Source organism: Sus scrofa, chromosome 6 (assembly GCF_000003025.6).
Source record: "Sus scrofa isolate TJ Tabasco breed Duroc chromosome 6, Sscrofa11.1, whole genome shotgun sequence".
NCBI classification, from domain to species: Eukaryota; Metazoa; Chordata; class Mammalia; order Artiodactyla; family Suidae; genus Sus; species Sus scrofa.
Window position 1 is genome coordinate 3,870,397 of NC_010448.4, and position 105,926 is coordinate 3,976,322.

Consider the following 105,926-nt stretch of genomic DNA (forward strand, 5'->3'; position numbering starts at 1 on the left):
CCGGGCTGAGAAAGTGCAGGGGAAGCGGCCTGTGGCTCCAGCTGGCAGCGTTTCGGAGCAGGAAATGGCACTTCTTCCCACCCCACCCACGTGGGTGATTCACAGTCACGTGTCCTGATCCGCAGCCCCGGGGCTCCCGAAACCAGAAAACGAGGCCCAGGCTCACAGGGGCTTCTCCAGGGCTGGTCTAGTCAGTCCTACATTCACTCGTTGGCTCATTCATTTATCCAAGTGCTCCTGGTGGGGGCACCTATTGCTCAGCTATTTTGATAACTATTCACTTACTACTGTGACATTAACGGACACATTTGCAGGGCTTTTTTCTGTTATCTTTTTTTTTTTTGGTCTTTTTAGGGCTGCGCTTGTGGCATATGAAGTTCCCAGGCTAGGGGTCCAGCCTACACCAGAGCCACAACAATGCGGGATCTGAGACGTGCCTGTGAACCACATCACAGCTCACGGCAGTGCCGGATCCTTAACCCACTGAGCGGGGCCAGGGATTGAACCTGCATCCTCCTGGATACTAGTCGGGTTCGTTAACCACTGAGCCATGACGGGAACTCCTGTTATCATATTATTCATCAAATCTTGTTAAATAGCCTGGGTGTCGTTTTAAACACTTCACACACACTATCTCGCTGACCCCTCATGACCACTCTAGGAGTTAGGTGCTATTATTGTGCCCCTTGTACAGACAAGGAAATGGAAGCACAGAGAGGTTAAGGAACTTGCCCAAGGTCACACAGCTAGAAGGAACCACATGAGACTCTGACCCAGGGGCTCCTCATTCTCGGCTATACTCCCTTGTCTGATGATACGGGGGATGAAAAAGAGGTTTTTGAGATGGTGAGAGAGGCCAGATCTCACGGTGGTCATGCAGTCTGGGGACGAAGACCAGCTCAGGCACCTGTGGGCTGCGTCACAAGTCTCCGAGGCAGGTAGGTCTCCTGCTTGGGCTCAAAGAGGCACCTCAAAGACCAACGACACTCAGCACGCACAGGGGAGCTGGATCCAGCCCAGGCTTGGGGCTCTGGCTGGGCATCTGGTGCTGTGCAAGCAGAGGCGGTGTCTCGGTGTGGTGGTCAAGTTCACGGAGGGGCAGCTGGGTTCTGTGGGAAGGTTTGGCCGGAATGTGGGTGTGCCTCTCTGCATTGCCTCGGCCAACCGAGGTAAGTCGGGCCTGTTTCCTCGCCTGACAAGCAGGCATAGTTCTCATATCGCAGGAGCCCTTCTATCTCAGGGTTGTCATGAAGACACACGGGCGTCTTAGCAGCTCATAAGTGGCAAAGGGACACTGCCGCGTGTTTGTTACCCTCCCGAGCCGAGGGAGGGCTTGGGAAAGGATGGGGCTGGGGGCAGTATGGTTTGAATTAAGCTGTTTATATGCACCTCGTCCAGTGACAAATGGCTGTCATGACGGAGGAGCGTGGTTTCAATTTTCCGTCAGGGATCAGACGTCTCGTGGCTCTGCCAGCCTCGTCCGGAAGTGGGCAGGCCGTCCCAGCAGCCCTGGGACCCAGGGAAGGGAGCCCTGGATCCTCACGCCCGCTCCAGGCCAGCCTCGGGGAGGGGAGACAGTGCCTGCCGACCCGGCCTGGGGCCTCTCTGGCTGTCCTTGCCGCTTGAGGCCACCCCCACCCCCGGCAAGACAAGACCCTCCTATCTGGGGGCAGAATCGCATTAGCACATGTTCACGCCCATCAGCAGCCGCTGGCCAGAGCTGGTGTTTCCAGGCCAGCCCAGCAGGGAGGGGTGGGGGCCAGGGCGGGGGTGGGGGGCAGGGGAAGGGCCGACCTGTGGACAGAGGCCCATCTGGGCAGAGCTTAGGGAACAGACCCTGGGTGGGACCCGTGGCCCCGAGGGCCTGGGCAAGAGGCTCGGCTGAGTTGGGCCTCTGTTTCCTCATTTGTGAGTGGGGGTGTCGTGGGGTGGTGGCCAGGAGTGAGAGGAGGCGTGGGGCGCTGTGAATTTTCAGCCACACGCCCCTATGAGGGAGCTTGACCTTTGGGTCTCAAGTCCTGCCCCTCCCTCCACGTCTAACGAACTTGGAAGAGTCAAAACGTTCATTCAGGGAAAAGCAGACTGGTTTTCCTTGTCCTTTCAAGTTTGAATCAGTTCATTGAGAAGGCTCTCTGGTCCCCCTCTCCTCAAGGTGGCATTTAATAGCCATCAAAAACAGAAAGCAGAGCCCAGCCCTCCTGGGATCAGAACCCATCCCCGGGCCCCCTGTCCCTGGTGTCCAAGCCCCTGTCCTCCTCACAGCCTCGTGGCCACCAGATCTGCCCTCAGTTCTCGCCCGCCCCCCTGCTCCCAGACCCCCTCTGAGCTCCCCTCCCTGCAGCCTCTGTGGGGTCCCTCCCAGCCCCTGGGGCTCACCTCTTCCTCCACCCGGAACTCCCCAGCTTCTGACACCCACCCAGCTCCACCCTCATACCCCCCACTTTCCAAATGTCACCTTCTCAGCCGTCTGACCTCGCCCTCCTGACCACTCCATGTACAGAACCAACAGCCTGGCCTGGAAAGCCTGTCCCCTTCCTGGTTCTTTTCTCATCACAGGGCTTCTCACCCCCTGAAATACGATGTATGCAACACGTGCTTTTGTGTATTGCCTGCCTCCCCCAACACCAATATAGACATGAAGGCAAGCTCCACGTGGGAGCGGACGTATTTGTACCTATTGCTTTTTCATCTGTGTTATCTCTAAGGTCCAGACAGTGCCTAGAACATAGTAGGTGTTCAATAAATGTCAAATGGATGGGTGGATGGGTGGACGGATGACAGGTGAGAGGATGGATGGATGGGTAGATGGGTGGATGGATCAGTGGCCGGGTGGGTGGGTGGGTGGGTGGAGGGGTGGGTGGTGGATGATGCATGATGGGTGGGTGGGTGAGTGGCCGTCTTCAGTCTGCAGGCTGGGGAATTCTGCAGGTTCTGGAAGGAAGTGGGAAATGAGTTCCTTCTAGTCCCCAGTTTCCCAGACCTGACCTGGGGTCCCCTCCCTTGGTCCCCACCTGACTCCAGCACAATGAGAGGCAGACACAAGTGGCCCTCCCCAGCACCCTGCACTTATTTAAGTAGAAAAGGGACTTGTTACTAGAACACTATGGAGCCCACAGAATCTCAGGGAGGGTTGGAGGAACAGGTGGGAGGGTTCTGCTCCAGAAATGACACCTGAGATCACACCACAGAATGGACAGGTGGGACCTACCTGCTGGGTGGCTGAGCCCCAGTCAGCAAGGTTTGCTCTAAGCAGCCCGCTGGGGTGGGGGCTCAGACTGTTCTGTCAATCCCACACCTATGGTGGCCAGATAAACATAGGGGCCTCAGGAACTGCAGTTAAACAATAAGATTTTAGGACAAGTATGTTCCACACGATATTTTATTGTTATTGTTATTATTTTGTCTAAATCTGGCACCCCTACCTGCTGTCTCTGAAACCCCACTGCTCCCCGGAGAACAGTGTCTGGACACCAGCTTCCTGACACCAGGGGCTCCCAATTCGAAGTCACAGAAACACATCCCACGCATGTACCCTAGCTGCAAGGGAGTCTGGGAAAGCATGTGTCTCCAACCTTCTAAAGCAGGAGGGGGTTCAGCCTCCTAGGGTAGGGGAGCCCCTTGCACCAGCGCCAGCTCCTCGTTTTAGACTTCTGGTCCGCCACTATCTGGGGTGTCTGGGCAGGGGGAAGAACCAGACTCTCCCCAAATCTGTTGTGTGGTCCGTGAGATGTGGCCTTTGAGACATGTGTAACTTTTTCCTCAACTTTTTCTCCACCAGATTCTCATAGGTCTGTTTAGATCCTATTGCCACTAAAAGGAACGAGGCTGATTCCAGGACTGGAGCAAGTTAAGAACAAGATGAGCCAGGAACATGTTGTTAGGCCAGCACGCAGGGCCAAAAGGGACGGGACGATGTCAGCACACCGAGCCAGCTGGAAGGGGCTTGCTGTTCAAATCTGGGATGGTTTGAGCATCAAAATGAAAAAAGCGCTGTCATCCACTGCATAAAATAATCAATGAGCCCAAAACAGTATACGTGTGCATGTGTATTTGTACAGAACATGTGTGATACGTACGCAACGCATATTTACAAAATAACAATGTGTGCAAATAACTACACGAATCGGGGAGACGCGAAACCTTTTCCGTAGGGGAGAGTGGCAGTTGATAAACGCGGAGGGCAGAGCATAATCAGAAAAGTTACCATCTGACAACCATCCCCAAGTACCTGTTTCAGGGAAGAAGCATCTCCAGAGGCTAAAACGGGTGATGGAGGTTTTTGGGGGAAAAGGCTATTTATGTCGTTTCACACTGCCTCTTCACAGGATAATTATTTATCACCGAAAAGGACAGGACGGTCACAGCGGAGAAATCTGGCAGACGCCAGCCGTCCCTGAGTGATTGAGATGGACATCAAAGCAACACAGACACACGCTGCCTGGCACAGGCGCCGAGAAGCACACAGCGTTCCTTCTGCAGGATTCCTTCCAAGAATGTGTCACCCGGACCTCCTAAGGAAGAAACAGGACAACCCCCACCCGGGGGATGCTCCGCAAAATACGGGGTCACTCATCTTTAAAAAAGCGTCCACCTCAGAAAAGGCGACGATGGCGGGGGGGGGGGCATGGACAGACACAAGGACGCTCATGGGACACGCAAACCGAATGTGATCAACGATCTGAGATTTTTTTTTTTGCCGTAACGGACATTCTCGGCTCTGTCGGCAAGATTGGAATAAGGTCTGTAGATGGGACCACGAAACGCCTCCCCGTTCATGTCCCGAGTCAGACCATCAGCCCAGGGCTGTGCAAGAAACGCCTCCTTCCTGGGAAGAGAACGTCCTTGTTCTCAGGAAATACACCCTATGGTCCTGAGATGAAGAGGCTCTCGCGTCTGCAACTGCCTCCTAATTTAGAGAAGAAGAGAGACAACAGGATGGAGCCAAGGCAGGAAGTACCGGGTCTGGGGAAGCTGAAAGAGGAGAGAGGGAATTCTTTGGAGCGTTCTTGCGATGCTTCTGCGAGTCTCAAATGAGATCAAGATGAAAAGTGAAAGAACCAAAAGTCTGCATAGAAAGTCAAGAGTCAAAATTCACCTCCGTGGTCCTGCCATGCCCGGCCCCCTCCCCTGAGGGAGAAGCCAGGGCAGCGGGTCTGCTGCCGCCTAAAAGCCCAGAGAGGGTTTTCCAGGGAAAAATCCCAGGATGGCACGACATGTTTGGTAAAAGAACGGTATACCTCCAACACGAATGTAGTGTTTAGCATGTGCCGGGCTTCCAAATGCTAAAAAACCCCAACTGTATTAACTCATTTGAGCCTCATGACAGTCGTACAAGTAGCTGCTGTTATTATCCCACTGTGTACATGACGAAACCGAGGCACAGAAGTGCTGAGTAACTGGTCCAGGGCTTTGTCGTTGCAAGTGGTTGAGCCGGGATTTGAACCCAAGCCCGCTGGCTCCAGGTTCCTCTCCTGGCCCTGAGAAGTGACATATGAGGAAGATTTCCAGGGTTCAAACCACGAGGGCACAGACGAGGGACCAAAGTCACCAATCCCCAGAGCACTGTCCCCAGAGTCCCCAAAAAGCGAAGGGCGGCAGAGTCGAGCTCTGCGTCCAGGGAGGTGAGATGGCACGTGACAGTCAGCTACCAAGGCTTGGCCTGAGGGGCTCGTGCCAACCTGTAAAGGCATGTTGACAAATACCCCCTCCCCCCAGCCCAAATTCATCCTCCTGGAACCTCAGCGTGTGACCTTATGTTGAAAGGCTCTTTGCATTGTCATTAGCTAAGCACTGTGAGGTGAAAGGACCCTGGGCTGAGGAGGGCCCAGGCTCTAATGACTGGTGTTCTCAGAAGAGCAGAGGACCAGAGAAGCCCAAGCAGAAGGCCACGTGCAGCTGGGGCAGAGGTGGCAGGGATGTGGTCACCAGCCAAGGAATGCCAGGAGCCCCCAGAAGCTGGAAGAGGCGGGAAGGACCCTCCACTGGAATCTTCAGAGGGATTCCTTGGCTTCAGACTTCCAGCCTCCAGAACTGAGAGGGAATAAGTTCCTGCTGTTTAAGCTACTGGATTTGTGCTCATCTGTTCTGAGAAAGCCCACCTGTGGAAGCTCACAGCTGAGCTGCAACGTACCTACCCAGGGTCCTTCCCCATTTTTCCTCATAGGACCCCTTTAGGATCTGTGATGTGCTCAGGGAAAAATATGCATCGCTGCTAACGTCCTTGGGGCTAGGAATGGCTACGCGAACCACCGACCAACTAGGTGTCAGGGGGATTTACGGGCTGGGACTTCAGGGAGAGCTACGCTTCCATTGTTTTTCTGGCTACTCAGGGTTCTGCTTCCAGTGACAGCAGAGAAGCTACAATCAGACCCACCGTTATCTGCATGGCGACCCTAAACTCCAGGAAAAATATAAAGCACAACTCCCCAGTGGTGACTGAGAGCAGCAAGGGCAGCAGAAACTGCATGGGAGTCAACCTTTGGAGGGAGGGGACTGCACCGTATGAGTCTCTGGTGTTTTTCAGTGTTTTGCCTGAACACACCCCCGTTAGCATCACCTAGGGGTGGCTACAAGTCTAATCGGAGCCTGAAATCTTGAAGAGCCAGAGGATGCCACAGCTAGAAGGTGAGAAAGAACACTCCAGAAAAGAGAGAGCTGCAGAAGGGAAATGCCAAATTCCGGCTGACCTTGAACTGTGTCTGCACAGAGCAGCCTCCAAGCAGCCCAGCACAGGCCATCACAACCAGAGCAATTTTGGCTGCGGGCCAGCCACTGCAGGGAGTGGAGCTTGAGTTCAGACAAGTTAATTTCCTGCTCAAACAAAAGGTCACCATCTAGAACCTCCAGGATGCCTTATCGCAGTGTCCAAGCTATAATCGAAAATTGCTAGACATACAAAGAAATAAACAGAAATGTGTCCATACACAAAAGTCGAGGTTGGCAAAGAACGGCCCTTGGGCTGGACGTCTGCTTTTGAAAACGAAGTTTCGGGGAACACAGTCACGGCCAACCACCTACAGATGGCGGCATCCACACCACAATCACAAGGTCACGTCGTTGTGACAGAGATGCTATGTACCCACAACCCGAAAATATTTCCTGACTGGGTCCTTTAAGAGGAAGGCTGCCAACGCCTGTTCAAGGGAAAAGACAGTCAGTGGTGACTGGTCCAGACATAGGGGTCAGCTGATCTCTGGCTACACTGAGGTCACAAAGAAAAATATGTTCCAAATAAATGAAAAAAAATGAGAAATTTCACAGAGAATTAGAAAAATTAGGAAAAGAATCCACTAGGCATTCTAGAAGTAAAAATTCACATCTGGAATCAAGAGGGCAGAATCACCTGCCATGTGGCTTTGCCCTTCCCAACGTCTCTTCCTTCTCAGAATGTCCACGGCGGGTTGGAGGGGGCAGGCATCTCTCTTTCTTCTTCTTCTTCTTCTTTTTAAGGCTGCGCCTGTGGCATATGGAGGTTCCCAGGCTAGGGTTGAATTGGAGCTGCAGCCACCAGTCTACACCACAGCTCACGGCCACGCCAGATCCTCAACCCACTGAGCGAGGCCAGGGATCAAACCTGCCACCTCATGGTTCCGAGTCGGATTCGTTTCTGCTGCGCCACGACAGGAACCTCGAGGACTCACGCTGTGGGCTGAGGATGGCAGAGCAGGAAGTGGGAGGGAAGCCGGTGCCAGCGCCGTCCCAGGCACAGCGCCCGGGGCCCACTGCCTCCCGCGGCTGCGTCTCTAGTCTCTACTCCGTGCAGCCAGATATATTCCTCGCTGGCATTTTGACCCAGAAAATCTACTGGCATTTGGTTTTATTTGATGAATATGTTGAATTAGCAAGTCACGGACAGAACTGTGTGCTAACTGGACTGGGCAGCACACGGGCGCCTGTTGGCCCTGGCACGTAGAGGGCACGTGGCCTGGGTGGGTCCTTCCCCATCTTCCTGGGTGCGGCCGCGGGGCACTGGGATGGAGGAAACGTCTGTGGGGCCTCGGGCACGACGGATGGAAGGTGGTGAATTCAGGTGAGCTGCCGGCCGAGAGGCCAGCCCCTTCCTGTCCAGCGGGCACACAGGAGGCCTTCTGCCCGCTCGGAGCCAGGCCAGGCACTGTCAGAGGAATCAGGTCAGTGGTCTGTCTCCCTCCCTGGATCTTGGATGGAGGCCGCTACCCGTTCAGGTGGCCGAGATGAAAGGCTGAAGGGAATGTCACGAGGTTTGCAAAAGCTGGGCCTCCGGCACCAAATTTATTTATTTATTTTCAGGGTCTAAAAGGTTGTTTTTATTTTTTTCTAAGCGCCAGAGGGAGTCTAGGACAGCTTTTGGTTTGGAGTGATTCAATTGGAAGGAAAATGGACAAAACAAACAAACAAAAATCAACCCGACAACACCTAACGGTTTCAGGACCACCTACAGAGCGGGAGGGATTTTGCTTTTCCTTCTGAGCATGAAGTGGCCCTGGCTGGAGGAGCCAAGGTTCCATAGCTCGTGTCACCCCCTCGCTGGGCCCCCAGGGCCTTGGGGGCAGGAGCGGGGAGGGCAAGGCAGGTCTCTGCTGGGAGCCAGAACCAGGGGAGAGGCTTGAAAGTCCGTCTGGTCCGAGGATCTTCCAGATTCGCTTGTCTCCTAACCGGGATGAGGCGCTCACGCCCTTCTCCCAAGGGCATGTCCTCCTCGCAAAAGTCCCGCCAGTGTGAGTCTGAACATATTTGGTCAAAATCTGTCTTCTCCGCACTGCAGAGCCACGGAGCCATCACACGCGGCAGGTGCGTGTGCACAGCCAGGGCCGAGCACGGCTCAAGTTTGACCTCATTTCATCTGCACAGCCACCCCGTGGAGTGGACACCATTATTGCTGCCCTCTGATGGAGGAGGCCACGGATGCTCAGAGAGGTTCAGCAACGTGTCCCGTGCCACACAGCTAGTAAAGAGCTGATCTGGGATTCCATTTAGCCATAGCTGAGTCCAGCCTCTTTCTTTCTTTTACTTATTTATTTTTTTTGGCTGCTTCCAAGGCATGCAGAAGTTCCCAGGCCAGGGATTGAACCCAAGCCATAGCAGTGACAATGCCAGATTCCTAACCTGCTGAGCCGCCAAGGAACTCTGAGTCCTGGCTCTTAACCCTTACACCACACCGCCTCTCCGCGGTCTCTGATCTGCCTTTTTGCTTTAAACCTTTCTGTTCTATCACGATGGCTTGTGACAAGCCTAGGCACGGGCAGGTGACCCACTGCTGATGAAAGGGACTTAAAAACAAGCCCATGGGGTGATAGGGAGAAAGATTTCCTTCTCTGATAAGAGGGAGAACCCTGGAAGTCCCGCCCCTTCCTCCTGTCTCAGGCTCGGTGTGGGGACAGTCTGGGGTGTGGTAGCTGTCTGACCACAGAGGACAGGCGTGTCTGCGGGGAAGGGGACCAGGTGTCCTGACATCCCTGAGCCTTCGCCCTCCTGACTTCTGGCCAGAGACGGCCAAGGATTTTCAGAGGGATGACCGCCCCGAGGGCTGTAACTCCCATATCTTCTGAGTCACTGGGTCTGGGCTGGGCCTGAGAACCTGCCTTTCTGACAAGTCCTGAGCCATTAGATGGGCTTCGTTTATCTGCTGCCCCACAGCTTTGCCAAACCCGCGAGTGGCCCTTATTCCAGCACCTTTCAGCCGACAGCTCACCTGTCACCTGCACACTGCAGTGAAGTGGTTGTGACCAAGTCCCATTTCAGAGAGGAGCTGCCTGAGGCCCCAAGAGGCACACTGACTTGTCCAAGCTCCCTTGGTTGCTACGAGGTGGAGGCTAACCAGGGACTCCCAGGTCTCTGCTGCAGCTCAGATGGATTCTGCAAGCAGCAAGCACCACTCCCTCCCTGTCACTGCCGTCCCCCCCAGCAGGCAGTACAGCTTTTGTGTGTTGGAGGTTTGGGGACGAGGAGTTGGGGCCCGGGATGGTGGTATCCTGGGATCTTGGAAGAACGTCCCGGGGCAGGAAAAAGAGGTGCCACAGAATGCTGCAGACTCTGCAGGAGGAAGGCTGGAAGGGAGGCTCCCAGCACACAGGGCTGCAGTCCACAGGGTCGGGGGCTGGGGGCATTTCCATGCACTTGACAAGGCATTTGTCAGAAACCAGTGTTCCCTGCCATCAGGCATTATTATATTACATAAGCAATATATATGTATCTATTTTTTTGTCTTTTTAGGGCTACACCCGCTGCATATGGAGGTTCCCAGGCTAGGGGTCGATTCAGAGCTACAGCTGCTGGCCTACACCACAGCCCCAGCCACATGGAATCCGAGCCGCGTCTGCGACCTACACCACAGCGCACGGTGACGCCAGATCCTTCACCCACGGAGCGAGGCCAGGGATCGAACCTGAGTCCTCAGGGATCCTAATCAGATTTGTTTCCTCAGAGCACGATGGGAACTCCACTTATGTAGTGTGTTAAAATCAACATTGAAAAAGCCTTGAATATTCTTATTGAAAAGGCAATGACAAGCACCTGTCATCAATAGGAGGCCTGTGAAAGCCGAGGCAGAGCACACGGATGGAGGGACGGAAAGGGGCAGCCAGGCGCCCCGACATCGCTTGTGGGTGACGCCCGGAGCACTTGGGGACGCAGAGGGGCTGAGGCCTGGGAAGAAGGTGACCACTAAGGACTGAACTGGGCTCCCCCCTCCCCAAACTCACATGCGGAAGCCCTAAGGCCCGACGGAACTGCCTTTGGAGACGGAGCCCGTTACGGAGATAATTGAGGTGTCAGGCCCCAATCCTCCAGGGTCGGGTCCGAGTCCTCAAGGACCTGTGTCCTTGAGGAAGAGGCCAGGGTTCCTCAGAGAAGAGAACCTGGGGAGAAGGCAGCCGGCTGCAGGCCAAGGGCGAGGCCTCAGGAGAAACCAAGCCTGGGGCCCTTGACCGTGGAGCTCTGGCCTCCGGAGCCGGGAGGAATTAAACCTCTGTGCTCCAAGCCCCCAGTCTGCGGGACCTCGTCCCGGCGGCCCGAGCCGAGGGGGACAGCGAGGGATGAGGGCTGTCACACTCACCGCTCAGGCTGAGGTGGGGGCCCGTGTCGCCGGGAGCCCGTGAAGACGGCAGGTCTCAGACCTCGGCCCCGCGGGACCGGAACCGGCGGCTCGACAAGCCCCGCCCCCAGGTGAGCCGCCTGCTCGAGGGTCCGGGCAGGTGGAAACACCCTGACAGTCGGCTTCCCCATCCCTGGGGGGCTGGTGTCAAGGAAATGACGCAACAGCGAAGAGCCTGGGGGCGGGGCTGCCCAAGTGTGATTCCTCGCACATGGTTCGGCTGTGTCCACAAAAGATGGGAAACGTGTTAGAAATCAAACCGGTTTTATTGAGACAACAGCAACGTGGTCCCTGTGGATGCGAAGCACACACACACTTTACAACAAACTCTTGTACGTAGGAAGTAGTAAAATACATCATTTTTCATAGAAAAAAGCACACACGTAAGCTGCGGGCTGAGTGAGCCTACAGACGGGATGAAAAAACTCAGAACACGATGGGGCGAAATGAGAAGGAAACCAACACTTGGGGGGGGCAAGACCACGTGGGCCTGACGTGTCGTGTACATTAGAGGCGGTCCCTGACTTCAAGGGCTTATCATGTGCATCCCCGAAAGAAAAACGGTTCCAGTTTCACAATGTTTGTGAGGGTGAAAAAGGCAACGCGACCTGGTTCTGAGCGAGGGCCTGCGGCCCAGGACATGGGCCCGGGGAGTCTCCTTCAAAAGGACGGGGCCGACTGTCTTGGACGTTTCAGCTTCTCCCCCGAGACGGCCACTTGCAAAGCAAACCTACTGAAGTTCCCCCGGTCGGCCACTAATTCTAAAAACCCCACCTTGCAGTCTGGACGGGGCTGGTGACAGGCGACAGTCCATGGGCATAATACCAGCCTCCAGAAGCTTCCAAGGACTTAGATCCTTGGCGGGAGCTAGACACAACATCTGACGTTCTGACCAAATTCTTCCACACGGACGCTTGGAGTCGAACAGTCGGTGCCTGTGAATTACAACAAGCCCGCAACACACAGAGCAAAAACACAGGCCTGCGAGGTGCTGCCTGGTTGAGCTCAGAGTTTCCTTCTTTTACAAACTCCCTCAAAGGGGAAAGTGATTTTCCTTCGGTTTCTGCCCCAATGAGGGCTGAACTCAGACACCGCGGAGACTGAGCTCCCAGGCAGCGTGCCTCGTCCAGACCGTCTTAGTTTTTCGTCTTAACTTTCTGCTGGGGCTGTTTTGCCTTTGAAATGTTTTGATGGAGGGGGCCATCCAATTTGAAACCGGCCTTCACAAAAGTGATCCACTGGCCAGCCGGCTGGTGGAGGGAGGATTTTTTCGCCTTCTGCAAAGAAATGCAATTTACAAAAGGGTATTCTGTTTCACTGCGGGTTGTGGGTCTAGGCTCAGGAAGGCGCTTTCTACGGGGGTGGGAGCCAGGGAGCGCGGCGCGCCTCCGAGCCTCGGGAACGTCTGGCAAAAGACCTGTTCCACAAAAACAGGAAGAGAGAAGCCTTCTCGAGTGTTACCATCTTGTTGTTGTTACGCCGCAGGCTGGTTTCACAACCACAGGCTGCTCCTCTTCCCAGAGCTGCTAACCTCGGCGAGGAATGTCCTCAGGAATGAATCCATTCCTCCCGTTGCTCAGAAAATAGGTCACCCCATGGACGGGGAATCGGCAGGCTCAATTGCCATTTTTTTAAAGGCAGCCACACAACTGCCCTTCTTTGGCTGTTCTTAGACATCTCAGTGGAACGGACCACAGAGACGAGGAGTTGGGGGGAAAAAAAAGGGGGGGGGGGCTTCCAACAGAATTGCTTGCCAAGCAGAGAGCCTGGGAGGAGACGCATCAACTGGTGTCGGGTGTGAGCCACGTGGGGAGGGGCGAGGAAGGGTCCTGGTTCATCGGTCCCCAGTGAGACCGAAGGTCACGGCAGCACGCAGACGGCCACGTGGACAAAGGGAAGCCCCAGACAAGGTACATCTGTGGCCTTACGGCTGAACTCGAAATAAACCAGCACTGCTGTGAATAGAACCAGCCCGCCCGCAGCAGGAGGGCGGCAGGACGGGGGCCAGGGCAGAGCCCCTGGTCCCGGCCCATTTGTCTGACCAGCAAACATTAAACCCATTTTTCTCCACTGGTAGGGACGGACTGTGTGTTTTTTTTTAAATAGCTACCTTCGATTCTGTTCCCGGACCCCCCGAGCGCTCTCCATACCGCCCCGATGCCTCGTGGCCCGAGCTCCGAATCCTTTACTCTCTCCATCCACAAAGGCCACGAGGGGCAGAGGGCCTCCTGGGGAGACCCCAGGGCTCAGCAGGACGGTCACCGGCTGTCGGCCCAGGACCCCGAGGAGGCTGCTTGTTTCTCCACCGCGAGGAGCTGAGACCCCAGCACCGGATGCCGCTCGGAAGGCGTTTCCTGACCCTCCACACCCCAGCCCACCCCCCGTACAAAATAAAAATAAAAAGCGAAACCCCAAAGCCCTCCGAAGATGCCCCTTCTCCGCAGCGCCCCAAGTTCACTGCCTGACGGCAAAGATCCGGAAGGCCTTTCCGTCGCGAGGGGTCCTCAGGCTGAAAAGGAAGGGAGAGGGGGTACGTTACCGAGCGATCATCTGCAGGGAGGGGCCCGGCCGGGCGGGGGCGGGGAGTGCTGGGTGTCCCCAAGTCCCCGGGGTGGGGAGAACCACAGCCCAGAGACACTTCCCGAAGCTGCTGGGAGGGGAGCCCGCTCCAGCCAGGAGCCGCTGGCAACTCCCTTTCCCTCTGCAGACGGGCCTGGGTCTGGATGGAGGTCGGCGCTGCTGAGCTGCCTCTGTTAACGTGGAGTCTGCTGGGCCCCGTCTGTCTGCACTGAACCCAGGCTCCGGGACTTCTGCCTGGTTTTTGCTGCCACCTCTGAACCCAGCGAGTGGCCATCTGCTTGAGCAATTAATAGGGCGGCTTGAAACCTACACGGCACGGCCTGCCGTCGGGAACACGGGTGCGCCGATCCGGCTCAGCGTGTGTGAAGCGTGTTCTATACGCCTTGACCCGCCTTCCTTCGGAGGAGCCGTTAGGATCCCAGTGAGAAGTGAAGCGACTTCAGGCTCCCCCTGCCCTGTAAAAACCACCTTCTCAAGACAGAAGTTAAATCCTTTGGGTAACTGAAAACAGCCTTCTTGAGACAGAAGCTGCCGTGAAATGCACACTTGCAAAGCGTACAGTTCAGAGTTCCCGCTGTGGTGCAATGGGTTAGAAATCTGACTGCAGCAGCTCGGGGCACTACAGAGGTGCAGGTTTGCTCCCCAGCCCGGGGCACTGGGTAAAGGACCCAGCATTGCCACAGCTTCGGTGTAGGTTGCAGCCTCGGCCCAGATTCAGTTCCTGGCTGGGGAACTTCCATATGCCGAGGTGCAGCCATAAATGAATAAGGTATATGATTCAGTTTAGGAGGATGTGCCATCACCTGCACCATTCAGTTTTAGATCATTAGTCACCCCCAAAAGATCTTTTTTTTTTTTTTTGCTTTTTAGAGCCACACCCACAGCACATGGAGGTTCCCGAGCTAGGGGTCCAATCAGAGCTATAGCCGCTGGCCTACACCACAGCCACAGCAATGCTAGATCTGAGCCGCATCTGCAACCCACACCACAGCTCCTGACAACGCCAGATCCTTAACCCACTGAGCGTGACCAGGGATCGAACCTGCAACCTCATGGGTCCTAGTCAGATTCGTTTCTGCTGCGCCATGACGGGAAGGCCTATGCCCGTTTACAATCAGTGCCCCTGCCCCCAGGCCCGGAAAATTTCTGCTTCTAGGGATTTGCCTCTTTTGGACATTTCACCTACATGGAGCCCCACGACGTGTGGCTTCCTGTGACTGGCTCCTGTCATCAGCATGATGTTTTTGATGTCTGTCCACATAGCGTGACGTGTTATTACTAAGCAGTACTCCGTGAGAGAGACAGCCTACGCATCCCTTGTTCCTTCCTCAGATGACGGACAGAGTCCTGCCACTTTCGCCAGTTATAAACAATGCTGCTAGGAACATGTGGGTGCATGCTTTTGCGTGACAGTGTTTTCCATTCTTTTGCAGTATATACCTAAGAGTGGAATTACTGGCTTTGATGTTGCACGTACATTCAACGTTAAACAAACAACCAACCAACCACAAGAAAACCCTGCCAAACAGTCTTCCGAAGCAGCTGCACTGTTTTACGCTCCTGCCAGTGGTGCACGGGGGCCCCTGGGCTCTCCACAACCTTGTCAACATCTGTTTCTGTCTTACAGCTGCTGCAGTGGCCTCCTGTATAAAAAGCGGCTTCCTCATGCTTTTTATCCAACTGCATAGTACTCCACGGTACCAATCTATTTAGTTAACTGAGTCCTTACGGATGGTTATTTACGCTTCTCATCTTCTGCTTTTGGAAACGATGCTACAGCCAACGTGGTCCCCGGGGCTGTGTGCATCAGTGGGAGGGTACCTGGGAATAAGTCCCTGGGCGTGGAATTACGCGTCAAAGGACACGTGCATCTGTGACGTGGACCGCATGCCAGCCTGCTCTCTGGAAAGGTCGTCGATTCCAATTGACGACCCCCTCGACCGTGCACGAGGCCGCCTGCTCACCCCCGTCCTTGCCAGCACAGCCCCTTATGAAGCTTTCTGTTCTCAGCCAATCCAGACCAGGCGATGGCATGAAGACAGAGTTTCCGTTTGCATGTCACCCATCATGAATGACCTTGAGCACGAGAGGAACAGCCCAGAGTGATTTAGAACCACCCCTGCCTTTAGAGTCCCCCGCTGCCAGAGGGGCCCAGTTTGGAAACTGCCAGACGAGTCAGAGGGCCCTCACCCCCGTGGGCCCCCGCCCCCCGACGGCTTGGCCAGTTCCCTCAGGGAGCGGGAACTGAATTCCTAGTTGTTCCTCCCCCATCCCCACCCACCGCATGGCAGCTCCAGGCTTTTGGCTACCCTGGGATTGAACTTTTGAAACGTCTATCAGATGGGAGCCCCTGGCAAGACGGGCTGTGAAGGAAAAGCCAAGAGCCCAGACACAGCAGAATGTTCAGCCGAGGCAGCTTCGTGCCAGCTGCTCCCCACGGACCCGCGGAGGGAGAAGGCGGCCGCGTGGGGGCTGGGGTTACCACGGCTGCCCTGCTGGTTTCTCAGATGCTCCGATCCCAGGGCCCCTCAGGCCTCTGGGCTCCCAGGTTTCTCTGGATGCTCTGCCCAAATGAGTGGTCTGGGAGAACTACCCTGAGCCACGAGGCACTCAGCTATCCCAGCCGGGGGGCAAGCCTCGCTGCGGAAAACCACCAGGGCTGGCGTCTCTGACTTACTGCTGGAAACTCTATGGACGGGGCCATGGGTACCCCCATCCTTGGGCCTCAAACAACCTGGGGACAAGGGCCCAGTCAGGCTGTCAGGGACCATCCAGACCCTAAGTTTCTGGAGGACCCACCCACTCCCACCAAGCATCCCCGGGGAACCAGGGGCTGCCTGGAAGGCAGGAGCAGGCCCCGCCCACTGGGTGTGCTTTCTTGACGCCTCAGAAGGTGTGCATCTGGCTACCACCTCCTGCCAGGTGTGGTCCCACCCACTGCCTCAGGCAAAAAACTCTCCCAGCTTTCCTGGCTCCAAAAAAGCCTATTGTTCCTGTGTCAAACCTTTACTCCAGTTCTCCCAGGAAAGTTGACAGGTGTGTGATGTGTCATGAAAAGCAAGTGGGATCTGATAAATTATCCAATAACCTCCCTTTCGGAATCTTGCCCTCTGGCTCTCCTCTTAGGTTAGTGTGTAGCTCCCACGCATGTGCAAGGACATGTAAATTGGCGTGGCATTTCGGGACAATTTTCACAGAAGATGTTGCGCAGTTGTCTGAAGGGGTATTAAAAATCCTACAACCTAAGCCGACTCTTTTGGAAAAAATAAAAACCATTAAAAAAAAAAAAAAACCCACGAAGAGCGGAACTCGACCGTTCGACCGGTGTTTCTTATTATGTGTGGACCCCGGGTTGGGCGTCGGGGACGTGGACGAACAACCAGGAGGGGGTTCTTGCCTTCATGGAGCTCACAGTCTGGGGGTGGGAGAGAAACAGCTACATGTGCGTAAGAAGTCCCTTCAGAGAGCGCTGTGTTCCGGGAGGAAGAGCCACCTCTTCTTGGAGAGCAGCACAGGGTCAATCCATGGGCCCCAGGGGCGGCCGGAAAATTTTTAAAAGGTGCGTGTGCAGGTGCAGGCGTGGAACGCCCTCGGGGGCAGGGTTTAAACAGAAGCGGACACACCGCGCGTCACACGAGGCTGTTTAGCAGCTGTGCCTCCGCGAGCAAAGGGAAGTTACCTAAGAAAACCACCAAGAAAGCCCACGGGCTTGTGCAAAGATGTGCTTTACCGCGTGGTCTGTAACAGGAAAAGAAAAGACGGGAACAACCCGGACGCCAGGCAGCGAGGTAAAGAAACCACCGTCTCCCTGCACAGAGGACCTGCGTGGAGCCACAGAGGTGGCACCGTGGCGTATGGGACACTGGCAGAGCCGGGGAGGCTCATCACCTGCTGCTGAAGGCACAGAATGCACAGAACGACGCAGGCAGACAGATGCCCCCCCCCCCCTTTATAAAAACAAAACAAAAACCAAAATAGGAAATAAGCTGTTGTTGGGTAAAGAGGAAAAAACAAATCGGGAAGGAAATACACCAGAATGTTGACAGTGGCTGGTTCTGGCTGTGGGATTTTCTGTGATAGTAATTTCTAAAAATTAGTTTCACTAGTTCTTGACATTTCTCTAATCTTATAAAAAGCAGAGTTAAAAACGGAAGGAAGGGAGGGAGGGAAGGAGGGAAAACCAGCACAGAAGTCCCTGGAGAACTGAGGAAGAATCTGAGCTGCCCGGGCAGCTCCCGGGGTCCCCCTGGGCTGACCCAGCACAGGAGAACCCTTGATCTGCTTGAGGAGCTGTCACCGGCTCCGGGAAACAGTCAAGTGCTGCCGCCTTGGGCAGAGTCACCGCCGCAGCCCCATCAGTGAGTCCGGGCTCCCAGGCCGCAGCTGCGCCCTGCACACTCACGGCCGCACACAGACGCTGCCTCCATGCTTTCCAGAACCTCCCCCGGCCATGCCTCAGCGCCCCCTCGGGATCTCTCGGCTGCTTCCCACTCCCCGAAAGGGAACCACGGCTCTGAGAGGGGCTGTGACTCGCCCCCAGCGGACCACCTGCTCCAGGCGCGGCGAGGATGGGCCTGCAGGTCTGTCGATGCTCCGGGGCCGTTATCCTTAGTGGACAGGCTGTGGCCACGCCACCCCTGAGGACCACACTGGCCAACCCCGCATCGCAGAGCGGGGTGGTCAGAGGCTGGGAGCCCCTCGGGAGGCAGGAGGCTGAAGGGCCATGAGGAGCTGCGACCTAGAGCCGAACCCCTGCCCGTGAGCATCGCTCCGAGAGGAAGTGACCACCGGGTCTGGCGTCACGTGACACAGACTGGATTAAGGAGAGAGGAGGGCCGGCGATGCCAGGGGCTGGGTCGCCGTCTTGGCAGGGAGGGAGGAGTTGTCCACCAGCTGGCCGCTGACCCCACAGGGTCATGGAACCCAGCGACAAAAGGACGGCAGAAGAGGAATACGTGATTGCGCCTCCGACTTTTAAACGTGCACTGTCCTTTTTATTATTAAGAAATATCATTTATATGTATACATGTACATATTTGTATTTATATGTATACATGTCTGTTGCGTGTGTGTGTGTGTTCTGGCCACGCCCGCAGTATGTAGAAGTTCTGCGCGCAGGGATTGAACTCATGCCATAGCAGTGACAATGCCGGGTCCTTAACCCACTGAGCCACCAGGGAACTCCTATATATTTTTTTTTTTTTAAATAAAAATTCTACCTCTCGTCTCCCAGAGTCTTGCCCTCTACTGATCTTTCAGGAAAATTCAAGAGTCAGAAAGACATAGTTTCAGACCTTATCTGTGGACCTTGGGTTAAGCCATTTCTCTGAGCCTCAGTTCCCCCATCTGTAAAACAGGGTTCACAGAAGCACCCCCTCCTCGGGGACGCCGAAGAAGTGAAGGAGCTTATCCAGGGAACCATGTGGTCAGTGCTGCGGGTTTGGCAGGAGCTCACAGCCAGGAGCTGTGGACACCCACTGTTACCCCACTAGGTCTAAACCTCATTCTCCCGCCAGAAAAACGAGAACGCGCCTGGCATGCAGTGGGCACCCGCACGGCGATGAAGATGAACTAATTATCCACACGAGAGCCCAGCCGCCAACGAATTGTAAAAGCTCCTCATTGCATATCATGAAATACAAGACATTTTTTAGGGAATAAATTTGAGAGTGGTGTGTATAATACGATTTCCATTTTCATTTTTATGTGCATTGCCCAGAGGGGAAAAAAGGCCTGGAAATGCTATAAAGAAGCAATTAACAGAGGCTAATAGGATGCCAGCAGCAACCCTTCTCTTCCTAATCCCTAGACATATTATGTAAATAATAAGTGTGTATTTCTTTTCTAACAAATATCTTTAAAGTTACAAGTGTATCTTAGTGCAAGTTTCACCCAGACCCCTCTGGGCAGGGCCTGTGCCCCAAGCTCAGCTGCTTGTCTGTGGTAAGGAGTCGTACGTGCTGGTTACATGTCTGGGTGCTGGAGCAGGTAGCCTGAGTTCAGGTCCCAGCCCTGCCAGGTCTGGCTGGGTGACCTTGGGCACGTCGCTTAACCTCTTTGTGCCTCCCTTTCCTTGCTGACAAAATGAGAACTGTGGTCCCCGTCTCATGGGGCTGTTGGGAAGGTCAGATGAGCTGATGTGTGCACTGATCTTAGAGCCCCGGGGACTGGGGCGGGGGGTGGGGAGACAGCAGAGGAGACCAGCCCAGCCCTGACCAGCTGGCTTCGGGGAGAGGACAAATTCATTCCATCTGGAAATAACAGCTCAATGGTTTCTGCTTCTCAGAGTGTCTGGATGTGTCCAGAGATTTTTCCACACCCAACCCTTGAGACTCCCAGAGCTCCCAGGAGCTGGTGAGTGCCTGGAGTGCAGCTCACCCAAACAGAGACACGCTCTGGGCACAAACACCCACTGGGTCCCCCAGCCCTTACGAGAAAAGAAGAAGGCGAGTTTAGCATCAGTAATTTTTCCCTTCATAAATATTGAAATGATAATGTTTTTGATATACTGTATCAAATAAAACAGACTCTAAAACTTCCCTTCTATTTCTTTTCACTGTGGCTACGAGAACTTGAGACTGTCCCACATGTGGCTCACAGTAGGGCGTCCTGGCCATGACGCAGGAGACGGAGGTCTCTGAGGACAAGGATGTTTGTCCCCTGCCCCCCGCTGTGGCCCTGGCCCCGAAGACGGTGCCCGGTACACAGGAGTGGCCCCATAAATGCTAGCTGGGTGAGTCTACTATTTGCGTGAAATTCCATCCACACATGTACCATCTACTTCTGTAAAAAGCTTATGTTTGTTCAAACCAAGTGCCCAAGAATGGTACCTGTCACTATTTGGGATATTTCCCAATCTCATTGTGAAACGTGTCTTCAAAAAGGGTCCTGGTCCAAGCAAAACTCCTGAACCGATTCTCATTCCCATGTCCAGCTTCCTCTCGAGAATATTCGGACAAACCCCGACCCCGACGTCGAAAGCTCTTCCGGACCCCTTTTCCCTCCTTTGCTTTATGGGCACGTGTGCGAGAGAGAGAGAAGGTGCCTGTCTGCTTACACTGCTCCAATTATCTTTCGAAACTTTCAGGAAATCCTCTTCTAGACAAAGACAATTGCTAAACCACAGCCACTTCAAAGCAAAACCAACCTGTGGCTCGTGACGTGAGAATTCTGTTCAGCGGGTTTTGTTTGTTTGGTTGGTTGGTTGAAGGATTCTCTAAATTTAGAGCACAGCTTGCTATGAACAGGTTGCTATGTGTCCACGTCTCCCTGGGGACCGCTGTGACCACTCTAGGGGACAGAGCACCCTCTGGACCCAGGCTGGGTTCCCATGGTTCCTAGTGGGAACGGGCTGTGGGCAAATTTCCCAGCCCTGGTCTTCATGCAGAGGGGCGCTGAGGTCCCATTTAAACAAGGGCAGGAGGGGGCTTGGCCTGGCCCGGGGCATCCAGAAGTCTCTGCAGGAGCCACATCATGGAGGCACCTGTGCACAGTGCGATGGGGCCTGCGTGATGCACTCAGCTCCCAGCTCCTCCCTCCCCAGCAGCAATGCCTGTGCCCTTCTATTGCCACACTTTCTGCGCTGTCTGTCCTCCAGCTGGAGGAAGCCCTGCCAGGGCAGAGACGGGGCTGTGTGTCCCCTGCTGGGTTCCAGCTTCTGGGACATCACAAGGGCTCCCCAAGTGTATGAGCCTGATGGGTGAGCCATGTGGAAAGGACAAAAGGACAACTCCTGAAGGATGCTTTCTTCCTGTCCTGCGAGATAAGCCACAGGCCACTGACCCTCCAGGAAAAGAGCAGAGCGTCTGGGTCTGCAGCGGGCCTCGGAGGTCACGTCAGTGCAGCGAGGGCTGGCACATCCATCCCACACCTATGACGGGGGCTGGGGGAGCGCTGTACACACAGTGGCTCATTCAGTCCTCCCAGCAGCCCTGACCAAGGACGGATCGGGGCGCGGGAAGGCTGTCTGTCTGAGGTCACCCAGGTGGCAAGCAGTGTGGCGGGGTCCCAATCGCCATTGGACCTCGCATGCCCCCCTGGTCAGGCCTCTTTCCTCTGCACGTGCAGGGCAGACTCTACCATCTTGGTGCCCGTGGACCCCACACGGGTCCCGGCCCCTGTGAACACGTCACAAATAACTGACCCCTCATCACAACGGATCAGAATCATGGGCAGCACTGCCTGCGTGTGCTGGGACGTGGTCACCCTTGCCACACCCTCACAGTAGTGGCTGTCACCCTCCAGTGGGGGTCAGGCTCCCCGCCCCACCCCAAGGACAGATCCATACAGACTGCCTGGCCTGCTCCCCAAGTGTCTGGGGTGGGCTGGAGAATTCGCTTTTCTACCAAGTTCGTGGTTGATTCAGATGCTGCTGCTCTGGGAGCCTATTTGCAGACCCATCATTTTGCCACCAGCCCCAGGAGTGGGTGATATCATTCTCCCTCTGAAGGGGAGGAAACTGAGGCACAGAAAGGTTGGAAAACTCACCCAAACATGCTCACAGATTCCCACTCGAGGGACTCGGGGGCAGGGGGGCGGGGGGAGGTGGGAAGAGCTCGAGGAGGAAGGGAAGCCAAGACTCCACTCACTCACACCTTTCCGGAAGGTGCAGTGAGCACCAGCCACTTGGGGCCTGGGAGAGGCTGCCTAGAAGATGCAGCAGGCTTTCCGGACCCGCGGGCTCGGCGGCCACGAGCTCAGCATCCGCGCCGCCACAGGTTGGCTGGACCCACAGCTGTGGCGTCCGTGGCTGCGGAGCGCCCACTGTACTTTGCTGCTGCATGTACAGGACTGAGCATCTGTGGACCTGGGATCCTCGGGGGCCGGGGGCAGGGCGGGGGGTGTTCTAAGAACCAAGGCCCCGCAGATACTGAGGGGCCTGCACTTAACTATGCCAGCACATTGCCCGCGAGAGAACTACAGGGGGGAGGGGGCTTGACCCTGGGAAAGAAGGCGCTCTAGGGCACCCCCTCTCCGCCTGCTGCTCTCCCCAGACACCCCCCTGTGCCCCAGCCGTGGCGTGGGGTGGGGTGGGGGCCGCTGGGGTCTTCTCAAGGACCAGAGCGGCAGAGAGGACAAAGGCCACCCTACTAGCCTCTCATCAGGACGGTTTTTCACTGCAAGGGGCACAGGGGGCTCCGCTGATGGGGGTCCTGGGATTTCGTTCCACCTGCGCCAGCAAAATTCCACCGAATCAGCGGCTTCAGTTCCCTCCCATTAATCACTGGAATTTCCCTTCATTAAGCTTTCCCCAAACAGAGGCTGCAGACTCTGAAGAAGAAAACGCACAAGCTGTTACCTCCAGCTGTTCGTGTCTGCACAGCCCCCCTGGATTCCGTGTCACTTGATTCTGTGGGGTCCTCCCGTGCGGCGCCATCCTGAGGCTCAGAGCAGCCCGGGAGGACGGGAGGGTGGGCGCCGGGGCAGAGCTCCATGGAGCCCGGGAAGGGGGGCTTCAGGAGGCCTGGCACATGCTGTTGGTTTGGTTTGGGCCGTGAGCACAGCCTGTGTGAGAGGCAGAGACCACGGGCACACCGAGGCCACAGGGCAGAAGTCAGAGCCTCAGGAGATCTGGTGGCTCAGGGCCACGTGCTGGCCGGAAGCGGAACCCGGGTCAGCGGGACTCCGCTCTTACTTATGCAGCGAAACGCAACCATATTTTGCCAGGGCTACATAAAGCCAGTGTGTAACTGATCGCACTGCTTTGTGGGGGGCAGGGGGTGCACGTGCACACACAGAAAAAGGACCAGAGGGACACACAGCAAACAGCCCAGTAATGCCCCCGGGTGAGAGGTTCTGGATGGTGGTTCTCCTTTGGCCTTAGCTGATGTTTCTAAGCTGTCGACACCAAAACATGCACCAGTCAGAGAAGGTTCTTATTGTGAAAAAAGAAAGGAAGAGAAAAGAAAAGGCAAGGCCTGTCCTGAGTGTCCGGGTAAGAATGGCCGCGATGGCTTCAAACGGCACCGTCTCCGGCCCTCCCCCAGTGCCCCCACTGGCCTCGGGCGTCGAGGGGCAGAGGACGTGGCCTACCTTTCAGACTGGACCCCGTTCCTGAGCGAGCCCACGTAAGTCTTCTTTTTGTCCACAGGCATCACATCCACGTAGCCCCCGCTGTCATTCTTGATGACTCCCGCGTGCACAGCTGTCTTACAGATGCTTGAGGTCTGGAAGCACAGGAAGAGCTGGGATCAAGGTCAAGGTCAGGTGCTGAGGGGATGCCAGATGGGGTCAGCGGTGACTTGGTCTCCTGGTTGGTGGGGCGCTGACCACATCAGCCTCTAGGAGGTAACCACGGCTACCTTGATTTCTCGCTGGCCTCTTCAGGGAGACCTGGCCTCATCTATCCATTCATTCGTTTGTCCAATTTTTCAACAGATATTTTCTGAGCACCTACTATGTGCCGGGCACTGTATGAGATACAGGAGGGTTCAGCAGAGAACAAAATACAGACCCTACCTTAGTGGAGTCAAGGGAGACAGACAAACAAATACACAAATAAGGAAGCCAGGCTGCGAAGAAAACAAAACCAGATCATGAAATAACAATGACTGGTGGACGGGACCCTTTTAGAACAGTTCATAGGCTTTAGATGGCTCTCGGCGTGACATCTGAGCTCAGATCATAGTCGCAAAAAAGGAGCCCCCCACAGCCATGGTGCCAAGCATCCCCGGCAGAGGGAGCAGCCTGTGCAAAGGCCCTGGGGTGGGAGTGAATGTGTCCTGTCTGAGGGATAGAAAGAGGGACCAGTGTGGCTGGAATAGAGTGAGTCAGGCAGAATGTGGCAGGAGCTGGGGAGAGGTGAGCAGGGACCAATGACGTGGGGCTGTGAGGGCTGCAGGGGAAGCTTGGGTTCATTCCAGGGGCAAAGGGAGCTGACAGACTTCAAGCAAGAGTAGGACGTGCTGTTTTCTAAAGTAATCAAATAGTCCAGTTCCTGGGTAATCAAGTCATCAAGTTAAACTGGGGTCTTAACTTATCCAACAGAAAAATGGTCCTCAGATTGGGTTGCCTGAGAGTAATTAATCCACATTTCTCAAAGTGGGGGAAACTCATTCAGGGGTGGGGTGGCTGGTGCTTGCTTCACCCTGACCTACGGACTCATGATCCACCCAGATGAGGGCCAGGTGCTTCTGATGCCCACTCAAGGTTGATAACCAGGTAGGTAACACCCTCCTGCCTCCTCCATGGCCCTTTCATCGGGTCTGGGCTAGGATCTGACACTGGCCTTGGCCCTGAGTCTCAGCCCTCCCTGCAGTTCACAGCCACCTGCAGCATCTTTACTTGGTGAGGATGTCTGCATTCCCTTGCCTTCCCCACCCCGCCAGATTCAGCTGCTCTGGGGTGAAGCCCGAGACTGAGTTATTTTAAACACTTGTTGGGCGATTGTCAGGAGCAGGCAGGGCTGCAGACATGGGGTGAGCTAGTCCATTTGTGAGGTTAACAGCGTCCTTCATGGTAAGCAGAGCTAACATTGACTCTGAGCTTATTAAATACCAGGGCCTGGGCTGCCTTTTGCTCGTCATCTCACTTAATCTTCAAACGCGATGGGTGACTCCTGTTATTCCCATTTTACAGGCCAGAAGGCATGGGCTCAACGAGGTTCAGTAGCATTGCCAAGACTCTACAGACAGTTAGTAGTTAATAGTAGAGATTCCAAATGAGATGTGGCTGCGTGCAAAGCCTCTGACGCTGTGATCGGCAGAAGAGTGGCCCCTGAAGAGGCCCACATCCTAATCCCTGGAACCTGTGGATATGTGACCTGACACGGCACAAAGACTTTGCAGAGAAGACTAAGTTCAGGACCTGGAGACGGGAGAGGCTCCTCAGAGCGTATGGTCGCTCTGCAGGAGGGCGGGTCTGGGCTCTGCTGTCTGTCAATGTCACCCCTCTGCTTGGCACCGGACCCAGAGGTCACCTGTGACGTGACTAAGGCCCCAGCCTCTGGTTAACTTTGTGAAGAAAGCAAGACAGCAAGGAGGACAGATCCCGCATGATTCTACTTGCAGGAGGCACAAAAGTAGTCAAATTTACAAAAACAGAAAGTAGACTTGTGGTTCCCAGGGGCTGGCAGAGGGCCGGGGGACGGGGAGCTGCTGCTCCCTGAGCACTGGGCTTAGATTTGCAAGATGAAAAACAGGAGGTCTTGAGCCCCACACCGTAAGTCCACCCAGCACTACCGTGCCGCGCCGTGCCGCACACTTAGAGGTGACTGAGAGTGCACACTCCCTGCTACGTGTGTTACAGAGCGAGCGTGCACAGCTGCATCCAAGCCCACGGGACAATGCCTCCCAGAGGGAACCCTCAAGAGGGGTCGGCACAGCCTCTGTCCCCAGCACAACCCTCCGAGTCCCTCTGTCTGTACCACCGTCCTCAGCCCGGCTGGGTCTGGGAGGTGTATCTTGAGTGGCCCTGTGAATGGGACACGCAGCTGATGGAGCAGGTTCCTGGCACCAGACAAGAGGGGACGGGTTCAGGAGGCTCTCTGAGAATCCCGACTCGAAATATCAACCAAGCAGACGCCCAGCACTGCTCAGAAACGGCAACATTCCTTCTCTGGGGAGCTGAAGGGAGCTAAAGGACCCTTCGACCCCCAGGTCACTCCAGACAAGGCGCTGGTTTTGCAGAAGAAGAAAAAGTTGCCTCACCGCAGAAGCCCCCGCCCCGGCCACTCCCTGGGAAGTCAACACAGCTGTTAAAAGGTGGGGAGTCTCCGAGCAGACGGGCTCCCTCCTGCTAAAGGTGGGAGAACTGGATTTCCCGGCTTCCACCACGGTTCCAAGGGTTTCATGTGCTGGACACAGCAACCGCCCAGTAACCGGCCAGGTATGATTATTATTACTGTTGTTAATATTATTATCCCCTCTTAACAGAGGTTAGATGACCTCCCCCAGTCCCTGGGCTGCCACCCAGAGCCGGGAGCTGCACACTGCTCCGCATGGGACAAGAGCAGCCTCTGAGGAGCTGTTGGGAAGGTGAGGCAGGATAAAGGGCTTGATGCCGGCGCGCCCCCCGAAACCGTTCCCGCAACGCTGGAGACCACAGAACGGCAGGACTCTGCGGAAGGCACATATCTACGGACGCAGAGTTAGTTCTAAAGTAGAGTCTCCTTCAAAGACAAGATGAAGGACTTTTGCATCGACTGTGTTATTCTAGAAACAGCTGCACTGTGTCCTCAGGAAAGCCCCTCTGATATCACTAAGACGATAATTACTGCCTATGCCTGTCCCTGCCCACTAACCCTGTTACCTTCCTCGAGCCCATTAGTAATAATCTCATCACCTTCCTTAATAAAAGCCGTGTGGGCTAAAGCCTGAGCGCCTTTGTTCTGGGGAACAGAGTGCCTCCTGGTCCCCCACTTTCTGGATGTGAGAGTCTTGTGTGTTCTGTTCTAGCTCTTCCAGGATCCCCTGTTTCCCTGCAGCGCTGGACGCGGCGGAGACACGTCCGTTAATAAGCCAAACGCCACCACAACCCTCACTCTTGCCATCACCACGATCAAAAACTCTCAAGGGACTCTGTCTCTCGCCCAGTGGTCCTTAAAGGGTGGTCCCAGGCCAGGAGCATCGGCCCACCCAGGAACTTATTGGAAACACAGGCTCTCTGGCGCTACCCCGGACCCACGGCGTCAGAAACACTGGGGACGGCAGCCAGAACTCTGTTTGAACAAGCTCTCTGGGGATTCTGATGTGTGCACGAGGGTGAGAATTTATCCAGCCACCGCGGGAGGCAGGGCAGGTAAGAAAACCGAGGTTCAGAGCAGGGCAAGGCTTGTCCACCTCCCACGACGGGTAAATGTCACAGCCGGGGCTTCAGTTTGCATCTTCTGACCCACTTAGTTCACAGGTTACACCCTGGTGCTTCTCCTGCCTGCAGCTCACCACAAAGTGTGCGATCTGCCAAGCAATGCACTCTGGGTGAACAGACAGGAACTGCAGGCACTATGAGGCCCTTCGAAGGTCTGGAGACAACTCTCCAAAAATAAATCTCTTAGCTAAACAGACATTTTCCAAAAGGCAGCATCATTTCCCAGAATACAGACTGACCTAGAAACCAAGGCCAGAAAAGAACTTCTGAAATGGAGGTAGTTCTCCTTCTCGCTCCCTTCCGTCCTCTCATTTTCTGAAGAGCTGTTTGAAGCCCTGACTACCGTATTTCTGTTTAGCCCTTCGACGCACACGAAATGAACAATTATCGTGTGCCAGGCCCTGACCTGAGCATGGTGCTTCCAAAAGCTTTAAACCCTCGTGAACAAGTTAGCTGGAGACTGTATGCAGGCTTCCACCAACGCGCCTGTTCACACCTGTGTGTTTCTGCGTGCAGGCACACTCAAGCAGGCAGAGCAGAGGCGGGAAAGAAGAGAGCCTCCGGCAAGACACACCCTCATCTGCGTCTCCCCTTTGCCCTGTACTAGCTCTGGGATTTGGGTAGGCTATTCTGAGACCTCACTTGCCTTCTCTGTAAGATGGACATAACAACACTTAGAGTTTTTTAGGAACCTAAAACATAGCAAAAGGTAGTCTTATATTATTATTAAAATTTCATCAAGTTATCCTTGCATTTCTAACCTTTTTTTTTTGGGGGGGGAGCTTTATGTGTTTAGCTGCTCTGTTGTTTGGAGCATACAGATTTAATTTTCATATCTTCATAAAGTGTCCCTTTCGTGCTACAGGAAAATGAATTCTGTATTTAACTTTAAATTCCACTTTATCCCATAGCATTCTTGCCACTCCTGCTCTATTTGTTTCTTTGTATTTCACTAGAATCACTTTGTTCATCCCTTCTTATTTAAAGCAACTGAAAATCAAGTACACTGTCCTGGAGTTCCCGTCGTGGCTCAGTGGTTAACGAACCCAACTAGGAACCATGAGGTTGCGGGTTTGATCCCTGGCCTCACTCAGTGAGTTAAGGATTCGGCATTGCCGTGAGCTGTGGTGTAGGTCGTAGATGCAGCTCGGATCCCACATGGCTGTGGCTGTGGTGTAGGCCAGCAGCTACAACTCCAATTCGACCCCTAGCCTGGGAACCTCTGTAGGCTGAGGGTGCAGCCCTAAAAAGCCAAAAAAAAAAAAAAAAAAAAAAAAAGTACTCTGTCCTTTAGTAGCAGATTTGGGTGCGAATATTTAGTATAACAATTGATTTATGTTATCCTGCTCTTTCACTAAAATTTTAGAACTCAATTTTGGCTCAACAGCTTTCAAGGAGAAAAAAATACTCATTAAAAGCAAAAGCAAAAAAGATGGGGAGAGGGAGTTGCTTTGACTTTGAAGAACTCAGTGACCTCACATTTCCAAGAACCCAGAATACATGACGGCAGATGGGGGCAAAGGTGAGGGGGTGGGGGAGCCACAAACATGCAGATGAGGAAAGGGTGAGTAAAGTCTTCCATGGGGATCTGCTGACTTCATCATGAACTCTTAGACCTAGGATGTTCCCTCGACTAGAAAATCCTAGCTCTGGCTCCTTCCACGGGGAGGCAAACGATTTGTCAAGGAGATCAAACAGCCTGCTGGGCAGAGCGGGGACCACATTCCCATGCTCTGGGTCACCAGGGCCCTAACCCCTGGGCCACTGCCCGCAGCAGCCTACGTTCTGTAGGGTTCACCGAAGAAAACCAGGCTGAAGCTTCCTCGCTAAAGCCAGGGGGGAAATGCAAGAACAGAATCCAGAATCACAAGAGCGCTTCTCAACAGGGACTAAGTGAAGGTAGTTCGCAGTTTCTCCTGCGTGCTGTTAGCTCTGTGTGTACAGAGCCCGAAAGCAATGCAGTGAGTCGGGTGGACCAACAGCTCTACAGGCGAGACGAGGGCCAGAAGGGTTATCACATATCTGAGGAAAGGACCTGTGTGGCGCATAGACGTCTTCACATGGAGCAAGTGTCAGCGGGGATGCGGGACTCAGTGCCCTAAACCCCGCGGTGGTGTGTGTGCGATGCGGCAGGTGCAGCCGCGTCTGCTCGCAGCAGCACAGGGAGACGGGAGCATGAATATCTCTGTCCACGGGTGACTAGGGCCCCGGGAGCCGAAACGAGCGGTCTCCACGTAGCCAGAGGCACGGGGATGGGACCTAGGATCCCCGCGTCCAGACCTTGGAACCTGGTTTCTGCAAAGGCCAGAATACTCACGTCGGCATAGATGTTGCTTCCAAACACGGGGGCCCAGTAGGACGGCTCATCTTTGCAGTAAGCTGGACAACGGACCCTGGAAGACAAGAAGCAGGGAGGGGCTGGTTCTAATCAGGGGACAACAGAACTTGTTGAGAAAAGCAGCTGGCCTGCTTTATTTCCCTGTCAGGATGAACGGCGACCCACTATCATACGGTTCACTCGCTAAGGAAGAAATACACGCTCCCATCCCAGGAGAAATGAGCACACTTCCGCCTCTCCTTCAAGTGCACTGGGAAGTTTAAATCCTCACGTGAGAAGACGGGGCGGGGGGGTCTAAGAGGGGGGCGAGGCTCCAGGGGTGCTCCTCCCATCTGGGGTGCTGGCCAGCTCACCGCTGGGCAGTTGCGGGGACTGCCATCTACAGACTTTTAGAGGCCACCTCCCGGCCTGGGGCGGAAAGGGTGGAGGGCCCTGACCTCGGTGACTCCCGGAATATTCCAGGGAGGGGGCGCTGATGACTGGGGCAGGAGGGCCAGCTCCCAGCCCTGTGGGTCACCTCGTCCCTGCCACCGGGCCTGCGGGGAGCACCTCACACTGGAAGGAGTGAGAGCTTCCCCCAAGAAGAGAGCTCTGCCTTTGCGGGGTGTAACAGTACCTCCCGGCTGGAGCCCAGGGACCCAGACACCTGCATGGTGGCCCGGAGCCCCGAGGCAGCGGTAGGAAGGGGGGAGGGCCGGCGGGGGGGGGGGGGCAGAGCCGCAGGGCCCGGGGGTGGGCAGCGGGCAGGGACGGCAAAGGGAAAGGGGGTGTGTCTGAGAGTTAAAAAAAAAAAAAGAATGTGGGGAAGAACGTTCTTTTGTCCTGCTGGAACGGCAGACCAGAAACACATTTCGGAGACCAGCCGTATGTCACGTTTTCCTTCTAGAAATTTTTCCTTCTACGTCGTCGCTTCAATATTTGGGAAAATCTACCAAAGGGTTGTTTGCCAGTCTTGAAGGGCAGTGTGAGCCAGGGAGAAAGCCCGGGGGAGGCGGGTTACAAAGGGGAGGAGCCGCCGTCCAGGCCCCTCCCCCCGGCATCCCGCCCCTCCCCCCTCAGCATCCCGCCCTGGGCTCTTCCGGCTCACACCTCGGGAGTGGCCAACCTGTTAGTTTAGTTTTGCTCTGTTAAAGTTTGTTGGAGTGTGGTTGCCGCATTGGTTTAAGGTTTACAGGAACATGAATCAGCAATGCATGTGTCCATTCTTTTTCCCACACAGCTTATAACAGACCATGGAGGAGGCCGCCCCGGGCTCTACACCAGGTCCGTGTTAATCTACTGTTAGTTTTAAGGTCAGTCTTTCCCTTGGCTAACCCATGGGTCTGTAGGCCCAGTATATGACAAGACCCAGCTTTTGAGAGGCTCTAATAAGTGCTCCGCAGGCACCCCTTCTTTTGCTAGGAAGCGCTGTCCTCCAAAAGTCAGCAAAGGGCTGAGCAGGTGCGTAGGAACCCACGTGAGCCCTAGTCCTTAGACAAAGCGCCATATGTATGCAGGAGAGAACGGCCCTGGGCCACACGACAGAATAAACAACCCCCGATTCAACCAACAACACAGGTGAATCGCAGAGCACCATGCAGGGTGAAAGGAGCCAGACCCAGACGGCTCTAGAAAAGGCACAATTGCAGGGACAGGAAGTAGCTCCGTGGTGAGCGGGGATACTCGGGGGAGTTGGGGGCGGGGAGGGACGGGACTACAGGGGAACTTGCGGGGTGAGGAAAACATTCCCTAGCTGGAATGGATAAAGAAGATATGGTACGCATGCACAGTGGAATACTACTTGGCCATAAAAAAGGATGAAGGATTGCCATTTGCAGCAACATGGATGGATCTAGAGATTAACATACTAACTGAAGTAAATCAGACAGAAAGGCAAGTATCATGTGATATCACTTATACATAAAATTTAAAAAATGACACAAATGAGCTTATCTATGGCACAGAAACAGACTCACAGACATAGAGAACAGACTGGTAGTTGCCAAGGGGGATGGGGTGTGGGGGAAAGATGGATTGGGGGTTTGGGATTATTAGATGCAAACTATTAATATATAATAAACAACAAGGTCCTACAGTAGAGCACAGGGAACTATATTCAATATCCTGTGATAAACCATCATGGAAAAGAATATATATACACACACACACTCAAGTTGTATACTTATGGTGGGTGGATTTTACTGTGTGTAAATCACACCTCAAAAAGGCTGGGTTTTAAAGACCTAGTTCTCAAGTCACCAGAGAAAATATCACGGATCAAGCACAGGAATCAGCTGATTTCAGGGGGACAGGTGGCATCTTGCTTCCAGAGTCCTGCACTGTTCTAAGACGCTAAGGATGACAGGCCCCGAGGTCTGCCCAGGGGTCTGGGAAGAGCTTGGTGGCAAAGGAGGTCACGTCTGCAAGTCCAGTGGTCCCTCCTGTGAGTGGAGGTGACAAGAGGGGCGAGGCCACCTTCTCAGTCACGTTCCCCAAAGTAGGACCCCACGGCCTGGCTGCACACCCAGAAGCTTCTAAAGATGCAGCTGCCTTGCTGGGCCACCCAGAGCTGGCGGTTTGTTCTTTTAACGCCTCTCAGGCGATTCCACCACGCAGCCAGGATTGGCGGGGGGGGGTTGTGTGCGGGGAGGTGGGGGGGGCGGGCTTGACTCAGTGCACAAAGCAACTTCCTGGGCGGACACGGGCAAGGGCCACATCGAGACGTCAGCTGTGCTTGGCTGCTTGCGGTGACCCCCGACCAAGCCCGGGGCCTTCTCCTCTCAGCCCCGATGGTTGCAACTCTAGACACTGGGGAGCCTTACCTTGGGCAGTGGGTCCCCGACTTCTCGAACGGGCAGAGCTGGGCCACGGTGGTGTAGCAGTCCAGGTCCTGCACTGTGGAAGGGAACACACCAGGAGAGCCCTCAGGCTACTGGCCTGTGAAATGGGCTGATGGACAACCAGGTCCTAGGGGTTCCTTGGGCCCCGAACCGGGATGGGAGCTGGGCCGAGGAGCCAGCAGGTGCCAAGCCCGAGGGCTCCTGGCACCTCCCATAGGGCTGCCCAAGGAATGAGACAAAACCGAAGGCCCAAATATGTTTACGGGTCAAGGGCGTCATCACCCTCAACAGTTTCTCCAGGGACCAGCAAACGTTTCATGTGCATCACGCTTCGCCCTTTGGGATTCTCTTCCTCTGCTTTATCATGCTGGACCCTCAGGGCAGGGATCCTTCTAATTAGACAGGTGAGGAAACGGAGCCCCAGAAAAGCTAAGAGACCCCGGCACCTGCCCAGGACACGGGTCCGCTCTTCACTCACACCCTTGCTGAGGGCAGGTGACTCTCCTTCCAGGTCACGGGTTGTGTTTTAACAACGGATGCAAGAAAGTGGTTCTAATACTGGCCACCTAAGGTCTCTGCCAGCCTGAACCTGTCCACCCCGGGGCTCTGCTACCTCTTTCTTAAAGAGCCAGAGGCTCCATAGTCCCAGTTCTGTGGGCCCCATGGTCTGTACCACAACCACTCAGCTCTGCTGCCGTAGCAGAAACCCGCCACAGACAATGGGGAAGTGAGCGGGCGTGGCCGAGTGCAGATAAAGCTTTATTTATAAAAACAGATGGCAGGCAGGATCTGGCCTCGAGGGTTGTCGTTTGCCCAGCCCTGGTCCAGCCTGTCGCCTGGATGGGTCAGGGATCTTCGCGGCAATCCAGCAAGGGAGAGGTTTAATGCACCGAGGGGCTGCTACCCAGTGGGACGCGGGGAGATCATTAAGTCAGGTTTACAAGTCCACTTGAAGGCACAGGACTGTCTTCCTGGTACATTATTATTTCAAAAAAGATCCAGTTACCAATTCTATTTCGATTTTACAAAGCAGTGTATATATTCCTAACACAAAGGGAAAAGCAACGTTACGGGTATCCACCAAAATGCTCAGAGAACTTATCTCTGACTGGTGGGTTTAAGTCTTCTTCTTCTTCTTTTTTTAAATAATTCCTTGTATTTTTTAATGATTTTTATTTTTTTTCCATTATAGTAATTCCCCCTGTTTTTAAATTATCTGGAATAAATAGGCATTACTTTTGTGATAGGAAAAAAAGCTGCCTTGCGTTGTTATAAAGATATCTAACCAGATATGCTTGCATTCAGGGCAAATAACAAGAGGTGCTATCCCCAAGGAAGAAAGGGCCGGTGGGCGAGCTTCCAGGATGGGTTGGGGGTTGCTGGGCAGTTTGCCCCTGTGTCTCTGCCTGCCTGAGATTAGGCCCGTCAGGTGCCCAGTCTGGGCAACCGTAAGCCAGACCTGCACTTCCAGGTACGGCATGCTCCCCGACGACACATCCCACTCTGTGGAATGAACGCGCCACGGGCAATATAAAAAGCTGGGCCAGAGAAGGCAAATACGGGCCACGTACTTCCCCATGCTTCCCTCTCCTGCCCGTGGCAGACATGGCTAATCTATCTAGCTCGGTTTTCTGCTGAGCCCAGGATGAGGGCTCAGAATGCTTCTCAACACGATGCTGCAGGAAGCCCTATCAAGCAACAGAAACCGACACTCCCTGTGCAACCTCTTGGCTCCTCTAGACCCAGGCATTCGTATTTCTGGGACAGTCAGCTGGGAACCCAGGCCTGTGTCTCAGGTTTAGCAGTCGAGGGCCGATGGCAAGTTCAGATATGTTTAGGAACTAGTTAAAGGATCGACCCACCCAGGGAACCCTTCACCACCTTTATAATGCTGAGAACAGCAACGTTAGCGGGCACAACACACATTCAATTGGTGACGAAGGGGAATGAAATTTCCAGGGAAACCCAAGATAACCGGTGCGTCACGGTCCCACAGGAAAAGACGGGCCAGCTTACCTTTCACTTTGGACACCGTGAATGAGCTGGAAGCCTTGTATTTGCTGCGGAAGGAAACACAAGGTGAGTGCAAACAGAAGGGCTTCAAAGGCGCACGCGTGCTCTCACGCTTATTTTATCTGCAGCCACAACCTCACATTTTTCTGCTTGTTTTCCATCGGCCTGCAAGCCCTGGGGAGAGTCTACAGCGGGATCTAGAATGAGAACGTTCTAGAGTGGGGCTCGCTCATCGTTTCGTGCCAGGGACCCCGCCTGCAGCCTGTTGAAGCCTGTGGACACCACCTCGGAATGATGGTTTTTAACTGCGTATGATAAATTTAAACGATTAAAACTAAGAATACTATTATTAATATCACTATCAAAATATTAGGCCGTACTTGTGTTACAGTGACAGCTGTGTCCTTTCACTGACACATGAAAGCAGAATCGAGAGGAGGCCTTCGGACCTCGGCCCTTGGGAAGAATCTGGCAGAATCTGTTTGGAGATGCCTCCAGCAAGGGGACTTCCGCTCGTGAGAAAGTCACCAGCCCTACTAGTGTTCCTTAGGTTTGAAGCCAAGTCCAAACAGAAGAAAATACTACTAAGGTTAGTGACAGGAAAGCTTTCGTTTGCTTGGCCATCACATTCACCGACCCCCCGCCCTGGGGTCTAAGACGTGAAGCAGCCCACTGTGGATGCGAAGGTGGCCACTGGAAGGGACCGCAAGTGGCTTTAGGACAAGGGTCAGGCAGCACAGGACCCGAACCTTCGGCCAGGCCCACAGCTCCACCGGGGCCGGCTGTGCTTAGTCAAGGCCAAGGTTGAGGCCACCCAGACGATCTGTCCGTGAATATTTTCTTTGCTTTCGTTTAAACTTCCTTGCTCTCTTGTTTACATAACCCCTCAAATCCCAGCTAAGACAGAAAAGGAAGGTTGCAACACGGCCCGAAGAACCAGGCCCTTCCAAGCAGCATGACTCACGGAGTTTCTGAAACGTTCTAAGTGGCCTCACCACTCGGGTGGGAAACGCTACCTTGTTTTCTTTTGTTTTAAATAAATCTCAGCATTTTCATCTTATTTTTTATTATTATTTTTCAGTCTAAGGACTGAGCCTCAGGCCGCAGCAGTAAAAGCACTGAGTCCTAACCACTAGACTGCCAGGGAGCTCCCAGGACATGCTACCTTGTGACAGTCACAGGAGCATCTGCTGGGTGGGTGACTTCGTTGCCACAGACCCTGGGATGGGCTCTGACATTGGGGCTGGGGGGTGGGGAGAGTCCCTGACACGCTGCCCCGTGGTGGGTTATGGGTGTCAGCCCTGGGTCCTATGTGACATTTCTAAATGTCACCCAGAAGGGATGAAGCACCAGCCCAGGTCATGCCCAGGGAGGAGGCAGAGCCATGTCTACTCGACTCCAGACCCCCCTGGGGCTCCACCAGCTCCCGTCACTTTAGGCCTTGGAGTCCATGGACAGATCAAGACACAGCCTCCTGGGCCCGCCAATGCTCCCCCAAAAGTCAGAGTGGCGAGCACGGTCTGCCCTGTCATCCACCCACATACCTGACATGAAAAACACCTTCCAAAACCAAGCAAGTCTGTCTAACAAGTGAGGAGCCTCACTCCCGGGAGGTAAGAAAGAGTTCCGGGAGTTCCCATGTGGCGCAGTGGAAATGAATCTGACTAGGAACCATCGGGATGCGGGTTCCATCCCTGGCCTCGCTCAGTGGGTTAAGGATCCAGTGTTGCCATGAGCTGTGGTGTAGGTCGCAGACACAGCTCAGATCTGGCATTGCTGTGGCTCTGGCGTAGGCCAACAGCGACAGCTCCGACTAGACCCCTAGCCTGGGGACCTCCATATGCCACGGGTGCGGCCCTAAAATGCAAAAAAAAAAGAGAAAGCATTCCAATCAAGAATATGAGTTAGCCTACAAAGTCATACCATCAACCGCTACTGAGTGTTTGAAGAGGTCTCAGTGACTCCCGAGGAAGAATATTCTGGATTCAGAACTCACAGCAGCCTGCAAGACGGTGTGCTTTTGAAGGTTAGATCCTGATTATCTCTGGGAAGTGGGATGGAAGACCTTACTTCCTTGTCTGTCTTTCTATATTTTAAGGGCTGTGGGTCCATTTTATAACTAAGCACAGTGTTACTAACGGCAAATATGCCACAAACTTTCCTAAAAGCTAAAAAAAACAAAGCTCAACCCCATTAAACACACACACACACAAACCCACTTGAACGAAACGGGCTCGGTGGCCTAGAGGAGCGATTCCCGAGGGACGGGACTGCGTCCTCTGCATTGTGCTCCTGCTTCTTTCTATCGTTCCGTCCCTTCCAAAGTCTCAGCCACACCCTCAGAATCAGAAGTTTCCAGGCATTCCCTGGTGGCCTAACAGTTAAGGATCAGGCATGGTCACCTGTGTGGCACAGGTTCGATCCCTGGCCCGGGAACTTCCGCATGATGTGGGCTCAGTCAAAAAAAAAGAAAAGAAAAAAAGAGGGAAAAGACGTTTTCAGGAACCCTGGTCAAAGCAGCGTTACCTCAGAGACTGCACGCCGTTTCTCTCGGACTTGACGAAAAAGGGGACCTTGCCGTTCCTGGTGACGTCCACCAGGCCTCCCTTGTCGTCCAGGATGCCGTAGTGGATGGCGGCCCGGCAGATGCTGGACGCCTGAGGGGGAGGGGGGGGGGCAGGGCCTAAGTCCCTCTGAATTCACCTTTGTCAGCGATCTCGTCCAGGAAACACCCAAGATGTGTGTCCTCCACCCACAAAAAGCCCAAACGGCGGGCCAAGGCTCCCCCCACCTCCGGCGCCCCCCTCCCTCTCTGACGCGTCTTTGTTCCCTGGGCGGCTTATCTTTAAAAACGCATCCGAGGTGCTGTGCAAACTGAGAACGGGGACAAACAGCCCTTTCTCCCCACGCAGTGGAGCATGTGAACGCTCAGGCTGGGGGGGGAGACTGGCCCTCCCGCGGGCCGCCCCGGTTCCCGAAGGTGGCTTCGCAAGTTTGTGACCCCGGAGACGTACGTGTGGATCAGCGCTACCCAAAGGGGCGGGCGCGCAGGAGCGGAAGGAAGAGCTTTCCGTGGACAGGAGTCCACGCAAGCCGCTTAAAGGAGCACGGGCCAGACTCACGCTTTCATAGAACAGAGTCCCAAAGATCTTCGCCCTGTTGTGCAGGCAGCCGGCTGGACACTGGTACCTGGTGGAGAGCAAGCAAATCACGTTCAGAGATAAACATGCTGATGGACCCTGACCTTGAATCTACCGGGCTTTTTCCCCTTCAGCAGCTCCGTTATCACATACAGAAAACGTTCAGGGACCGAGCGGCCACTGTTTCTGAGCCAGTCACGACAGAGGGGGATGGAGCTCCCGCTGCACAAAAACATGTCACCATCTCCATGTTGCCAGCACATCTGGCGTTTCTACAGCTCAGGAATCCTTATGAACCGACAACCCAGAGCCTCTGTAACTCAGGCACCTGCCAGAAGGCCCAGCCTCGACTAGGCGAACAGACCACCAACTCTGTGGGCAAGAGACAGCTGGTACATGAGAGCACCTGGGGGAGTTCCTGTCGTGGCGCAGCGGAAACGAATCTGACTAGGAACCAGGAGGTTGAGGGTTTGATCCCCGGCCTCGCTCCGTGGGTTAAGGATCCAGCATTGCCATGAGCTGTGGTGTAGGTCACAGACGCGATTCCGATCCTGCATTGCTGTGGATGTGGTCTAGGCCGGCAGCTGTAGCTCCGATTTGACCCTTAGCCTGGGAACCTTCATGTGCTGCAGGTGCAGCCCTCAAAAGCAAAAAAAAAAAAAAAAAAAAAGCACCTGGGGACAGACACCTTGTCAGTTCCTTTAGGTTCTGTCAAATTCAGCTCAGGGGGAAGGCCTGAGATCCTCTCGGAAAACTTTTCCAGGAGACTCTTCTAGGCTCCCGGGTTTGATGACATATATGACTGCATATTAGAATCACCTGGATGGGCTATAAAAACACACATGAACCCCCCAAACCATGCATGGGGCTGGCGCTGATCTCAGAATAAAAGCAGCATCCCTGGGCAGAGGGCCCTGAACGGGGATTTTCTGGGTCCTCCAGATGATTCTAACGTACAGTCACTGTGCTGGAACCGGCATGTCGGCTGAGAGAGGGCTGGTGATGCCGCCAGCTACTGGTTACACTGAGGGGAGCCGGAAGGCAGCCATGAAATCGGCAAACTAGCCATTTTCCTTTCTGAGAGCCACTGGGTCAAAATACGGAGGGTTCGTCTTCGCTGTTGTCTCAGGATGCACCTCCCAGGGGCCCCAGGGCGGGCCGCCTCCCCTCCGTAGGCCTGAGCCTCTTAACTGGAGGACGTGTCCTGGTAGGAGGAGACCCAGAGCTTGGGCTCCTCTAGGCCACAGGGGAGCAGCTGCTGGTGGTTTCACCCCTCAGGGCTCATGGGTAATTTCTGGACACATTTCTGGTTGTCTCAACCAGGGAGCACTGGTCTCCAGTGGCTGGGCCAGGGGAAGCTGGCCCACACCCCGTAACACACAGGACGGCCTCCCCACAAAGACCTGTCGGCCGTGAATGTCAGTATTGCCACAGGGAACCCTGATCTGAGTTGACAGCCACGGGTCATCTTTGTGTGCCAAGCTCTTAATAAAAGGCTCGGCCAGAAGGAATTTGGGGACGTTAGCCTGACAGGTGACACGAAGTGAGCAGGATCCCTTCCTGCCTGGCCCAAGAACTGTGCTAAAAACAGAGAGTGGCATTTCTGTGGGTTTCTTTCTACCCGTCTCGGGCCGGGTGGTTCTCAGCTGACAGATCTCAGCGTGACCCACGACCCAGAGCAGGTGCCTCGAGGGCTGCAGGCGGGCAAGAGGGACGGGCAGCCCTTACCTGTTACACGTGGACCCTTTACACTTGTCCTTCATCTTGGTGTCACACTTGATAACTTGGGCTGGGGAGAAATGCAGAAACACACGTCACAGCGAGAAGGGGGAGAAGATCCCACTGTCTGCTTTGAGGAACTTTCTGGAATGTTCTGGAATTGTTCTGCAGTGGCTGCAGGCGTAGGGTGAGGTTCAAATCCCAGAGCCACCTCTTTCCAGAAGCCCTGTCTCCCTGGATACCTCACTCACCCTCCGAGGTTCACCTTCTGCTTATTAATGGGGACAAGCACAATGTCTACTTCCAGGGGTTTCTGTGACCCCTAAACGAGAAACTCAATGTAACCCCAGTGGGAGCCGGCACGCTAAGTGCCCCGTGGCCTCACAGGGCTCTGGAGGGCGAGCCTCGACCCATCCGGGAGGCAGGGACCCAGCCACTCTCCGAGTGCCATCTCCCCGCACCAGCCAAGACGACTCCGCCAAGCCGTCTCTTTTGGTTTTTTTATAGGACATATCAAGAATCTTGGAGCAGTGTTAGAGCTTGACAAAAAGATGTATTATTTTGTGATTACTGGGAAAAAAAAAACCAAAAATGGAAGCATTTGGAACTTCTGGACAGATGAGAACATCGATGTTTCCTGGTTAAGGAAACACAGGCTGACAAAACAAAAAGCACCAGGAAAGGACATCTGAAGGTCCCAGAGGATGGAGAGACTCGTGGGGTGGGGAGCAGGTGACAATGCAGCAGAGGGTTTTTGAGAAGGATGGGCATGAGCTGGCCCCCTACTCAGGGGCAGGTCCAGATTGATGCTGCTTAAGGTTTGGAGGGAAAACAGAGGCAGCTGCAGGCAGAGAGACCCTGCCTGGTGCCATGTCTTAAGAAAATGCCTTCCAGAGCCCCAAGCCTTTGGTAAAGGCACCACATGCACACAGACACCCTAGCAGGGGTGGGGGACATGGGACAGGCAGTGGGAGGGCAGAAAGAAGCAATCGTTGGGAGGCAGAGTATCTTGGGAGACCAGGGAGAAGAAAGTGGGACAGAGGTGAGCGTGAGGACACTTGGCATCTGGGGCCTTCCAGAAGCCTCGGGGAAGACATCCAAGTCCTTGCCTTAAGGGGTCGGTTGGAGGCGACTTAGCGAGGATCTGAAAGTCCAGGGGTGTCTCGGCTAACACTGGGTGACCCCACTGCTGTAAATAATCCTGGCAGCAACCTGACAGAGGAATCACTCTGCCACTTTACGGACAAGCACATCAAGTCTCAGAGCCAGCTGCTGGCGGGAGTCACAGGGCTGGCGCATGGTGACCACAGGGGCTGGGCCCCACGCTGCACATTCACTCTCCCTTAGGGAGGCTGGTACTTCCAAAAGGAACCCAATTTCAGCCCAGGTCCTCTTGCAAAGAACAAGAGAAGGGCTAAGCTTAAAACACCTGCCTGGGGGGAGAAGGCCACCCAAGCACAGTTCCTCTAATGCGTGCTTTTGAAAGGACAGCAGATGGTGCTTTTGCAAGCTTCACCCCTGCCCCCCCACCCCCCATCCCCACTGTTTGTCAACTTGGAGACCTCTCCACCCACCAGCTCCCCTCCTCTGCACCCCCCCCCCAGGGAAATGGCCACCTTCGGAGGCGGCTGGCAGGGCAGGCAGAGGGCAGAGCCCCACTCACTCATGTAGCTCACGGCCGGGGCCTTCTTGGGCTTCGTGGGTCTGATCACCCTGGGCTGGACCCAGACGTGCTTCTCTTCGGGATTGGGAGCCGTTTCCACCTCATTCATCTCGTCCGTTTCAGGTTTCTGGTGGAAGGTCTCCTCTTAATAGTGAAAAGGGAGAGAAAAGAAACACGCTAGGAATCGATCAACAGACATTTTGGAAAAAAAAGAAAAACGAAGAAGAAGAAGAAGCCATTTGGAAACTAAACGCGTTGGAGGTTTGGTTTCACAAAGGGTCATTTCAGCGGCAAAGAGAAAGTTACATTTCAGAACTGAGCTGGCCAGGTGGAATTCTACCAGCCCAGGGGCCACGGACGGCTCTCTGCGCACTGTGTTTGCTTTGGACCCCGGAGCCGCTGGGCTGGCCAGAGGGTACAAGGCCCCGCCGCCTGCACCTGGACGATCAATGGTCGCTTGTCCCATCTGCGCCTGCGCGCCACCCTCTGCCCAAGGAAGCGGCTTCAGGAAGCTGATCCCAAACCATCGCTGTCTCCCCCGAGATCCCTGGGACCCCAGGTTCTCGTGGGGGTGGGGTCCCCTTCCTCCACGTGCCATCATGGCACACGAAGACCCCCGTCGGTGCTCTTGGACCCCACGGCCCTCACCACCAGGTCAAGCTGCTCTCTGTTCCATCCCTGAGGGGGCATGATCCTGGAACCAGCTCAACGCCTTTCTCTGCACTGACATTGTAAAGCCCAGTAACCCTGGAACCATCACCTAGAATGAGCCAATGACCTAATGCCTGGTTTAAAAAAAAAAAAATTAGTTCACTGGGTCCCCATTCTTCTCTACCCAAAATATGTTTCTCCAACCATGACCTGCATGTTTCAACCCACTCTTAAGTCACTGAACAAACTGCATTTATTAAGCATCAGTTTATTTACCTTCCAGTTTTCATCGTGAACGTCAACTATGAACTACTCGCTGTCATCTGTCATTGGGCCACCTGGACACCAAATCATAAATTCCAGCCAAAGCAAAGCAGAGCACTGCTGCTGGGGTTTGCCTGAGTGTCCTTATCAAAGGTGAACTGTTGCACGTCTCCACGGGGGGTACCCCAGCCCGCTCAAGGATCAGAGTTAGAAGCCCCTGCCTTCTGAGCCCCTCCAGTGAAAAAGGCGTGTGCGGATAAGGACGGTTTCAAGGAGCAGGAATGAAGTGCTCTCCTGGGCCTCTTTGTGTCAGTGGAGCAAACCTCCAGTCCCGTCAAGCATCATCAAGCCTCCAGCCTCTTCCCGGTTCTCCGTAAGAGGAACCGCTTTTCTCCAAAGGCAGCCCGAGAGTTCCGTGTGGACAGCCCTCCAGTGGAAGGGTAAACGAGATCCCCCTCCGAGGCTCTTTGAGGCTGGGCTACTCTGCAGCTCCTTCATGGGCTGAGTGGTCACTGCATCCCCCCCCAGGCGAACCCTGGCCCAAGAGGAGGATGGACAGGGCTGATGCCGGAGGAGAACCGCAATTCTGAGTCCCAAGTTCATTACCGGAGCTCACGGGCCACCATGTCCTGCTCCTGGGCGGTGGCCTCGCCACCACCAGCTGCAACCTCCCCGAGGCCAGCAGCCAGCCTGCCTCACATCCTATCCTGTCTCCACTGAGCCCCACACATGCTAGGTGCTCAACACTGCTGGACAAAGGATGAGCAAAAGCCCCAAAGAATTCTTTTGGGGAAAAAAATTCTCCCAGCCAAATTTAAAGACACTCGGGAAGGGAATTCTGAAAACACCCTCCATAGCCAAGCGCTATAGGCAAAATCTTTACAAAGACCTGGGGCTTGCGAACCCCGCTGGGGACGCAGCGGCATCTCTGGCCAGTCTTCCCGTCAATGCGGCTATTCAGGTTTGCCCTCCACTGAAAGCCAGAACTGTCCCTGGAATAAGCTGGGTTTTCTTCCACTGGCCTTTAGGGTTTTAAACCTCATAATCGCGGCTTTATTTAGCCCAACATAGCTGGGTGATGCGGTGTGAAGCGTTTGGGGGCTCACTATTTCAGAAAACGGGCAGACAGCCCTCGCCCTCAGACACACACATGGGAAGCTGAATCCTTACCCAGAGGATGGGCTGTATTTGAGGACATCCTAATTAAGCTCCCCTGTGCAGACCAGCACAGGCCCTGGGGAAATTCCACGCCCAAGTTCACGGCAAGGTTACTCTGCCATGGTCCAGCTCCAGGCCCGGGGTCCCGGGCCCAGGGCACAGCTGCCTCGTTCTGCAGACTCCCACCCATTCAATAAGCAGAATGCGTAAGGGCCAAGCTCTCCTGTTATCCTCTCGTTGCCCTGGGAGACATGAGCGGCCCCATTTTGCAGACAGGGAAGCCGAGGCTCAGAGAGGCTGTGTGACCTGCCCGTGCTTACCCAGCTGAGAGTCAATCCACCTTTCCCCGAAGTCCATGCCTTTCCCTGCCACCCAGGGGAAGGCTGGAGGGATGGAAGCTTCTCTTATGGTCTGGCTTTGTCCCTGCTCCATCTCCATTATAGGTCAAGGCCTTGCCTAGGACCTCAATAAACGCTTATTAAGTAGCTTATGCAGATAAGCCGCTTTGCAGGAGACTTTCTGCATGGTTAGCTCAGAAAATCAGGATACCTGCCAAGCAAAGTTGGGTATTTTCCACCAAAAATAAAGAATCAAGTCCAGGAGGCTTTGCCGGGTGGGTTAACCAGTACCCAGGCTATCTTTGGGTGCTTTGCTCTTTGAAAATGACCCTCTGTGGATATTGGAGGTCTATTTCTTCAGACAACACGTGGAACACACCAGCTGCGTGCCCCCGGAGGCCCCACTTTGAACGGGCAGCTGTAACTACAGGCGACTCAAGATCAAGGGGGCACGAAAAGCATGGAGGCAGGTGCGCTGCCTGTCTGTGGAATCAGGGCGGTCTCCCTGGAGGAGGTGCGACACCAGAGCTGTGTTTCCCAGGAAGAGAAGGTGGGATCTGGGATCTAGGCTGGGAGAGGGGCCCCAAGCCAGCGGATGAGTGCGGTCAACCCCCGCCCCCGCATCTCCAGGGAAGGAACGAGCTGTGTTCACGAGGTACGACCCGACCTGCTGAGCCCACAGCCCCCTCGCTGCATCCTCCTAACGGGTGGCCCGCGGGAAGACCCCATCAGCACCATGACAGAGGGGGAGCCCCAGCTCAAAGAAGGCAGGCAGTGTGCACAGCCAGGACCCAAGATGCCAGCTCTGCCTGCCTGCACCCTGACAGCCTGCTGTACGCACATGCTGAGCCTCCCCACGAAGGGAGACCTGAGGGGGGGCCCCAGTGGGCCCCCTTCCCTCCCGGTCCCCAGATCAGCACTCAGGATCTGACAGGGGACCTGACCCCCTCGGGGCCACCAGTCAGTGGCCACAGGACCGGCCTGAATGGGAATTTGGGGAAGGGTCTGACATGCCTCGAGGGTCAGCCTGCCTTCTTCTCAGCCCTCCCAGGATCCCAGGGGCTGACGCATCACCCCATTTTCACACTGGAAGACGGAGGCTCAGAGACATGAAGTGACCTGCCCGGGCTCCCACTGACGACCGCGCAAGGTCAATATTCCTAAAGCAGGGTGCTGGGCTCCACAACCCACGCTCGTCCCACGAACCCAGGAATCGGGTTGGGGCCTCCTGGGAATATTTCAAGAAAGATGGGCATGGGGAGCCCCATTTCAAAGACAGCGAAGGGGCGTTGCCTGACGGGGTGGGGGAGCAGGAGAAATGCCATTTACCAAACCCTTACAGGGCCCCTGCCCCATGGCAGGCACTGCGGGGACCTGCCCGTCACTGCTGGGCCTCCGGCCCCAGTCTTGTTATCACACTGCCTCGTGCCCCGAGCCTCTGTGCAGGCCGCTCTCCCCTCGCTCATTTCGAGGCTCTGTCCTCCTTCTGAAGGGCCACCTGCTGGGAACCCCTCCCGCCGTAGCCCCTCCCCAGGGCAGCGGCCCCGTGGGACTTCAGGCTCCTGAAGGCAGGACCCTGCCCATCTGGGCCCCACCGTCACCCCCATCCGTATCACCTAGCAACGTCCTGGCACGTGGCAGGTGCTCAATACATGGACACACAGGCATTGGCTCTCGCACTTGGGCCTGAGACACGCTGTGGAGACGAGTCAGCACAGCCACTTTGCTGACAGGTACAGTGAGCACCTGGTGTGGGCACCCGCCTCACATCAGGCAGAATCGGAGCCGGCAGCCTCGTGCCCAGATGTTGGGTTGCCCCCCCCGACCCTGGAGTCCCCGTGGAGACTCACCCACCTTGACTTATGACCAGAGGACCAGCACCGACGGGACTCAGATCCCCCCACTCTCGGATCCTGCTTCTCCCTCCTGCCCTGTCCCCCGCCCCCCGGCCCTGCCGGTGGGCAGATCGGCAGCGAGCGGCTGGCCTGAGAGGGTCTGGGACCCTCCTCTCCACTCGGAGCCCGGCTGACCGACCCCACGTGCCCCCCACCCCCAGGAAAGGCCCAGCCCTCCTGAGGCCCCCTCAGCATCACGAGACCTGACGATGAGGCCACGTGAAAACACACACTCAGCCACCAACACCGGGCCCGTGGCCCAGCCGTGCTCCTCCAGGGAAGGAGCTCGAGGCAAGGGCCCCAGCGGTGAGGGGCTCCCCGCAGGACAGTAGTGGGTTATTTACAGGGGCAGGGAGAGAGTAGAACTGACCTGAGGGGCCCACAGACAAGGGGTGCCAAGTACACAGCTGCTGAAAGCGCTGCTTGGCCTGAGCTGGGGGTGGGGGCCTCGAGTCGGGGGCTGGGCTGGGCGTGCTGCCCCTGGGGGTGGCTGCGGGGACAAGGACGGGCGTTGGGGAGGGGTGGGCTGACATCAAGAAGACAGCCCGGCCTGCAGCTCGCCCGGAACAGCCGTCTTTCAGCTGTTTTAAATTCCTTCTTTTTGTCTGTTTCATACCAAATTCTGAGCACCCAGAGGGCAGGGTGTGTCTGGCCGGTGCGCCCACGGGAGATGCCCGGGGTGGTGGGGGGGGGGTCCCAGAGGCCGCTGTCCCCCAGGGAGCAGGAGGCCAAGGGCGGGAGGGACTGCGGCTGAGCGGCTCTGACGCGGGAGCTGGAGGGGAAAGACGGCCAAGGGCTCCGACGTGGCGTCCTACCTCGGTAACACAGGTTGTTCCTGCAGCCGCCTCCGTAGCTGGGCGGGCACTGGGAGCAGGGCCGGCCGGTTTTGTAGGGGGCTTCTCCGATCCAGTTCCCCCTGAGGACAGACCAGAAACACTGTCAGGGGGCCGCCACTCAGGCCTGGGCGCCCCCCTCGCCTTTCTGGACCCTCTCGGGGCCTTGAACGCAGTCAGGCAGGAGGGAAGGTGTGACAAGGGAAAGGCGCCCGCCCTGAGCCCCCTGTGCACGGCCCAGAGCACTCTAGAAGAGCCCCGGGCAGAGGCTGTGAAGCATCCGTCTCCCCAGCACCTTGGTCCTGGGGCCCAACCAGGACCCACACTGCTCCCCGACAACTCTGAACACTGTCTGCACCCCCAGCCCCAATGCCCCTGCGCTGGGAAGCTGCTGGAATCCCCTTTGAAGCCATTTGTCAAACGAGTCAAGGTCGCCTGTTCCAGGGCGTTCCTTGCCTTCCCCGGGTCCTTACCACATACCTGCCGGCTCACTCCAGCCTTCCAGCGCCCAGGAGGGATGTGCTGGAATTCAGTCTTTTTCAGAAGAGGACACTGAGGCTCAGAGAGGTTACGGGATTGCCCGAGTCACACAGCAAAGGGATGGGAGGACGACGATTTGAACCCAGGCTGTGGGGCTCAGAGCCGTGGACCACGCTCAGCTCCAGGGGCTGGGACCGAGGTGCCCTGGGTACCACCCACCTCCCTGTGAAGTTCCCAGGGCAGGAAGCAGAGGCCACGGGGTGGGACTTCTCCAGGAGCCAGGTAGCTGCTGGGGAACGGAGTCCCCAAGCCCTTCCTGTAGCACCTGGGCCTTTGGCAGCACAAGCTGGAGTGGTGAGTGTGGGGGACCAGTGTCTAGATTTGTTCTAGAAACTTCCCTCAAGGTCGCCCCAGCTATCCACGTGCTCACTCAGGAGAGAGATTCAAGGCCAGGCCGCGGGGCCAGGCGGTGAGGGGCAGGCTCCCCGTGCTGGGTGGGCCCCGCCAGCGCCCCTCAGCCCTGAGCCATCTCCTCCTCTGTAATGGGGTAACGGTGGGGGGGGCCTAAGACGAAGGGGGCGCTGGGCAGCTCCTGGTGAGGGCCACACGCTCTCTGAGCGTTTCCTAAATCAATCGGCTCATCTGGGCGGTGTTTCTGACAGCTTTTCACGGAGGCTGGGGGCTCTTGCCAGAGCTGGCTGGGCAACGGAGTGCAAGAAACACACTCTTTGCCCTCGAATGGCTTAAAACAGCAGCACGGCAACACCCAGGGCCACAGCAGGGTGCGGGCGAGGCCTGGGGAAGGTGGGCAGGGGCTGTTATGATCCCACCCACAGACGCAAGATAACACCCACGCCGGGCTGCGGCCCCCACTCTCTGAGTGCCTCCACCCGGATACCGGCTGGTGGGCCCCCCCCCCAATGGACCATCGCCAGGCAGACCCAGAGCGCCCTGGCACCTGCCCTGTCACCAGGTGGGCTCAGTAGGGTTACTTCAGACCCCTTGGGCTCCCAGACGGGCTCCTCCCCTCCCCCCGGCCAAGTCCACCAGTGTCTGTAGGTCGCACATTTTCTCCAAGACAAGCCACACCCCGCACACAGCAGGAGGAGCCACTCTCAGGCTTCGCGGTTGTGGACGCCAGCTGGGAGCCAGGCCCTGGCCCCGCGTCCTGCAGCCTCTCCACCAGCCCCCAAACGTGACTGCCCTCACACCTGCGAGGCCATCAAGGCCCAGGACCGACCCCCACCCACCAAAGGGATCGGAGCCCAGACACCTTTCCAGGGCCCACCCTCTCGGCCACTGCCCCCTGCATGGCTGGGGGCTCAGACTTGAAGAAAGAGGCCGAGGACACCACAGAGCCATTGAAAAAAAAAAAAAAAAAATCCCCTGAACACATGACACCACAGACGAACCTCCCAGCTCTGGCGCTGAGAGGCAGTCGTGGGCATCAGAGGCCGTATCTGTCCATTCAGAGGAGCGGCCAGACCAGACAGACTGACCGATGCGGAGAGAGGTGTCAGAATCCTGGTCGCTCGGGTGCAAGGGAAGCCCCGCCTCCAGCCCGGGCCCGGGATACTCCCTACCCTGACCTGGGGGTGGTCGGATGGGACATACACACACAGGGCGTGTGCATGCGCCTGCACGCCCCCCGCTCCCACTCAGAGGTGGAACCCTCACTCGGGGGTGGCTGCATTTGGAGATGGAGCCTCAGAGGAGTCGAAGGTTAAATCACCAGGTGGGACCCTCCTCCGATGGGATCAGCCTCCTTCTAAGAAGAGACGAGCCGCTGGCCCCTTTGCGTCTCCCTCCCTCCTCCTCCTCTAACCACCCCCCAAACCCGACATACACACGAAGGAGCCACCCCCAAAGGCGGGGGCGAAGGCAGCCCTCTGCGGGCCGGGAAGAGAACCCTCACCAGAAACCAGCCCTGCTGGGCCCTGCCCCGGCCTCCCAGCCTCCAGAGACGTAAAGGCCTGTTGTCGGGCTGCCCCGTGTACGGGCTGTTTCGTTACAGCAGCCTGTGCTGACCCGGTATCTACACGTGTGAAAATGGATCGAGCTGTGCACTCAGGATCCGCGTCTTCTGCTGTACGCAAGTCACCGTGTTGGTAAAGCAAAGGGTAGGGGCCGAATCAGGGGGAATGGGATTCCGATCGGGCCTTCTGGTGTCTCTCTGAACATGAAGGCTGGAACCAACTGTCCCTCGCTCCCCCCTGCTGCTCTGCCAGGAAGGAGTCCCCCACGGAGGGCCAGGTTCTTGGGCTTCCGTGGGGCTGGGGACCCCATGATGACATCACCGCCGCCTCGCCCCGTGGGCTGCCGAGGCGCTGCCCCCACAGCCGTAGGTTTGGTTTCCCGAGAGCTGCCGCTTTCCTCCCGACCTCATCCCCACCTTCCCACGGCTGCTCCTGGCCCAACCCAGTAAATGAGGTCAGTCCTGCTTCCTTCAGTCACTGAGAAAATATGCCTCAAGGGCCCACCGCCTGCAGGGCCCAGGGTTAGGACGGCGGCCAGGCCCGTGGCCGGCGTGCAGACCACAGGCTGGAAAGTGGGTGAGCTGTTCTCTGAGAATCAGCACATGTTTGTCTGATGAGCAGCAGAGGTGAGAGCACAGGGCTAAGCGACACGGCGATGATCTCAGGATGCTGTGAAGAGGAAGAGGGGCTACGACATGAAGGCCTGATGTGGCCCCTTTGCGGAGGGAAATATTCAGATGCACAAACCAGGACCGGCAAGAATACCTGTTTTCTAGGGTGCTACCCGCTGCATGTTTCCAGAGAAAAAGAATGAACTAGGGCAGACCCCACCGGGGGCCCAGCCAACGGCTATTCCGGCTTCTGTCTGACTCAGGTCGCCCAGAGGATGACTCGCAAAGCCAGTGGGGTTCATTTCATTGGCCTAAGCCAGGGGGGGCAGTGTTGTTCTCCCTTGTCCGTGAATGGTCTCCTTCTGGCCAATGACATAAGGAGAAAGTGGGCCGGGGTGAGAAAAGCCTAAGAAGAGAGCCCTTTTGTATGATTCTCCTCCCTTTTGTTAGTGAAGATGTGAGGTCCTGTGCTCTGCAGCCATCTTGTGACCACGAGGCGAGGAGCAGAGAGCAAGAAGACAGAGAGAGCCTGCGTTCTCATTGACACTGCTGAGCTAGGAAGCTAATCTAGGTGCGCCAACCTCTAGAGGCCTCGTCACACGAAAGAGTGAAGAGACTCCACCATGCAAGCTGGGTTTAGATGGGTCTTCCATGACTGGAAACTGCACCCAAACCCATAAAACTGGGTCCCTTGTTCTTACTTTGGAGAGTAATTGCAGACGAGGTAGACCGCGTTCTCCCAAACATCTCCCCAGACGTTCATCCTACGGCAGGTGTTCACAGCACAGCCGATCTTGGTGGTGGTGGCCCAGACTATCTGAAAGGGTGACATCCACACATCAGGGCTCAAGGGGCAAGGCACACAGGGTGACATAACCTGGCCTGGATCCACAGGGTGCTGGCAATAAAGGGCTGTGTGTGGAAGGGGTGAAGCACCCGATTCTTTCTCTAACCCATGGAAGGTCCATACATTTGCTTAAAAAACAGCAGGAGTTCCCGTCGTGGTGCAGTGACTAACGAATCTCACTAGGAACCATGAGGTTGCGGGTTTGATCCCTGGCCTCACTCAGTGGGTTAAGGATCCGGCATTGCCATGAGCTGGGGTGTAGGTCGCAGATGCAGCTCGGATCCCCCGTTGCTGTGGCTGTGGTGTAGGCCGGCAGCTACTGCTCTGATTAGACCCCTAGCCTGGGAACCTCCATATGCCGCGTGTGCGGCCCTAGAAAAAGACAAAAAGACAAAAACAAAACAAGACAAAAACAACACCAGTGGAGTCCCTGCTGCGGCTCAGTGGATTAAGAACCCAACTAGTACCCATGAGGATGTGGGTTGGATCCCTGGCCTTGCTCAGTGGGTTAAGGCTCCGTCGTTGCTGCCAGTTGTGGTGTAGGTCTCAGACGTGGTGGGTTTAGAGCCAACATGGCTGTGAGCTGTGGTGTAGGCTGGCAGCTGCAGCTCCAATTCAACCCCTAGCCTGGGAACTTCCATATGGCGCGGTCGCAGCCCTAAAAAAAAAAAAAGAACACACGAAAACACACACAAGGAAGACGCCGCAGCAACGTACGAATGCCGAAGGTGTTTCTAGGGCTCACGCTCGGCGTCCATGTGGTGAGCAAGCCACAGAGAGCTCGGTTCTGAGCAGCTCTGAATTCAAGGAGCGAAGGAAGCAAGGACCCAAGAGAGGTTTGCTGATGGGGCGACAGTGCCCCGGGCCTGGGGCCAGTGATGCCCGTGGGTGCCGGGCTGAGGCCACGCCTGACCTTCCACTTACCTGCGTGTAGTGGGTACACATGGCTCCCGAGCACCGCTCTGGACACCAGGGGTTGCACTCATGGGGGTAGGGGTAGGTGTAGTCCTTCACCTCGTCGTACCAGGACTGCACGTGGAAGCCGGGAGAGCGGTACCTGCAGGGCGGAGCGGCTTGTCAAGTCCCGGCCACCATGCGCCCAACAGCGACAGTCGGAGGAGGGGCTCCTTCCAGCCAGCAGCCCCACGGCCCAGCCAGCACCTGCTAAAGGTGCTCAAAACCCAAATCGGCCAGAAGCTCCCCTGGGCACCCCTGGAGGCCCTCTGGGTTCCAGCAGGGTCCCTGGATGACACCTGCGCGTGCGGGAAACTTTTACCTGGCCCCTAGTAAGTCCTTTTTAATGTTAATAATTACGTATTTATTTTCATGTCCATTTAGGAAACTATATGCAGCCCCCGAACCCCATATTTCAGAGATATTACTGCTTAAGACAAAATCGAAGGTGTGGGTCCATTTAAAGTCAAGTAGGAGGTCCCGCTGTGGCTCAATGGGATCGGCAGTGTCTCTGCAGCACCAGGATGCAGGTTCCATTGCCGGCCAGGCAAGGCGAGTTAAAGGAGCCAGCATAGCTGCAGCATAGGTCACAGCTGTGGCTCCGGACGGACCCCTGGCCCAGAAACTCTCCATGCTGCTGGTAGTTGAGAAAAAATTTAAAAAACAAAGTCAACGTGAAGGGAGTTGCCTGGTGGCCTAGTAGGTAAGGATTCGGCGTTGTCGCTGCCGTGGCTCGGGTTTGATCCCTGGCCTGGGGAACTTGGGGATGCTTTGCCAAGTGGAGAAAGAGGTAAGTAACCGAACAGGTGATGCACAGCCGGGACACCCCCTGCGGCAGGGGAGGCGTGGAAGCAGGGAGAGAGCTGGCTCTAGGGGACAGGTCCCAGTCACATGCAAAGAGGAGCCCAAGGCCTCGTGTCCCTGCACCGCCAGGACAGCGTCATTCCTCAGCTGCCAGGGGACCCAAGGACTCAGAATCAGGGCAGAAAACTCTACAAGGGGCAGGAACCGGCAGGGCCGCAGAGCGCTGCAGCCAGCGGGCAACCCGGTACCAACCCTGCACCGGGGATTTTATCACCTGCGTCTTCTCTTGCGCCCCCAGTCACCATCAGTGGATGCTGTCCCCTCGTTTTGGCCCTGTCTGCCAGGTTGGCACCAGTTATTTTCTTACCAGGAAAGAAAATAAACCAGAGGCAAGGCCTGGGTCACTGCCACCAGCAAGTATAAACAAAGCGGTTTCAATAAAGAGAACAGGCACAGGGCGCTGGGCACTGCTGGGCACACTCTGGTGAGCGGGCACTTGGAGGTCTTGGAACAATGACTGTCAGGACCCAGAGGATGGTGGCGGCCAGTGCGGTGGCCAGGGAGGGGTCAGCTCGGGGAGGGAGACGCAGGCCACAACAGCGTCCAAAGCCACAGGACCCACCCGGCCCTCCGCCGCCCCAGAGCCCCACCGCCAGGCTGTGCCACTGGGGACAAGAACAGCTGTCTGCCGAGGCGGCTTCGGAGGAGGAGGGGGCTCTTTTGGAAAGTGACTCAGCGATATTCACGCAGAAGGGGGACAGGCTTTGTGCCCTCTGCCCTGTCAATCCCCTCCTCAGTTTTCCTACTACCTCATTCAAAGGAGCCAACATACAAAAACGTAACCCGCTAACGACAAGGACGGAATGGCTAGGAGTTCCCTTGTGGCTCAAGGGGTTAGGGATCAGCGTTGTCACCGCCATGGCTTGGTTTGCTGCTGTGGCAAGAGTTCAATCCCCGACCCAGGAACTTCCACAAGCCCTGGGGTAGCTAAGAAGAAAAATCAAAAGAATGGAATAGCTAAATTCCGGTCTGTCAACTTGACGGCCCGCAGGCGGCCCTGACGAGGTGTTAACCAGGACAACTATGTCATAGAAAATTGTTCAACATTGTGTGAGAGGGAGAAAAAAAGAACTAACAGCTGGCTGGCCACGTTACAACAACGATGCGAAAAAATGCCGGCCCACAGCCAGACGCAGCCCCAGGAAGCTAGGAACACAGACAGAGCTGAACCAGGCAGCCGAGGGATGGGTTTTGTTCCCTTTAGACACTTCCTTTTTTTCTTCCTCTTCTTTTTTAATAAACGCAACCATTTACGTATGTATGTATGTATCAGGTTGTACCCGAAGCATACAGAAGTTTCCGGGCCAGGGGTCGAACCCAAACCACAGCAGTGACAACACCGGATCCCTAACCACTAGGCCACCAGGGAACTCCCTAGACACTTTCTTTTAATGCTGTCAGAAGACCGACTTTATAAAAAGCAGCAAAGAACACGTGTTGCCACATCGATGAAGCCACAGCTCGAGGCCTGTCAGGACACGTGTCCAGCTTCCGTCCTGGAAGGGCCCTGGCTAAAGAGAAGGGCGGCTGCTTGGGGTCCCATTAGACTCCACGCTTAAGGAGTTGGAAATACTGGATTTGAGGGCAAGCAAAGCCTGGCCTGTATTTGTGAGAGGCTCTTTCCAGTCCAGGCCGACTTTTCAACGATCAAGGCAGTGTTAAAGCAGGAGCCCCCGGGAGACACCCGGGCCCCGGTTCCGAGGACGCGTGTGCACCGCACGTGGAGGGCTGGTCAGTGAGTCTTCATGGGTCAAAAGCCATTTCCTGCACTCCCTCCTGAAACCAGCCCTCGGCCCCGGGGACAGGGGACGGGGGATGAGAGGGGCCCCCAGCAGCTCAGGCGCTCGGGAATGCGGCCCAGCTGACCTGGGGGAGGTCTCGGGGTGACATTTAGCAGACACCGACGCGGCCTTGGCGGTTCGGCGACATGAGTGAGACCCCAGTCTGCACGTACGGGGCTCGCGGTGGCTCTTACCTGCCCCAGTGCACGGCCAGGTTCTGCCCAATGGACACCAGCAGGCTGGTGGGCCCGTGCTCCCAGATACACTCCTGGGCCCAGGCCGCCGCCGACCTCGCCAGCTCTTCATCCCAGGTCTGCGGGGAGAGGAGAAATGACACCAGGAGGTCACGGTCAGGGATGGGGGGGGGAGCAGGCAACCTGCAGAGAGGCCCCCAGCCGGGCCCGGGGTGACACTGGGCTCAGGGACCCTGTGTGTGTCTCCCACGGGTCCCTAACTCAGCCGGCGGGAAGTGGCCGGTCGGCAAATAATTTAGAGGAGCCAGGACCCCAGGTGTCCTCAGAGCTCCTGCTCGGCCCCTGACTTCTCCGGGATGCTGGCAAGTCCCTCTTCTCAGCCTCAGTGTCCTTATCTGTGAAATGGGACGACGAATACATCCCAGGGATGGATGGTGGTGACGGATGGCCGCACGACGGGGTGAGGGCGCTTCCTGCCGCTGAGCAGTGCTTTTAAAAACGGTTGAAATGGTAAATTTTATATTACGTCTGTTACCATGATATATATATATTTTTTTTTAAGCAGCAAGAAATGCCTTCAGCTGGCCCAGTCCTCCCCCTCCAGCACTGCCCACCGAGTCAGGGGTCAGGGCCAAGGACTCTGCAGTGGCCCCAGCCCCGGCCGACCCAGGGCACGCAGGGAACCCCTCTACAAAGAGCCCGGGAACCAGGGAGCCGGGTCCCTCCTCTTCTGCGGAGGAACCAACACCAAGTGGCCCTCCTGCCCTGGGCGCCAGCGGCTGCCCGGCCCCCGCCCAGAGGCCACGCAAAGATGCTCCAGCTGCGGGCAGGGAGGGCAGCCCCTCGGGGGCAGCTCCGGCCCTGCCACATGTGGGGGGCGCACCAAAAGCCTGTCCGGGCAGACCCTGCCTTCAGAGGGTGCTGCTCCCTGGACTCAGCAGATCTTGCAGTTCCAAGCGGCCAGTCCTGCTGCGAGCCCCCTTCGGGGCTCCCTGACGCTGGGCAGCCCCCTTCCTGCCTCCCAGACTAAAGGCCACCCCCAACAGCCACTTGCACCACGTTGGTGAATCCGTCTCCAGGCTGGGGCCACCTGACGCTCCAAGAAGTAAACACTGTCCACCAGGGCGGAGGGGCAGTGGGGGTGCGGCGGGGGGCAGAGACGCACCGAGATGTGTCTGGAAGTGGCTGGCTCGGGGGGCCCGCTCGAGTCCAGGGAGGCAGGCAGAGCCCCTGCAGGCCCCACCGCCCCCACCCTGCAGGTCGTGGCCCCTGAGAAGCTCCCTCTTTAGTCTGAGCCCTGGTTCACCAATGTGAACCCTGCTTGCCCCGTGGGGAGGGCGCGGGAAGGCCAGGAGGAGTGAGGGAGAGGCAGACACACACACACCCCCCCGATCTCTGGGGGTTCGAGGCTCCTCAAATTCAGGATGGAGACAGGCAGAGGTGATGTCTGGTCTGCAGAGGACAGGGCCAGACTCAGGGCTCCCTCTGCGCCTGCCCGCCCTGCCCACCCTCCTCTCGGTGGCAGGGGCAGAGGCACCTCCTCATCCCTGTGATGCCAGCAGCAGGCCCGGCACAGAGGAGGACCTCAAAGCAGTGTCTCCCCAGCGAAGGGGTGCAGGCCTCGCACTTGCGGTGTGGCTGTGTGGCGAGGTTACAGCCGACACACACGTGGGCAGTCAGGGCCCTTTCCTCAGCCATGCCCAGTGCTCTGACCGCCGACCCAGAGCAAGGCACGCGTGAGTGACGCGTGATGAACCCCGGGTCCTCGGACTCGCTCCAGCCCCGACCTGCCCCCTCACTGCCTGCCCACTGGGCTTTCCCAGCTGAAGACCTGGCCCACAGCTAGTCCCTGTCCCAGTGAGGGAAAGGCACAGTGGACACTCTGTTCCCCCAAGGGGACAACTCACGGAAGGAAACGAGCGAAAGGGCAGTGAGGTGTGCTGGTGAGAGCGTGCGTGTTGGATGAACCCGGTATCATGCCCTGTTCTGCCTCATGTCTGCTGTGTGACGTTGAGCAAGTGACTTCACCTCTCTGTGCTTCTGTTTCCCTATCTCTCAATGGGCTAATGGTACCTGGAATAGGATTTGGGGGGAAGGCTGAATGAGAGCAGGCATGGAGCCCCCAGGTGGGAGGCAAAGGAGCCCTCAGGAAATGGTATCTGGCTATTAAAGAAGTTAACTTTCTCAAGTAACCACAGGGGAAGGGGCAGTGCTGGGTCCTGTACCACTGGAGTCGCCATCACCTGAACACCTGCCATTTGCCAGGGAACATCAGCACCAATTTCTCATTTATCTTTTGTATTTTATTTATTTATTTGTTTTTGCTTTTTAGGGCCGTGCCCATGGCATATGGAGGTTCCCAGGCCAGGGGTCTAATGGGAGCTGTAGCCCGCCGGCCTTCGCCACAGCCACAGCAGCGCAGGATCGGAGCTGCGTCTGCCACCTGCACCACAGCTCACAGCAATGCCAGAGCCTTAACCCACTGAGAGAGGCCAGGGATTGAATCTGCAACCTCACGGTTCCTCGTCGGATTCGTTTGCCCTGCGCCACAACGGGAACTCCCCAGTTTCTTATTTAATTCTCCCAACAAGCCCTTGAGGTATGTTTTACTTCCATTGCCACAGATTTCAAGAACCTTACTATCAAGAGAAGTTAAGTAACTTGGCTAAGGTCACACAGCCAGGAACTGGAACTTTAACAATCTGGCCTCGTCTGGCGTCCAAGGGGGCTCTTCCTGCTCTGCACGCTGTCACCAAGTGCTGGTCCCACTCCACTAAAATAAATACGATCTTCAAATAATAGCAACGGTATGGTTACCTTTTTTTTGGCATATGGAAGTTCCAGGCAAGGGGTTGAATCAGGCCCGTAGCTGCCAGCCTAGGCCACAGCCACAATAATGCCAGATCCCAGCTGCATCTGAGACCTACACCACAGCTCATGGCAACACCGCATCCTTAGCCCACTGAGCGAGGCCAGCGACCATAACCGCATCCTCATGGATACTAGTTGGGTTCATTAACCACTGAGCCACAATGGGAACTCCCACCATTTATTTACTACTTATCACACGTTATCTTATCGACTCCTCCAGACAACTCTACGAGAAGGTCCTTGTATTGTCTCCACTGTGCTGGTCAGGAAATATAAACTCAGAGAGGCTAAGCAGTCTGCTGAAGTCACACAGCTGGCAGCTACCTGAACCCAGGCAGACTGGCTCCAGAGCCTGTCCACTTATGAAACCTCTAAATGGGGTGTCTTAACTCTTTGGAGCTATAAAATCCAATTCTCAGTGCTGAGCCTGTTTCAAAGGAGTGTGGCTGGAAGCCCCAGTGAGCAGAGCTGAGCAGGAAGCCCTGTACCCACTTTCTCAAATGAGTGCCCCTGTCTGGGTGGAACCAGGACGGGCAGCACTGGGCCAAGGATGCTGGGGGAAGGAGGCTGGGCCTTAGACTGCCTCGCCTGCCCCACAGCCTCCTGCTCCAGCCACCCCACCCTGGAGACTGGGCTGCCCCCACAAGCAGGCTATTTAGACCGAAGGACCCAGATTCCAGCTGCAATCCAGAAATATCATGAAATAAACCAATAAGAAAATGCCACAGGCTTCTCACGGACTGTCCAGGGCCTGCCCCTCCTGGCTGCAGATCTATGCTCCTTTGACCTGCATGAATCTCCCAAAAACCACTAGACCAGCGCAGTGAGGAAAAGAGCATAAACCCAGCCCATGCCCTAGAGGAGGCGGGAAGAGCCAGGACCCCAGGCAGGCTGGGGCCCAGGAAGCGTCAGGCCAAGGGAAACACCTGCTCCCTGGTGGGCAGCACGAGGGCCCCGGGGTGGGAAGCGGACAAGCTGTAAGGGGACCAACCCAGAAAGCAATGGGGAAGCCAAAGGATCAGGTCCTGGGGAAGGAGCGGGGAGGCGTCTGCACCCAAAAAAGCTACCTATCCTCTCTCCACCTCAACCCGAAAGAGTCTGCACAGCTGCCCAGGCATCAGCATCTGAAAGGGGGCCCATCTGCCGCTCCTTTGCAATAAACACCTGGACATTTTCACGAGGGAAAAAAACGGTTTCAAAGCCAGTTCCCAGAGGACAGCAGGTTAACAGGCCACCTCGTGCGGGCACAGTGACACCAAGGAGCTCACAGGCACAGGTGGGTCCACCTATGGGGAGGGGGTCCCACAGGGGACGGGGCAGCTGAGTCCAGAGGAAAGAGAGGCTCCGTGGCCCTGGGCCGAGGGCTGCAGGAATGGACAGGGGTGCGGAGGGGATGAGAGCAGGGCTGGGGAGTCAGCTAGACCCAGGCAGGAATCAGCCTCTGCCTCCAGCCTCAGTTTCCCAACCTGTCAAGTGGGGGAGTCACAGCACCCATCTCCCCGGGGCTGGGAGGATGGGGAACAGAGACGTGGGGGCAGAGCTGGGGACGTGCACGGGGGAGTGGGCTGCCCCTCTGGCTCCTGAGCGTGGGCTCCTCCAGATGCCTGGGGACCCCCGCCCCATCCTTCTCTACCTCCTCCTCTCACGGACTCAGCCGCCAGCCCAAGGGAGGGGGTGATGCTAAGATGACACCAACTCTCCAGCCCCGGGGCTGAGCGTCTGTGCCGGGCCTTCGGCACACACCATCCAACTGTCCCGGGGGCCGCGCGCCGTGGGACCGTGGGCGCTGAGGCTCAGACCGGCTAAGGAGGGCCGGGGTCACACAGCGGGGAGCGGGCAGAGCTGGGTCGGCGCGCCACGTCCGAGGCCGCCTCCCCTCGCCGCCAGGAGGGCCCAGGGGAAGAGCCAAGGGTGGGGGGCTGACTACGGGGGTGGGGGGCTGCTGCCGGGGCCCCCGCTCACCATGTGCTCCATGTTGGAGGCCGGTGGGGACACCTGGCCTCGCAGCTTGTTGTGCAGCATAAGGATCTCCTCCTGGTCCACCCGGGGGATGGCCCTCCGCGCCCGGGAGTGGGGCCTGTCCTGCTGGTATTTGCTGAGCAGCTTCTCCAAGTGCGTGACGTTGGGCAGGAAAAAGCCTTGCGCCCCGCAGACCAGCAGCGCCAGCCCCAGGGCCGGGATGCCGTGAAGGACGCAGCGCATGGCTCTAGGCGGCGGCAGCAGGGGCTGGGTGACAGGGCGGCCTCGGGTGGCAGGACCGGGTGCTCACGAGCTCTGAAAGGAAGCAGAGCGGCCATCAGTATCTAACCCGCGAGTGCCGGCAGCGGGCCCGACATCGTTGCTCTCCCCACTTTGCAGACAGAGAGACGGAGGCTCAGGGCAGCGAAACCATCCACGTCCCGAGACAGGAAGCGGTGCGGACGGGAGCTGGAATCAAGCCGGGGGCCTCCCCCAAGGCCAGCTGCCCGAGTCCACACAGGACATCCTGGCTTGGCCGCTCTTGGACCCAACGTCTCTTGGCTCCATCCTTTCTCATTTTGACTCAGTAACTCTACTCATTCAGGACCCCAGGGGCTCTGTGGCCTGAATTAAGTTCCATCCCCTGCCCCCAAAGAGACCGATAAAGTCATTTCATGTGACCAAAGGATGTGCCGTGAGCCGACGTGAGGGCACACCTGCCAGTCCCTGCCACATAAGGCTCAGCTGCCGACATGGCTGTCAGGCGTCCCCAGGCCCATCACTGCACGGGGCCCCTCCCATCACAGCCCTTCCACAGGGCGCTGGCCGCGTAACCATCACACACTGAGACACAGCCTCCCAGAACCCACCCAGGGGCCCAGCCACATGCTCTGCCAAGAGAATCCGCAGAGAAAGCGGCAGCCGAAAAGACCCAAAGGTGCCTGAGTATCCCACCCTCACCCCGTCCCTGCCTGGCAAGCCCACCAACCAGCCTGGCAGGTGGCCTGCCCTGGTCAGCTTCTGTCTGACCAGGAGCCCACGACAGGCTCTGCCGGATGCACCCTGCTGGTTCCTAAGTTAGCGGCTCTTGGGGGTAACTAGTGACCATCAGCACAGCAGCGGGGCCAAGGGGACAGAAGAGGGCGGCTGGCACCCCGGCACCTTTGAGGTCTTTCATGGACCTGAGCTTCCCAGGGGGTGTTTCTGGAACCCTAACCCTGGCACGGGCCAGGGGGGGGCCGAGGCGCGCAGCCTTGTGGTCACGTCAGCTGGGAATCACTGGTCTCAGAGGGACACGGTGCCAAGTGCAGGGACTGCCTCACCTTCCAACCCTCCCAGGATCTTGATGGGCCATTGCCTTTGGGCTACGAGCCCTTCTCCCAAATAAGGCCTCCTGCTGACCTTTCCTCCAGGGCATGCATGGCAGGAAAAGCTGCCTTAGTCTTGGAAAACACTTACTAATTTTAAAATTCCACGATCTGGAGTTAATTTATTAGGTGAAATTCTGCTGTGCCTTGTGCTCCTTTCAAGAACCCTTTCTGCACACGCACATGTGCCAGTCACATCATTTCCAAGCCTCACGACAACCCAGGAGATGGGCCTAGCGACAGTCCCGTTTTACAGATGAGGAAGCTGGCCTGAGAGCGGGGACCCCAAGGCCACTCTGCTGCTACGGCTTGAACCCCAGGGATCTCCCATCACACTATCCTGCCTCCTCTCTCCCTGTGGTCCATGGGTGTCACCTCCACTAACGATCACAAAGCAATGTCTTCCTCCTGGCCCTCCGCCTGGTCCAAGAAAACAAGGCAGGGCCTGTCCGTCCACCATCTCGCCTCTGCTTTGCCTCCAAGAAGAGTCGGTCGGTCACTCATCAACCTTTATCGAGCACCAATTTTTTTTGGCCGCACCCACAGTATGCAGACGAACTGAGGCCAGGGATCAACCCGTGTCACAGCTGTGATCTGAGCCAGAGGAGTGACAGTGCCAGATCCTTAACCCACTGAGCCACCAGCGAACTCTGCCGGGCACCTATTCTGTGCTAGACGCTGCACGAAGACGAAGAAGATGCGGTCCCTGGCCTCGAGGAGCTCCCAATTGCACTGGAGAGACGGGTGAAGAAAATACAGCCCCCACCCAGCAGGAGAGGCCTGACTTAGCGCAGCAAGTTGGAGCAAGGGGCTCAGAAACCCACCCAGAATCCCTGGGAGGCTCAGAACTTTGAGAAGCCTCCACTGTTCTTAAGCCACATTAGCGACAACCAGATGTGCACTCGGTCGAATTGGCTGGGGCTGCAAGGTGGCAGCTGGAGGAGGACACCCTCAGAGGCAGGCTCCCGGGCATCCCGGGGGTGAGGGGGTGGGGGGCGGAGCCGAGGAGCCATGGGAACGAGGCAGTTCCCATCACCAACCCTGGAAACTCTCCAGGGACCTGACCAAGCCCTTGCCTCAGATAAAAATAATCCCCATCCAGGGGGAGCCTGGCTCTCTGAAGCGGGTGAGATGTGGGCCCCGTGCCGAGGAGTTCCCCTTGGGGCAGAGCCCCAGGGACATACAGAGGACTTCTGTGTGCGCACTGGCCCCATGGGAACCAAGCCAATGCCTCGGAAGCTCTTGGCCCGCTTCTCCCTGCGTTAGTCACACCACCATATATGACCATGTCCCAGCTGCAGAGCCCAGGCTGAACGAGATGCCAAGAGGCGCTGACGTGGGCGAAGACCTGGGACGAAGTGGGGGGCAGGACTGACATCACAGCGCCCCCCGCCCCAGGCGTCTCGGCAGCACTCGATTTGCTTTATTCTACATTTAAGCATCCTGAGGGGCAGGCTACACCTAAAGCCAAGAAACATGAGTTGCTTTTATGACTCAACTAGACCAAAACCTGGGTTCGGTATAAATCACTGGCAGGCACAATTCAAATCACTCTCGGTAGGGGGACAGATAAATGAACTGTGGGGCAGTTGGGTGGAATATTACACAGCAGGTAAAAGGACAGGCCAGAGCTCTGTGAGTGTCAGTAGAAACTAAGCTCAAATACAAGTTGGGCTAAAAAAGCACTTTGTAAAAATATCACACTAATGGTTCTCTTTTTGTAAATTTTAAAGCATATTGTGTAGAGTCTATGGAGATTATGTATGTACACATGTGTGTATATATCATATACACATGCTTTAGAGATGTATGTTCACCTCTGCATATGGTGTGCGCGTGTGTGTGCGCATGTGCACGGGCACGTTTGTACAGTAAAACCGGGACTGGTCAGACCAAGTTCATGGTGGCGGATGACTCGGGGTGGAGGCAATGGGACTGGGAAGGAGAATGTGAAGGAACTTGTCTTTAACATCGTGTTTCTACTCAAAAATCTCAAGTGAATACAGGCGAGTGTAAGCTCTGTCCACGTGAGGCGGACACGCTGAGCTGGCAGGAGCCGTGGCCCAGCGACCAAAGGAGTGTGTCCTTGGGGGCTGACCCCAGTGGGGCGCGCCTGCTCTCCTTTGCACGTCTCTATTTTAATGGTTTTAAATAATAATGAGTAAAAGAGGGTGTTCCCGTCGTGGCTCAATGAATCTGACTAGTGTCCATGAGGACGCAGGTTCGATCCCTGGTCTCCCTCAGTGGGTTAAGGATCCGGCGTTGCCGCGAGCTGTGGGGTAGGTCCCAGACGCCTCTCGGATCTGGTGTTACTGCGGCTGTAGCACAGGCAGGCAGCCGTAGCTCTGATTCGACCCCGAGCCTGGGAACCTCCACATGCTGCAGTGCGGCCCTAGAAAGAATGAAGAGTAAAACAGGTTAAAACTCAGAAGCATGAAAGGACAATGAAACCACTGCTGCTTCAAAGTGCACCCTCCACCCACCCAGGTGTCTTCTCCTGAACAAGAGCAGCCTTCGTTCAAAAGGCTCCAGGGGCTGGGACCAGCGGAAACAGGCCCTGGTCCCCCCAGTCACACAGTGACTCTTAAGGAGAAGGTACCAGTGTGTCACCCCCAGAGAGTGACACCTTCACATCGTGGCGATGTGTCATCAAGACACGCCCTGTCATCGCGCTCGGCACCCACCCAGTCTCCATCCCCTGAGGATCCCTTGACTCAGATACACCTCCTGCTCGGGCCGAGCGCCCTCTGGTACCTGGACAGGGAGGCCCGCGCGCCTCCGCTCTGCATTGTGCCCCCACGTCTCCCAGGGTTGCCAAAGGCAAGCCTAGCCCTTCTCGACTCTGTCCCCGGCCCCTTACACCGAGTAAAGCACCCGTGGGGATGGCTGCACAATTTACTAGGACGATGTCTGGGAGACGTCTCTCCTTGGCCACAGTTGCCAAACCCAGCCCCCGGGGACACAGAGAAAAGACAGTGGTGCCAGGGTCCCAGGAGAACAGACCAGGGAGGCGGGGAGGGGACCAGCAAAGCTTTCAAGCTCCAGGGCCAACAGCGAGACCCAACCTGGAGTCACATTCCCATGGCAGCACTGCAGCTTTCAGATGCATGTGGACTCTGGCTATCTTCCATCCCATTTTCCAGACAACACAACTGAGCCCGGGAGGATGGAGGGCTGGTCTGAGGTCGAATGGAGACTTGAAATCCAGCTTTCTGGAAGCACGGCCGTCACTCCTCCACCCCCCAGGGCTCCAGGGACACTCGGGGCGTCAGCAGCCCCGTGGGCTCCCGAACCCACCTGGGGTCTCTTTGAAGGCTATCCCCTGGGCCACACTGCCCCAAGTTCAACTCTCAGGAGGGAGGGCAGGAGAACGTAGTTTAAGTCCGATGCGTCACCCGCCCGGGTTGCCTTCGTCTGTGTTTGGGAAAGTCTGCCAGAAAGATGAATCTGAGGTGGGAGCCCGCCAGCCGTCAGCTCCGAGGCGTGCCAAGCTCTCTGCTTTTGCACATGCTGTTCCCGCAGCCCAGCCCATGAGCCCAACCTGCCCCTCCCCCGGCCCAGGCCCCGCCGAGGAATTCCTGCTCGTGGGTTAAGACTCAGCTCCAGGGTCACTGCTTAATCACGGCCCCAGACCTGTCGGCCTTGCTCACCCACGGATGGCCAGTGTCTGATCCCCTTGGGAGGGGACCCATACATTCATTCCGTAAATATTTATTGAACACTGTTGGCGCCTCGGTGGTGAACAAGACCGACAGGTCTGCAGGCGTGATTCAGCTCCTGGAAGCTTCCAGAACACAGTGACCCTCTGGCTGCGTCATCCCCGAGCTTCCATCTGCCTGCGGGGGAGGGGGCGGGCTGGGGGCGAGAGAGGAGCCGGGGGCTGAGGGATGAACCCGAGCAGCAACAGGAGCGGCAACAGATGACAGGGCTCACGGCGCACCCCACAGCTAAGCGGCTAATCGCGCCCGCTGTTCAAATGACGGTGATGGTGTTAAGTGCTCTGGAAGCAGTAATGCTTCTGGAAGCCTGGAATTGATAGCGGGGAAGGCAGTGAAGACGGCTAATCTCCCTACACCACATTATTTCCAAGCCCCACCTCTGCTTTGAGATGGAATCTGATGTTTAAAAATCCCATGACACGTCTAATGTGCAGGGGGCGGGGGCAGCATGCGAAACAAAAGCCCTGTCCTAACACTGAAATATACTTCAGCTCACCTCGGCCCCTTTTTCTCAACTTCCTGGGGAAGTGGGTTCTGGGACGTCACAGGCGGGGTCTGCAGCCTGAATGTGACCATCTGGCCAGGAACCAGATTCAGGCTGACAAGAGTCACCCAGTGCAGCGACCAGGGCTGCTCGAGGCTCTGTCTCCTTCCAGGGCTCAGCTCGGCTGAGTTAATTGGCTCTGGGGTCCAAGGACTCACCAGCCTGCCTCTCGCCTGCTCACACCAGCCGCCTGGCCAGCTAGACTTGGTGCCTCTGGAGGGCTGGAACCAGTGACCATGGGTAAACAGTTAACAACCGGTGCTCAAGAAGCCCCCAAATACCCACCCTGATTTGTAGCGTCTGCCAATCCCCTTGGTATAAATATTCCCACCGTGGCAATTTCAAGCCACCAGCATGGGCTGGCTGCGTGTGGAGTTTCTGGAAAGAACTTCCAGTAACACACCAAGGTGTACTTTTCCCATCATAGGCACAGAATAGACACCAGCCACCCCAAGAGCAGAGAGAATATAAAGTGTAGTAAAAAAAAAAAAAAAAAAAAAAAAGGATGTGCTAAGTTTTGAGTATTTATTACCACCTTCTTCTTCTTTTTTTTTTGGCGTTTTAGGGCCACGTCCTTGGCATATGGAGGTTCCCAGGCTGGGGATCTAAATGGAGCTACAGCTGCCAGCCACAGCCACAGCCACGCCAGCCCCGAGCCACGTCTGTGATCTACACCACAGCTCACGGCAACGCCGGATCCTTAGCCCACTGAGCAAGGCCGGGGATCGAACCCACAAGCTCGTCATTCCTAGTTGGATTCGTTTCCACTGCGCCATGATGGGAACGCCTACGTTCATTTTAAACACAACTTATTTCACTGTAAGTTTATATAACGTTTCATGATGGCTGTCGCCACAGGAAACCATGCTCACTTCACAACTTGTAAGGGAAAAGGATCCAGGAAAGAAAACGTGTCTGTGTAGACGTGAGTCATTCTGCTGTACCCCTCAAACTAACACAACATCGTAAATCATGTGTACTTCCAAACAACAACCACAACAACAAAACAGTTGTGTTTAACTGGTCCACAACTTTTCTAAAAATTTAACTATCGGCTTGCATGAGCTGGCGTGAGCCAGCCCCAGCCCGCCACTGGGTGGCCCTGTGTCTTGTGCATCCAACCTGATACCTCGGCAGGTATTAACTGCCCGGCGAGATTTTATCACCGGTAACCCAGCCAAGCCTCGGTGAGTGGGCTCGGAAGCAGCAGGCGTGGTTCCGGGCCCTCTCCTGGCAGCATCTCACGTTTCATCCTCCCTGCAAGACGGACGGTGTCTGCAAGCCTGATCCCAATTTTACAGATGAGGAAACTCAGGCTTAAATCAAACAGCAACTTGCTCGCAGCCACACGAGATGCCTGAGGACGATGCCAAGGAGGCCGCCACACTGCCTGCTTCCTTACTCAGCCCAGTTCTACTTGCACCCCCTTGACAGCCGGGCTCCCTCAGCGAGGGACCCCGCAGCTCACCCCCAAGGCAGCTCACCCCCAAGGCGGGAGCGCCCCGGGCTCTGCTCTTCCTCAGAAGTGCAAAAGAACTCAGCATGTGAGCGAGGCCAAAGGCAGAGCAGAGGCAGACCCACAAACCACCCAGCAATTCCAGGAATGAAGTGAGGGCTGGGAGGAGGCGGGGGACACCCCGGCCTGTCTCCAGCAGATCCCAGGACTGAGAAGAGCGGCTGGGTAAGTACCAGACATCCCATAGCGGGGGCGGGGGGGGGGGTTCTCCTGCCTCCACTGGATCCCGTCTGTCCTCCTTAAAGCCTTCTCGACAGGACAGCGGAGGAAATAGGCCCTTTTCTTCACTGCCAATGACTTTGCCCCCACCCCACAAGGCCAGACACCAGGCTTAACAAAAATGCCACCTCCATGGGCACCTTCTTTCCCCCTGTCCTTCTGAGTTACACAGGACAACGCCAGCATGCTTAACCGAACTCGTGCAATATTCGAAACCCACTCAGGTTTTTACATACTATGCCCAGAATATACACAAGTTTGAACAGAAAGAAAAAAGTCATTCAACAAACATTTTCTTCATCTATTCTGCGCAAAAAAAAAAAAAAACCCACAAAAAACCCACAAAACTAAAAACCAGGTTTGTGGAACTCCTGTCGTGGCTCAGTGGTTAATGAACGCGACTATCATCCATGAGGTTGCGGATTCGATCCCTGGCCTTGCTCAGTGGGTAAAGGATCTGGCGTTGCCGTGAGCTGCGGTGGAGGTCGAAGACGTGGCTGTGGTGTAGGCCGGTGGCTACAGCTCTGATTCGACGGCTAGCCTGGGGGCTTCCATATGCCGCAGGTGCGGCCCTAAAAAAAAAAGAAGGAAAAAAATGCAAGCCACGTTAATACACAAGAGAAGCCACTTCAGGGTGACTGGGTAATAAACGGATACAGTCTTCAGTGGCCAGTGCCTAGCCCCGGGGCCCCCTGGACCTTCTTGCAGAGGGTGGATGGCTCCTTGGGAACAAAGCTCCCAGCAAAGCTTTGGATAAACAGCAGGAAACCTCCACCGCCACAGGACCAGAAACCCAGGCCTCCCGGCAGGAGCGTAAACAGTGTGGACCCCGGGTCAGCCCCCGTCTGAATCCTGACTCCAGGCATCTCGGAGCCTCCAGTTCCTCACGGGGCAAAACAAAGCCCTGAATCTCTCCCGGGGCTGGGAGAGGATTCAAACATATGGAGACGGTGGTTGTCAAGAGCCCAGCGGCAGAGGCCCGCCGTCCTCCGCTGTGTGAGGCCTGTCTCCGGCCGACCTCCTCGCGGTGCCGACCTCCTCGCGGTGAATCCAGGCAGCCCGGGTCATCTCTGCCCTGGGCCATGGAGCTGGCAGCACCTGGGCCAGCCTCCGGCCTGAAATGCATGATTCACGGATATTGGCTGGTACCTGCAAGCTTGAGTCACAGCCTGGAACCCAGCTCAGAGATGCCCAGCTCCGATTCTATAGTAACAGGTTATGGAATGAATCTGCTCCTTCGCGGGTGAAAATCCCCGGGCAAATCCTCAGGTGGCCATGGAGTCCTTGGGATACGAGAGTGAACAGTCTGTCTGTCCCTGGGGGTCGGGGGGGACATCAGTGGACAGACAGGCCGGGGCTGGAGGAGGACAGCGCCGGGAAATAGGCACTGAGGTTGGGCAGAGGGAGAGGCAGCCAGAACCACACGGACGGAGGCTCAGAGGTGGTCACTGTCGTGGCCTGACCAAGGACAGGCACAGGCCCAGTGGGGTCACAGAGGCTGGCAGGGCCAGGTGCCCAGGGGCCTTGACGGCTAAGACAGGAGTCTTGATTTTGCTCTGAATGCTAAGGGGGGGTATGTGTGCGTGTGTGTGCATGTGTGCGTGTGCGTGGGTGTGTAATGAGGGAGGGATGAAGCCTATGGTGACAGGTCTGTTCTATTCTGCGAGGGCCTGGCAGATGCAGTACCGCGGACAAAGCTCATGGACACAATGTGAAACCAACGTAGCCAGACCGCAGTGATGAGACACGCCTGGTTCCCTTCGCATGAAGTTCAAAACCAGGCAAAACCAACCGAGGCCATCGGAAGTCCACAAACGGGTATCCTCGGGGGTGGGGCATCAGGAGGGGCCCCAGGGGATATGGCCACACGCTGCAGCTCTGGGGCCACAGCTCGCGAGGGAGCCCTGGGAGAAAACTCGTCCCCCAGCGCACGAATGCCTGTGCATCCCTCTTAGCACATCGAACCTGAGTAAAAGCTGAAGGGAAAAGTTAAAGGGGGAGTTCCCATTGTGGCTCAGCGGGTTAAGAACCCACTAGGATCCATGGGGATGCGGGTTCGATCCCTAGCCCTGCTCAGGGGATTAAGGATCTAGTGTTGCCGTGAGCTGCGGTGTAGGTTGCAGATGTGGCTCGGATCCTGAGTGGCTGTGGCTGTGGTGGAGGCCGGCAGCTGCAGCTCTGATTCAACCCCTTGCCCGGGAACCTCCATATGCCGCGGGTGCGGCCCTAAAAAAGAAAAAATAAAATTTTTTAATTAAAAGAGGGGGAAAAACAGAAAGCAGCTCTGGCTTCTTTTGGAAGAAGGGCTCCAGAGAAGCAGGACCGCATCGTGCAAGAGAACGCCTCCAGGGTCCGGTCACCGACAGCCCCTCGAAGCGCACTTGAAGGTGCCAGAGGCCAGACAGAGGCCCGCCCGGCCGGGGCCCCGACCTGGGCCAGCCCTGGACTCTCCCGGCCGGGGCCCGGTTCATCCCCGGGCTGAGAGGGCACTTTGTCCACAGCGAGGCCGAAGCTGAAAATATCTTAAGGTCTGTGAAGCGCAGTGTTTTTAAAGCAGCGGTGCCTCCCGCCGTGAGAACAGACGGGCTGTGTTGGGAGCCGGTTTGGGGTGGGAGAGACCCAGCAGACAGGTACGTACGTACACACACACACACACACACACACACACACAGATTTTAAATGCTGGGGTGGGGGGGATGACCTGTTCTTTCAGAAGAGGCGCACTGTGTGCTGGAGGAAGATGCTGGAAGCGTCAGGACACTTGCTCACGCCCCAGAGCAACGGGTGCCAACCAGTGGAGCCTCTTCCGGAAGAAAGCCCCACGGACACGCCAAGAACTCGTTCCCAGGGGCCCCGGCTCTGGACGCAAGAGGTCATTCTGGCTCCCAAGCCACTCACTCCATCCTCACCACGTGACCTCTTCCTGGTCACACCAGGCCTCGTAAACAGAACATTCCACCCCCCTCGGCCAGCCCCTCCCAGCCCGTTCTGGGGCCGGGACCCCGGGCAGGCCTTCTTGGCTTTCTAGGGCGGCAGGTCCCACGCTGCAGCCTGGACCGAGAAAGTGCTGGAAGCTGTGTTAGAACACAGACTGCCGGCCCCACCCCCAAAGCCTCAGGAGGTCTGGGGCAGGGCCTGAAAATCGGCATTTTGGCAAGTTCGCAGGTGCCGCTGCCGGTCCCGGTACCCGCCTTGGGGAACCACCGCTTGGGGTGATCATGGCCTCTTGCAGCGCCTGACACCGCACCTTAGGCCGGTGTTTGCCCAACACCAGCCCTTGGCGCAGCCCCTGCCCAAGCTCTGCCCACCGTTCTACCATCTCCCTGTTCTGGCTCATATTTCGCAGTTTATTTAAGTTGGCTCGCTTTGGGGGTTGAAAGAAAGGCACTTTAAAAGGGGAGCCTTCTGGGATCAGCCTGAGCCAAGAACCTGATTGCTTCTGCCACGAACAAAGGGCAAGAGTGAAATGAAACCCAAAGAGAACAGAACAGAGAGAGGCCACGGGCTTCGCCGGAGAGGAGACTCTGTTGTAATTGGAGGTCAGGGCAGAGGGACACACTGGGCAGGAGGCAGGCCCTGGGACGGTCACCTTGCTGCAACAGAGAGGTGCGGGGACGTCTGCATCGGAGGCCTTTGCCGCTGGCTCAGGGCACAGGCTCAGTCACCTTGGGGACCAGCAGGGACAGGCCCCCTACCCTTTGGGGGACAGTGCGCATCTCACCGTGGTCTGTTCTCAGAGAGCACCCTGTGACTCTCCCAGGGCCCGCGGCCCAGGGCGGGAAGCCCACACCCACCACAGCTCACCCCACCTCCGGGGAGACTCATGCCCCCGGAGCCGGAGCCGACGCCCTCCAGCCAGCCAGCCAGCCACTCGGAGCTTCTCGTCATTCTCCGGGCGCCAGGCCTCTCCCCACCTCTGGCCTTTGACCCCCACATCCCCCCGCATGGCACACCCTCCCCCAGGTCCCACCCACCCACCGGCCCCTTTCCGTCCACAGAGCGCCACCTCTTGGCTCTAAAAGGACTTCTAGGCCCTTATCAGTCAGACTCAACAGTTGCCAGCTGGATACCGGTCCTCATTCCTAGAGAGACCCAAGATTCTTCTCCAACCTGAAAGAACTTCGGGGCAGGGTCAATTCTGGGACCACGGAACGCTAAACGAAGCGGCGGCTCCGCTCGGTTTCCTTCAGGGGCTTTACCATTCGGCACTCACAGTGGGACACGATCCAGAACCTTGGATTGAAAATGTGGGGTTTCATAATTTATGATATTTTTTGAAATGACGGCCCCAAAAGTTGCACAATCCTCATTAGGACTGTTCCTCTTCCCCGGAATCTGTGGTTTTCGTCTAAGCTGATGCAGCACTGGAGACAATCAGAGGAGATAAATCTCTGCTCGGGCTGGACCACGAGAAACTATCTGTCCTCACAGCCTTGGAGCGGCGGGGGGGGGGAAATCTGTCAGCGAGTACCCCAAATCACACAGCCTGGGGTACAAGGCAGGACGCCCCCCAGGGCATCATGCCCAGCAGGATCCTCTGCCAATTGCTCTCCCAGGGGAGCTGTCGACACCTCCCCCCAACACCCAGATGCCGGATCTCCCTGCACCCACAGCAGAGGCCTCGACAGAAGAAGATCTCAGCGGACGCTTCTTTAAGAGGAAAAAAAGGACGCGTGTTCCCTAATAAGATAAAAATTACGTTCCCATGTGCTCCAGCTCTTTCCCTCCCAGGGGTAGACCCAACGCAGCTGAAAGCAGGTGTTCAAACAGACGTGGATGCAGATGTTAATAGCAGCATTATGCCAAGAGCCAAAAGGTGGAAATGGACTCAACTTCCATCGTTGGAAAAGTGGATAAATGTAAGATGCTCTAGCCACACAACGGAATAGTATTCAGCCATAAAAAGAGATGGAGCGTGACACAACTGCGACATGAAGGAAGCTGGACAACTTCATGCTCAGTGAGAGAAGCCAGACACAAAAAGCCACATACTGTATGATCCCGCTTATGTGAACTCTCCAGAATAAGCACATCCAGAGAGACAGAAAGCAGATGAGTAGATGCCAGGGGCTGGGGAGGACAGGATAGAGAGTGCCTGCTAATAATGGCTGGGGGGGATCCTTGGGGGCTGAAGAAAATGTTCTGGAACTAGACGGGGGCAACAATTGCACAACACTGCCCATGTACTGATGCCGCTGAACCGTGCACTTTAAAATGATAAACCTCGTGTTTATGTGTCCTTGACCACAAGAGGGAAAAAATAAATAAAAAAGGGCCCGGCTGGCCCGTCCCACCACCGCCGGCTCTGCCTGGTCTCCCTGTTCCAGAACGGAGCGCCTCTGTTTGGGACTTTACGAGGGGCTCCAGATGCCCCATCCCGGGAAGACCTCAGCTCAGTGACTTGAAGATGGAGTGAAATGACGCCTGCGTCATATTTCCCTTCCTTGACAAGCCATCAGCCCCTGTGAGTGATGCTGGGTTGCACATCTGGGACTGATCAAAAACCAGTGAGTCTGCAAAAAAGGGGGGAAAAACCCTCCTAGGTCGGGAGTAAGCAGACACAGAGGCACCTCCCGTACACAGTGAATTACTCTGGTGACAGAGGAAAGAAAAGTTCCAGCTTCCACAAGGCCAACGAGGTCAGCCTTTGGGGGTCCTGCCTTTAAAAGTCCGTTTTCAAATGCAACCTACCAAAAACCCAGACACCCCACAGGCGGGACATCTGACAGAGGGTGAAGTGTGGGGGCTTTCAGAGGCCTCATGCTCTTCTGCCCAGGCTCCGGCCCCTCTCCCACTGAGCCAGCTCTCCTTTCCAATCCAGAGGCGCGACTGTGGGAGCTGGCATTGGTCTGGGGTCCCGGCATCCGTGTATCCGCCCCCGCTCCAGGCTCACCCCAGACCAGAGCCAGGGATTCAGACCCCACAGGGCAGAAGCCTTGCTTAGCAGCGAGCTCTGGGCTGACAGTCGTGTGGCCATTGGACCAGCATCTTCCTCCAGAATCTGGGTGGGGCTCGGCCAGGATGCCGGCTCTCCCCACTCTGGTTGTGTCATGCAGGGTACATGCCTTAACCACTCTGAGTCTCAATGTCTCCTTGTAAAAAGAAGGACAGTCCAGTGCCCAGCTCACAAAGAAGCCAGCGGGATAGGTCATCCGTGTAAAATCCCGGGCATGGCTGGCCCACAGGAAGTGCCAGATAAGTGTCAGCTGCTGGTAGGATTATAAATGCTAGCATTATTCTTCCTCTCTTACTTTTTAAGAGACTGTAAAAATCAAAATCACTCTTTTTCTTCTGCCCCGGGATGTATTGTCAGCTCTGCTGACTGCTGTGTTACCAGGAGCCTCTCCCAAACCAGACAATTCCTTGTTGGAGGTCAGGTTCCCTGGTGAAATTGGCAGGTGGGTAGAGAAGGAGACAGGACCCAGACACTAAGTATGTAGGTTAAGGGCTAACAGACAGCTCTGGGGTGACAACATCACCTGCCAGCTAGGGGACCTTGGGCAAGCACTTGACCTCTTTGAGCCTCAGTTCCCTCATCTGTGAAATGAAGATCAAGGGGCCTACAGCCCAGGTGTGATGCAGGTAAAGGTGGTGGCACGGGGCCTCTTAGCTAGCACGCCAGAAACACAGCTCCCACACCTGCTCCTTTCCCCACAAGGGAACAGCCGGATCGGGGCAGAAACAGAAAAACGGGGGCATGAACCCCAAAGAGCTCTGGGGGTCCTCTTCTTGGTCTCTTTGGGGATGGAGCCATGGCCTTCACCTCGTCCTTCACATCCTGGTCTCTCACTCATCAGGCTCCAGGCCCTGGATGCCCTGACCTGGCTGGGGAAGGCAGGCGCCCCCTGTTCTGCCACGGCAGGAGCCCAAAGGCTCAAGGTAGAAACTCACAAGCCCACTCTTGGTTGGAATATGAGCTGGGTATTTGCCAGACTCCCAGCTGCTTTTCTTGCCCAGAGCAGCATTGCACCTTCTGGCCAAGAGACAGGCAATTCAAATCAGACTTCGAGGAGCAGGCACCAGCTAAGCCCTTCCTGGCTTGTCCACAGCCCAGCCCTTTCAAGGGAGGCTCTGGGTCCGCCCTGCACCAGGGGCTGGTCCCAGCTCTTCTGCCCAGGGCAGCAGATCTCCTAGACCCCAGTGCTGAACCTTCAGCTCCCAGCTATCCCCCCACAAGAAGAAGTCTGTTCAAATACCCACTCTGGCTGAAGACCCAGAAACTCCTGCAGGAACTCTGAAATGCCCTGTGCCGTGACACATCCATGGGGAGTTTTGGAGGCAGAGAGAATTGGGTCCCAGCCTCCAATCTGCCTGGACAACTCAATTCACCTCTCTGACCCTCAGTGTCTCCATCTGAAATGCAGGGAGAGGAAGACTACCTTGCAGGTTTGGGGCAAACACAATTATAAAGGGGCGTGGCCCTGTAAATTACCCCGCAGGATACAGCAGTCCTTAGGTGCCCCCAGTCCTCTGCTCGTGGGTGGAACTTCTTCAAACTCCTGTCATATGCACACCACCAGCTTTGCATTTATTGACGCCCACAGTGTACACAGTAATGCGACAGATGCTAGCGAACTGGACAGGGAAGGCAAGACTACAGAGCCTCCGGGAGCATAAATCTGTAGTCAGACCAGCTTGGAATTCTGGCTCCCTCGCTTCCTACATGTGAGGCGACTTGTCGCTGAGCATCAGTTTCTCAATCTGTGAGAGGGCATCAGAAGAGATGCAGGCGGCGCGCTCAGCTTAGTGTCCACACACAGTAAACCCTAAGAGCATCTGCTCTGGTCACTCAGGCTCCTCAGAGACTGTGGGAGCAGATCGCAACTTGCAGAGAAGAAAGTCACACTTACCTTTGCAGGGCTCCAACCACCACCTCGCGGAGAATCCCGAGTGGAGTTGGCGTCTCCCGCGTGGAGTGGGGGGCAGCGGCAGCGGCAGGGGCGGCGCAGACACAGCGGACAGAGAGGACACCCGGGCTGCCGAGGGATGCAGTGGGTCCTGGCACCCTATGCGCCTCTTCTTGTAGGCTGCCCGGAGCCCGGAGGCCACGCCCCTCCAGTGGCCAGCAGCAGATTGGGCCAGGCTGTCGTAGCCCCGCCCCTGCCCTCCTCCGGCTCCGCCCCTCCCCGCGCTGCCCCAACCCCCACGGGCCCCGCCCCTCCCCGGCTCCCCCGGCTCCGGGAGCCACCCGCGCCTGGAGTCTGGGGGCAAGACAGGGAGGGCAGGACCACCCTCGTCCTAAGAATTCGGCTGGAGAAGAGGACGCGCTCAGTTTCCTCTTTGTGACCATAAAAGTATTGTTTTCACTGAGAGCTTATGATGTACCCAGCGCGGTGCCAAGCGCTTTCCACCAGGAGTTTGCAAATTTACCAAATTCCATTTCTCTACGCCTCAACTGGAAAATGGGAATAAGGCAACGACTTCCCGGGGATTATAGCAAATGAAATCGGGAAGGGCGTGGGCTCCATCAACTATGGTGCAGAATACACACTTGCTAAATTTATTCCCATCCTCTACACGTGGATAGAAAACTTCACTCTTGCCACATACTCACTATTCCCTCAGAAAGGAAAAAGAGGTCCAGGCTTTACCGTCATAATCCTAGTATAGGCTCACAGCAATACAGACAGTGAGGTGGAAATGATCCCATTTCACAGACTGGGAGGCTTGGAGAAGAGAGTGCTCCAAGTCCCACAGCTATCAGTGAGCCGGCAGCGCGGGTTCAAACCCTGCTCTTCTTTCATTTTGCCCACAGGCATGTAGCATCCATAAACCCTTAAATCAACTTAGAGCCAGGAGAAATCACCTTTGAGAGATGCAAAGCCCTTGTTGGCAGGTGAAGAAACCAAGTCTCCAGGAGCTAAAGAGCTCCCCCGTGGGCCCCACTCGGTCACACACTGTGGACCTACTGTGTGCGGGTGGTACTGGTACTCCAGGGCAGGAGGGAGCCTGTTCTCACTGCATTGCTTATTCCTGCTGAAGACGCTAGAATCAGCTCACTCATCACCTCCCTACACACAGCCCCATCCAGTCTGCACCAGCCCCTGAATGACCAGCCATGAGCAGGCACAGGTGAGCCCCCTCTGGGATCTCAGAGGCACCCAGACGGAGTCAGAGCACAAGACTGGGGTGCATGGGACAACGATGGAGAGCAGAGGGGACAAAGATGAGGAAAGAACCCCGGGGACTGGCCAGGCATGTGTGACATGGATTCAGAAAAACTGGAGTTCTCTGGTGGCCTAGCAGTTAAAGAGCAGGTGTTGTACTGCCATGGCTCGAGTCTGATCCCTGGCCTGGGAACTTCTGCCTGCCATGGTCAAAAAAAAAAAAATCTGTAATTAAAAAAAAAAAAAATCTACGCTCTTATTGTATAGCTCAAATACAGATAAAAAATAGTTATTTAAAAAAAACATTTTATTTTCATTTCTTTTATGTTTCTTTCTTTTCCCAATTTCTGAAACATCATTTTCTTTTTCTTTTCTTTTTTTCTTTCTTTTTTTTTTTTTTTTTTTTTGCCTTTTCTAGGGCCACACCCGTGGCATATGGAGGTTCCCAGGTTAGGGGTCTAATCAGAGCTGTAGCTGCCAGCCTACGCCACAGCCATGCCAGAACCGAGATGCGTCTGTGACATACACCACAGCTCATGGCAACGCCAGATCCTTAACCCACAGAGCGAGGCCAGGGATCGAACCCGAGACCTCATGGTTCCTAGTCGGATTCGTTAACCACTGAGCCACAAGGGGAACTCCCGAAGCATCACTTTCAGTTCAGCATTCATTCATCCAATACTGATTAAGCATCTACCACATGCCAAGCTCTGTCCCAAGCACAGTGGCATTCAGAGGTGAAAGAAATGAACGGCTGCAGAGCAAGAGCCCTCGGCCTGACAGAGGGCACCCCAGGGGAGAGCAGAGCTGGGCTCCTATCAGGTGCCTCTCAGGTCTCCAGCCTCATACGCATCAGCCTGTCAAATCCCTCTGCTCTGAAAAGCCCTCTGAGACTGGAAACTGGGCACAGAGAGTGTCACAGCTTCCCCAAGGTCACACAGCTCCCTAGTGGAGGAACTGGGATTCGAACGCATGCTCCTGCCCACTCAGCTGCCATCACCTTGTGTACCATCAAACCTTGGGCACAGGGGCATGGGATAAAGTGGCCCCTGTCCCAGCAGAGGCAGGGGAAGCCACACGTGGGCAGGCTTCCCACGGGCCCAGCATGTGGCACGGGGGGCGCGGTCAATAATGAAATGTTGACCGGCTCGCCAGCTCTGGCCTTCACCTCCTTTCTGTGGCAGCCCTGTGGGCTCCTTGCTGTCCTGGACGGCGCGTGGGGATAACCTTCCCTGCCCAGGTGTTCCGGGGGTGCCGCTGGCAGAGCTGCATCTCTGCACTGTCACCATCCCCGCCAAGCCGCCACCTCCTGCCCCAGCACCCTGCACAGCATGGCACTACCAGAGCCTCGCCTCTCCCGGTGGGGTCTCCTCTTCATCACTCTGCCTGCTTCGCATCCGCCCTGCCGACCTCTGCGGCTGGCATCTGACCGGGCCCAGCACTGTCACTGACCTCTTCCGACAAGTACTCATGCCACGACCTGGGCCCCTAAGCCCAGTGGCCCGAGGGGAAGCGGGGGCTGGGTCTGCGCAGTGTGCACCCAGCGGGCATTTCTGAATGTCTTCATTGCTCGTCAACATCCCAGCGGAGTTCATCTTTCTGCCGTGGGACGGGATGGCTATCGCTGCTGTGTGACAACCTGCCCCAACGTGGAGTGGCTTAAAGTGGCCATTTCAATGCGCTCATAGTTTTGTGGGTCAGGAGTCTGGGACAGCCCCGTTGGCTGACTTTTCCTTAGGGGTCTCTCATGCGTCTGCAGGCAGATGCTGCTGGGGCTGCAGACATCCGAAGGCTCAGCTGCGCTCGACAACCAAGCTGGATCACCCACATGGTAGGTGCCACGGGGCCTCTCCAGGGAGGGCAGCCTCGGGGGAGGCAGGCTTTTACCTTCCCCAGAGCAAGCATCCCAAGAGAGCCAGGCAGAAGGTGCTTGACCTTTTATGGCCTGGCCCTGAAAGTCACCAAACATCGCTGCTGCCATATTCTTGGTCAAAACACAGAGCTTGCTTAGGTCCAGGGGAGAGGGCGGAGGTCAGAGCTTTCAACAAGCAGAGATCAAAGGATCTGCAGACCTGTTTTAAATCCTCTTCAGTTTCCATTTTTATTTTTTATCTTTTTAGGGCCACACCCACGGCATATGGAGGCTCCCAGGCTAGGGGTCAAGTCAGAGTTACAGCTGCCAGCCTACACCACAGCTACATCAATGCTGGATCCAAGCCACATCCGTGAACTACACCACAGCTCACGGCAACACGGGATCCTTAAGCCACTGAGTGAGGCCAGGGATCAAACCCTCGTCCTCATGGATACTAGTCAGATTTCCACTGAGCCACGATGGGAACTCCTCATTTTTATTTTTATTATTTTTCCTTTTTGGCCACCCTGTGGTATATGGAATTCCTAGGCCAGGGATCAGATCCGAGCCACAGCTGCAACCTGTGCTGCAGCTGCAGCAATGCCAAATCTTTCTTTAACCCACTGCACCAGCCAAGGATCAAACCTCCGTCCTGGCGCTATAGAGACAGCGCCAAGCCCACTGCGCCACAGCAGGAACTCCCTCTCTAGGTTTTAGCAGATAAGATATGTGAACACACACAGACAGTGCCTGGCACGGAGCTGACACTCAGGAAAAGATAATCTATCCTTCTCTGGAAGCTAACAAAGTCCATCCAGGGGAAGGAGGATCCAGACTGACGAAAGTGAATCCTGACTCCATCAGCTCTGTGTCTCTGCTCAAGTCACTCCACCTCTCTGAGCAGCAAGTGCCTCCCAAGCTGCATCACCCAGGATTACAACCGAGGCTGCAGGCTGCCCGCTCGTGCCATCATCTGGAGCTAGCTGGCCTGAGCTCAAATCCTGACAGCTTCACTTCCAAGCTTGGCCCCCGGTCCGGCTCCCCATCTGTTGTAACACGGGCGGATGACGACGGCATCCTTCTCCGATGGGGCTGCCGTGAGCACGAGATGGTTAAAACATGGGAAACAGTCAGAACAGGGCCTGGCCCTTAGCAAGTACTCGTTAATAACTTGTTATGAGGGCCAGTGAAGTACAAAGAGAGAGGTTTGATTTCCATCAGCTTTTCCATCATTGTGCAATCTTAGACTCTGATTCCCAAAAAATAACATTTGCATTTGAATAAAATGGTGTGTCATGAGCAACAAAGGCTTCTGGGAGGTCCTGGACGGGGAAAGAACCAAGACGCACCCGAGAGCCCTCCTGGTAAGGGACTGGCCACGGCCATTCTTGGAAATCCCAGCAAAGGGTCCTTGTTGCCACCCCGGCAAGAGTTAAGTCATGGGGAGGTTGAGACAAAGGAAACGGCCCTTCTGGCCATGATGAAGCCCAAGCTGGAACAAGGAACACTTGAGCCTGGTCCGACGCCTTGGAGAGGGTCCATCCCTCTGTCCACTCACTCCTGGAAGCAAGGTGGGCTGATGGGAGGGCCACGCACACGTCTGCAGAGCAGGGAGGGTCACACACACGGACCGGAAGCTGTAACCTTTCAGAGCAAAGATCAAAGTCTTTCTCTCCTGTCTCGACGTGGCCGCCACAGGACTGATGGGTCTTGAACTTACACCAACGTCTTCCCACCAGTTGTTTTCACTGGAATCTCCCTGAGCTGCACATTAGGAGCCAAGGCTGGGGAGTTCCAGCTTCTCGTTTGTTCTTTCCACGTCTACAGCAGCTGTGGAAAGTCACTGAGCCTCAACACAGCAAAGACATCAAAGCCTTGGAGTTTCCGTCGTGGCTCAGTGGTTAACGACTCTGACTTGGAACCATGAGGTCGTGGGTTCAACCCCTGGCCTCACTCAGTAAGTTAAGGATCCGGCGTTGCTGTGAGCTGTGGTGTAGGTCGCAGACGCAGCTCGGATCCCGCGTTGCTGTGGCTCTGGCGTAGGCTGGTAGCTACAGCTCCGATTCAACCCCTAGCCTGGGAACCTCCATATGCCGTGGGTGCGGCCCTAGAAAAGACAAAAAAACCCCCAGAAAACCAAAGCCTCAAGGCATCACAGACATTAACAATTCGAGTCCAGGAGACATGGGGTACCATTCTGTGATGGGCACGGCTTAGGAAGAGGAACCAAAAGGATAGCAAAGACGGAGACACCTCTGTGTTGACCGGTGCCCCTCCCGCGGTCCGCCAGGATCTCAGCGGGATGGATTTGCTTGACTCGTTGGTGAGTTCTGCACCTTATAGGGGCAGGCAACGCTTTGAGGGGCTGGGGGGGAACCGGGGCAAGATTTGATCAACGGCAGTTCTAAGTAACTGAAACCCACTCTAGCTGGCTGAAGCAGAGAAGGGGCTTTCTTGGTGGAATTCAAGGACAGCCAGACCCTTGAAGAACTAAAATTGGTCCCGGAAGGGTGGCAAGCAGCCCAATGGTATTTTCTGAATGGGGGTCCCTTCCTTCTCCCTCTGCAGCCGGCCTCGCCCATTCCCTGTGGACATGACTTTCCCACCCGCGTGGCCTGCACACCCCTTCGTACAGGGAAGAGCTGGGGAGTGGCTACCCATCCCCCAGCTCTAACGTCCTGGAGAGAGAATCTACCTGCCTCTAACGGGAGCAGACTCCCACCACGGTCAATCCATGGACCCAGGGGACATCAGGTAGCACAGACGTGATGGCAGGGCACATGGACGGGAAAGACACCCCCACAGGCCAGATGGATTTGGGGTGGGGGGCACAGCAAAGAGCCTGTGGTCAGAGCTGGAGAAAGGCCCGGGATTCAGTGGGACAGCAGCTTGGGGTGAAAACCACCTATGAGGCTGCGACAGAACCGTCCGTGTCCCACCCGTGTCCCCAGCCATTTCCACACACGGACCACCTGTGCCTGGGCGGGGCGGCCTCGAGGCCATCAGCCCCGCTGAGCACGTGACCACGATGGTCCCAAAGGGCCTGGGAGTTAATACCCCCAGGACATCAGCCCCACGGCTGGAGCAACAGTACCCAGATCCTGCGCACTCGGCCGGGCTGGGTCGGAAGCGGATGCTCCCCAGAAGGATTTTCTGGCTGGTCACGGAGCCGTCGGCTTAACGCTGCCCACTTTCCCATGTGCCGGCCCTTGGCTGCGTAAGTAAAGCCACCTCTCGGCTCTATTCTGCACGTCTCCAAGAAGCTGCCTGCCTTTAAGGCTCAGCTCAGGGCCGGCTTCTGGGAACCCAAACTAAGTCAAGGACCCTGGAGCTCGGGGAGGAGAGGCCGGAGGCGCCCTCTTCTCCGGGGACAGACACCTGGGCTCCTTCTTCGAGCCCCCGACCACTGGTTGAGCGCCCGCTACTCGCCAGAAGGCGCGCTGACACTTCAGGAGGGACGCGCCGAGCAAGTCCCGCCGCACAAAGAGAGGAGGGCTTTTTACGAGGAGAACCCGGGACGCCGACGGCCGAGCTGCGGTGTTAACTATATTAAAACCATGACTCACGTAGGGAAAGGGAACACCAAGCCTTGGACGACGACGGGCGGCCACTTCGAGCTCGAAAGAAGTAGTTGAGGGCGAATTAAAGGGATTCTTCCTCCAACGGCGAAGGGTAAATTTACCCAACTCTAGTTTCCCCACAAGAAGGAATACAAGCACGAAGTGTAAACAGATTTTTTTAAAAATAAGTGAATGCCGGAGTTCATTTTTTATTCTGTTGGATGACATTTACTGAGGACTTTCTTGGGACCAGGCCGTCCTGGAAAAAAGATGAATAAGGCAGACATGAGGTGAGCCTTTGGACAGAGGGACCCCGGGCGAGTGGTCAATGCGCCCTCTGTGCCCAGGGCAGGAACACGACCTAGAGGCTTCTGAGCGGCAGGCGTCTGGGCCGAGGGGTGAGGAGGCTGGGGGACAGGACGCGGGGCCAGCTGCGGGTCACGGAACCATAACTAGGACAGACTGAGGAAGAAAAAGAGGTGACATGCCGGCTGCTATGAGTGAGAGGCCTGGGGGACACGACAGACTGGTTTCAGGGACATCTGAGACCAGGACGCAAAGACAACGACCACGTTCCCCTGCTCCCCCGCCTCTCTGGGCCCCACCTGGCTGCTCTGGTCACTCCGTGTGCCCACACCCTGTCTCAGAGTCTCTTTGGGGGAAACTCAAACCAAGACACCAGCCATCACCACCAGGCCGAGAAGGTGGCCGCTGGCAGCTATGACTCCATCTATGTCCCATCAGACCGCACTTTCCATCTGACTGTAAAATGAGACACAAAATCCCAGGGAGGACATGATAGGTCCAGCTCCGGCCACGTGCCCTCTCTGCCACGTGCCCTCATGCCCCATCCTGGTCCAGCACGGACATGCCTTTGCCTCGGCGCTTTCTCTGGGCGTGATGCCCTGAGCAGGCCAAGGTAGGCCTGGAGTCACCCCTGGAGCAGCACCAACCAGAACTTAATACGGACTGGCGTGTAGACAGCCCAGCTCCCTCCCCCCTTGGCGGGGCGACGCTGGCTCCCAGAGACCCCAGGGGAACTCACTCCTGGAACCACAGAGGGGCTGCAGGGATGTCCCTGCCCCTCCTCCTGCCACTTCCCGGGATCATCTCCCCAGTAAAGCCCGTGTGCCCACACCCTGTCTCAGAGTCTCTTTGGGGGAAACTCAAACCAAGACGCCAGCCATCACCACCAGTCTATGGCCGGGGGAGGGGACCCGAAGCAGGTGCACCCAGGAAGGGGGCTGGGCAGAGATGCCAAGACAGATGGGTCTAGAAGGATGAACGGGTGAGGCAGGGACCACAGTGGGGAGGCGAGGCTGGGCTACAAGTCTGCTAAGTAACGCAGACTCGAACCCGGGTCGGGGGGGAGAACTGGGAGCCCTCGAGGTCAAGCCTTCCACTCTGGGCAGATCTGTGGGGAGGGTGGCCTGGGTCAGGGGGGCTGGAACGGATGGTTCGGGGGAACTCCTGGCACCAAAGAGGATGGCTGACCACAGCATCTGGGCTGGTGCTGGGGGGTCCCGAGCTCCCAGGACAGAACCAGGAAGACCCAGCTTGTTGTCTCTCGGGCGCTTCACATGAATCCCGCCTGCCAGCCTCACGCCCCTGCTCCAGGGTGGGACCTGCAGCAGCCCCTGAAACTGAGGAGAAAGCCGAAGCTCACCACACACCTCAGCAAGCTGCCCGGGATCACACAGCGAGACAGTGGCAACCCGGGGGCTCCCAAACCGGAGTTTTACCCAACATGTGATGTGCTCAATGGTCAGAAATACATCCAACGCAAGTCCGTCCGTCTGTCTGTCTGTCTTTGGATCTATCCAGGCCTGAGTTCCACCTCCGAGCTTCCGACGAGCAAGGGACACCTGTTGAGGCAATGAGGTGGTCAGAAGGGAGTGGCCTGTTCAGCTCTTTGGCTAGAAAGTACTGGAACCATGTCGTTTCGTATTTTTTTTTTTTTACCATTTTTAAAATTAAAGTATAACTGATGTACAAGGAGAAAAAAGAAAAGGGGAAAAAAAACAAGAAAAAGAAAGAAAGTACAAGAACATTCAGGGAGATTTTGTTACAGGATTTGGGATGGAGATGCGTTTCTGGTCTTTGCAGTATAAACAGTGATCCTGGAACACTCATGAATCCTTTCTCTGAGCCAAGGAAAAGTTTATAAAAAGTGATAAGGCTGCCAAGTCATCAACACGCAGGGTGACAGTTTGCGGCCAGCCTGGGCCAACGATGCCAGCTGCCCGGTGCTCCATCTCAGTGCGCCATCCTTTAGCCACAAGACCCCCTAGCAGCGATATGGGGGCTGCAGGTGCCTCCAGAAAGCCCGCCTCTCTTCTGTCTTAAAAACAGGAAGATGCTTGGCTTCCCAGTGAGTACACTGTCACTCAGGTAAAAGGCTACTTCCGGCCGGCCTTGTGTCTGCTCTTTTCTGTGGAACTACTTGGCCAAAGGGAAGGGGGAGGAATCCTTGTGTGTGGGTTCAAGGAAGACTCCCTAAAGGGAGGGCAGGTTTGCCCTTCGTTCTCCTTCTTCCTTCCTGCCTGGAATATGGGTACGATGGCAGGAGTGCAGCAGCCACCTTGAAACCGAGCAACACCCTGTGGGGCTCCTGGGCACAAGAACCTTTCTGTGCCCCTCATTTCAAGTTCTTAGGAAATGGGCCTCCTTCAGCCTCCCTGGCCCTCCCTGAGTTCCTCGGGACAGGTTCAGGCAGTTGCTGCTTGGGGAAGGGAGGGGACGCAGACGCAAGGGCCGAACAGTCAAGAAAGGAGAGGGCAGCCTTGGGGCGGGACCCTGGCTCCCTCTCAAGGGAGACACATAGTGACGTAGGCATCTCATACACCTAAGAGGAAAGGTATATTCCTTATGCTGCTTTTAGCAATGAATACTTTAGGACGGAGCAGCCTGGAGCCCTTCCTGGTGCCTCGCCCTGGCGCACCTGCACCTAAACACGGTCACCCGTGAGCTAAAGATTCGGCCCCCAGAGCACAACTCCCTGTGCGTTAAAGATTATCAGCACCTGATGTCATTCGGGAACTTGCCTAGTTTTTGCTCTAAGCGCTGATCAACACGCGCTTTTAGCAAGTACTGTTACTCTAGGCAGTGACCCAGAAGACCGCCGCCAGGATCACGCCGAGGTCTCCTGACACCGGTTTCACGGACTAAGATTCCCGCAGTGAACGAAGAAAGCGTGTCCCCCCCTGTCCTGATCTGTATCTCAAAGCCTGTTGTTCTCCTTCTGGACCACAGAACTCCCTGCAATTCTTCCCCAAAGGAGGGAGCAGTCTTCAGGGCACTAGCCTGCTGGGGATTCCTTTGCCTGGAAAAGCAATAAAAGCTTTTTTTTTTTTCCTTCACTTCTTTTTTTTCTTCCCTTCACCTAAAACCCAGTCTCCGGGTTTCTATTCGGCCCCAGCGGACAGAGACCGTTTTGGCAACAACCTTGGACCATGAGGTACTCTGGGAACAGGAGCCCTAAACGGTGGCATTTAGGTCCACGACCGGGTCTCTCCATCAGCCCCACTAGCTGCCCCACTAGCCACCTGGGTCCTTCTCATAGTAGCTAATCCTGACGACATCCTTAGTTGAAAAGTGACAATGGAGCGAGTGTTAGAACGAGAGAGTTTATTTGTTGTTGTTAGTGTTTCTTTGTTTTCTCTCCTTTTTTTTTTTTTTTTTTTTTTTTTCCTCTTTTTGTCTTTTAGGGCTGCACCCTCGGCATGGGGAGGTTCCCAGGCCAGGGGTCTATCGGAGCTGTAGCCACCGGCCTACACCACAGCCACAGCAACTCGGGATCCGAGCCGCGTCTGCGACCTACACCACAGCTCACAGCAACGCCGGATCCTTCACCCACCAAAGGAGACGAGGGATCAAACCCGCATCCTCACGGTTCCTGGTCGGATTTGTTTCCCCGCCACGACGGGAACTCCTGTTTTCTCTCCTTTGACTCATCCACCTGGAACCTCTTCATACTTGGGGGGAAACAGCGAAATGGAATCATTTGATATATCTTTACAAAAACGGGGAGACTCGGTTTCACAATTTCATAAGAGACTCGGGCTGTTCTGAAATCATTACCCGGGGCCGGCCAAACCGCTGTCTGCAACACGTCCGGGTTCCCGCCATCGCCAGCCCCCCCGGCCTCGTCTCCTTGCCGACACCCAAGCAGAAGGCCCGGAGAACAAGGACCTGGCTGGGCGAGCCTTGCGGAAGCAGCTCTCTGGGCAAACGCTGCTGCAACACGCCTGCTTTCTCCTCAGTGACAGTCAGGCTTTTCCAGAGGAGGCTGGGCCCTGGGTTTCATGCCCAGGGTGTGGCGTTTCTGGAAGATTCAGCCTGGGGGGAAGCCAAGCATCCGGATGCTGCTCATCTTCCCATGGACGCGGCGTGAGCTGGACCCCCCTGCACCGGCCGGGAGGGGGGGCGCCGAACAGAATGAGAGATGGTGTCCCCTGCAGCCGCCAGCCAGGAAGCACAGCACCCACCCCCTGCGGAGAGGGCCCTCCCCAGGACCCCAGGCCAGCGAGCCTCCAGACCTCTGCGGGCCCCCGAGTCCAGCCCGTCCCTCGGCGTCTCCCTCTGTGCGGTGGGAACACCGACAGACCCTCCGCAGCGCCGCTGGAGTCGAGGAGTTAACTGCAGAGGATTCTAAGCCTCTCCCCTTCCATCCGTGTCCTCCAAGCTGTCGGGCCTCCTGTCCCGATAAACACTGTCCCTGCCAAGCACCACCACCCATGGGACGCCCCCCTCATCTCCCCCGCCCCCGAAAACAATCAAATGAGGGGAGTGTGTGGTCAGAGCTTGAAAAGCGGGTTAACGAACGTTTGGGGCTGCCGAACAAAGGGCTGCCATCCTGCGCCTTAAAACCACAGAGTTGTTGCCCCACTGTGTCCGCGGCCAGGGTCGGAACTCAGGGTGTCGGCGGGGGCGGCTGCCTCTGGAGTCTGAGGGGTGGGTCCGTGCTCCCTTCTTCCAGGGTCTGGTCTGCGGGACCCGCTCGTCTTCTAAGGACCCCAGCCCCAGTGGTAAGAGCCGCACTCGTTCAGGGAGCACCCACCTCATGACTTGTGCAGAGACTCCTTTTCCAGGTGGGGCCGCCTGCTGGGGTTCCCGGCGCTGCGAGCTCTGGAAGGACGCTATGCCCTTGACTTTGAACCGTGTGGCCAGGAATACGCCAGGCCTTAAGACACGGGCCGTTTCCACGCTGTCCCCGGGAGGCAGTCGCCGGGAGGAGAGCCCGCACGAGCCTCCCGACGGGCCCTCCCGCAAAATCGATGACTGCCGCTGCTCGAAGGCGCTCAGTTTGGGGGTGGCTTCTCGTACAGCAAGTGGTAACAGGGAGAGGAAACTCCTTCGGTGCTTTTTTTTTCCAATTTACACTTGGCCGTGGTGTGCAGAAGCCTGACGTGGGATCTCCGTTTCCAGACCAGAGAGTGACCCGGGCTGCAGCGGTGAAAGCAACGGGTCCTAACTGCTAGACCACCAGGGAGCTCCCTGGGTCCCCAGCTCGCGCACTTCGCGGCTGGGCACATGGCCGGGGCTCATCAAATGTGTGCTGACTCTGACAAATCATGTCTGATGCCCAAGACACGACTGGGCGACGGCCACAACGGAAGCCGTGAACACCCCGGGATCCATTACAGAGAACACGCCGGGGCTCTGTCTTCCCTCTGCCTAAGCCGAGATAAACCGCGATGCTCCTTGCCAGATGATGGGCTGGTGTCTGTGCTCCTGGTGAAGAGGCACCACCGGCCCCGGAGGAGACAGGCTGCACGGTCGCTGTGGGTGTGGCTGGGTGAGTAAGTGAATCTGTGAGACCTGCAGGCGTGCGAGCCCGAGCGCATCCCCGACCTGGGGGCGGCGGCAAGAACGACCTCGCCCTGCGTGCGTCTTGCTGGCAGCCGAATGACTGCATTCTGCGGCTCACTGGGTCTCGCTTTCGACCTCAGCCAGAGCTGAAACATCTCTTCAGAAGAGTAAGGACCACGTGGCCAGTCGTCACTGGGATGACGGCTGCCAGGGACCTCTCCGTGTCCCCGTGTCCCTGCCCCTCTGGGACTTGGCTCCTCAGCTCATCAAGAGCCAGGCTCTCTTTCTCCCCCCGTACCTGGCGTGCACAACGGATTACAATGGAAGCCATATGGCACCTGCTCCAAGCCTGGGACCCAAGGGGTCTGCAGCTTCTGCCCTTGCTCTCTCAGACCCAGAGAAGAGCTGAGCTCTAAAGAAGCCCAGTCTAGGGAGTTCCCGTTTGTGGCGCAGCAGAAACGAATCCGACTAGGAACCATGAGGTTGCAGGTTCGATCCCTGGCCTGGCTCAATGGATTAAGGATCCGGTGTTGCTGAGGCTATGGTGTAGGCCAGCAGCTGCAGCTCTTATTCAATCCCTAGCCTGGGAACTTCCATGTGCCTCGGTGCAGACCTGAAAAAAAAGCAAAAAGAAAAAAAAAAAAAAAAAAGGAAGAAGCAGAAGCCCAGTCTAGCCCACTGGACGATGAGAGGATGGAGGGAGGGGCCAGTGCCTCAGCTGACAGCCAGCCCCGACTGCCAGGCATGTGAGCGAGTGGCTTGGACCCCCAGCCCTAGCCAAACTGTCAGGCCCCTGCAGCAAGACCGCAGAAGGATCACCAGACTTCCACCCCACAGAACGTGAGAGCAGTGCATTGCAGAGTTTGAACCCACTGCAATTAGGGATGCTTGTTACACAGCAAAGGCTGACAGAAACAGATCACGTCAAGTGATAAGAAACTTGGTCAGAGAGGAGGTTCTGGAAGGCCACACACGTCCCCTCTAAACAGCCAACCGTCCAGTGAAAAACGCCAGGGAATGTTCTGACTTCTCTTACGGGCTGGACTGTGCTCCCCCTGCCCCAGAAATGTGTATGTTAAAATCTGTTAAGATGAAGAGCCCAGGTCCCCAGGAGCCCAGGTACTAAAGCCCAAGGGGGCAAAGAGAGATTCCATCCCTGGCTGAAGTGTGGTCTCCGCATCCCGGCTCCCCCGCCCGCCCGGCACGGAGGCTGCGCCTCATCTCTCAGGCCCTGTCGCCGGCCGAGGGCCAGTCCCCGAGGATGTGCCAGGAACACAACTTGCTATGATGCAGTTTCCTAGGGCATCTACCAAGGACCAAAAATGGGGGGCAGGGGGTGGGGCCTAAAACAACAGAAACGTATGCGCTCACCTTTCTGGAAGCCAGAATCCAACACCCAGGTGTCTATGGGGCTTGCTCCCTCCGAAGGCTCCGGGGTGGACGGCTCGGCGCCTCTCAGCTTCCGCTGGCCTCCGGCAGCCGCTGGGGCTCCTCAGCAACGCATCCCTCAGCCTCGGACGGTGGGCACTCGGCCGTCTTCCCTGTGTGCCTGTGTCCACGTGGCCCTCTGCTTACGGACGTCTCTGTAAAGTCACTGTCTTCTTACAGTGACTCTCATTAGGGCCCAGCCTCCCCCAGTAGGCCCCCAACTCTGCAAACTACATCCACAAAGACCCAATTTCCAAAGAAAGTCACATCCTGAGGGCCGAGTGGAGATGAGGTCTGGGGACACCTCAGTCACCCGCCACACACAGGAGAAGGGGCGACGTCCGTGGCATTAAGGTTAGGCTCTGGAAATGGGAGCTTCTCCGGAACTATCCTGTGGGTCCAACAGAACCACAAGGGTCCTTAGAAGAGGGAGGCAGGGCCCGAAGTCAGAGAGCAGGTGCTGTGATGACAGAAGGAGGGGCAGGAGAGATGCCTCTGCGGCCGGAGGGCGCCGGGAGCTGAGGGACCGGGCGCCTCTGGAAGCTGGAGAAGGCCAGGAAACAGATTCTCCGCCGGGGCCTCCAGAGGGCACCAGCCCTGCCAGCTCCGCCACCATGGCCCAGTGAGACCCATCGAGGCTGTGTGGCCTCCAGACCTGCTGGGCGGCAGATTTATGCTGATTTACGCTGTTTTAAGTCTCCGAGGTTGGGGTCACTGACAACAGCAGCCACAGGCACTAAACAGATCCATGATTTGCTGTGACAGCAGGGGCAGCGGGCAGCCCCAGAGCCGGGCCACGGGCTCCACGCTGCCCCTCGGAGGGGAAACCACGGTGAATCAGCAGCAGTGCCAGCAACGGCTTCCAGGCAGCCCGGCTCGCAGACCACACGGCCCTGGCTCGGCCCTGAGTCATCTGGCTCCTTCTTAGAGAAGCTTCCTTATGGCCTCTTTACCAGAAAGGCCCTGGGTTTGTCCTGATCATTTTTCTAGCAATGCGGCCAGGCTGGACATGGGCCAGGCTGGACGTGAAGGTGGCCGAGGCTGTGGGCGGAGCCTGGGCACAAAGAGCCTCTGCCCCCACAGTCCGCCTCCTCCTCCAGGGCCTTCGCATCCCTGTGGGACTGGCAGCGACGCTCACACCATACCTACGCAGAGGTATGGGTCTGTTTTCTAGAACGGGGCGGCTGGGGGTGGTGCGGGCAGCGGTACCGAAACCTGACCATGAGCAGGACCCCGGGTTCCCTCCGGAGAGCGTCGCCGCTCACTTGGGCCACCATGTGCCACGAGAGCCCCTCGCGGCTGCATCTCCCCTTCCTCTGTGCCTCCCGGGGCGGCAGGGACGTTTAGGGTCTTTGTGGTTTTTCTGGGGGAGACCCCCCAACCCCATATGCTTTTACAAGACACAGGAGACAAGATCAGTGAACTGAGGCACCCAGGACACATGACCACAAACTGGGGGGCTTAAGACAACAGGAATTTGTTTCCTCCCGACCCTGGAGGCCAGAACGCTCAAGTCCAGGCAGGTGGCGCTCACGGCAAAGGGTCTGAGGAAAGTCCTTCCTGCCCTTTCCCGCTGCCGGGGGCTCCGGCGTTCTTTTGCCCAGTCTCCCAGCCTTTCCGCTTGGGAACTGCTACCTGATCAAAGGAGCACCTGTGCAGACTCTTTTTCCAAACAAGGTCATGTTTGCCGTTCTCAGGGTCGGCAGCCCGCCTTCAACCCACCACAGCAAGCTGGGGCTCAGCTCTGGCCTTTCCCTCACAAGCCGGCCGCCGCCACAGCCTGGGATTGCAATGCTGCCACACGGGACTGGGCTGGGGCCTGCGAGGCTCCCTCCCCACCACACTGAGGAGGCTCCAGGCCCTTCTGCCTTCAGCCTCCCCCTTCATCTACCTCCCTCCGCAACTCCAAGGCAGGACCCAGGACAACAGCTCAGGACATGTCACCCCCTTTCCCTTCTCTTCCCCCCCACCACCACCTGGCTGAGGCCGGGAGGGAAGGACCTCACACCTTCTTGTGTTACAAGGATGCTCCTTTCATGAAGCCCTGAATTTATTCTCCTCTGGCTGATCATAAGCTTGAAGGCAAAGTTCAACAGGCCTCTTCTTTTTTTATTTTTAACTGAAGTACAGTCACAGTTCCAGCTGTACAGCAAAGTGATGCAGTCACACACACACACACAGATTCAGGTTCCTTTCCATCATAGGTATTACAAGATACTGAATATAATAGTCTCTTCCTCTGACTTACTCACCTACTATGATCATCTCTGGGTCCATCCACGCTGCTGTGAATGCCATCACTTCATTCTTTTTAAAGGCTGAGTAATATTCCATTGCGTATGTGTACCACATCTCCTTTATCCATTCATCTGACAATGGACACTTAGGTGGCTTCCACGTCCTGGCTACTGTAAACAGTGCTGCTATGCACACGGGGCTGCATGAATCTTTTCAAATTAGAGTTTTTTTCTGGATATATGCCCAGGCGTGGGATTACCAGATCACATGGTAACTCTATTTTAAGGATTTCTTTTGTTTGTTCTATGGCTGCACCCATAGCATATGCAAGTTCCCAGGCCAGGGACTGAATCCAAGCCACTGCTTCAATCTGTGCCACAGCTACAGCAACACTGGATCCCTTAACCCACTGCACTGGGCCGGGGATCGAACTCACACTTCCGCGGCAACCCAAGCCACTGCGGCTGGATTCTGAGCCCACTGCAACCACAGCAGGAGCTCCTATTTCTAGTTTTTTTTTTTTTTTTTTTTTTTTTTTTTTGTCTTTTTGCTATTTCTTGGGCCGCTCCCGCGGCATATGGAGGTTCCCAGGCTAGGGGTCTAATCGGAGCTGTAGCCACCAGCCTACGCCAGAGCCACAGCAACGCGGGATACGAGCCGCGTCTGCAACCTACACCACAGCTCACGGCAACGCTGGATCGTTAACCCACTGAGCAAGGGCAGGGACCGAACCCGCGACCTCACGGTTCCTAGTCGGATTCGTTAACCACTGCGCCACGACGGGAACTCCCCTATTTCTAGTTTTTGAAGGAAACTCCATTCTGTTTTCCATAATGGCTGTACCAATTTACATTCCCACCCACAGCGTGGGAAAGCTCCCTTTTCTCCGCAGCCTCTACGCAGCTACCATTTACGGACTTTTTGCTATTGGCCGCACCCACAGCATATGGCAGTTCCTGGGCCAGGGATCAAACCCACACCCCAGCAATGACCTGAGCCACAACAGTGACAACACCAGATCCTGAACGGCCCCTACAGACCTCTGTGCTCCTGTCTGTAGACTTCTGGGTGGTAACAGGCTAAGTGGGAGCTAAAGGCATTTAGAAAGCCCTTTGTCTTTACCTCTGTCTGCTTTCAGGCTTCTGATCTCAGTAGGAACTCGACAAGCTGGACTCTGCCTCCCCTCTCCTGCTGGGCCCCCGAAGCGTTCCTGGTCCCCAAGAGGCAGCCAGCAGCCCCGGGGCAGAAGGGAAAAGGTCAGGGATCCTGAAATACCAAGAAGAGGGCACATCCTGTGTTGTCACACAGACCCTTCCACTGACCGGGGGCGCCCGCACCGGCCCAATCTCACCAGCAGGGGGCGTCAGAGGCGTTTTTAAATCAACCCTGCAGGAGGTGGACCGCAGAGTGGATAAAGCATACACAGGGCAAGGAGTTCCGGCAAATGGCCACACCGCATGACCGCAGTCACACACAGCACGTCTCCACCGCCTCCTGCCCCTCCCCCGTCAGCCCTCGCCCACCTCCCAGCTCCGCTAGCTGTGCCTGTTCCAGAAGGTCAGGGACAGGGGGTCACGCAGTGTGCAGACAGAAAACTCTACGAAGGACCCTTTGGCTAGGAAAGTGCTGGAGCACGGAGCACACAGCTCTGGAGAAAGACACGGAGCACGAGGGAGGGAGGGGAGGCCCAGGCCAGGGGAACCGAGGTGAGCTCGCCATCCTCAGCGCTGCGCTTCCAGCCATCACCTCACTTCTCCCGAATTTCCAGAACTCTCCACTTTGCTCCGTGGATGATGCAAAGCAGGGACACCACACTTGCGAGCTTAGGGGATAACGTGCAGTGGTGTAGGTTTAGCCTGTTTCCTACTGGAACCGAAAGTCAATCCAAACACGCATTATTATTATTATTATTACTATTACTACTGAACTTTGCCTTCACCAGTTGTCTCAGAGTTGGTCTCATTAGGGAAAAGAGCTACTTTTATATATCTCTAATGAACTTTTCAACTTTTTAATACCTACAAGGAAATAACAGAGATAAACTGGAATGCAACACGCTGTGCAATTAATCTGAAAGAAGACAAGAAAAGAATGAGAAAAAAGTCCCAAAGAAGAGGGGGGACCAGTGGCAAACACACAGCAAGACGGCAGGTTTCAACCCAACCATGTTGATATTTCTATTAAATCTCAAAGATCTCAAGAGTCCAATCAGAAGGCAGAGGTTGTCCGATGGTATAAAAAAGCGAGGCGCAGTGATAGGCCAGGTATGAGAAACAAACTTCAGACACAAAGACACGCACGGGTTCAAAGCAAGGCGCGGGGAGAATGGACAGCGAGCCCCGTGTCCGCGCTCACCAGGGAAGGCTAAGGCGGGACAGTACCAGGCGCACTTCAGAAGAAGGATAAAGAGGAGTTCTCGTCGTGGCGCAGTGCTTAACGCATCCGACGAGGAACCATGAGGTTTCGGGTTCCATCCCTGGCCTCGCTCAGTGGGTTAAGGATCTGGTGTTGCCGTGAGCTGTGGTGTAGGTTGCAGATGTGGCTCGGATCCCGTGTTGCTGTGGCTGTGGTGTAGGCCGGCAGCTACAGCTCCGATTGGACTCCTAGCCTGGGAACCTCCATATGGCATGAGAACGGCCCTAGAAAAGATAAAAATAAAAAATAATTAGCATTTACAACAGTATGCAAAATACAAAAGAAACAGGCTTAAAACTGAAAAAAGATGGAGCTCCTGTCGTAGCTTAGGGGATAACGAATCCATCTAGGAAGCATGAGGTTGCAGGTTTGATCCCTGGCCTTGCTCAGTGGTTAAGGATCCAGCGTTGCTGTGAGCTGTGCTGTAGGTCGCAGACTCGGCTCGGATCCTGCGTTGCCGTGGCTGTGGTGCAGGCTGGCGGCTACAGCTCTGCTTAGACCCCTAGCCTGGGAATCTCCATATGCCACAGGAGCAGCCCTAGAAATGGCAAAAAGACAAAATAATAATAATAATAATAATAGAATAAAACTTCTAGACAAAAACATAGGAGAAACTCTCTGGGACCTTGGGTTAGGCAATGATTTCTTCGACACAATATCAAAAGCATGATCCATAAAAGACCAAATTGACAAAGCAGACGAAAGCACATGCTCTGACAGTGAGTCGCTGGTTTACAACGTGTGTAGAAATTGTATGTGTGCTTTACGGTAGCATTTAGTGTGGGGGAGGGCACATGAAAACACACGGTTGCAAGGGTCCTGCGTTTTCCTGGAGTCATTCAAGATTAAGTAGGTTGCGACCAGTTAAAGATGGACACTGAAACCCCCCGAACAACTGCTGAAAAGGCTGGTGTTTTCCAGAGGCTGGGGGAAAACTCCTAAAACATATTAAGCAAAAACAGAGAAAAAGTATCAAAAGTACAACCTAAACATACGTGTGTGTGTGTATGTATATACACAAACATATACACATATGCGTGTGTGTGTCTATGTGTGCGTGAGGGTGTGTGTGTGTGTGTATATACACACACATACATTTTAGGGCCATCCCTGCAGCACATGGAGGGTCCCAGGCTAAGGGTCCAATCGGAGCTACCGCTGCCGGCCTACACCACAGCCACAGCAACGCGGGATCCGAGCCACCTCAGGGCAACGCAGGATCCTTAACCCACTGAGCGAGGCCCAGGATTGAACCCACATGTTGCTACTTTTCTATTAACTGAGAACAAGCCACCAGGTCCACCTCAGCCACCCGGTCCGTCTGTGCAGGGACGGCAGGGATGAAGTGCTGCTGGCCCGATGGGGTCCTGCGGTGGCCCCCTGGTGGGCTGTTTGTGAAGTTTACCAAAATGATCCGGAGTCGGGCCCCCAGGTCCCGGCAAGAAGGGCGGGGGCTCGGCCCTCTCTGACTCAGTCCCTCGGGGGCCGGGATGGCACAGGTCAGCAGAAGGGACAGTTACGAAGCTCCCATGAGTGGCAGGACCTGCAGAAGCAGCCAGCTCTGGCGGGAAGTGGCTCTCTACGCAGGAAGACGCCTAGGCTTCCCGGAATTTTTAATCAAAACAAAACGCCAGCAAGTACAAACGTTTCAAGGGTAACTCGTCTTTTACTAACACTTCCCACCAGTAACGAGAGGTTAATGATCCGGCCTCTTTACGAGGCTTCTGGGAAGAAGGTTTGCTGACTCGGGCTGACCTGCTGGTTAGGCATCAGGAAGTTGTGATCGGCAGAAGGCTGACATTCCCGAAGTCCATCCTCGAAAGAAGAGCCAGCCTGCCCCCTGTGTTCACGTAGAAGCTGCTGCCTTTGGAATTTTATTTTTCAGTGTATCCTGGCTAAGAGGAACCATAAAAATGGGTCTGCGTTTCAATCCCTGCCACAGCACTTCCTTGCTGTGTGCCCCGGGGAAAGTCACTTGCCTTCTCTGGGCCTTACTCCCCACATCATGAGGAGAGTAAGCGTGATCTACCTCACAGGCTGCCATGGAGATAAATGAGAGGATTACAAAGGGCTTAGTAAGTGAAGTACATAATGGCCCGGGTGCATTAAGGGCTTAGAAGCGGTAGTTCTCACGAGCCCTATTTCAAATACAGACTCTTGGCCGTGTGCACTCGACCCAAGATGAGTCATGTTCCCTAAATGAGTCACGATCTGTTAGCCGCGACCCCAAGCACCCTCCAGCGCTGCCACAGCCTGGCCCCAAGAGGCAGGAGACCAGGCGGCACCCTCATTCTGCCGCACGTGGCTTCTCTGTGCCTCCATTTGTCCATTTGTGACCTGAGAGACTCGGCCAGCTCCTTGGTCAGCTCCACTCTTCCGAAGGAGAGCAGCAGATTCAGCTCAACACGCAAACGTGGGATGGAGATGGGCGCGCACACCCAGGGAGGCCAAATCAGAGTGGACCTCACACCACTGCAGAGGAAAGCGGTCTCGAAGCTTCCAACTGATGACCTCCGGGTCCCTGTGATGCCAGGAGGCACCGAGTGTCTGACGCCCACCCCCGGCTGCCTCGGGCTCCCACGTAGATGATTGTTATCAAAGACGAAACCGTGGATGCCTGGTTCTGACAAGATGGACCGGCACTGTCCTTCCCGGCTCTCCCGTGAAATCAACCCAGAAGTACATGCAGGCAGACAGGCTGGAGGAGTCAGAAGGCAAAGCCTCCTGGCCAGGTGGCGGGTCTCCCTGGCTGTCCCCGGAGGTCCTGGCCTGAGCTCACAGGCAGCTGGAAGGGAACCCCCACCTGGCGGGGCAGAGAGGGCTCCAAGGGAACCCCTCTGTTTCCACTCTGAGCAACACCACAGGGAGTCTGAGAGTCAGAGTGGGGGACAGCCTGGGTTATCTCCCCTTGGTAAGTTTTTCCTACTGTCTCCTATCACAGCCGCCAAGCAGTCTGCAGCGGGGGTGGGGGTGGGGGGGGGGGGGAAGCAGGCACTTAGAACCACAAAGATGGAAAAACTTCCCTCTAAGCAGAAAAACGGCGGTTCCAAGAACGTGGGGGCCTCCCCAAAGCATCTCCCTCACTCAGCCCTCTTGCCACTTGGTCCTGGCGGCAGATGGGGCAGGAAGAGCTCGCAGGGCAAGGAATCAGAGCCCAGGCTCTCCGGCCATGGGAGGTGGAGAGGCGATTCTGGGTAGGGGAGGTGGGAAGAGGAGGGAACTGGAGAAAGCGCCCCACCAAGTGGTATAGGAGCTCCCAGGCTCATCTCCATGCTGCTCAAGAGAGATTGGAAAATGTATTGAACCGAAAGTGAAAATACAAAGTATCAAATTTGGTAGGATGCAGCTAAGCCCATGCTTGGAGGGAAATTTATAGCATTAGAAAAAATTAGGGCAAAAATTAGAAAGCTCTCAAATCCACAATTTAAGCTCTCACCTGAAGAAAAAGGGAAAACAAGAGTAAAGTAAACCCAAAGCAAGCAGAAATAATAAAGAAAAAAGGAAATACTAAAGATGAAAAACAAAAATCAACGACACTGAAATCAGTGATAAAAATCCAGTAGCAAAAAAAATCATTGAAATCAGGGAGTTCCCAATGTGGCTGGCTCAGTGGTAACGAACCCAACTGGTATCCATGAGGACACGGGTTCAGTCCCTGGCTTCATTCAGCTGGGTTAAGGATCTGGCATTGCCATGAGCTGTGGTGTAGGTGGCAGACATGGCTTTGATCCCATGTTGCTGTGGCTGTGGTATAGGCCAGCAGCTGTAGCTCCAATTCGACCCCTAGCCTGGGAACCTCCATATACTGCAGGCGCGGCCCTAAAAAGACACCCCCCCCCCCGAAAAAAAAATGAAATCAGAAGCTGATACTTTTAAAAGACCAATAAAATCTGACAGATCTCCACCAAGACTGACAAAAGATAGAGGAGTTCCCGTCGTGGCACAGTGGTTAACGAATCCGACTAGGAACCATGAGGTTGCGGGTTCGCTCCCTGCCCTTGCTCAGTGGATTGATGATCCGGCGTTGCCGTGAGCTGTGGTGTAGGTTGCAGACGCGGCTCGGATCCCGCGTTGCTGTGGCTCTGGTGTGGGCCAGCGGCTACAGCTCCGATTAGACCCCTAGCCTGGGAACCTCCATATGCCGCAGGAAGTGGCCCTAGAAAAAGGGCCAAAAAAAAGACAAAACAAACAAACAAACAAACAAAAAAAGAAAAAAGATAGAGATACAGACAAGAACAAATGGGCGTATCTGCAATAAAAAGGAGCTGTCACATAGTCTGACCACAGAGGCACCACAAGGACGAGAGAAAACTGAGCACCTCTATGCACTTAAACTCAACACCAGAGATGAATTAGTACTATTCTTGGAAAGTCACAAATGACCGAAACTCATCCGAGATGAAGCAGGTTACCTGGGAGTCCTATATCTATTAAACTAATTGAACTTGTAGTTTACAATTTTCTTTAGGCCCAGATGGTTTCACAGAGACATCTACCAAATGTTTAAAGGAGAAATAACACCAGTCCTATTCAAGAAGCGGGTACGCGCCAATTCAAGAGGCTGCTATTATTCTGACACCCGAACCACACACAGACCGCACAAGACCAGTGAACAGACCGCTGTGCATTAGGAACGGATGCAGACCTCTTCAGCAAATACTAGCAAATCAAATTCGGCAGTGTGAGAAATGTACTACACCAAGACCAAATGGCGTCTAGCCCAGGAATGCAGGTTGGTGGAGTATTTAAAAAAAAAAAAAAATCAACACACACCACTAATATTAACAGACTAAAGAAGACACAGAATCATATTAACTGGTGCAGAAAAAAATCTGACAAAATTCAACATGCATTCATGATAAGTACTCTCAGAAAACTGAGGACCTTCCTTAATTTGATAAAAGACATCCACAGAAATCCCACAGCTAGCATATCTAATGGTGAAGGACCTGCCTTCCCTTAGGATCAGAAACAAAGCAAATATGTATTTCCATAACATTCTTATGCCTCATTTTATCAAAAGCCCTGGCCAATGAAATACGGCAAGAAAAAGAAATCACAGACGCACAGACTGAAAGAAACAGACATGTCCGATGTGCACACATCACTGTCTCTGTAGAAAAATCTCAAGGTGTGAGTAAAAGCTTATACGAGCTCAGCAAGCTCCCAGCACACAAGGTCAACATGCAAAAGCCAATCATATTTCTATCCATAGCAATAAACAAATGATAAGTGAAGATCTTAAAACAATACCATTTTCAACTGCTCCCCCGTAACGAGAGAATAAGGTATCAATCTCACAACACTTGTATATGATTTGCATGTTTCATCAAAACACTGATGAAAGAAATCAAAGACCTAAAAGGGAAAGACAGGCCGTGTTCAGGGGTTGGAAGTCTTGACATAATTCAGCTGTGCATTCTCTCCACAGGGACCGCTAGAACCTAACATAGTTCCAACCAAAATTCCAGCATGAGTTTGGTAGACAGAGGCAAGCGCGTCTGCCACTCATGCCGCAGCTTCCCCAACCTGCTGAGCAAGGCCGGGATTGAACCCCCATCACCCGGGACACTATCTCAGGTTCCTGACCTGATGAGGCACAACGAGAACGCCTCAGCCCCTTTCATTTCTGATCTCGGCACCGCCGGAGAAACCTGGCACTGAGTCCGCGTTCAGCAACAGTGTGACGAACGAATTAAATTCACTTGACACCGATCCAAGATGCGATTCTCGTAATAGTTAATGGCAGACCTGGCCAAGTATTTCTGGGGGCGGGGGAGGCTGTTTTGTGATGGGACAAAGAGACTGGCCAGTGCAGAAGGATCCCCAGACCCCGCGGCACCAGCAAGAATTCTCAGCGCAGAGGTCTCCTCGGCACATAGGGCACTAAGAACGGACCTAGAAAACCCCTGGAGACATTCCGCATCAATTAAGACTCAAGCTGGAACCATCTAGGGTTTGGATAAATGTTTTCAGGTTATTTTCCAAGCATCTGATGAAACCCCAAAGACAGCTTTCCCAGGCATGTGTCCCCACAAGTTGGACACCCAGAGGTACTGAAATAAGAGTTTAACTCTTGGGTTGAGGATTGGATTGTTCTGAACTCACCGTAAGAAAATGGCCCTCGGTGCCAGGCCGCCTGTGCCCGGTTTATTTAAACGTGGACTTAGGGGCTTGCCCCGAAGTGCACGCAACCGACTGCCACAGTAATTCTCACACCGGCGCTTTTACTCCAAGAGGGTACAGAGTTGACAGACGTGTTTCCCCAATCACTGGAATCGAGAGAAAACCCCTTGGTTGCGACACGGCCAAACTTCAGATCTCAGAGACCTTGATCTTGGAGAAGTGGGGGATGGAAGAGGGGCTCCAGCAGATCCCTGGGCTGGCAGCACTCCGACTGGGGGACACGGAGGAGAAACTATTTCTAAATTTGGAAAGGAAAACTTGCCCAGTGTAGAGAAACTGGAATACACAAACAGAAAGATTGAGGGGGCAAAAAAAAAAAGCCTTCAGCCTCAAGCGCTGGTGATGTTTGGATGAGGGTATTTTGCTTTCAGGGCTTTTTTCAGGGGGCATGGTCGTTTGTTTTTGCTTTTGCACCGGGCTTTGGGAACTGGATTTCAAGGTGGCAAAGGCATGGGTGAGATGAAAGGCAGAGCTGTGTGGTTAACCAGCCATCAGCCCCTCCTCGAAAGCTTCAGGCAGCAGGACTCGAGGGCTCAGGGTCCAGGAGGCAGGATTCCTGCACTGGCTGCACTTGTCCCTGTCACAAACTTCCTCCAGGAAACACAGACGCCAGGTTCTGCCCAGCTCACCAAGGCCGGGAAAACGGCAGGAGGAGGTACCCAGGGTGGATGAAAGGCCGTGACTCTGCAAACGACCACCCGCTAAGCTTGTTTCTTTGTTTCTGAGTGGACTCGTCGGACCCCCTTCTGCAGATTTCGGTGAGGCTCAGGGGGATACCGTGCAAAGACTCGAGGTCACCTGTTCAGCCGGGCACTTGCTTATCAGGAGCGTTTAGCCAGTGGTGACCGGGAAGAAAGGCTGATCCGCAGAGCATCGCTTACGGCTGGACACACCGTGGTCAAAGCTGCCACACTCTGAGTACCGGCCTCGAGCTTCAGCCTCCCCGCTGTGAATCTCAACACAGAGGGCTTGTGTTAACCCTGCTGCGGGACCAACCGCCACGGCGACAGACTGCAGAGATGCTCTCGCGTGAATTCTTTCTTGCAGAAAGGACATCCTGTATGATGCAGCATCCTCACCGGTCAGAGTCTCCAGGGCAGTGGTTCTCAACCAGAGGCGACTTGGGACATCTGGCCATGTATGGGGACGGGTGTTGTCACACCTGCAGGGGGAGTGCAACTGGCATCCAGTGGGCGAGGCCAGGATGCTAACAGCCTACAATACAGAGGGCAGCCACACACATAGGTGTCCACAGGGACGAGGGTGAGGAAGGGACGTACGTCAGACGTCAGGCACTGGTCACCCTTGGCCCTGGAAGCGCCGTACACGTACACATGGGTGTGTAAGACGCAGAGCCCAGTGAGCTGCCCGTTATGATTTGAGCACTTGGCCGTGTGCATGTCACACCCCCAGCCCTGCTCCCCTCCAGCGACACCACTGCCCTCCCCACCGCCCCCACTTAAGTAGGACAGGACAGCTTCGTCAATGCACCCCTTTTACTCCAGCGAAATTAAAGGGTTTGGCTGCGGCTGCTCCAAGGCAAACACGAACCATATGAACACGCAGACTCACGGCAGCCACGCGGTTCCCTCGCGCATACTTTCCAAACCACCGCCGCCGACGCAGCCAGCAGAGCACAAGCGTCTGGAGCTTACGGCGCCCCCCCACTCCCCAGGTTTTATTGCTCATCATGTCCATGAAGGGGGGGGGCAGGGCCCACCCCATCCTGCTCCATCGGCCCCAAACCTGCTCCAGGGTGTCAGCGCTGAGGGTGTTCAAAGACCCAGCAGGTCACCTGCTCAGCCGGCCAGGAAGCTGCTGGCCGTGCTCAGGCTGTGATCTGTGGTCACCCCACCAGCCCAGGGGAAGGACAGCCAGAAGGACGCGCTGGCCTGGCCCTGCAAGGCTCTCTTGCTGCAGCTGCCACTCTAGAAAAAGCGAGCACCCGCCTGCCCATTTATTCTGATTCTTGTTGCTGTTTTACCCACCTCTAGATTCATATTATGTTATTAGGACGAACAAGACCAAAACTCTGGAATGGACTCGGTTTCAGGAGAGGAGGACTCGGAGATCAGAGTAAATGCGGGCTTCACATTACAGCCGTGGTCACGGGGACCTAACCGGGGGGCCGAGAAGTAAGGTCACTGAGCCCCCTGCCACGAGCAGCAACAGGCCGGGTAGCTGGACCCCACCGCTGAGGACAGGCCAGGCCCTGGAGATCCAGGCTGAGTGTGAAGGAAGCAGCAGCCCTGTCACTGGCAGCGGGGCCCCCAGGAAGGACCCTGGGCCCGAATCCCTCCCAGCCTCCTTCCCTCCCACAGTGCACAGAACTGGTCGCCCTGGAGAAATAAAGCAGATTTCTTCCAAGCGTGCTGTGTTTACTGAATGAAACGCATGCTTTCTTCTTAGTTGTCACTGTGGGTGAGCTGGGCTTTTACGTCTTTGAAAGCAAATGTGAGGTTGGGCCTGTCTTTGGTTTACTCTTCCTGTGCGCTGACGAATTTTAATGTTTCTGCAAGTCCCCGTCGGGCTGTAAAGAAGAACAGCACAAAGCCAGGGCGGGTGTGTACAGCCAGCCCCGGGCGTGCATCTCACTGAAAGGGAGGAATAACCCTTCCTGCCGAGCGGCTGAGACCGCTCCCTGGGGATGGTGGGAGATGGGCTGCCTCGACCCAGACACTCCAGCTACCTTCTGGTGGAAACTCGGCCGGCAGCAAACATGTCCTATCCTGGTGGGCAGGAGACAGCATCCAGCTGTCTGGGTACGACAGAAGCATCCAGAACTGACAGGACAGACCTCAAATGCGTGGACAGGCAAGCAGGGTCAAAAGTCAGGCAGATAAAAGACAGAAAGGTAGCAGCCATGAGGACCGGCCCCAAGCTCCACGACGGCACCAGAAGGGCCACGGGTGTCCAGGGCTCACGAAGCCCCCAGGCCATGCTCTCACTTGGCCCAACCCTGCCCCATGGCCCATGTGGCAGCACCACCCCAGCCACTTCACCGATCCTGGGCCACCTCCCCAAGGTCACAGGCTGGTTTGAGTCCTGTCACTGCTTTTGCTGTTTTAAGACCATAAGCATTGAAAGTTCATCCAGATGCCCTGGGTTGCTATCACCGGCCTCTGCCTGCCATTCTAGTTCACCCCGAGTGCCAGGCCTGAACCCAGACTGCGGGGAGGAAGGGGTGGGCCTGCGCACAGCACAGGGGCTCTGAGCAGACCCGGAGGCCGATGCCAACCCCCTCGCGGCACAGGGCAGACAGGAAGCACCCCCGGGGCTGTCAGGAGGCCCAGCGCCTGTCCAGAGCTCAGAAGCAGGCCTGGCCCAAGGACGGCGCTCCATCTCCCTGGCTCTCAGGAGCATCTCAAGGAGATGCCAAAGGAGGAAGAATGCGGGCAGCGGGAGGGAGGCGCCAAGGGGGTGGCAGGCAGGAGCGCCCCGGGGGTGACCACAGGGGACACTGCAGGTGAGTCCCTGGTCCCCAATGCCCAGGACCTGCTCAGGTCAGCAGCAGCCCCCCACGCGGCGAGGGTTCCATGGAGTCTGTGCTTCCTGCACCGGGAGGGGTGGTCCCCGCACGGCAGGGAGGGTTTGAGGTCAGGAGAAACAGGAAACTTTCCTGGAAAGTGAATGTTAGTCACCGCAAAGGTAATTCACACCGTTAAGAAAGGGCACACCTGCCATGTCAGTGACCCTGAGTGCATCACCCAGGAGGACCCTCGCTGGCCTGGGACACGAAGGGGGGTGTGAGCTAGAAAGTCGGGAGCCATCCACCTGCTCCCACCAAGCACAGGACACTGCTCTCAGCTGCAGGTGATAAAATAAGCAGAAAGCAAATCCGGCCCCACAGGGCAGAGTCCAGAGTGGCCACTGCTGCCCAGAGGGAAAGAACCAGGACACTTCAATTCTCCGTCCCTCAGGAAACCCACGCCCGCACGAGGGGCTTTCAACTTTCTTTATTTAAGCAGAGGGATGATTTTTTTCTTAAATCGTGTAAAGAATCCCAAAGTGCCCAGAAAACACGGAAGGAGATTTGCTTTGGAGCTCAAGGTCAGGGTCACCGGACCCAAGCTCAGAGTCCCAGGGCCGCCCCGAACGCCGCGCAGATGGCCCCGCATGGGTTAAGAACAAAACCAGCTGTAATTTCTGAAAAGGACAAAACACACACGGGGTTGGGGTTCACCCAGTCCCTAAACGTGCCCACAGGGACGCAGGGTGCCCCCGGGCAGGGCAGCGGGGACTTCTTACTGGTCTGAGAGCGTACGGTGACCAATGCTGCCCCAGCATTATCACAAAACCAACAATACTTTCAACAAACGATAAGACCAAGAGCAGGCACTGAAGTGGGGTCGAGGAGGAAATGGAGTTTCTGAGAAGATGAAAAGAGACCATCTCGGATGGTCTCACTCACGGTGGATTCAAAACACAGCACCTCCTAAACAGCACAGCAGCCGGGCTCAGGCGCACTCCCCTTAGAGGGGTGGGGACCAGCTGATTTAGAAGCTCGCTTGCAGTTCCCGTGGTGGCGCAGAGGAAACAAAGCTGACGAGAAACCATGAGGTTGCGAGTTCGATCCCAGGCCTCGCTCCATGAGTGAGGGATCCAGTGTTGCCGTGAGCTGTGACATAGGCCGCAGATGCGGCTCGGATCTGGCGTGGCTGTGGTGTAGGCTGGCAGCTGTAGCTCTGATTGGACCCCTAGCCTGGGAAACTCTATATGCCGCAGGTACGGTCCTAAAAAGACAAAAAAATATACATAAGCTTGCCTGCCAGCTCTTTCCAAGGTGAGACACAAGGAAACACTGCTCCATTCAGCAAAAAAAGGAAGCGCTTTGCAGGTTATCCTCCGTCACGTTCATTACACATCCTCACACAAGCACTCACCGAGCACCCGGCAGGGCCGCGTCTGAGCAGCAAAGGGAACAGCACGACTGGGAGAGAAAGGCCCAAAGCCAAGCCCCTCGAGGAGCCCCCCCCCCGCCCTCAGGGCCGAGCCCTTCCCAGGGGGGAGGGGAGTGTGCACCTCAGAGAAGGGACCAGGCGCTGGGCCGCCGTGTCGCCTCTTTCCCCCCCAAAGAGAACGGACATCAGCACAGGCCCAAGCCAAGCTATGGAGCTCGTTGTTCAAGCAAATACATTTTTTTTCCTCCAAAAAGGCCAAATGAGATGGGAACAGTCCGTCCAAAAGATGAATAATGACTCTTAAAAAAAAAATCCTAGGAAGCAAGAGAAAATGTTTGAAGAGGCAAAGGCATGCCTGCTTGGCAATTTGCTAGGACTGATTTTAAAGAAAACACACGCAGAGAGCAGGCTGTGAACACTTGGCCTCACCAGACGTGGACTGTGTTTTAAACACGGAGATTTTTTTCCCCTTATGTTTTCTGAGCCCAGAGACCCTCAGGAAATCAGTGTCACGGGTACAGTCCTCGCTGGGACCAGGCAACAAGGCATCTTTCTTCCCCAGCCAGAGAAGCAGCAGAAAAGCCTTTGGTCTCTCCTGACAGACGAGGCTCTTCCGAAGGCAAGTGTGACACGGGTTAGAGGCCGCAGCTGCACCGGCAGGGCTGCCGCTCCCGCGGGTTAGCTGAGCCACTGCTGAGCCGCTGTGACCAGGAGACGAGGGCCTGCCGTCTGTCTCTGCACGAACTGAACCATGAGCCACTGCAGCGCAGGGTGGAGGCCAGGAGTGAGGCCGTGTGCGCTCTGGAAAAACTGGCAGGACAGGTCTTCAGACAGTTGGGTATTTTCAGAAGATTTTATGAGCCCGATTCTTGCCTCTCCTCGTATCTAGAAAAGCACTAAATTCTTTCATGGTGACACGTGCTCCTCGTGACGAGACTCGCAGCAAGGGTCTGTAAAATGCCCGCAAAGTGGTGCACAGACCTGCCCCTTCACCAAGGGGCACACATACTGGCCTCGGCTCCTGTCTCTCTGGAGCAGTTTCTCAGAGCTCTCGGAAACGCTGCCCCCCAGGCGGGAGTCCTCATTCTGCCCCAAACACAACTTAACTCTCAATTCTCTGCCTCAGTCAAATACAAGCAGCCAGAAACGTCCACTACAGAAAAAACACAAAAGGATGCATTTGCTGATTACAAAGTTACTACTCATATGCGATCCACACATCAGACCCGGACAGGACTGCCTGTGCTGGGAAACGACACAATGGCTGCTCTGGGCCACTGGGCAGCTGAACACGGCTGTGCAAAGCCGACAGGGAGAGAAAGGACTGCTATTTTTCATCCTCTGAGGACCCATTTTTCATTCTTTCCTCCTGAAAGTAGCACATGCACTTTCTTGGCTTTGGGCAAACAATATGCCAACCACATAAACCTGATTACATTCTTCCTGTAAGAGAGCTTCCTTCCAAGTCTGGCGGGCAACATCACACATTAAAGAAAAATCTCCCTGTAATACTTCTGACAACAGCCCAGCACTCACACTGGATTAAAAGCCCCTTACAACAACACATCAAATGCTTATGAAGGAAAATCGCTATGTTTGTACCCCCAGCACCAAGGTTCTGAGTGTAAACGACCTTGAAGCCAAGGAAACAGTCTATGAAGCTTACAAAAACATCCCAAAAATTGCAGCACAGAATACTAAACGTTGGCGTTCTCCTGCGGCAGGGGGTTGAGGACCTGGCGGTGTCACTGCAGGGACTGCTGGGGCGGGGGTCTGATCCTAACCCGAGCTCCCACAGCTGTGACTTCCTGGCAGGCGGCTCCTTGCTACGTGCTCTCCCCGGAGTTCTGGTCGTCACAGCTCTATCTCAGTCGTGAACACGACCCGAGCTGTTGGGTGACATGGGTCCGTGTGTTGTTTCACACGCCCCTGAAACACCACTGCTACTTCCCAGACGGCTGAACCGACGCGTCGCGGGACCAGCAGGGCCAGGAGCCCCCAAGGATGCGGAGGAGCACGGCGACCAGGACTCGGGACATCCCACGGGACTTAACGCGTCTCTAACCACCTCTGAGAGACTCGAGGGCTTTCAAACACGTTCCTATCTTGGTCGTTTTCAACACGTCTGAAGCTCGGCAACCTAAGTGACTTCGCAATTTAAAGACCACGGGGTCACCGCTGAACGACATTCCAAGGAAAATTTGCTCATCTAAGTCCATCGGAAGATGTGGAAGC

General features: G+C 55.8%; 1 protein-coding gene and 1 long non-coding RNA gene across 2 annotated transcripts; one reads left to right on the top strand and one right to left on the bottom strand.

The window, feature by feature from the left end:
* CRISPLD2 (cysteine rich secretory protein LCCL domain containing 2) lies at positions 11,319-74,196 on the bottom strand. Its single transcript, XM_021093723.1, has 15 exons — positions 74,041-74,196; positions 58,829-59,140; positions 53,996-54,114; positions 51,127-51,259; positions 50,057-50,172; positions 46,271-46,371; positions 41,150-41,293; positions 39,496-39,556; positions 37,750-37,816; positions 37,154-37,284; positions 34,631-34,674; positions 32,597-32,669; positions 29,775-29,850; positions 23,684-23,817; positions 11,319-13,580 (listed from the first exon to the last, which is right to left on the bottom strand). The coding sequence occupies exons 2-15, from the start codon at positions 59,066-59,068 to the stop codon at positions 13,526-13,528; spliced, it is 1,494 nt and encodes a 497-aa protein (XP_020949382.1). The 5' UTR covers positions 59,069-59,140; positions 74,041-74,196; the 3' UTR covers positions 11,319-13,525.
* On the top strand, positions 29,857-31,088 carry LOC110260897. Its single transcript, XR_002344465.1, has 2 exons — positions 29,857-30,472; positions 31,015-31,088. It is a non-coding gene; the product is annotated as an uncharacterized LOC110260897 (long non-coding RNA).

Bases quoted from the DNA above. Each gene is read 5' to 3' on its own strand.
- CRISPLD2 (XM_021093723.1), bottom strand. From the start codon at position 59,068: ATGCGCTGCGTCCTTCACGGCATCCCGGCCCTGGGGCTGGCGCTGCTG. The intron at 41,294-46,270 runs GTAGGACGCCAC...TTCACTATTAAG, and splicing joins GAACAACCTGTGTTACCGAG to AGGAGACCTTCCACCAGAAA. The intron at 34,675-37,153 runs GTAACGCTGCTT...TTCCTTCCGCAG, and splicing joins AACGGCGTGCAGTCTCTGAG to CAAATACAAGGCTTCCAGCT.